At 36.4% G+C, this 144179-nt stretch overlaps 1 protein-coding gene across 4 annotated transcripts; it reads left to right on the forward strand.

Annotated features, from left to right (window-relative positions):
* Positions 1-9253: 9253 nt before the first annotated feature.
* LOC149804856 (ectonucleoside triphosphate diphosphohydrolase 8-like) lies at positions 9254-118640 on the forward strand. Of its 4 annotated transcripts, XM_089945335.1 has the most exons (8): positions 9272-10631; positions 63504-63575; positions 97373-97715; positions 108088-108274; positions 114971-115221; positions 116414-116703; positions 117538-117697; positions 118166-118640. In XM_089945335.1, exons 3-8 carry the CDS (start codon positions 97376-97378, stop codon positions 118330-118332), a joined length of 1395 nt encoding a protein of 464 aa, XP_089801461.1. In that variant the 5' UTR covers positions 9272-10631; positions 63504-63575; positions 97373-97375; the 3' UTR covers positions 118333-118640. The 4 variants fall into 4 exon arrangements, with proteins under 4 accessions (XP_089801472.1, XP_089801461.1, XP_089801454.1 ...); XM_089945346.1 differs by lacking the exon at positions 63504-63575 and having other exon boundaries at positions 9254-10631; positions 116414-116759; positions 118166-118305; XM_089945328.1 differs by lacking the exon at positions 63504-63575 and having other exon boundaries at positions 9275-10631.
* The last annotated feature ends 25539 nt before the right edge of the window (positions 118641-144179 follow it).

Genomic DNA, 144179 nt, shown 5'->3' on the forward strand with positions numbered 1-144179 from the left:
TTTGCTTGTTTTGGTTTTGTGTACGTGATAGGGGTGGGGTGGGGTGACAGTTATGTTGCTACTTTTGATCTTAATACATTACCGACCTGCATAGCTTCTTTGCCTTCGTCTTGAGTGATAGTGACATTTTAGAGCACTCATCTGTCAACTCTAAGCGATAGTGACATTTTAGAGCACTCATTTGTCAACTCTAAGTAATAGTGACATTTTAGAGCACTCATTTGTCAACTCTAAGTGATAGTGACATTTTAGAGCACTCATTTGTCAACTCTAAGTGATAGACTGGGTTTTAAAATTCCATTCAGATCCCAACACATTGATTAGGTTCATGGGATTTCGGTTGGACCTCAGTTTTTGTGAATGAACACATTCTATAGGCACATCGCTCGAAAGAGATCTGGATGTGGATATCTAAAACTTGGAAAACAGGGATCTTTTGCGTTCGAGGACCATGGTTTAGATAGTAGTATTCCATTTTCTTCAACCAGAATCGTCTTTAATATCAGCTTCATCACAGGCTTATAAACCGGCTAAATCTTTCTACTAACACAACGATCAGCAACCCGTGAACAGTGCTTCATCAAGGTGGCCTCTGATGTGTTTATAGACAGGCATATTATCTATGTCTACTCTATCACGTATACGTAGTCCCTTGCAACACATCTAAGAATGACTGTAACGTCAGCATCTCAGATATTTGAACCAATACTGTTCAAATGCATACATATGCCTGGTTTGGGATCATAACTATCCATCCAGCTTTGTGAGTAATAAATCCCAGATGCACAGGCCAAGTTAAAGAGTCTATCTTTTCATGTTTAATAGATTCATTTGACGGGCCCCACCAGCCATTCCACGCATTACATACTTGCTTATTTGCGTACTTACGACTATTTATGATATCTTTACCTAAAGAGAATAGATACTATTTCGTTTCTGGTTCAGATTTATCTTATCTGTTTCTAGACGTCTCTGAACACAATTTACACTTCCATCTCCAAGACATTATCTCAATGCCTTACCGCCGGATCGATATCATTTCAGCATGTCTTTTAATTTGCCTATTTATTTCCATAGCCTGAAGAAAAGTTGTTGACAGAAGTGCCCAGGAGACCCCTTACTTTCCACGTTTATTGTGTTCTGAATGATTTAATACAATTGAAGTCAGTCGTAGGACCGCAAAACTGAAAATAGAATCCAGCGGCGCCTGGCAATAATTGTGTTAGGCCACAAAGCAAATGGAGATTTCCGAGTCAATTTGCTTTCACTTAGATATAATTGAGTACGTCTCTACCACACCACCAGTCATTCTTTTCGGAATTAATTTCATCTACGCCACTAAAATTTTGATCACATCCCGATCAAGTATATTGATACTGATTGAATTTCAACACAGATATAAATCACGAAGAAGACATTCAGGGCGCCGTCTTGACTAAACGCGTTCTTTATCTTTGTCACGTCGTCAAGTCCTGCAAGACCATGGCTAACACCTGCTAGCATGCAGACTGGCGCCATTTATCAATCTTTCTTTTGAAATAAAAATTTACATGCACACTTTTCAAACGGAGCCTCTGTAATAATGGGGTTATTGAATAGGTGTGTCCATCATTCTAGTCCCGCATCATGGGAAGAATAACATCCTACAAAGTAAACTACAAGCTTGCAGGAACAGAGTACGCAAGGGGTAACGTCATCTAGCTCCGGGTTAAGGAGGTGGAAAGGGAGGCATAGATGAAATATATGGCTTAGTTAGTCTTCTGTAAGATATATAATAGTTTTTATACTTGCAGTATACGTTGTTAGGTAATTTTAAATTTGCAATAATTGTGTAATTCTGGAAAACAGTTTGCGACGTAAACACACTGGTCAATCATAACTCACGGGGAAATGATATTTCAAAGCGCTGGCAACAACAAATTTTATTTAAAAAAATGGCCCAAGCAGGAGTCACTGAGACGGTTCGTGATCGATTTCTCTGTCTATTAAAATAATGACAGTATTGCCTGCTGCTTATCGTTAAATGACCGGTCGAAGCTTTGGACATGGTGAAATAAATAAAAAATATTGTTAATATTTGACTGCAGCCTTTCTCTCTCTCTCTCTCCAAACAGTTTCTTGCTGCATAGAAAGAAACGAAATTAAACAATATACCACTTTCTTAACTACTACATAAAAACAAAACAATGCTGGACCACTTCTAGTGTACTTTGTAAAATATAAGAAAATGTGGGCCATAAGAACAAAATACAGCTGGTCCACTTCCTTTTTACTGCATAGCAAAGAGAAAAAATCCCCACAAACCTCCTACTATACCCGCTTTCCTTACTACTGTGAGAAAAACAAAACAGCTGGACTACTTCTTAACTTCTGTGTTAAGACCCCCCCCCCTTTCCATTTTCCGTAACTTAGTGAAATCTTTAGACCTCGACCGATTTCTTTCCTAAACTGTGACCCTCCACCCACCCACCCACGTTTCTAGACCTTACTACTAGCCCAATTTTCTTGCTCCCAGGATTTTATCATATGGGAGGATTTCCCCCTTTGTCATAAAAATAAGAGACGAGTACAACAAAAATGAAGGCGAGAAGGAAATGGCCATAGTTCAATATCCATTAAACACTTTAATATCCGGCTATCTTTCTTCCTGCTGCAATACGTAAGACCCATTTTGAAATCAAAATCTGTAAAATGTGTTGCGTCTTGTTTCATATTCATTAATCTGTCGATTGTTACTGAACTTAATCTGCTCTGTCTTTGAATGAATATTTTTCTGTACTGAGAAACCCCTTTTCACGGTCTTTCGTCTGAAGGGGTATATACACAACTAGCTTAGCCAGCTGGAACAAGTTTGAAAACGGATCTTTATGGTAGTTGTTTACAATTTTCCACAGCTCATAGGTAGTGTCGTCTGGACACTTCTGCTCCAAAATGTGGTTTTTCAATAACATAAGCTTTGCCAAAGTCTCACTTCGTTGAATTAGCACTCTGCTGAATACTGTACTCTTGAAGTGTGGGCTTGACCGTCATGCCGTCTGTTTTTGTCTATCTAGCAGTTTTAATGGCATGTTCGGGTTCAAAATCACTAAGTGGTATCTCCATTAACATTTTCCTAACTCCAATAATCTGATATATCTCATAAGTTTAAAAATAAATTGCCTTCATTACTACGATCAACCAATATTTCACGAACGAATTCATCATCTAAAAATAGGATCAGATCACAATTAATAATTCTGATCCAGTACCACAAATGTAGTCCCAGTCTATTTTTAGAGCAATGTTTCCGGTCTCTTTTTGGAAGTGACACAAACGTTGCATTTAGGCGCTCTTTATAGGATTTAAAGGCAGTTGTTTATTCTTTAAATTTTACGAGCTTATGGAGTGGGTGTCTGCGTGTGTTTCGGCGACAGTGTTCAGTGAAAGACCTTGGTGATGATCCGGAAGTGAAATTTGTGTTCCACTGCACTTGCTTTGTTTACAGTTCAGCGTCTAAACTAAATGCCGGTGAACCTATAACAAGAACTTCACTGTGAGTTCATCTTTGAAGGTACTTTATAATGAAATTTGATTTATTATCATTAGGCCACAAAGGAAAGTATATTACTGAAAAACAAATGCAGAGAATATATAGTAATATTAACTGTGTTCTGATTCCGGATGAACCATACTTTGACTCGGCCATTTTTGGGTCTTCTAGATAGCCCGTATTATAAACGCGCATTTGTAAAATTTTCTTGATGCAAAGTTGAAACTACGACAAAATGCTTGTTACGGGGCCCAATGTGCCAATCAAATTTACTTCACAACCATTCACGTCAAGCTGAAGAAATCAAATGTATAAACAGTTACGAAAAATATACATCGCGATAAGCGCTACAATTTTCTACCTGCTTAACCTTTGTCGCTAGAAGCACTTTAAGGGCGAACGGCTGATAAAAATTGTCTACTGCGCAGAGTACATTTTTATATGTGCGACTTTAAACTAATTTGCGGGAGTTCTCGCACATCACCGTTTTGCAAGTGATCGAATACGTACAAAATTTACGCGAATCACGCGATCGCGTGCCCAGGAAACATCTATGCTGATGTCGCACCTAATTGATTTGAACTCATATAATAAAATGAGAACATAGTACTGACCTAAAAAATGTCCATACAAATAAAACCTATGTATATTGCTGTTCCATTGATTTGATGGAGATGTTTCATTGAATATAAGCTTACTGCGTTTTAAAGCTTGTTCTGTAAGTTTAAGCAGAGAATGAATGGGCAGTTCGTATACAGTTCTTGTTTCCCATGCTTCTTTATACGTATGTATCCATTGACTGTGGAGTATATTATTATAGAAAGATGTAAGGTCTAAGGAAACGGGCTTTCATGACGGTTTTGGATGACTCGGTTTGCCCTAGATGAGATAATCTGTCGTGTCTTGGAAATATAATGGTCATTTCTGGATATGTTGTCTCATGAAATGACCCAGATATTATGATATTCTTGCTGTGGTATGTCCATTACTGGAAAGTATATGTCTACCCAGGTCTCCCTGTTAGTGGATTTTAAGTAGAGGATCTTGGTAAAATTCTTTGCCGATTAATGGCGTCGCTTAATTTTCAGTTTCTTATTCATAACAACTAAAGCAGAGCTGTTAAATCTGCAGGCTTGATTATGATATCTGTTATTTTGTTTTGTAATGTGTCTATGTTCTTTTCCTCTTTTTTAAAATTCATTTTAGATATTTGCTATCGTGTTTTGAAGTGTCCTTTTTAACTGAAGCAATTTAACATTTGTGTGGTGTCCAATTATATTTTGTTTCGGAGTATGTGTTTAATGCACAAGTTTTCTCGTAGGCAAAATATACATCGAATATTAGTTTGCGGCTAAAGTCTTTAGTGTCCGTTTGTAGCTGACATCTCTGACATGTATTTGTTCGGTGACAGAAATGCAAACCTTTTGATAGCAATTTTATTTTCCGCTGTAACCTACATTTTTCGGAGAGATTAACCCCTTCTTGGGTGACACGTGGAGAAATGTTAGTTGTAAATTATTTACATTCCTTTCTTTTACGATGTTATGTTTTCCTAAAGAGCGATTTTCCTTAAATGAAAGTTCTCCAACACAGTGAGTTGGTTGCAGGTTGTGTAATCTATGTGTTCTATGTAATCTATGTGTTCTATGTAATCTATGTGTTCTTTCCTAACTTTTTTTTAAAGCTTTACATACAATCTTTGTTGCTCTTTAATTTAGAGTAAACATTTTATAAATGTTTCTATCCAGAAATCAAATTTAACCCTCATTCCAGTTTTTCGGTGGTTGACAATTTGGCAATAGATTGACGGCTTTAATTCCCGTTAAGCACCGAGTTTCATGGACGCATCGCGTGCTATTTTACCCCATCTCTTATTAAATATGCTATCTTGCCAATAATTTGGGGTTTGACATTAAATTGAGGATCTTTAGTAACTGGTGTTTTTTGTTGACATTTGTATAAGAAGGTGATATGGTGGTTGAACGAAGTATTGGTTTAGTTTCGTTGCGTAAGGTTTTGATTATTTGTCCATAGATTGCGATTATTTATCCATAATATTGATTCCGAAGAAATTATGGATGAGAGAAACGTGAATGTGTACATGACATAGACATAAAATACAAGGTGGGATTTGTATTTATATATTTTCAACATAGTATGGCTCGATGTACTTTTCGTGTAGTCTGTATTGTTGTCTCTGTATTGTGTTCGTTCTCGTTGATTTTATCTTTATCTTATTCTTAGCGCTAAATCAGTTTGACGGATATATCTCGACGTCATCCCACAACACATTGGTAATACCTCAATCCCCAACACATTGGTAATACCTCAGCACCCAACACATTGGTAATACCTCAACCCTCAACAAATTGGTAATACCTCAACACCCAACACATTGGTAATACCTCAACACCCAACACATTGGTAATACCTCAACCCTCAACAAACTGGTAATACCTCAACACCCAACAAATTGGTAATACCTCAACACCCAACAAATTGGTAATACCTCAACACCCAACACATTGGTAATTCCTTAAACAGATTTAATTAAAGTGGGATTAAAATAACCCATGATGTCGTCCATAAAACTCGCAGCGCTACTGAAAGACTCACGGTACTGATTCACTAAACCTATGGAAACACCATCATATTCAAAAATTAAATATCTTTAAGTTTCTTAATGCTTGTGATCAAGCCTATAATTCTGAGTATAGATCCATCCTTCATGCAAGCTTTTGTTTTAAGAAAGGTAAATGTCTGGCGGCATTATTTAATCTATATATGTTTAAAACACGCATTTTCAATTCCACAACCAAAGAATCAGTTGCTAATGTAACCAATGAGCATTCCAAAGCCAAGTGTGTAATAGGACAGAAATTCTACCAATAAAATATTATCTCTATTATTTTCAATTGTGTTAAGCTCTTAAATGATTCCTTTTGCTAACATTTTACTGTTCATTATCAACTAATCATGTTCCACCCAATTCTAGGCTGATTTCCATTCTTTTCATATACTTACCGTAAATCCTGCAGGGGAAGTTAACCTATCAAGGTGTTATCCTTGGATTAAAAGTCTTCCTCAAGAGACAATAACGGATACACACATAAACACACTCAGACAGACAGACACATACACAGAGTGTGGCACGAATACAAAAATGCATACTGGGAACGAGAAACACGACTATCCAGAATATGAAAGAGGTATAATTTCAAGAAAAACAGCAAAATAATCAGAAATGACTACATGACTAGAAAAGGACTTATTTGTGAATAAGGCAAAGAAATTTGGCTTCAAGCTAGCAGCACAATATACTGCTTGGCGTGACCTCCTAGTTAGCTGCGTCGTTGCGAGGAGATGGGGTGCCGTTTGCAGTGGTTAATAATTTTTTGTTCCTATCATTGCATCCAGGCTTTAATTTCTGCTACATGGAACAACGACATGAAGTTACATTACAAAGGAAAGGAGGTGTTAAGACGTAACAACAACAACAGCAATAATAATAATAATAATAATAATAATAATAACTTGATGTCGCTACAATGAACGAAACAAGGTAAATTGACAAGGAAGAAACTTACACACAACTGTATAATTGAGCACTTTTCAGATAAGCTAGCTTCGACATTTGTATCATCGAATTTCAGCTGTATATGACATTTCCAAGTTAGCCTTCTTCAAGGTGTAAATTTACTATTTATAGTACATGATCACCTTTCAAAGGTAGTAATATGTAGCTTGTGAATTTGGGGACTGTGCGTGAAAAGCGGTTCCTTATCCCAGACTATCCTCTACCTAACGATCGTACGTCATATAAACATTTAACCATAAACCGCATATATCGATTAGCTAAAACTATATCTTTAAAACGAATAAGTAGCAAGTTATATTTAATACATAATGGTAGTTTTGGTGGATATGCGTTGTAATTACAACGTTGTACATTGCGTTGTAATAAAATCACAGCAAAAAAAAAAAAACACATAATAAATACACATTCCTTATCTAATAAAACTGCACTGATTATGTTGATTCGTGCTTTCTTTCGTGATAAATATTTTAACTTAGATACGTGTCGAAATAATTTTAGAAAAGCGAACATTTTCATTGAAATCACAAATTTGACATACTAATTTGTGAAACGGTGTTTGAGTCAAAACCTAAGGAAATCATTATTACGGATAATAGGGTCATAAGTTAAATCCTTTAGACATTCGTTCGACTTACTTACAACATCATTATTGTATATATTTGAATAATACAGATAAATTGAAAACGAAATCCGCGACTCCTTCTTCTACCATTTTTGTCGTAGAAATACACTTGTCGGTGCGTTATTCTTGACCGTCAGGTATAATTGATATGTCGTTGCTTATAATGAAAGATAAATTTTATCTACTGTCAAAAATCTTTTGAGCGATTAACTTTAAAAAATATATACAAGAACCAGTCGAATTCACAAAGTCATGAGCTATAAGTGAATCAGTCAAGGCTCTACTTGTATGTTATAACATACGGAATCTGGTTCCATTACAGTTTTGACAAGGAGCATGGACCTTACATTCTGAATCTGTTATTTTAATGAGAAATGGTCGGTGAATCGAGCTCTGACATTATTATCGGTAGATAATGATGGATGGTACTTAATGATATCCCATGCGATGCTTCGTCCGAGAGCATCGGCCTTTATCCGTCATAATAATGAGGTGGAAATGTTAACATGTTAATCTGAAGCCTAACAGAATGTCCTGGCTATTGTATTAATGGTATTGTCACTGTTTGTTTGCATCACTGAGCTAGAGGTTATGGAAAATCCAGAAATTAACTGGAGACCTTGCGTCAGATTAAATATGATAGGACATTGTGTAATGAACAAAAGATGGTGCTGATCGAAGAGAGGAAGTATAAGGTTAGCAATTGTTCAATTCCAATTGACAAATAAATGGCAAAAGAAGCGGAAATAGAATTATGACAAATTTATGTAAGCTACAGTGACTAGTTACAACATTTACACTTTATGAAAGCTTTGTAGAAGCTAATGTTATAAAAAATTAAAATTTTGGCCTGACGTATTTGTTTAGTTATCGCCATCAATTTTAGTCACGTGATTCCAGTTAAAGGTTTAAAAGATGTAGATCAATAGTGCTTCCTTTTAATTATTGTGTTTGTCTAGCAAGAGCATTGAAGCATATTTTTAAAAAAATTGTATTTCAGTACTAAGGAAAGAAGAGCGAGAAATTTTGAAGAGGTTACTACAGAGGTTTTATTCTTTCGCATCGTAAAGAGGAACCTTTAAACAAACGGCATCAAAATACACTTTCATTATATAAACATATTAGTCTTTCGTCCAAGAGAGGTTATATTTTCTTCTCATCATGAGGGAGAAAAGATATCTCAGAATATCTTCTATCAACAATTATTTTGATAACGTATCTTTGGCGCACGTGGTTCCCAGAAACAGATGGCTCTGGGGCGTATTTGAGTAATATCACATATTTGTTACCAATTTTAGCTAATCTCAAGGGGTTTCAACAGACAAGTATGCACATCTTCATTAGTGACCACTGAACATTTATGAATGGCTATCAGCACGTTCTGCGACTACCTAAAATCAATTCATGATCGAAGTGAATTTTGTACCTGAAGCCAATTAAACACGCAGACTGAGTTCATAAAGAAATACCGCTGGAAGCTTCTGAGGCAGGAGCAGTAACCTTTAACGGTATATAGCAGCTTTGCGAATTGGCTCACTCGCTCGAGAGAAATAGCGATTCAATTAGATGAGGAAAATATTGAGATGTCAAGACATTGTGTTTAAGTGATGTGATAGTTGATCTGGATGGCTTGTGTTGATTGGCACTCAGCGACAGTATGAAATAAATTGTATTTTCTGAGATTCATAGTAGAGGAATGAGAAGTCTGTGAATTTGACTGTCAGTATAAACTAATTTTATATCGCCAAACAATACAGTCTTAGTAATTTGCTTGCGAATGGAGAGTAATCATTAATTACGGATTGTATTTAGATTCAATCATCACGCTTCGATCCACAGTCATTGTGTCTCAGCGATTGTCTCTGAAAGAGTTTGCATAGAAGGGATGTATACTGATCATAGTCGGGCTTTATGCAACATATCTGTGATACTCCATCTGTGTTACCTTTTATCGGAATTTTCGTCTAACGTATTGTGACTTACAGAGAAATGCATACTTATATTATCTTGATGTCAGGTAAACTCTTACAGCTATTATTTTCGTGCTGATCTGAGAACATTTCAAACTAAATACACCGCCACATTCTCATTCATATCCGATGCCCTTTACAAAAATGAATCTGTGATGGCTCCACACTTCAGATGAGTTCAGTTATCAAATAAACTCTAGAGGGGTTCAATCACAGTTTTGATCAACGATCGTATCATGATGTATGTTCACACGATTCCCACCGAAACTAGATATCTATTTTCCAATATGACAATCAACAACTATAGATCTTGGAACTACAGTTTCTTCAATTATCTACAATAAATACTTCTAACGTTGCTATTGTTTTACCACTCATGCTATGAAAGTGCCTTACATGGTGTTTGGCTGATGCTAATTGGAAGTTAAAAGCAGTTATAATACAGACACTATTTGCGTTTTCTGCCGCAAATTATGCTGTATCCGTTTTCGTTCAACTGCAAACAAAATAAATTTGTCGCTTTATTTATGACACTTCAGTTTTTACCGCCGTGTTAAATTTAGTCATAATTTATAGCTATATAGTCAGATTGCAGCGAAACCGATTTCAGAATATACTTCCCTTTCATAACAATATTGATTGACCGATAAATGTAAAGTAGTAAAACATAAACCACTTGATATCATTTGGATACCTTTCATTGGTAGGAATGTATACTTTATGACCATAAACTCCTTGATTGGAAGTGTCAGAATGATGTCATACCTTTTGGTTCCGTTGTTGGCTGGCTTGGAACTAGTTTGATTATACCTGCACGTCTTCGACTCTGGTCCACACCTATGCACGGGTTCATCAGGAAGTCTGTTGGATTATGAAATTAGATGATTCCGTTTACGTTAGAGGGAAATAAAGGTTAGTATATCTGGTGTAAAGCATGTGTATGTTATTATCATCCGCTAATTAGAGTTATTATCTATTTCGAGACAGAAAGTGCATGTTCTGTAACAGTTTGCGGGGAAATGCGAGAGGTTTTAAATCCGTATGTTCAAGTGAGTTGGAAGACCAAATGTATTAAAAAGTAAAATGTGTGATGGTACAAATTTCAGTCATTTTATATTCCACACGCAGTTACAACTGGCTGTATTCACAATAGATGACTACATCAAGGTACAAGCAAAATGCTGTATTTTTACCATTCAATGCCCATTTCTTCCAGACCCAGTTTCCTCGTATATAACATTCATAAGGTGTTTGATGGTTGGTTTTAACTGCATTTTTAATACAATATCAGGAAATGAGAGTTAAGTGCACTTGCCAAGAATACGCTTGGGCATCCTTCTAGGGCTGACTGTGTCGGGTATTGAACCCGCTATCCCTGGATTATGAGTTAGTCGCTCTACCAATTGAGCTATCACGGATCGGCATATCAGTAATATGCGAATTATGATTAAAACTTCTTTTTTTCATTAAAAAATTCGAAACAGTTCGTAGAAGACCCCCTTTTATATAAATTCAAAGTTCATACTTTAAGAGAATGGCGAATGAATCCGACAAGTAAAGATATTATTCCGTACTTGCAACTCAAAGGCTAGGTAGCAAAAGAGGTTTAAATTTCATGATGTCCTACTAGCTCTGAGTCAGATGCACGTTAGAATAACGGTAAATAGTCCAAAGGATGTTCGTTGTCAAACACTTCCAAATATATGAACTGAAATGCTACTGGTGTTTGGAAAAAGAATTTGAAAAAATGAACGAGAAAGGCAAATCTCCAATACAAAGGAAATTACCACATTAAAGTTCTAGTTTGAAAGGTTCTAATACCAGAAGCGTTTGGAACTTCATTTGGAGAGTCCAATATGTGACTTCTGGTGTAAGCGTTTTGTCTGAATAACTTTTCCAACATATTAGTGCTTGGCACAATCAAAATTAAACCTTTTCAAAGGAAGAAAGGAATAACTGTATACGTGATAATATGAAACTAATTCATCAAATAAAGGAAACATCTTAGATAAACGAGACAAGCAAAGAGCATTGAATAAAAAAATGATAAGAACTCCCAAAATTTTGAAATAACATGGCAAGGAGAACTCCCAAAATGTTGAAATAGCATGGCAAGGAGATATTTAGACTCTGTATATGTAAAATACTTAATGGGGGAGGGTGTAACCTGTATTTAAGCCTGATGATGCTTCTAATGCAGGAAATTATGTAGGTATTACTCTACTACGTTGCGTTTCAAACGTATTTACCATTATCTTAAATGCAAAAGATGACTTTGAAATGGGCAAAGGAAATGACAAACAATCGATACACACTTTGGGTTAATGATAGGAGTGGTAAATATGGAAGTTTTTTTGTTTTTTTTGTTTTACTTTTTTAATTAATAAAGGATTTAAGCATCGGTTATTGATTTTAAAAGTCGTTTGCAGAAAGAGTTTGTGGTTGATGGTTTTTAAACAAAATTTACATAGCAAAATGTAAAATGTTCTTCATTATATATTCATTGTAATTAAAGCAGATGATTCACATTGATGGACTGGTAATGCCATTTTTGGGGTATTAAGTTTTGAGTAAAGGTGAAGGTATTCACCATGCTGTTTTCGTTATTTATTGAAGATCAGCAAACATCATCAGGATCTACAGAAGATATATTTAGGATTTGACGAGTTGACTTTATTTTTACTGTCTGCTGACGATTTAGATTTATTACTTTTTTACCAAAAAATAAAACAACATTGAGGTTAAAAATAGTTTATAACTTACATTATTAATGTAATAAATGGAATTTGAATATTAACCTTGATAAAACGAAAGTTAAGATTGTTTTAAAATGTCATCCATTAAGACAAAACACAGTATGGAATACGGTTAGTAACAATATTGATTTGATTGAAAATTGTAATTACCTTAACCTTGTTTTCACGAGCAATGAAGAGTTCTCTAAAGCTCAACAAACAATAGTTAGTATATCTCTATAGGCAAAGAATAAGCTCATTTGAAATTTGAAAATGTTACTTAAATTATAATGAATACTTCAAAAATTTTGATATATATGTTATCCACGTTTTGAATTACGCACCAAAGGTATTTAGTTTTCGCCAGGCTGACGCTATTTAACGTTTACGAGGCAAGTTTTTAAAATATTTGTTAGCTGTGAGAAATGTATATCTATTTCTGATGTCGGTGTATACGGTGAGCTTGGGAGAATCCTATAAAGATACTTATAGTTAGTTAGGTTTTGCTTTTGATTACAAAATTCTGTAAATATTATTTTGCTGCATATAGACAGTTATTTATTAAAAGTGAATCAAGTAATACTATTAACTTGGTTACCCTTCTGAAAGTTACTTTAAACAGATTTCCATTTTGTTAATGTTTAATGTTTTCCGTTTCTTAAATTGCTATAATAATTTTTACAATATTTGCACAAAGGGTTACAGACGTTTCTCTTTCAGACTGGTACATTGCATTACACGATTCTGATAAATTGTCTTTATATAAACATATCAAAACTGGCATCGGCCTCGAAGATTATTTCAAATTGTTATGTAACCATGAACACAGGGCAGCTTTGGCAGAACTCCGAGTATCTAATCATAATCTGATAATGAGACCTGGAGATATGGAAGCAAAAAAGTAAATAAAAAAGTCGATCGAAATGAGAGATATTGTATGCTGCGTAACAACCCTGCTATTAAAGATAAATATCGCTTTCTTTTACTGTATCCAGTATATATTAACTTACGCGCAAGCTTATTTAAAAGGTGCATAAATCATCCATGTATAAGTGTATTTAATTGTTAACTTATAGCATTAGCTAATTTGCTTTTGAAGTGTTTAAAAAAAGAGATGTATTGTTTATATTTGTCTACATTCATTCTAGCGCTTGTTGATTACGTTGTTTGAAGTTCTGCTAAAAGTTGTACGTATAGCATTTGAGAAGCATGCAATATTCATGGTGTGTACTCTGTGAGTATGTACGTGTTCATGAAAATAAATTATTGAGTTGAATGAAATACATACATTTAAAATACATAACACAAGATTGTCTTAAATGTTGCAACATACATTGGCGCCCGCACATAGGGGCGGGGGCACTTTCCACCCTCACCCCACCACAGAGTTCACCTCTAAACAAGTTTTGGCCTACATCCTTAAAATGCAATAGCTGATCATTACAAATTTGTCCCCCTCCCCCCCCCCGAAAATAATGCAACATGTATCAAGATTATTGTCCTTTTAGTTCTCGCCTCTACTTAAACTTGTTTACAAATACGTGAAAAAGTATTGTTTTCAATTTTCTGAATTATGAAGATAGGTGTATTTTTAAATCCGAATAAATGCTGAAGATGTAATGATCTTTAGCACTGACGTAGAAATTAGTCAGAACTATGTACTGTATGCTCACATGGCGTTCCTGAGGACATGCTGAATGAGTGCGGCACTGTATTATAAAATTGTGAAATACCTTTTTGTGGACGGATCATATAATTAAATGTACGTATGTGAGTATGTTATAAACTGTATGCGATAATATATTAATGCGCGGATGTATGTATGTATGTATGTATGTATGTGCACGTGTTAAATCGTGTTGCAATTTAAGGTCAGCAATAAGGACACACTAAGTACGTAAATATACAATTATGATATATATATATATATATATATATATATATATATATATATATATATATATATATATATATATATATATATATATATATATATATATATATTAAGGGAATATATCCATGTTATGTCCATGTTGCGATCCTTATATAGAATCTTTTTTTTTTACTTCAACGGGATATCAACAGTTAATAAACAATATTTCGTCATTGAAGCTAACTACCTTCTTTATATATATATATATATATATATATATATATATATATATATATATATATATATATATAACTGTGTGTAACACTGACGAACGAATCAATAAGCACTCTTCACAGTCCTTCGCTACTTGAAAGTAAAAAAGAAATCGTAACATTTTGTCTCACAATCAGCACTCAGAAGCAATGATAAAAAATGTAAAATGTTCTATTAAAACAAACATTCATTGATACCATTGGGGAAAAAATGGGCTATATATGTATGTCATATACACATATACGCCTGAGACAGTGCTTTGAATCACACCATCAGTACAACCAGCAAACCACCAACACCAACACCAATGTTATCATTTACACCATCATTTAAACAAACTTCATAAACTAGATGTGTATTGTGTCTGAGAAAACAAGTAATTGCAGCATTGTTAAAGAATCTTTCTCATTTCTTTCAACATTATTTCAAACGTTTCAAAAACGAATTTCCTTTGGCATTTTTAAATTTGGTTCATCCCACTGACTGTCGCTTTTAAGTTAAATATAAATAAGTGTTACCTTGTATTCCATTCAAAGACGATTTCACTGATTTATTGGGTGAATAAAACAGACATAAAAGACATAAGGAAACAAGGTGCCAGTGTTGGAAGGCGGTGCCTTTTATCTAATATCCCGTTCTCGTGTACACAGGTACTTACACTGATTGTATTTTGCACATGTGCAAATTCATACACGAATGTGTTTGCAAATTTCAATGCGTTCAAATATGCTTTTAGGAAGATGTGGAAATGAGGAATATTTAAGTTAAAATTAAGGTAATGGGTTATCTACGAGTCACATGTTTCAGATATAACAGAAAAAAGAGCCTTTTGATATCAACGGCTGTGAAGATGACGATCATCATCACCATTACCATTATCATCGTTATTGAAGCTTAAATGATCATGATAACAAGTAGAATTGGACTTAGATTTTATACTCTCGTTAACATCTAGGGACATTGTTAAGATCACACCCTGTCTACATTTGTACAACCTACGCGTGACAGCTTTTTGTGAGTAAAGCAATATAGTGATCAGATGTGATTGTCATTATAAATAACCCACCATAGCACAATGTCATAAGTGGTCCGGTATTGGGGAGATGCTGATGTGGACACAGGTTCATACTTTAGCACCATCCAAGACTGGGCTTCAGTGCCAGATTAAACATGTGGAGGCCATTAGGCAGTCGAAATCTTGCGACACGTCCCCTTCCCCCGCAAATTATATCCTAATACGTTTTGTCAATATTATTTTCATCCGTTGTCGCGGGGACCATAGGCCGGTGCCTACTCTGCCTGTTTGGTAATCCGGCACTGCTGGCCTTCAGTAAATAAGGAGTAAATTCCAGTATTATCAAGCTGCTATCAGACTAAGATGTTTGATCTAGTTCAGACAGCGGATCAAGGCAACCAAACTGGCAAGCTTTTTCACATACCCACGTTGGCCCGACCGAGAATGGAACCCACGCGGATAGAGGTTAAATGCCAGTGATCTGTAAAGACAATTGCCTTAGACCACTGGGCCACCCCGAACCCCGTTGGATTAATCAAGTCAGGACAACAAATATGTGTTTTCATCTGCCTAACTTCAGATTGTATCATCTTTGTTTTTATTAAAAAGATAAACGAGACAGAGACACTATTATAAAAATATATAATTCGTTAATTTTATGATTAAGGAAAGATTTCTTGGACATTGCGCATTGCATTGTTGAGCTATTTTTAATTAAACAGAACATATTATACGTATGCAATCGAGCAATCAGGTGTAGCAATGTTTTTCTTCTATTTCGCAAATTCTCTGCAAAAGTACATGCGCAACACCATTTTCCGGTGGGCTTGATCGTTTGTATCAACATTCTCTTGTTGCTCATGGCACAGTACGAGTCAATAGAATGTACTGTAAAAGGTAATAGAGTATTGTACTTTTCTATACAAGTAAATAGACAGTAATGTAAAAGTTAACAGAGTGCTGTACTGTACTGATCAAGTCAATAGAGTACTGTACTGCACTATACAATTTAATAGAGTACAGCAATTATGGAGATCTGCAAGATGGACTGTTGATAGACATGACAGCTGTTTTAATTTGTGATCAAACATAATACGAAACTCTCAGTTACGTCCAGACCTGACCGTAGAAGTAGCAACAGTCAAGCTCAACAAAGTGAAGCTATCAAAAACCAGGAACACATGATCAGAGGGAAAACAAAGACAATGACAAAATTCATGCTGTCAAAGGTAGAAAGTATTTATCGAAGGAATCGTAACCTTAGACCGGAAACATTCGTACGTATCGCCAAGGAAATAAGTGTTGCTCTAGATACACTCAGATTCTATCCCACAGAGACAAATGTCCAACAAACTAAAAAAAAATGCCGATCGTAATTTCCAAAAATGTGCCAGTTTGCGAAATTATATATCCACATGATAGTATATGAAGAGAATGATGGAACAGAAGTAGAATTTCGGGGAGGGGTGCAGTCTACAGAGATGCAGTTGAAAATCAATTGATGCATATTGTGAAAGTCAGTTTATATTCGATTCAGAATTGATAGAGGACCTGACATTACCGTGATTCTCCTATATGTGTTTCGCGCAAACTTAAGAGTGATCAGCTTGTCAAGAATGACACGTTTATAAATGAGACCTATTAAAGAAAGGCCGAATGTTCTCAGGAAAAAAAATAAGAGCGAACATTGATATCGGTTCCAGAAGCACTTTACATAATGTTTATTTCATTCGTAATTTGAAACCATCTTTACTAAATGGACCAACCTTGCAAGTTGTAGACAATATTTTTGTCAACAATGTGGTTAGTAGTGAGAAAAAAAATTGAATTCTACCAAGAGAAATGGGATCAGGCGAAATCGAGTGGGGGTATGCTATCAGAACTAAGCCAGACGCAGTACTGCATGCTGCGTCAACTACGCTGTGTGTCCCGATCCTGTTTTCTCAAAATTTAATTCGAAATTGTGATTTGGGCAAACGAAATTAGTACTGGAATCGTAGTTGCTTCCAACATTCTTCACACCATCTGGCAAATGCTATTTTAAAAAACTTACGTTCGGTATTTCATAAACGCTTAAGTTCTATCATAAAGGATTCCTGGTAGTTGATGGCTTACACGGTGTAGCATATAAAGGATCTCAAATGGGTAATGATTTAATATTGAATTTATTCAACGAGTTTCATAAATTTAATATTGTCATTACCCATTTGAGATTCTTTTTATCACAGTTTTTATTTAAGTGGAGATTATTTGCTGTGCATAGAATATAGTCCCAAACAAAGTTGAACTAGTAAAAATAGATTGTACATATTTTTACAAACTACAAAATCAAAGAAAAGGCTTCCATCCGCATAAACAGAACATTTTATAACGACAAAATCATTTTTCAAACAGAATAATCAATGTGACATGATGCCACATTGTTTGATACAGAACATAGTCGGCCTTGAGTACATGTTTTGCCCTAAAATGTCACTTTCAGGACTAAAAATTACATTGTTGCGATTTTTACTGCAATGCATTTGTGACCGGACATTTGCAGTATTTGATTTGGAACAATAGACTGTACAGAATATGTAAACAAATTTCTTTCTGAGTCGGATTTGCATCCCATATATACTGCGTAAATATGCTGTGGTTGGATAATGTTCTGTCAGTTGGGAGACCCATTTAGGGCCACATTCTTCTGTAAACAGGTGAGTTTATTTACTTCTGTAAGTTAAACATTTAAACCACGCTTGTATATAGGGTGGATTCTCTATCTATGTTGCATCCCCTCCCCCAATCTGCCACCCTCTATCAAATGAGCAATACCCTTAATTTTACTTCCTATTTTGTTCTTGTCTTGTAGTTTTCCGCCATTTTTCTTATGATGATATTGTTAAACATGACATAACAAACCCCTGTGGGGGTAACATATCCATATTCAGATAGCCGAGATATTTTTTTCTCAATTTCGTTTCGCGAGTCGAGTTGAATAATGGCCACCAAAATGTTCATTCAAAACAAAACATTCCTGAAGGCGGGGTTAAAAAGGTTTTTGCCACGATCGCAGCCAATCAGTAAAAAGAATACTGCACAATAATTTCATGGGCTTATTTGGACCAATCAGAATCACATTAAGCGATATGTTTACATGTTATAATATCAAAGATATTAAACTGCATACACTATAGTGTACAGACTATGTGATAAATCAAATATTTGACCTCCCCATGTACGGCTGTGCCACAAAAAGGACGATTAAAAGAGATTAAGAAAGTCTATTGTATTGGAAAAAGATTTTGCAGATGTTTTCTCGAAGAACTTTTTTGTGGTCAGTGTGACACGTAACCCTTAAGACTGACGTATGGGATAGACTCACAATAAACCGGTAACTTGCAATCTTTAATCTCTCTTGCTTGAGGGCATGACTGAATTTGAATTAGAGTCCGTTCGGATAACGGTTCGACAGATAGAAGATGCCAATGTTAACGAAAGGTTAAGTAGCAGCAAATGACAAAGTTGAGATAAGCCAAAAACCACCGTGGTCTTTTTGAAATCGGTGTCAAAAAATAGATTTTCCAGGAATAGCTATTAATAAAGGCTGATTAGAGAGAATTCTTCTGACTTTAATGGCAGTGTCAAAATTTTGGCGGTTAGAGAAAGTTAATCCTGATTGTCTAAGCTAAACGAGAGGGTGTATTTCCCAGACAAAATTCAATGTTTTAAGTAATTTCCCATGCAAAATTCGGCAGTCCAAGTTTTCTGCCGAAAAGAAAGTCTGAGAGATTCCGAGGAAATCAACAATTATTTTGGTCGTCAAATAAATTGTCCGTGGGACAGGGTCTGGAAGAATTTGAAAGACCCAGCACCTGAGAGAGATTCGGCTGCATAGGAAAGGGAGCGATTCTCGAAAACCACAAAAGGTATTGTATCAACCGCATACAATATGTTCATTGATGCAAGGTTGTAATTATTTGTTGAATTTATTCGTTTGAAATGAAGGCTTCAATTTTACTATGGTTCAGCAGTTAATTGTGCATTCGTTTGTCTTGAATGTCATGAGACTAATGTATTGTAAGAATATCAAATAATATTTCATTGATATGAATATGTTCGGATTTAGTAGTTTGTATGTAACAGAAATAATGCATTGTAGGAATTTCATGCAATACAAAGATACAAAGTGTGAGAACCAATTTATCTGCTTTAAATGATATGTATCACGTATACTAAGAACTGATTTTTCTATGTTTTGAAATATATGCACGATAATTGCTAATTAGCAAGTAATGTTGTTACGACAAGATGTGAAGTTCACTAATGCATTTCAGAAATTAACTTGTGAATTCTCTTAGCCGAGAAAATTGGCGGGTATCGACCGACATAGTTCAGCTAGTAATTTACAGCCCCTAGTGAGAGATAATAATTTATCTAAGAGGTCTAATTATGTCATGGTTTCAGTTAGGAATGCGGCTAGCGCTAGAGAGACGTTAATTTTATGATAACAGGGTTGTTTATGTATCAGGTTGTGAAATGACCATATTAGCTTAATTCTGCTAAATTACCATAAGACAATATCTGATGTAATGGTCGGAATATTATTCGAACTCAGGAGAAGAAAAAAAAGACAAATATTTAGGTTCCCTATTATGTTTATTTGAAGGGGAAAAATAGCTCCATACCTGTACTGTACAGTGGGGAAAAGACAACAGACTTCAAACAAGTTACGGTTAATGACCAAAAGTAGAGAGAGAGAGAGAGAGATAGAGAGAGAGAGAGAGAGAGAGAGAGCGAAAGAAGGAAACAAATACGGCAACGCTGACCCGTCACCAATAGTGATTTGGAAAGGACCGGAAGCAGCCAGGTTATGTTGACATGGCAGCAATTTGAGTTCGATCATTCATTCGATGAAATTTGTTTTATCGGTAAAACAGAACGGCTGATTGAATTTCGCATAATGTGTTTTATTTCTATTTCTTAGATAAAGTGTATCATTCAAATGTCATTTGTAATTAATTAAAATCTTACAATTTTAAATGCGGGGGCTTGTGTTGTTCTATTCTATATATTTCCTCAGATTTCTGTTATTGCAAGCATTAATTTCAGATTTTATTTTATTGTTTACTCGATCCAGGCAATATCACCACGGTCGATCATCTCATAGATAAAGATAACCAAAGCCACATAACAAGTGGGGGAGGGGGGACACATCGCATATCTCTCTCTGGCAGTTATTGTGAGAATATAAAACTGTGAAGAAAGAGCTGTTCGAATGTTCGTGTATCTCAGTAAAATTGAGAAATGAAACAGCAGAGAACCGTATCAAATTGGAGACACTTTCTTTGGTTAAAAAAAATCAACAGAGTAAGTTTTCTCCAAATTTGGCAGCGCAACCTACTGAGGAAGACAAAAGAGTGGCACTGGGGGTGTAGCACAACAACGAGAATTCAAAGAAATTATAGCAGAGCTAAGAGCTAATAATGTGTTAAGCTCACAATGATCGAAACTGAGCAATACATACGTCGATGCAATTATCATACCGGTATCATATTTCACATTGAAACTGACCACAGGCCATTGTTATTCTAACCAGGATCCAAAGAGATATAAGAATTGCCGCCAGCAATACTAAAATTCAAAACGAGATAGTATCAAATCTTTAAAAAAGCAGTACATGTGCGTAAGTTATGCAAAAAATTGACTAAGTGCTTGTAAAGAAAATTAGTAATGAGGTTAAATTACCCAGCAAACAATTTAACGTTGCAACAACGTTGCACTAAAGTTGTGGCAATGTTGTCATTTAACGTTGTGGCAATGTGATTTGGCAAACTTTCTGGAATGTTGCTACAACGTTGTTGTTTAACGGCACAAAGCAACATTTTGACAACATTCAAAACCTATATTGAAAGTGAAAAGTGAAAGCTGCTTCTGTTTCTGAAACCCATTTGCCCCACTGCCCTTAAGGACGTTCCAAATTTCAAATAAACATTAAAAAAATGTCAAGATTACCATCTACCTACGTATAGCATGATTTTCAAGAAGGATGCCATTGTCGCCATATTGGATGTCAGATCTGCACAATTTTCATTTGGAACAAACTAAACGTCACCAGTCATCTAACCATAATGTAAGATCACAGTACACACGAGTGCACAAATCATGTAAACATTGTACAAATTTGCACACTTGAAAGGCAGTGATGCATGATAATTCCTGCAAATTCAGTTAAAAGTGGCAATATAAAAATGTATAGAAGTGTTTTTTAACTGTTAAGACATGCTGAATAAGAATATAACGTAAATTTACTTGATTGAGAAGAGACAAGTGGGTATAAAAAAAGAAAACATTTCAACATATTTTACTATCACTTTATTTTTGTGTTGATTTTCTGTTGTTTTATTTATTGAGATTAAAAATCAAAATCAGTATCCTCCATGGAATATTCAATCAATGTCGTCTGCTCCTGCAAATTTAAAAATAACTTTAATGCTTGAACTAAGTCATATATCATCTCAGAACAGTTTACACATGTTGATGTCAAGCAAAATAGTGTAATGAAACAAACAACAAGTTTGTAAAGAGGCTAATTTTAAGTCTGATTTGAAATATATTTTTACTTTAAAATTATTTCTCTTCATTATTATCATTCTGCAGCTTCAACTTTTTTCATTTTTTTTTCATGAACAAGTCCAATCACAAATTAATCAATTACGGAAGAAACTTAGCAAAGAAATAAAGATAGGGCTTGCACAAATAATGCAAAAATGTTGTCACAAGGTGTTGAATATTCCACGTACTTCTATAGAACATTGTGTGCATCCTGCAATCATGCTTTTTGACCCACACCCACACCCATACCCATACCCATACCCATGCCCACACCCATACCCACACCCATATCCACACCCACACCCACACCCACACCCATACCCACACCCATACCCATACCCATACCCACACCCACACCCATACCCACACCCACACCCATACCCACACCCACACCCATACCCATACCCATACCCACACCCACACCCATACCCACACCCACACCCATACCCATACCCACACCCAACTTAGCAAATTCTTCCGCAACTAGATTATCCATGTTAATATTTAGCCAATACAATATATGAGTTCATGTGGGCTATGTTTATCACTCACCAATGCCAGTAATAACTTGTTTACAACCAACATAATAATAATAATAATAATAATAATAATAATAATAATAATAATAATAATAATTATATGGTTCATTCACACCTGCAATTATTAAACTTTAATTACCTTTTAATGTAAATTTCTTATTTTACGTCTATGCATAGCAACATGTATACATCTGCCTAAACATATATATATTTAAATTTTGGTTGCAATTTATAATTTTATAATACATGGTCTTTAAATATAGTTTGGTCAAGAATGATAAATGTTATATTCTTGAGCTAAGTGCATGCGCATTTAAAAACCCGTTAACTCTATGTAAACCAATCCCCATTTTCACTATTTTTCTAGGCGAGCCAGCCCACCCGCTAACCCAAGTGTATCAATACTTAATGCGAGTCAGATAAATGTCACAGCACTACGCCAAGTAATTTAGGTCATTTTATGTATAAACCGAACATGTTGGTCAAAAGACCACATTTTATTTGATTGCAAATTGGCAACACCTCCTGGCATCGTGCTTACATGTGTATGAATGTGTCAACGTTTTAACAACGCTGCCAGAATGTTATCCTAAGGTAACCAAATCAGCCACACAAAACATCTCTGACAATAGTGTGTGTGTGTGCATGTGTGTGTATGTGTGTGAGCGAATTGGATTTTTAACGTTTCTTTACCAATTCTTAAGTGATATCGCTACGATGTCTGTAGTGTGGCAGTTTATAGTGATGTCTAACATTGGGGCATCATGCAGCAGACATGTAGCACGATGTCCCACCCAGTCACATTATCGTGACACCAGACTGACCAGTCCTAACACTGACCTCTTAATGCTGAATGCCAAGCAAGGAATCTGTTGACACCATTGTTATAAGTCTTTCGTATGACTCGGTCGGGTTCGAACCCGCACCTCCCGTATCTAAGTCGGACGTTCTAACCACTAGGCCACCGGAACGTTTCTGACGATAGTAAAGCTAATTTCTGCAAATAAAAATGCGATTTATAGATTAATAAATAAGTTATATACCTTGGCGGTTCAAAACAATAGATAATTCATCATCTCCGCCAAAAATATTATTCCGCTGGTACAGGAAGAGCTTCAAACTTCGGTTTGTATATTCGTAGAAAATTGAAAAAAAAATATGTTCGCACGTAATGTCTCTAATCAAAGAAGTTGACAAATAAAATATTTTCCGAGCGAAATTCTGACCTTCATTAATATATATATATATATATATATATATATATATATATATATATATATATATATATATATGTTTCGATCAGTAGACTGTTAATACTAATAAAATTATGTTCATGCGTAATGTTTCAGCAACGTTGCTTGCTAGAACGTTATATCACAACGTAACCAAATCTCAACCTTATACTAACACTGTGAACACGTTGTGTGTTAGCAGAGGACGTGAAACATTTAAATTGTATGGATTTACTCCAATGACAGAGTACTGAGTCTGCTGTAATCACAGTCCATGTTGTATGATGATAGCACTTTTGATCAATATAAGGCATTTCATCAGTTAATGACCCAGATGTTCCATGCGCATTTGAAATGATTCCGCTTGATTCCTGTGAAAACATCCACTCGAACCGAACGTACACTGAATTAGTTTTGGTCACTATGTCACTTGATGTATTGTTACGGGTTGTGTTTTAACCCTTTGTGGAGAGAGAGAGAGAGAGAGAGAGAGAGAGAGAGAGAGAGAGACAGAGATAGTTCTATTCACACTCTTAATATCTGTATATCTTTAACTGTATCGAATATTATTGTCAAAGAATAAAAAGGTTATCTTTGCAATCAGTGGGATTGGTTTTTATTGCACGCTCATGTAGAGTAAATGCGCGTAGCAGTAACATGATTCAAATATGCTTATGTCTTTACTATATTGTTACGACTCTGTGGTATTAAATTAACTTACAGAAAAGAGCGATAACCAACTAGTTTTTAAAATTCAACCAATAACTTATTTCCCTATAATAAAAGAGAAAATTTAAAAAGAACTCACAGTATTGAAAAATTAAATCTTATATAATCCTAATGGTTCTATCGCAAGTCCAAATGTTTCCAGCGTTGTTCCTTATGAGTTCCAATTTTTAATGTGTTGATGTGTCAATGGCCTGGAACGTGCTAATGTGCCAATAGTCTTGATGTATCACAATGTTGTAATCCTAAATGTCCTTGAATAAATTCGCAATGATCCCCAAATAGTGATTTAGACGGAAAATTATTAATGATGAGCAATTTGTAGTTCCAGTGAATAATTCAAATAAATAAATCCTCTCAGATTAAAACTGAACACTACAATAAGACTGATTCCACATAAGATGTTATAGTAGGAATGAGTAATACTAATTTAAGCAACCTTAATATAAATCATAAGACAACATTTTAGAAACAGGATGAAGGTCAAAAGTTAAAAATTTTAAGTTGTAAACAACATTATATCTATCCCCACTACACTGTCATCTTAATGGAAATTTCCATCAAACTCTAAAGAAAATTGTTTCAACAAAATTCTAAGGTCAGAAACAAGGTTGGATGCAGAAGCAGAAATAAAACTTAGTAGACACGTAGCCTCAACTGCTACCGTGCAATATGGTTAAAGGTCACACATATATACACACGTTAAGCATACACAAATATGCAGGATCAGTCGGGCAGCGTAAGTTCATATCTTCTTACGGGATTTTTATGTTCGCAAAAATACACAACAGCAAAAAAGAAAAGAAAAGAAAAACAAACAATCAAATAAAAAAGAACACCAAATATTACAGAAACGCAATTACATTTGAACCGCGAAGTAAAATACCCAATTTGTAAAATTTTGACTCGGAACTCTGTATCAGGTTTATGATGTCACATGCTGACGGTAAAATGTTAATTGCAGTTGATACATTGTCGTGCCTGTTACGAGTTCGGAAAGCACTATAAGTAACAATTGATTTCAGAAAGAGAAACTTGTAGTTCATAATTATAAGTTCTTTGCCTGCCTCAAAGGTAAGACTAGAGGCAACAGATGCAGAACAAGATCGGGGCCAGACTTATAGAATAATTAACGAATATTGTCAAATCGGATGGTCATGGAAATATATGAAGAATAGGCAGTCTGAAATGTGTATTACTCGAAGGTGATAGAATAATGATTCCTGGGTCGAGGCAGCTAAGTATATTTGACACGAAGATGATCAGAAGTTTATAAAATATGTAGAACTTACGTCGTCGGTGGTTTTGTGGAAAGATTTGATTAAGCAGCGTAAAGACCTCCTGAAACGTTGTGGATTGTGTCGTACAACTGTCCGTGCCACTGTCATTTCCAGAACGGCCGTGGTAAAATGTAGCAAGTCGTGCTGAAGCTGAACCAACCAATATATTTTCTTCAAGTTGACTATTTCTCGCGTTACACTGAAATCGCGAAACTTACGCCTACCGTTTCAAATTTCGTGATAATTCACATTCAAACAGACGGAGTTGTTGGTAGGGCCTTCGCAAGTTTGCGCAAGATAAAATGGCGCCCCGGACGAGCGTCATCTTTAGCGCCCGCTACTCGGGGAAAAATACCACAACTCAGTTGAATGTGCCATCCCCCCCCCCCCGGGCGAGGCACCCTGGGCAGTCGCATGCACCTTACGATGGCCCAAGCTGTAGATCAAGAAAGTGCAACTACATGGTTACAGAAGGTGGGCAATATGTATGACGTTTGGTTCACACAAGGAGCGAGATTTCCGGTTCGAGAGATTTTAGATCGCGAATATGCGCCACAGGTATAATCTGATATAGTTCTGGAAAATGCACAATGAGATAAAGCTTGGTTGAATGACTTGTTACCAGTTACATCACGACATACAAAAGTGTTATGGTATTCATTCAGTCAGACTTTCAATCCCGCTCAAATGATTTATTGTTCATCAGTGTCTGAACACGGTTGTAAAATTGTATTTCCAGTAGTATAAATAGTAGAAATAGAGCAGTATTTCCCTGAGTAAAATGTTAAGAGAGAAACAAAAGCAAAGCACCTATACAAGATACTATGGGACACGCAGGATATAAAACAATGTTTCAATATCTTGCTTAATACTGATAAATAATACACAACCTACCATAGATGATAAAAACGTTTCTTTCGTTTTTATTTTACCTCGAAAAACGCGTTTTTTACGTTTTTTATTTTTTGCTGGACAATATAAATTATATGGAGGAAACCACAGAGTGGTCAGATCAGTCAGATGGTGATAACGACATTGAGTGAAAAAAATTTCAATGTTATCTGGACTACGGTTTAAAACTTTTGACATTTTTTCATATTTGTATCACTGAAACTTCAAAACTGGTATGTAGCGTGTAAATAAGTAAAATATTGATTTTTGTGTTACCTAAAAACTAGTGGAACGTTTTTTTTCGTTTTTTATTTATTGAGAAAAAATGCGTTTTTTTACGTTTTTTATTTTAATTTTAACGTTTTTAACATCAATGCAACCTACTAAATTGTAAATCATTCGAATCTTATATTTATATATAATTAGTATTGGCTTTTTTCCATGACTATTGTTATAAAAATCTGTATTTTGCATTTGACCTTGTCCAAAATCAATTTAATGGTGTACCTAACCAGTGACATTCATTGTGTAAGCAGCATAATACATAGATAATATTTCTCAATCCTTGTGGATTAAATATTCAGATCATTATTAATAATAATCATGTTTACTTAAATATGAGTTAAAGACAGAGTCTTGATTCTGATCTTACAAGCTTCAAGAATGGAAATTTCCAACTATGTTGACAACGAATTTTAAAATAATTGCAACATAGGTCAAGTAGAGTGGGTATACAGTTTTGTTTACATTGGATTTATTTATTCTTGCCTTAACTTTCCAAGGATAAACATTTTAATTTTAATTTGGGTTGCCTAATTTATTCAAATTATTATTCATAGGAATTACAAAGTGCTCAATAATATTCTTGGACTAAAACAATAATTTGGGATTAAAGTAAATTCAGAAAAGGGCAGTTTGGATTATGTTATAGTGATACATCAAAGGATTGTTAACACATCATCACATTCAAGACTATCGGCACATTAGTACGTTCGAGACTACATACACATTAACACATTCAATATCGGAACTTATTTGGAATACCACATGAATTCAATTAGAACTTCATACATTTGGGCTTGTGATATAACTTACAGGGCTATTTGGGATTTAATTCACAATACTGTAAGTTCTTTTAAATTTTCGCTTTGTATTCTAGGGAAATAGATTATTTTGTTGAATTTTAAACTTGTTGTTTTTTTCGCTCTTTTTCGTTACTTAGTTTAAAGCTAGGAAGACGTAACGACAATAACTGACAGATCCGGCTGATGAAATCTAGTCAGGTTTCTGGAAACATATGGCTGTGCTCAGGATATAATTTATAGATAATTTCACAAAATTATGAACACATGGTACATGATGTTCTTTTTCGATCCCACGAACGAAAACGCACTGAGTGAATCTCAAATGCAACGACTTAGTGGAGCTATTCGTTCCATAGAATAATAAGTTGTAATGTAATTTCAGATAAAGCTGGATTCTATTTAACCAAACTGATAGTGAATAGAATTAGGTGCAAAACGCAATATGTGGTCCTCGACCTATTTCAGGCTTTGTTTTGAACCGACAGTGCTCCAGTATTTTCTTTTTCTGACGGATAAGATAGTTACTTAAATTCGAAATCATGACTAGTGATGTCATTTTTCTCTTTCTATCCATGTAAATTATCTTTGTGATTTTTGAGGTAATACACAAATAATTCCGTATTTTAGGAAAGTCCAGAAAGAGTACACTAGTGACAGCTCATAAAACAGAGTTATTGCTGTGTTTTCCAACGATGAAATCACTTCAAATTAAATAGTGTTCTCATGTATCACGTATACAGTTGATGAAATAAAATTGAAGGGGAAATTCTGTAAATCGCTATTCCTCAGAGGTATATAATGAAACAATCTTACCATAGTCACTGTAACAAAAAATCTAGGTCATTGCAGCCATAATTTAGTTGTTATCGGTGTTACCATAAATGAAAAAGGCGTTATGTATTCTTCATGTTTCTCGATCATAAAGGCATTATTGTCTGTGAGCTATTTCATGTATATGCAAAAAGCAGGTAAATTTGAGAAAATCTTCAACATGGTAAAAAGTACGTGTGTGTCACTGTGTATGAATGTTTGATACTAAGTATAACACTGTGTGTGAGTGATATTGAGTATAACACTGTGTGAGTGATATTGAGTAAAACACTGTGTGAGTGATATTGAATATAACACCTTGTGAGTGATATTGAATATAACACTGTGTGAGTGATATTGAGCATAACACTTTGTGAGTGATATTGAATATAACACTGTGTGAGTGATATTGAGCATAACACTGTGTGAGTCATATTGAATATAACACTGTGTAAGTGATATTGAATATAACACTGTGTAAGTGATATTGATTATAACACCGTGTGAGTGATTTTGAGTATAACACTGTGTGAGTGATATTGGGTATAACACAGTGTGAGTGATATTGAGTATAACACTGTGTGTGAGTGTTTGATATTGAGCATGACAATGTGTGAGTAATTAATACTGAGCATAACTGAGTGTTTGATATTGAGTATAACACTTTGTATGAGTTTGATATATAACACTGTGTGTGAGTGTTTGATATTGAGTATAATATTGTGTGTGAGAGCTTGATATTGAGTATAACTATGTGTTTGTTTTCTAATGAGTATAACTGTGTGTGTTTGTTTGATATTGAGTATAACACTGTGTGTGAGTGACATTGAGTATAACACTATGTGAGTGCTTGATATTCAGTATAACTGTGTGTGAATGTTTGATATTGAGTATAACACTGTGTATGAGTGATATTGAGTATAACACTGTGTGTGAGAGCTTGATATTGAGTATAGCTGTGTGTGAGTGTTTGACATTGAGTATAACACTGTGTGAGTGACATTGAGTATAACACCGCGTGTGAGTGCTTGATATTGAGTATAACTGTGTGTGAGTGTTTGGTACTGAGTATGACACTGTGAATGAATTTGATATTAAATATAACACTGTGTGTGAGTGTTTGATATTGAGTATAGCACTGTGTGTGAGTGATATTGAGTATAACAATGTGTGTGAGTGTTTGATACCGAGTACAACACTGTGTGTGAGTGTTTGGTATTGAGTAAAACATTGAAGACTATGTTTAAGTTTCAAATCACAAAATATGAAGAAAAAATGACTATACCTGAGTTTCGATTATTCGGAGGAAACCTACTGTAAATGAGCATAAATACCAAACATGTGACATTCGTTCAGACTTGTTCAATGAAGTGATCTACAATGACAGTATCGCTCTCCTTGTCTACGTGTAAATGTTTTCTAAGGTCTCAAAACATGTCCTACAGATGTAAAAACATTGCCTTCTTAAATTCTATTGTATGAATGTGCTTTCTGTACCTCTTTGGAGAGGGATTTTTCGTTCTACATTGACGTGGTTAATGTATGTTACAGCGATGGATTTGAATTTTTAATGTGTTACGATTAGCACCACTGTGTATCGGGAATGTTCGAGAATAGCAATGTTAAATCTTTGCGTTTAGCGTAGAACTATTATTAACGACTTTTATTAGAGAAAAAGGCACACGGGCATGATCTGATCGATAAAAATAGATTATTTTCTGGTACACTTTTCACTTTACATCATATGTGTCTTGAAGTGCACTATTCTCCAATTAAAGTCAACCGTACAACTATGTAGCTGAGAAAGATGCTCGAAGAAGGAAGTAATCCTTTAATCTGCGAAATAAATAGTCCCAAAACATCCGTATCAAATATAAAATAAAATCCAATAAAGAGGCATGCTCTGTCGTCACCAAAATTATATATATATATATATATATATATATATATATATATATATATATATATATATATATATATATACTGCACGGAATATACTTCACGTTAGCTCATTATTAGGTTTGAATTAAACGTTATTTATCGGCCTCTTTCATCGAGTCCGTATTATAGTTTTGTCACTAATAGCCTGAATACACGGCAGCCGCTTAGTGCTTTAGTGCGATATCAGAAACCACAACACTCGCTCTGAGAGTGGCTGTTGTCAAGTGCAGAAAATTCAATTTTGTACTGCGATTAGATACGGACTGTCTGTGTATTGACTCTTTTGTTCTTTTTTAGTGTTTCACTCAGACTTTTTTATTTTTCTCTCTCTCTTGATCTTGAGGTGACTAATGTATTCCATAATTGAAAATTTGGAATCTCAAATTTTTCTTCGTATAATTTAATAACAGTCTTTCATCTTTCAAACGATACACTCACTGTACGTTGTTGATTTTTTTTAGTATGATGCTTTTAGAAATCGGCATTTGAGAATAAATAAAATTGATTTTGATTTTCTAGAGCAAGGATAGTTTTACATGTTTTGGTGAGAAGAGATGGAATAGTATAGTATTTTTCTCCTGTAGAATATGAAAGGAAACAAAGCAAACGCTATGGTAAGTAATATCATATGTTCTTGTATCCCTTCCTCGTAGAAATGAAGGTGCATTTATAAATACTTCTGAGATACATTCTTGAACTGTCTCTGAAGATATTGATTAGGTATTAAGTTCACGTGTGGATCTTTTCATCAAAGTATTAAACAAACATGTCCCGTTACAAGCACAATGGATAAAGAATGATAAATAGCCAGATTTTTCGGATGCCATTAGGCAAATGGACCACTTAAAATCTCTAGAAAATAAGGTGAAATTACGTCATCTAAAATTTGATTTGATGATTCTGAATTAAAACGTTTTGTTTTGAAAACAGAATTCCTAATGACGTCAAGTTTAAAATTTCTGAAATGATTCCAGAATCTGAGTTGAAGTTCATTTAAAATGGACGATTGTAAAAGCAACCATACTAACATACACGAGTGAGTCAGGGTTACTAAATGCAGACGTAGATGTTGAAGCAGAGACCCCCAACCCCCAAAAAGGAAACAAAAAAGCCTTATAATTCTGGTGCGCAGTAAAATCCAGTCAACCAACCATGATCTATGTGTCAGTGGAAACGTATTATAATTTTATTACATGTTTGTTTGCTTCTCTGTGTTCCACTAAGGCCCCCCCCCCCCCTCCTCCTGAGAGATCATCGATTTATTTCCTAATTAAGATTCGGAAACTCATATTGGCATTGTTCTAATTTAATGATAGTCATTCAGCCTACAAGAGGTACCCTGTTTTAATAAGTAGTTTGTGTATTTGCTTAGTAACGTGCTATATAATGGGTCATTTCAATGCAAATAAACTTAATTTCTTTTTTTTCTAGACTAATACAGGTTTTCCGTAAGTTTATAAAAGGGATGGAATAGTATGATATTTTTCTCCCGTAAATCTGATTTTATCGATGTAAAAACCCCACTAAATTAATAATTATCTAGGTGAACAGTGGACTTGGTATAGATCAATATTTTCCCCCAAGGGATAATGTTGTTTGCGTGTACTGTGATCTGATCTGATCTAGTCATGCTCAGAAAACATACTGCATCCAGTACCATTGATTCGTCTGTGAAATTCAGCACACAGAAAAATATTGCGTGTTGTACAAGTGATTCGTCTGTGAAATTCAAGACATAGACAAATATTACGTGTTGTACCAGTGATTAGTCGTTGAAATTCAGCACACATTAAAATATTACGTGTTGTACCAATGATTAGTCTGTGAAATTCAGCACACAACAAAATTCACGTTTACTAGTCATTAATGGGTGAAATAAAGCAAACAAAAAAATATTACATGTTATTCCAGTGATTTGTCTGTGAAATTAAGCACACAAAGATACTGGATGTTTAACTAGTCATTTATCTGTAAAATTAGGTACACAGAAGAGAAAATTACAAAGATAATTTTTCGCATTATTTCTCAACAATCGATGAGTTATAAAAATGAAGTTCCTCCCCTCTTGATCTATAACATTCTCTCATGTTCACAATAAATTTTTTTTATAGAAAGACTGTATTTGATCCATGCGCTGATATAGACACCTTTCTTAAAGTAAAAACAAAACTTTTATAGTGTCTTATCCTCAAACCCAAGTATTGTTTCTATTTATGACGACGTACCACAGACTATTCTTCCATTACCTCTATCCAGACTAAATTACACCATCCGATTCACGTTGAGTCAAAACTGAACATGACTAGTACCTCAAAGATGTCCTTTAAGGAAATTCAGCACATACGAGAACGAATTACAAAACTAATTTTTGTACAATATTTCTCACCAGTTGAGGAGTACTAGAAAAAGGAGTTTTTATTTGATCTTCAGGATTCTCAAAATTTCCTTGCAAAGACTGAGAGAGTGGCTGAAATTGATGAATGTTTTGATGGAGGTGCAATATTAATAAAATTTTAGAGCGGAATGGGTCAAATTCATTTTCAGCTGACTAGTGATCTACCATACCGCTGGTAATGATTGAAGTGATAATTAATAACCAGTCTTTCGCTTCTCCACTTCTTTTGCGTAATTATAATCATTCATTACTATTGACATGACTTTGAGATAGGACATTTGAGATTCAGCAGCAGCATATGAGAAAAAGATCTCGAAGCTATTTTCACTGAGATCAAATGCCGTTGACTGGAATTTATGCTTGACTTTCCGGAACTCATCACAAATAAACATGTTGTTAGATAAACCATTGCTATGACTCCCGGTAAAAACCAACTTTCGGGCAGGAATATTTGTGAATGTTGGCTGGGGAATGTCAATGTTAATAGGTTAATGCATAGTACTATCAGCATTGTTACTAACATTCCAAGATGAATCAGGCGAATCTCCTTTTGCCACAATCACTGTAATTCTGGCTTGATTATCATAGACCTCGTTTCCCTCTTCCAGGTAGTAACAGGGTGATTGCCTCCCATGTACAAGACATTAGCACGTGGTTACCACCTATTACTAAGTTTTAATAAGTCGGTTCATTATACTTTGGTGAACGCATATTACAGGTTATTTTGGCAAGCGCGAACGATAACCTCCGTTTTTCCGAGTGTCAGCGTAACTTACGACTGTCAATCATTTTTTTTTTGTGTGTCTTCTACTTCTGCCACCAAACCGAGCTGTTAAGAGTTTATGATTTGTCAACATAATTTGGTCTCAGTGTGATCAGATGAGTAAAACAGTGTGCATATTTTAGTAATATATTATAACCTCATTTGGCACATACTTCATGATAAAGCTACATGCAGGCTCTGTGAAATATATTCTTCACAGATGTATATAAGTGGGATGATGCATTCAATACGTTTTTAGGAGGACCCTGGCGGTAGGTATGTATATGTCATAGAAATATTTAATTAAAATGAACCCCAGAAGGTCTTTACATGTATACATGCATGCATGTATACTCAGTGAGTGCTTTTTGTGCGTTCCTTTTGGATGTAATCTAAATTTGTGTCATTCAGTTTTTGCACGAATTATAATTTCTGGTAAACTTAAAAAACTGGTTTATCAGTCGTTTACTCCGGAAAAGAAATATGAGACTATAACATGAAACATGATTTAACCTGTTTTTAAGTCTACTGGTATGCAAAAATTTTCAACGATGCGAACATTTAAGGAAACGGACTAGTGTATAAGAAGTAATCAAAGCATTTAATTTACTATTGTAAGGTATCGTCATATGTTGCTGGCAGTCTGACCCTAGAACACACTCATCTCTGGCAAAACCATCAAATGTGTCAAAGCACATTTTAATCGGACAGTCATGTGTCAAATTGAATTATCGTTCATTTTCAGCAAAAGTTGAACTTGATAATATCACCAGTATTTTGTATTCCCGTTATCCAATTAAACATAATGAAAGTTTTAGATCCATTTAAGATCCATGTCAGCCCACCCTGCAGCTGAATAACAAAACACTTTAATGTGACTTAAAAAAAATTAGTGTTTTTTTCATCACGTATTGGATCAGCCCTCCCCCACAGTCAAATTTATCAAACTATTGTTTTATATGGAAGATTATTCAATTTTGAATGGTCAAAAATTTATCACTATTTGAACCAAATTATGATCTACTAAAATGATGCAAATTGTCAGTAATTTATCCTTCGTTCTATCCAGATGATGAAGAAAGAAATCGTTGCATGTAATAGACTCGAAATAAAGTTGATATGACTGTAAACATGCTTGCTAAGCAGGATTGTCAGATATTGCACTGTTGTCTTGAATAAAATGGCATGGTACCACATTGCCCATCTTTCATAGAAATGTGCTCAAAATGTGCAATTCCGTACAGAAAACGTATTTTCCAATTTTAATGGAAATTATTCCGACCGATTTTTGCGTAGCGATCTGATTCAGAGTCAAGATCAGCAACAGGAAAAGTTTTCCAATTCTTGTTCAATATAAAAAATAGCCTATCAAAATGTTAATATAGTGAAACCCATTCTAGTTGTCTCTTGTTGCGTCAGGAGATCACTACTTGATCCCGACATTTCTGGATAGGTATGCTATGAAAGTTCACGGACTTTAGTGAATCCTCTGGCGGATAAACCGACATTGTTTTCGTGGAATCATAAGTACAACTATGGCTTCTCAAACATCACACGTGTAGCTGTAGCTGTTTTGAAAATGAGGAATCGCGAAATATATTTTGTTCGTCCTTCGAGTTCTATGATGACCATGCCATCAATAACTGGTTTGTTTTAGTGCGAACGTGAGTGACTGCTCAGGCCAATTTGTTCTCCGAAATGTGTATGGCACACCGCGCAGGAGATACCGATCTGGGTTGGTTGATCAATAGAGAAGGTTCTGGAATTCTGCGATTTATGCTGCTCGCGCTTCTGCAATGAATCTGCAATTCTCCTCAGTGTAAAATATGTAGCTCCATTATGGAGGAGACTGAGCCAGATGGAGTGATTATTTGCGAGATCCTCCCAAGAATCAAGGTCGATGTTGAAAAGCTTAAGGGATAATTTGAGGGAGTCTTTGTAGCGTTTCGTATGGCCAAGATGAGATTGCAGCACCTCTTTCAGCTCACTATAGAAGATCTTATTTTGGTAGTCGTTCCTCTGACATGCCCATCTCATGAGCAGGGTAATGATGCTTTGAATGCCTGCAGTGTTAGAACCTCAATGTCTTGAGCCCTGTCCTGACATCTTATCCTTATCATGGTTTAGCTTCTTGGCGTGGCGTGTATACACCGTCCATGTTTAGCATGCATACAGCAGGGTCGGAAACGCAATGGCTTTGTAGACATCCACTTTTGTTTGTAGACTGAGGCCTCTGCGCTCCCATACATGTGCACATAGTCTGTCAAAGGCGACTCCTGCTTTAGCGATTCTGGCGTTGGTTTTGTCATTGATGTTAACTGTACCTGACAGTGTACTGCCGAGATAGGTAAACTTGTCTGCTGCAAGGAGGGTTTGTCAAAACTAACGGTGATGGTATTTTCTACGTCAAACTTTCCTGGTGCAGGTTGGTACATCACCACTGCGCACTTGATATTTATTGTGAGACCGAAGTTGCTGAAGAGAAATGATCCACCCTTTGCATGCCAGCACAGATTTGGCATTCAGAGAACATTCGTCTGCAGAAAGGAGATAAAAAACAGCCACTTCCTGTAATTTAGTCTTTACGTGTAGTGTCCTCAGACTGAAACGCTTGCTATCAGTCCTGTATCTGCTGTCAATCCAAGTGTCATATTCACAAAAAGCACCAGTAAGCATAGCAGAAAACGATGTTTTCGCATGTCCTCTCTTACATTCAACGTACTGAGAAAGTATTCGTCGTTTACATTGCCTATGTAAATTAACAGTTTGCTTTCTTTTTACCTCCTCTATCATTAATTTCTCTTTGCTGTGTGTTCGACTTGTGACTCATAGGACCAATTTAACTTCTCAGATCCGTGAATTCGGCCAGTACTTTGGATGATACATACAATTTGGCAGCAATGATAAATGTACACAATTATTTTGTTTACGCCAGTCATCTTCGAGTTTTTCACTTGCTAATGACATCCATTTATTATATTTCTGCCATTCACGTTGATTTAATGAGATAATTCATTCAGTTCATGACAAGCATGGCGTTAATTTGAAGAATACGGAAGATTGATATAAAACTTATTTTTTGAGGACACATGTTTAATCAACCTCCTAAAAATCACATTTCCTCAAATTGATCCATATTGGATATAATCCAGCTAACTAATTCATATATTTAACCCAGTCTTTAAGGATGTTCAGAATTATTACGATTATGTTATGACAATATCGCTTGTAAATATTAACACTTGTTAGAGTTGCGGTAGTTACAATTCCGTACCTCTTCTATCGGAAGATATTGAGGTTATTTTAACATCCTGTGATAAATTATTTATGGATTGCAACGCCATTGCAAATTTAAAATGCTGTACAAATAGTGTAACTTAGAATCCGAAGTATGTTAATATTGCATGCAGTGCGCATCATGAAGCGAGCAGATTGCTTTTCTTTCAGAGCAATTGGATTAAACGCAGCCATTACCATCTTTTCTCACATAAACTGTTGGATTTTTTCCCCACCTTGATAACCACCTTTAATATGAATATTCCACAATGCGTAATACTGACGTCCCAATAACTATGAAGCTCCACAATACATAATACTAATGCCCAATAGCTACGATGTTCCACAATGTGTAATACTGATGTCTATTACCTTTGATGTTCTTTAATGCGTAACACTAATGTACAATACCTATGATATTCCACGATGTGTAATATTTCTGTTTAATACCTATGATCTTCCTTAATGCGTAATATTTATGTTCAATATATATGATGTTCTATAATGCGTGTTACTGAACTCTAAGACACATGATGTTCCTTATTGCGTGATATTTATAGGTTACTACATTTTTATGGGAAAATATGAACGAGTTTTTCGGATGGATAATACTGCACGAACTTGGGAGTGCAGCATATCAATCCAACAAAATGAGTTCATATTTTCCCATACAAATGCAGTAACCTTTTTATTATATGCTCATTTTCTTATTCTACCTAAGACTTAATTATATAAACAAATATACACTATAAGAAACAAATTAATTGAATTTATGCCGTATTTCAAACTAAATACACAAGCGCAGATTCATCAGTACACAACAAAAACGTTATTAATGCGCACATCACTCCGCCCAGATAAATTTTAACTTAGTCGCGCGCTGAACATAACTTTCGAAAGAAAACGGCGTTTTGGTCTACTTAAAATTTGAATTTAGATTCATATTGTGAATGAATGCGCTTTACATCAACTTTTCCATTTAGTCTGGAATTAATAGATTTTGGTATTTTTGTCGATTCTGCTAAATTTTTTGATAATAACTTGATTTATCTGTGTCAATTCTACATGAAGTACATTGGATTTCAGCAGCGAGGAGCAGCGTGTTGACATCTGCGAATGTGTTTCTGTTCTGTCATTGAATGTTTGAAATCATAATGTTCGAAAAATATGAAGTCTTTCAATTGCAATTATCAAAAAGACGCTATGAAACATAATGTTTATTTCATTTTGAGTGCAGTAAGGAGGATGTAATTGCACTTGGAATATAGTCGAAATTACAGTACAATTTCGAAATGTGTAATCAAGCTTGAGAACCCATAACATGGCTCATGTAATTCAAATTTGCAGAACTAAGAAAGTAAGTTTTGAGAAAATTCAGAATGTAAAACTGTAAGTATATTTTTTGACATTCTTATTACCAGCTAAAGAAGAATGTTTATGCCTTCTTACTTGCCTGTTATTTGTAGGGACCCAGACCTGCCTGGCGTCTATCTCTTGCCTAAATCCGAAACATTGTATTAAAAAGTTAACGCGGAATGTGGTAAAGCAGCTGGTATGTGACAGTTCACGAAACATCTGCTTCAGTTCATTCAGAAACAAATTTAATCAACCAAAACGTAAAGCGGCTACTACATGAGTGTACAGGATTTGTTTACAAAGTAGTTCCTAATACACTATTGGGCACACGTGAGTGCAATATGAAGTGAATGTGAGTGCAATATTGTAAACTACTGAACGATTCTGATAACGTAAAGTTAACGGAGAAAAAATGAGCATATAATAATTAATTCCAACACCACTGATGTTCCACAATGCGTAATAATGATATCAAATACTTATGATGATACAGAAGAATCCTTGTAGCTGGCAACAGAAAACGACCTAATTTAGTATGAATCGGTTTTAAATATGTCATAAAAGTCAATATTTTCACATGTAAAACTGCAGCAGCACAAAGTATTGCTCTCCGTCCGTGGCATATGTATATTTTATACATATTTATATTGTAAAAAGTGAAAGAAAAACTCCTCAAACATTGTTTGTACAGCCTAATAGTTGGTGTATCTTAAAGAAAGTCGTTTAATAATTTTCAGCAGTACTTTTTTACACCGTAGGTAGGAAAATATTTTTATAAATGTTTGGAAAGTACGGGAAAATTGGAGAAGGAACTGACCAGAAGAAATTCAAAGTATAGTTTTATTACTTGATTTTTTTGTCAGTAGGTTAGACTTAGCTTCACTGATATATGGGCTTTCAAGAGACACCCCCCTTCGGTATATTCGAATTTTGGATCGTCTTACAGGTTCATAGCGCGTGCTCACGTTCGAGATGAAATATTAATACTAATAAGTATGATCGGAGTTAAATAAATTAATATGAGTATTAAGTTTGTTTGTTAACAAAACGCAAGATTGTATCGGCTTTATTTTCTGAAGAGGTTATCGCTCAGTCATCATTCAACTTTCTAAAATGAGATTAAGATTTTCATCACAGAATGCCAACCAAAATTTCTTGATAAATTGTTCTATCCTATATCTTGATTCGAGATTTAATCCTACTGTTAAAAAGATTAGGGCATGTTCGTTTAAATATTTAAACTGAACCAATTAAGCTTCCATTGCTCCTTTGAAATGAAATTATAACTTGTTCATGTAAATTACAATATTTTCGTAAGTGATTCCATACTGTATAATATATTAGCATTTATTTGGCTGTTTTTATTTTTATTTCTCGGCTCTGAATTAGACGTGTGCACACACACACGAACACATACCTAATTATTATGATCTGAGTTTTCTGCAATGTGATTTGATATAACCGGTTGATTGATACTGATCCGGAAATATTTACACATTGATAAATTTTGGGGACTGCTTTCAGTTCCCAATTAATTTGCAGTGCTCTTCAGGTGAAACCTTGTCTATACAAACTCCTTACACAATAATATTAGCAACAACAACAAGCTGCCTCATCCCACACCCCTCTGACTTGAGATCAAAATTTGTGACCCCAGACAAAATCGCCCAATAGAAGTTCAAAAATGTTCTTTTTGCAGTCCAACACACACCTCTGTAGTCAAGCAAAGTATATGGCAGGTTTTAAGAGTCACTCTATACTCCTAGATTACTACTCATCTTGCTACGACAATATGTTTCGCAGCCATCTGTGTGTGTGTGTGTGTGATTTGTATTTTTAACGTAACAATTTTTCAGTCATATCGCTACGATGTCTGAAGTGTGGCAGTTAATAGTGATGTCTAGCACTGGGGCATCATGCATCAGACATGTAGCATGATGTCCCATCCAGTCACATTATCCTGACACCAGGCCGACCAGTCCTAACAGTAACCTCTTAATGCTGAGCGCCAAGCCATCTGTTATTGAAGGTTAATGTCATATGACGTCAGCACCGGAGATAAAAAAAAAACAACAAAAAAAAAAAACGGACGCGATTTTAGTTTTTTAAGATCGATATTCGTTGAAGACAAAACAACGGGTGCCGGGAGTATAAGTAATAGCAATATCTTGGTAAAAAAATATTATTAGAGACAAAAATCCCTCAGACAATTGATATTACCCGCTATGACACTACCCTGTATATGAGTTGACGACCCTCGGTTAGCCAGGATTCGGCTAGGTATTCTGGCGCATTGTGAAGAGGCTAATGAAAGAAAACAACGAGCTACCTAACGCGGAACTGCTTTGTTTTTGAAATCCAATGATTTGAGGACAGACAGGAGGAAAATTGGTATGATAAGGATCAGTGGCGTCACTAGGGTTGGTGTCACTCAGTGCGGTCGTCACCCCCACGGACCTCCTTCCTGCATAAAAATTCAAAAATTTTATAGACAGTCATTTTGGTGTCACCCCCACTGACGGTGTCACCCGGTGCGGTCCGCACCCCCGGCACCCCCACCCTCAGTGACGCCACTGGTAAGAATTAAGTGATCATGGTTGGGTACATCTTCGCTAGCTAAGGTTCCTTATCTACACCTTGGCATATCGAGCAGATATTTATGTGCTTCGGGTCTGTGAATTTCATTGGATGCGGCGGCAAGCTACCGCATCCAATCAAAATTAAGTTGTTCAAATTTGAATACTGTTCCTACGTGATTGAGACCAGGGGAGAACACAACTTGAATGACTGACAAATAAGCAATTCTTCAGTGTCGGATCGTGTTTGCACAAATACATTTCACTTAAATACTCATGTAATGGCTTCCCCCTGGTACATAGTCATATTTTCGATGTTAAACTTACAAAGTATCCTTTTTAGGTCAAAAGCAACCACCGTTTTCGGCGGATGTAAAATGCATCATGCTATTGGTTAGATGGCATTACATAGTAAGGAAGGCAACACATGAACTCCAATAGATGTAGCTAGGACAAAGCACCAAATACAGCTGTTCGATCCACTAAGGTGTAGTTAGGGTTATCGAAACCTTGGCTAGCGAAGATGGGTTGTGTATTTATCGATGTGTAAATTGTTGCCTAAAAACTCAATAAATTAAAAAAGTGATTCTTTGTTCAGCTTTGTACTAACGATTTATTGTCTTTAGAATAATAGAGTTTGATATTTATATAATTCCTGAGAAGTAAAATTCCCTCAGCCAAGGTAGCTTATAGTGTCGTATTTCTTTTTATTCCAGTTATTTGTCCTATGCCTCTGTGGCAGGGTACATTTCCCACTTAACACTTCACGCACGACGGTGAATTGCGACGAGCACATGCATACCAGAAAAAACGATGTATGTTTCTACGTTTAGGCAGCGTTAATTTATTTACATTGCAAGCTATTAAGTAAAAATGTTCACGTCTATATATATCTAACCATAATCATTAAATACTATGATAACAAAGTAGTTCTGAGTTCCATTGTGATTTGGGTACATCACTTTAATCGATAGATTTTGAATGTGAACAACTAATAGATGACGTCATGTAAGCAATCTAGCGTCGAAAAACAAACGTATGCTACATAACGCTTTCGATAAAATTTTCAACACAATTTACATGAAACGTAAATGCAGTTTGTATAGAACATCCCTTTCGCAAAATGTTTGTACGATCTGATCGTGCAACATGCTTCTGAAAATGAGCTTAAATGTCAGCAGCATTGGCCAGATCATCTGGGTTGAAATACATTTGGGTCAGTGGTTCTGCTTCCACCAAATATGCTGGCCGTCGTGTATATCTTATCATGCGCTGAAAAATGGCGTCCAACCCATAACAACAACGACAACAAATCCCAAACATACAAACAAGCACCCGCTCATACACGCTCTAATTGTGATGAAATTTGTCGAAGCAATAATATATTTACCTTTTTCTTTATGTATTCCGCACCTATGTTTAAGTACTGAGAAACATCACCGTACAAATACGAGAGACATGCAAGGTCGTTCTCATAATTGGTCTTGCTGTTTTGTTGTTTTTTTTTAAATATAAAATGGGGGGGGGGGATTAAGAGTCTTTATTTATTTTCTTACTTTGTTTTTATGTTTCAAATGGCCAAATTTAACGGTAAATGTACATCACTGAACAAAACTTACGGGTCTAAATGCCATAACTCGTTCTGTCAAATAGGGCCTAAATTTGACAAGCAATGATGAAATCGAAAGTGTGCAGCTGTCGTATACAATGGCAGAGTGATAACATTCGAACAATATCTTAGCATTACTGTACTTCAGGTCAAATTTGTTCTAAATACTCAAACAATTATCTCTCAAAACATTCTTGACATTTTCTTCTATTTTAATACTAGCATGTCTGTAGACCTATATCACTTGTAACAAATTAAAATATTGATTCCCTGTTTTTATTAAGTGCCACAGTAAAAGGTAGCGGATTGACGTTATTTTAACAGATTATACAAAGTCTCAGGGCTAGAATCTTCTCTCGAATTTGCCAGAATTCATACAGCAGTATCGGACATGAAGTTGTTTGAATTTCGTTTTGAATTGGGTGTCAATGATATTTATACAAGCTACAAACTTGATTATCCTGTTAAATCAGATAAATATATAAACTCAAGTAAACAAGAGAAGAAGCTGTTGGAGATTCATTTTTTTTTTCTTCAAATTTGGAACAGTCGCAAAATATTGATTTGGGTCGAAAGTGTTTTTCCAATCTTTCGAAGGCTTGCATTCTATTATTCTCTCTGTGATTAGGTGAAATTTGTGGTTTAGGAGGACAAATTGTATCATACATATGTAATTATAGACGGTGGCCGTATTTGCCGGCCGATCAATTCTAATTTAGAAGGATGATCTTCGTAAGAGCTAATTAAAAAATTAATTCGGGAGAAAGTGACGTTTAAAGGCTTAAATATCCGCCATATTGGAGGTCAAGTCGAAGTATAATATGGTACAATATTGAAATTTTTTTTCTTCCGAATACACCCCTTCCAGATCTGGTCTAAATTTCTGAAGCAATTGTGTTTGGGATATCGTCGAAATGAGGTCTGGTTTATAATAACCGCGACCATATATATATATATATATATATATATATATATATATATATATATATATATATATATATAACTCTGTGTGTATGTATGTGTGTGTGTGTGTAAGCTAAATTGTCGTGTAAATTCAGCATAGCTTATGACCATGTGTTCAATTAGATCCTTGCAAAGGTTAGCATCAGGCACTATATAGAAGCAATTTATTTAATGTCAATAGCATGTTATCTTTATTTGATCATATTGTACTGATTTTGCAAAATACTGATGAAAGTAAACAACAATAAAATAAATGTGGACTTGTATATAGGTTAGAAGGGTTGTCACTACTCTTAAATACCAAACCTGATCATTGTATATGGCTAAGACACACATAATAAGAGGGCTGGTACATTTTATCGTTTGAGATATGTTAAGCATTTAAAAATTTTAATTCCCAATTTTGGATCAGTATTGTTCCCAGTAGGGAAATTAGCTCCCAGGAAGCCTAAAGCAAACGTACGGATTTATTTTATTAACATCGATAGATTCAGCATTGGTTAAAACGATTCGTTGACATAGCATGAAAACATTTGAATGAAGTACTTGCAGTAATAGTCGGCTCAGATTGTTACAAGAGACTTGTCAGACACAGATCTAATCTTCCATGATCCACGCCTAAAATGTAGGTGATACTTTTATTTAGGAGTGAAACGATTCATCGATATATCGATGCATCGATACTTTTGCTGTAACGAGAATCGATATAAAACAAAACTTACCGTATGCAAGTTAGTTTAGTCTTCAACAGTCATGAATAATTATTATTAGTTTGCCTTGCTATTCTTTAAATTTAGAATTCATCTGAAATAGCATTTGCAGTCACAGACACTCATTTTTATTGGTAAAACCAAAGTGACTATTGAGAATACTCGCTCGCAGTCTACAAATTAACACAGAGTGACGTGGTTCGTAATCTGCCCATTCCTCTTCATTCCATGCTAATTATCTTAACCCCGCAGCATGTCCAGCAAATATGATAGATTCCAAACGTGTTCCACGTGTGTAATGAAGTACCTTGCTCATTATTTAATAACCATTTTTACACGAAGTTTCTACGTTGAATTGTATCTTGTCTACTTTGGTCGATTTGAAAGCTACACTACCGGTGTGTCACACGGTTGAATATGTTACACTGAACTCTCATCAGTGGTTATTGCTTGTTCCGGTCAAGATAAACAATAACCACCAATCAGAAATCAATCTAGCTTATTCTCTGCGTGACAAAAAGGAAATATTGGCAAAGCAACATAGAGACTTCACACAAGAATCCTTAACTGATACGTAAAGTACTTAGAGATGCAGTCAGGATGTGTGATTGCGTGAACCGTGCAAAATTTGAACGAAGGCGCACACTTGGAGAGTAGTGATGCGCGAGAACACCCGCAAATTAGTTGAATGTCCCGCATATGAAAATGTGCTCGGCGAAGTATACAACTTTTATTTAACCGTTCTTGTCGCGACATCTGTTTTTCGGGTAGGTAACTGTTTACACATCTGGTTTCTTTAAATATGACATGGAAGTTTTACAAATGCCTGATTAAAATATGTGCTACCTAGAAAACCCAAAATGTATGTTTTCTTTCGTTATTCATTACGTTGTCTTTCGGAAAATACTAGCTGATGATAGTGATGATGACAATAATGTTTAATGTAATTAAGTATATCGGATTATAGCTGGGAAAGTGTTAATGGAGATATCAGTGAGTGATTTTGAGCCCCAACTGGTGCTAAGTACGAGTAAAATGTACATGTTGGATGTGTAAAAATAGACGGCATGAGGGTCAGGATCCCTTCCAGCGGTATTACGAAATTAAATGTTGAAAGGGCAGAATAATGAGACTAAGTAAAATACAGACAATTTAAAAGTACAAAGCAATTTTCATTTTTTTTATCAATCATTTTAGCCCTGTCGACCATATATTACATAATCATATATTTATATCAGGGTTACGATAAACTGAATAAATAAGGATGAAAAAATGAAATTAAGAAGTAAAGATATTTATTTGAATACCTCTGTCTGTACAAGCAGACTATGACATTGATGGATTAAAACCCTAATACAGTATGTTGGTACGGATAGAATAGGAAATCTGGCACAGTAGTCAGTAACTACTGTTTCAAGAAATCAAGTTTATGTTAGAGAAAAAGCCTACTTTGCAGCAAATGTATCCAAAAGATAATATCTGTGAGCTCTGGAAAATTGTACATAACAGACATAAAGATCAGTTTTCCAACATCTTCAAGCTGACAAAGCTAGCTATGTGTATGCCCCTTCAGAAGGAAGCACCGAACAAAATTCATACACAGATAAGGAACAGAGTATGCTCAGAAATAATTACCAGATTAATGCTATACCAGAGGTGACATCTTTTAAAGATTTTGAATTCAGTAGAGCTCTGAGAAAGTGGAGCAGGAAGAAAGACAAACACATGTTATAGTGTTAAATAAACATTTAACAATGGCCGATTCCTCCTCACCCTCCTTCTTTTCTACCCACTCCTTTATTTCGTGACAAAGGGTCCCCTTAAGATACAATTCTGGCAACATTTTCTATAAAATTTTACATGGGGAACAAATTTGGATTTTCACTTTATATGCAGAGATATTTAATTAGTGAATGAAAGTGCTGTTGGAATAAATAAAATTAGCAAAGAATCAGCGAATAGGCAGATTTCAAACCGCTCAAGTTTATCACCTTGTGTAAATTTTAAAAAATACAGAATAAGGATGTGTGTTGTCAATAGTTTTCTTTCTTCACTAACAAATACCCGTAGCTGCAGCAACCTTTGGCATCGGTAGGAAGTACAACATGATATATTTTGTTGGTACTCATCCTCATTCCCATGCCCTGATTTGTTCTAGATGAGATTTCCTTTGCATAATGAAACTCGTCTTCTGGTTACCTCTTATCCATTATTTTACTTACGTTTTTCCCTCTTTCATCTTCCATCCCTTGCCTTGCCCCTTGTTGAAGCGTAATTACTGTCGGTGGTACTGGAGGTCGTGTCCTACTTTCAAGATTTAAATCTGGAGGTGGTGTTGTAGTTCTTTGAAGTGGAGGTCTTTTTGACTTGGGTTACACGGAAAGGGCGCTCGGAAACGGTTTAGTCTGCGTAGAATACTTCTGCTATTGTTCTTGCGATCTTCCTCCCTTACCCTGACTTCTTATGGGGCTACCTCTTAAGTTGTTGGGATTCTCCTCTCATATTAGTAGAAGCGTAGTTCTTCTAGCTTTATCCATTATGCTTCACTCTGATGCAATACTGAGTCCTAAGCGTTTGATTGTATTTATGGCCATAAATGGCTCCATTCTTGAAGTATTTTGCTTTCTGCTCTATAAGCAAAAGACAATGTCAAGACGGAGAACACACCGCTTTATAGGATTGAGGCACGGTCGTGAAGCAAAACATTCCTCACACATAAATGGAACAGAAATCGCGTGGACTTAGAAGAATCCATTCTCCTGATTTTTTAAACATATGTTACACTAAAGCAAGGAGTGTCTATAAAAACACTATATACCCACACAAACACATTATACCCAACAAACACATCTTTTACAAGGAAGGGGTTATAAGTTTTAGTTTTAGCGGATTAAGACAAAGAGATGCACAAAGCGTAAGACACTTTTTGTGTGCAAAATAATTAGTATCTTTCTTTTATAGCGATGTGGGTGACACTGAAAAGGACCATTTTATTGATGAGTGGTCCTGGAATTTTCTATCTAACAGGACGTCTAAGAATCTCAACGGACTTCACCGTAGCAAAGGGAAGTCTACTTGTTAAGGAGAAAGAGAACTCATATGTCTCCTTTTCTCCACTCCACATATACTCCCCCGTTGTTGCTGCTGCTGCCATCGTTATCTAAGATATTCCAGATATTTCAGATGTTCTTTCCAGTCGTTTTTCTTCTATTTCCATTGTTATCTCTTCCAGACTATTTCCGCATTAAGCAAGGCGTCTAAGAGGTCTTACGCCATCGTGAGAAAAATGAGAACTTTCTTGTCGATATTCCTTTCGATGAGGTGGTGTCCGATCCTGTGCATGCGTACCACGGCTTCGTCTATTTTGCCATTCTACTCATTTTAATGGTTGAAGGGTCAAATATGGGTAGTGAACGAATCACTTAATATGGGAAAAGCGCAAACATGAAGGAAACCATTTCATTCGATTCAGTACGCTGACGTTAAAGAAAACACTATTAAGATCGATGGAGGGCAATGTGAAAGAGCATGTCAATACAATGTGTTTTCATTATATAAAAAGAAACAAGGCAACACTTAAAAAAAAATTAACAAGTTAATGAAAATAAGAAACTTCATTAACTCAAATCAGGAATTGAAAACAAACCAATAAAAATTTATTTACATGGTTGACAACGTTGTGGAGTCGAACTTGAGTTCCAATGATCTAAAGCTAGCTCCGGTTTTTTTTATAGCTAAATACAAGAGATAACCATAATGTTCACAATACCATCATTTTATTTTATCATCATTTCTAGAAGACCCACGATCGCAATAAGTCGTTAAATGTTCTAAAGGAAATCCAAGCATGTGTTGATGAAGAAAATAAATGCAATAATGTACACACAACATAATTCTGATCCTTGTGATCTCACATTATTGAATCGAGTTGATGCAGCATCTCTTCTCAAATGTCAACAATGTCTTTAAAGAATGTAATCCATACGAATCCAAAATATTCCATACTTTGGAGAAAATAGGCGGCTACCCGATGGAATCCAGGTCGATAGATGTCGTCTGTGTTGATATTATAGGCTTGAACATCTTCAGGTTTTCGATGGGAATGTTCCTCGTAAACACACACCACATTATTCCAAAATTCTGTGTACGAATAATGAGTTGTAATGATATGAAGTTCCCAGGTATCCATTTTTATATTTTCCCTTTTTGTTCACAAGCAAAGACAAGCGCATTAATTCATCCATGGCTTTGTCTTGAAAATATATGTCCACTAAGTTACTTAACAACGGGTAGGCTCCATACTCTGCAGCAAGAGAGCTTCGATGCGTTTGGTCTCGGGAGACGTCAAAGGAGATAATTAATGTTCAAGCAAGTCTTTATACCACTTTCTCAAAACCGTCATTTTAGAGACTAGAACCTTTGCATATCTTCCAACTTTTCTTGTTGACTCATCATCAACAATTTGTAGTGTTGTTTTTGACTAGGATGATCGACACGGCATAACATTAATCTCTGGTTAGGTATGTGATTCTTTCAGCAAAATATCCATAGGTTCCTCACGTTCCATCCTTTCTTTCTGTAAGTGTAGGATCGGTGCTCTCAAACGGTTACTTCAAGAGTATTGCCAAACTCTGCATACAAGATGACGTTCATTGTGTTTGCCATTAGCTACCGCAAACAAACTTTCCACACGAAGTTGGCCCCATTTTAAAGAAAGAAATGTCCTTTGTTGCTGCCTTTGTCTGAAATGAAATCAAGGCCCCAGATACGATATCCTCATGCATAATCCTCGTTCGGAATACCGTTGCTGAAATTGGTATCTACCTATCCTGTGACTTCAGTTAGTTTCCAGCAAGATCTCTGAGTAAAGTCAAATTCAAAAGCTTTGGTACGCAACATATAACCGTATTGAGCGACTTCCATCTTGGATGTATTGAAGTGTTGGAACTCGAAAGGATTTCGATCCATTCTGGACCGCATTACCGACAATGCTAATGATTACACATTTGGTTAACTGTCTTGAGAAAACATGATCTTCTATCTTGGATAGGAGTCCAGAAAAAAATGGTTGTTGTATCGTGTTCTTGGCTGTCGTTTCCCACTTTAGGTAAGGCTTCCACGCAGTGCACGTAAAGTCTCGATTCCTTGATGAGGTAATTATACCACCAATTAGCATTTACCACGAAACGTAGCAAGGTACCACTCTGAGTTAGTCTCAATCGTACATCCACTCCAGCTAACAAGTATTTGCTTTGCAGCCACCTCTCCAAAATGTAAACAATTCATCATTTCTAAATTGCGTCTTTGCTTGCTCTTCTGTCGACGATCGTCACATCCAACATTGTGAGGACTGTCAGCTTCTGTCAACTCTTTGTCCTTAAAGACAACCAATGTATCAGTCTACATTACCACACAAAAAACAAGTCATTTGTATTAATTAAATACGATTAACTATCGTATTTGCTGACTTATAAGTCGAGTCAAACTTCTAACAACAAAGATCATGATTTGCCGTACCATAATTCGCCTGCAGATCAAGGTCTATGCTGGTATTTTTTCTACTTCTTTCTCCTGTAAAAGAAAACCCTGCACAAACTCAGATCTGCGGGCGCATGATGCGACAGCTGATCTGGGTCTGTGAGTTTGCAGTTGAACAAGCCACATAAATAGCGTTCATGATTCACGATCTCATTGTCATAGCATGGCAGATTCATAGTTCATTAGATAAAGGTTTTTGTCGAAAAAAAGGAAAGGATTTTTTGACAATAAAGTATGCAGGTAGTGGTGATCTAGATAGGTCAAGGCCTTGTTATCTAGAGAGGTCAATTCGTATTGACGCTGTTGTTGTACCCCCCCCCCATTAAAAGGACTGACACATTTAAAAACGCGTCATAATTCATCCAAGTGATCTTTTTGTTAGTTCCTTAAATTACATTAATAAAGAATGACATCAATGAAAATTTAAATAACATCAAAGCAACGTTGCTTATCCAACTGCAGTAATGAAAAGAACTCTGTTCTTTTGACGTTACCAAAAGTAGCATCAAAGTCATGTACGTCGTCATGACATTTCCAGTTTGTTCTGATAGTAGTAGACAGTATACCTACAAATAAAGCTACATGAGACGTACAACGTCTGGTAAATAAATGTAATAATTTGTCATGAAAATGTACACTTGGTGTAAAACATTTATTATGATTAAGTATGACTGTGTTCATTTTAAACATCAATATACTTTTAGACTTTGGTTTTGTGATCTTGCACTGGACACTTGCACTTAACTGAAAAACATCATTCAATTATGCGGCTTGGCTGAGTTCATTACATTGCTTTATTTTGCTGCGAAATGTGATATTAGCAGAGAAGTCAGTAAAACAATGTATTGAGCGAAACAAAGCCCCAAATCGTTTTATTACTTTCGTGCAGTGATCTAAAAACATCATCTACATAGCACAATACATGTATGTTAGTTTACGCAGCTAAAATCGCCTTGATGAAACAAATAAGTCGAATTACTATTGAGTGCTTGAGAACCGTTCAGACAATCGAAATTCAGAATAGGTTTCTTGTAGATTTTGTATTTAATTTTCAAATATGCGTCGTCGTCAAGCGGTATACTTCGTCGTCATCACCATATGGCGTTATATGACGTTTTAATACCACTTAGATTATTTCTATCTATTTAATTGGTCAAAAGTCAGTGGATTGGATACGGAATTGTAAACGGAATTTTGGCCGCGGTGTATGAAAATTACGTGCCATATTCACAATTCACAATATTTTTTTTCAATAAAAATATCCTGCAACCAGAGCACTCAATTTTGGACAAAGTTGTAGAATCTTACTTGATTGTTAAACAAATTAACAACGGGTGTATGACTATTGTCAATGACAATGCGAGTGAATGTAAAGAAAATGGCTGCCTCTGTTCAATCAATTCGAAATGTATACATTTAATATTTTATATATTTTTCAAAACATTTTAATTTCTAAATGCATGACAACACTTAGTAACAGCTGTAATTTAACACAAACAGACATAAATCACTCTATCAGTACAAAATGTGTAATTATTTCCACGGAAAGCAAAAGGTTTCAGATGTGGAGGAAGACCGGATAAACTGAACTATAATTTATCTGCTTTTCTAGCAACGAACTGTACAAAAAAGTTCACTATTCCTATTCTACCGCAATCGAGGCTTCTCCTACGAGTTTTCTCCCTTTTTCAAAGGGAGGATACCACTTCTAATGATGTTATTAACATTGATCACTGTTCCCTGATTGTGATGAAACTATGTATTGTTACACGGTATTATATTTAATGCGTCCTACCGAACGGTACACACAAAATGATCTATAACAACCGTCTGTAATCACTTATACGGCGAGTCAAACTGCACGCTGCACAGACCTAGATCTGTCGTCGCATAATGTGCCGGCAGAACTGGATCTGTGCAGTTTGTCAGGAATAATTAGTAGAACAAACAACAGAGACCCTGATCTGCAGGCACATTATGCTATGGCAGATCAGGATTTTTGTTGCTTGCAGTTGGACTCGACTTATAAGCGAGTATTGACGGGTGGTTACTGGGTCACGTAATGCACTGATCACCACAACTAATCGGATTACTTCTGGCTTTACATCGCTAATCATCTCTACAGTATGATGATATTACATTAATTTAATTATTTGAATGCTTAAATATGTATAGCTTCTCATTTCGCATTCATCGTATTTCACAGGGAGACAAGAAAGGCACACAGCTGGTATCTAGTACCTTGTAACTCGTGACCAAATCTGGGTCTAAGTACCTCGCTAAAACGTACCAGACGCCTTATTATGAACACGTTTTTGAGCACTAACCTCAAACTCAGATGTCCTAAAATAAGGAAAGCTGTTTCTTTCAATAATTTTAGTTTTGGACAAGATACCTTGACCGAACTTTGTAAATCGGTTGCATTTGAAATACAGCAGAGCCCTATTAATCTAGCTGAACAACAACGCAAAAGCCAAGGTCACATTTACTCTAAGAAAGAACAAACTTCTGCAAGACATACTGAGTTATTTACTCCCTGCTTTCTGGATGACTTGTATTTTGAGACAGGAAATGTGCACTTTTATCTTTGGATTAAATAGTGAAATTTAGGGAACTGAAACGATGAAAATCGAGTTGAACAAAACTACGTAAATTCAGAAACACATTTACTAAACTTTGTAGATTACTTGCATTTGAGATAAGATGCTTATTTCTCTTGGATATAATGTATCAAAGGTCAAAGAAGTCAGGCTCTGCGGCGCAAAACAATTTCCACAAACGAACATACATGATATGCCACCAGCCATTACCAGCCTTTGTGGATGGCTTACATTTGAAATAAGTATTTCGACTATCAATTTTAGGAATAATATGTCAGAGGTGAAGGTCACAGAGACTGACCGAGGAAAAAAAATGGTTTCAAGAAAATATTTTGAGTTTTATGTCTTTTATCTTGAACAATTTGAGAGTTAACAGTATTATATATATATATATATATATATATATATATATATATATATATATATATATATATATATATATATATATATATATGTGTGTGTGTGTGTGTGTGTGTGTGTGTGTGTGTGAAGAACTTACAGACAGACATTCAGTCACCCATATGTCCATCCATTTTATGTCTATCCATCTGTCCTGTTTCGTATCTTCATAGCAAACTTAGAGATATACCTATATAGATTTGTGTCTGTGCAACAAGAGCCCAAGATGGGCCTATTATCGACCACCTGGCATAAATTGTAGTAAAAAGGCAGGTGCCCCGGGTTCAAAGACACACGTCAAGCTAACTGCCAACTATTTGGTAGAAACTGTCAGTATTTGACATGTTGTTTAACTGTTTTACTACTCTGAGGAACCTCAGGTGGACCAGATTGTATATTGGCATCTTTTGCATGAATGTGAAATTATTAATGCAGACCATTTGCTATCACATCTGGCATTTGGCATTTAGATGTATATGCTAAGGCGGTTTGTATATATATATATATATATATATATATATATATATATATATATATATATATATATATATATATATATATATATATATATATATATATATATATAACCAACAAGATGGTATTGTCATGTTCTCAATCCATGAACCGCATCTAAAACTCAAGACAAAGTTTTACAATTACTAGAAAAGACTTATCAACGAAACACTCCCAGGACTTTGTAGCGGTCTGCTACTGGTGGTGTGGTATTATGAGGTTGTACCTTCTTACAAGGTGTCCGCTTTATTTGGCTGTCGCTATCTAGAGGGTGATCGCCCTCGGTGTTATTGTTGCCCGGATTGAGTAAATGTTAAAAGAAAGTGTGAAATTATAGATGGAATAAATAGAGATCTGAGCAGATATATAGAACAGAATAAAACGAGTTCCCGTACATGAAAAAACAAAAATTTAATCAATTACATAAACAAAGGGGATACTATATTACATTAGGAAGATACACTTCTTTTTGGAATAAATATTTCACCGAATTTCAAACACAAATATAGTTATATAAATAGCCGATCTGTTTTAAATGACAGAATTAGTTTCTCATATAAAAGAGTGAACGATCGAAGTCATTGCCTTGTGCAATTTCAAAACCTGCTTATTCCGGTCCACTCCGACTTCACTATGGTGGTTCCTCCAGGTTCATTCGCTTTTACCCTTTTCCGATCTCCCTACTGTCTCCGCTTTTTTCGGCCCTCAAACTTGGTGTGGGTCGGAGGATACGTAAGTGCGTAGATACTTGGATAAGTAGGTACGTGGATACGTCCATGGAGCTATTTCCTCTTGTGCTTTCAAGCCTTGTTCGCTTCTACCGCCAAAATTGTATCCGTTGACTTTCCAAACGTCTGGTTCCTTTGACCAATGTTTTACGAGAGACTTTCTTCCAAATTCAGTCTCGGAGTCTCTTATATTTTCACTCTTGCAGGAAAATTGCAGACTGATTAGATTTTTTATGTGGGTAATTTAAAACCCAGTAATTCGTTTTGGGAAACACGCCCCTTATTTAGCATAACCAATCAAGATTAAATATATTTACCGTCTTTTATAACAAGGTGCCAAAATTGTGGTCAGCATGACTTATATAATTATAAACATCAGATCTGGAAAATTTCAAATATAACAGTTTTGATAAAAAATCGAAGTTAACACACCCTTTTCAAGTCATCTAACGGTTAAGTAAACCAAGGCTTAATTTAGAATCACTTCGTCTTCCGACACAGACATTAGAAATCATTGCAGTATAGTGATTTAACAAGCACCTGTCCCCATAAATATAATTAATTGTTCTCTGGTCCCAGCTTAATGCGCTCTGCATAGATCGACATAAATTTGCATCCTTTCAGACTCAGAGAAGTGCATCAGTATCGTATCTAAGTTTTGGTAAATTATATACAACCTACAAAGTTTCTATCATTCAGATCTTAACATTTCAATTGATAACACATTCAGTAAGTTCTCATTTTTCTTAAATAATAATTGACATGAAATCTAGCCAAGCTTCCGGAAACATATGGGTATGTTTTAAACAGTATACAATGCTCTGGCTGAAATTTCACATTTCCTTCTGAATTCTGTTCGGAAGTGCACTGAGTGAAATTGAGACGCTGAGGCTTGGGGGAGCTATTGGTTACACGGTTTATTTGTGTTAATAATGCAAATTTAGATAAAGATGGATTGGTGTCGATTCCTATCTTACCAGATTAATAGTGAATCGTATTAGGTCCAAAACTCGGAGTGTGGTAAACAATTTTTTGTTAAACTTCAGTGTTGATTGATAGAAAGCAAAGAACGATATCATCTAAAAGTAATATGGGATGCCATAAAATAAGATATGAGAATGAAGAGCAATATATATTCTTGGTTAAATTGTCTAAAATCTATAATGAATTAATAGTATTATGAATGTATGCGCACACGTAAACTTTTTCTGATAATGATGAGTTGATACGAACCACAAGGAACAACTCTCTTACGTATATCTCTAGATTTGGAATAGCGATAAAGAATCTTCGGGTAAAGGTATAACCTATGGATTTTTAATAACGATATAGTCTTCGAGTAACGGTATTACCCATAGACTTTTTAACAGCCTAATGGTTAGAGCGGACGCCTTGGCCGAGTCATACCAAAGACTTATAAGACGGAACTAGCAGCTGCCTCGCTAAGTGCTCAGCATTAAGTGGTTAGTGTTAGGACTGGTCGGCCAGGTGTCAAGATAATGTGATTGTGCAGGATATGATGCTACATGTTTGCGGCATAATGCCCCAGTGCTAGAAATCACTATAAACTGTCACAATGCAGACATCGTAGCGATATGAATGAAAAATTGTTAAAACTGCGTTAAAAATCAAAGTCACACACATGCACACTCTCTTCAGGTAAAAGTTTTACTTATAGATTTTTCATATAAATCTGAATTTTGAGGATTATTTACTTTGTGTACCTTACAATCTACGATTCATTTAAAATATGTTTAGAACTTTATATTCTCATTTACCATCAGGAAGATTGGTAAATACTCCTAGGGAGGAGAGATTGTGCACTGTATAGGGAGCGTCTGATCAGATCACTACATATTTTATCTCATTCTCAGAACTTCCATGAGTAAAGATAAGCTTTATGAACTAAGCAATGCAATGATAGACATAATATTATGAATTTCAGTGCATTATTTTATTCCCAGAAAATATAATTAGAACTAATATTATTACAGTGAAAATCAATTCTAAAACAAATGTCAATACATTGGTCGAAACAATGTGTATTAAGTAAAAAATATATACTATGAATTAGTGTGAGTTTCGAGTTATATAGCAATGTACGATTATATATGCGGCTTCATATTATTATAGTAAGTTTATATACTTTATGTAATGAAGAGATTTGTATTTTTATAACGTGTCCCCTGTTAGAGAGAGTTAAACTAATATAATTTATAATGCTACACGCATGTCCATCCGTTAATATACTGTTTTGTAATCCTCATCTGTCACTAAGTGGCCTAAGTCGAATACATATCTCATCTGTCACTAAGTGGCTTAAGTCTAATGCATAACTCATCTGTTATCTTGTCCTCTAAGTGTTTCAATCTTTCTGATATTGATTCTTGGATTTTGTCCTTTCGTATTTCAGCCTTTCTTATATTATATCTTGTATTTTAGCTTTTGCGTATTTAATTCTTTCTTATGTTTTATGTTATATTTTGTCATCTACTTATTTCAGTCTTTCTTATATTGCTTCTTGTATTTTGTCCTCTACGTACTTCAGCATTTTGTTGTATTGTATCTTGTATTTTGTCCTCCGCGTATTCGAGTCTTGGTATGTAACTGAGAGTGTTGCAATATCATGTGCTTACACACAATTAAAACATTTACTTAAATCCGAAACTAGGACTAGTGATGTCATTTACAATGCGTCTGTCCGTGTAAATATCATGTTCTAATGTAATATAAATGGATATATATTGCCCGAGTTATCTGGTTCGTTATCTAGTTCGAATTAAACGATATTTATCGGCAGCTTCGTCGTGTCCCTATTGTTCTTATTGGCTATACAACAAATGCCTGAAACTTTATCAGCCACAAAATGTAATCATAACATGATATATCTGCGAGGCCATGAAGTACAACGTTCGCTGTGAGATCACCGTTGTCAGGGACAGTTAATTAAATATTGTACTGTGATTAAATATGAAATATCGGACTATGGATTCAGTATGTGGTTTTTTTGCCTTAGTGTTCCACCGAGGATTTCTTTTTCTCCAGAGATGTCAACGATTTAATACATACATGAAACGTGGGATTTCATATTGATATTGTTTTAATTTGATGGCAGCCATTGAATTTTAAAGACAGATGCCTTTTCCATATGTACGTTGTCTGTTTGCTCTGTATGGTGAATTGGAATTTGGCATTTCAAAGCATTGTAATTAGTTTCATTTTAATTTAGACTAATACAGGTTTCCCCGGGATTTTATAAATGGAATAGGATAGTATGATATTTTCATCACAGAGAACGGATTTAACAGAAAACTAAACAAAAGAACAAGGTCAGTTATCAGTTATCAGTCCACACTGTATAGAGAAATTTGTCTCGAGGGAAGGTCGATTACTTTTTTCCCGTGCAAAATAATTCAAAATATTGTTGGCGTATCTGTGTGCTGTGAGCTGAGTTAGAGGCATGTTTCGCAATAGATAATGTTTTACTAGTCATATACCTGTAAAAAAAAAAATCCACTTATTGCAGAGAGAATTGGAAATATAATATTGCACACTATTTTTTGTTTCAAGGATTTCTAAAAATGGAGTTCATCCCCTCATCTTCAAAATTCTCTGAAGTTCGCAGTTAAACCTGAGGGAGGCTGTAACTAATCCACGCATTATAATTTTAGTATAATCAGAGTAGAGTGAATCCGATTAATTTAATTCTGACTAGTGGTCTACGATAATGCTGGTAAGGCTTAATTTAAGAATTAATCAGCCGTCGTTTGCTTCTCCAATTCTTTTGCGTCATTATAACTGTTCAGACTTGTTCACATGAGCCTGCAACACGACACCTATGGAATCAGCGGCAGCTGGTGTGAAAGACAGAAAATCTATTTTATTGAGATCAAATACCAGCAGTATGTTTAGCTGACAGGAATGTATGTTTCTGGATCCGGAAACTTACTCCATACGTGTATTTGCTTGCTTAACGGTTTTCGCCATATGTTCCTATCAGTGAGACTATTGAACGCATGTATCTCTGTCAAAGCCATTAATAGTGTCAACATACTGAAGTTCGATAATCATCAATTATCCTTTCATCAACAAATGTTCTACTCGGAAATAGGACCCATGTGTTGTATTCCTGTCATCCCAGTAAATATAATGAAATTCTTCGACCCATTTATGCCAAGCGCCCGCCAACGTGCAGTAGATTTATTTAAAAAATGTTTAATGATATTTTAAAAAAAATTAGGCAGCTTTCTTTTAGCAGATTAACCCCACCTCATAATCAGATTTCTCAAGAAATGGTTTTCATGCGTGTGCGTCAGTAATTGGATGCGTGTAGTCATTCATATTTATTTTCTGAGGAGGAGGATCGACAGTAGTCCTTCCGTATTCAGATATCTTTTTGTGACAATGAATTGTGGAATTATTTGCAAAGGTCAGAATTCTAGCAGTGACATTATTTCAAGTTCCTATCAGAAGTAATTTACCCTAATTGCAACTCATATTGTATTGATTGTGGATTAATACGTTTGTAGCAATATGAACGAAAAGGTGAGAAAATTATAATTATGTCAAATGTTGAGTACTTTATCTACTAATTGTATTCATACTATGAAGCATGTAGTCATTGCATGGAATCGCCTCTAAACATGTTGACTAGGCCATAACCATTGTTTGCTATGCATGGTTGTCCTATATTACAACGCTGTATTGAAAAGGTGATATCTTGTTACCCTGTAGAATCAATGCTGAAATAGATGCTTGAAGTTTGAAATCGTTTTCAGCATGTTAGGAACTGTTCGTATATGCCTGATTTAACTTACCTAATATGTGGAATAAGCACAGTCAATATTTTTGACGACGCATACAGTTTGTCACCATGCTATATGTACGCAGGCTAAATCGCTCTGTTCATGTCAGTCACCAACGGGGTTTCCATTTGTTAATGTCAGCCATGTCCTATATTTCTGGCAGTCAACAAAACCTAGTGAGATTTTTCGAGCAGTTCTGGTACAATATTATCTTTGAATCTGAAGGATAAGAAATAATGATACTAATCTGGTGTTTTTTTTTTTGTTTTTTTTTTGTTTTTTTTGTGGTGGGTGGGACAGGTGTTTGGCTAACCTTTTAGAACAGGGGTCGGCATCCTATTTTACGTAGCGTGCCACTTTTTTCCGGAGTAATTACAAAATGAACGAGCGCGTGCCGCCAGTAAGAGAGTAACATTGTTAAAATCGAGATTTTTGGCTGCCCTTTGCGTGCCATAGAAAACCTTGTAGCACGCGTGCTGCAGGTTGCCGACCCCTGTTCTAAAATAAAATTTTGGGAAATGTGCACATAATTAATTCATACATTTTTATCAATCTTTACCAAAAAGAAGAAGGACTGTCAAAACAACCTGCACAATTTCAATCATGTGATGACATTATCATCTCCAAATAGTCACAATTTTTAGAATCGTGGTTGTCTGTACCTTACCTCTCAGAAGATATTCAATCAATTTTCAGCTCGTGTGATGAATTATTTATGGATTGCAATGCTATTGCAAAATTCAAGTGCTATACAAATACAAATATTAAGGACTGTACACATGGTGCTGTTGTTGTTGTTGTTGTGGGGTTTAACGCCATTTTTCAGCACGATAGGCTATACATGGCGGCCAGTATTAATGGTGGAGGAAGAACCCGGAAAACCCCGGAAAGAACCACCGACCCACGAGAAGCTACTGGCAAGCTTTCTCACATACCCACATTGGCTGAATCTGAGACTCGAACCGCCGCAGACAGAGGTGATACACATGGTGCAACCAGTAATCCAAGGTATAGTCACTTCGGACTACTTACCTTACAGAAAGTCTTATAATAAATAGCTAGTAGTTTTCACCATTGAAGAAGTCATATTTTTGTTTATAAAAGTTTGGAAAGGGCGCTAAGACTAGACAACAAGGGAATAACCAGAGGAACATCAGGGTATAGTTTCACATGGACAAGCAAGACGAATTTCGGTTTAAGTGGCGGAAAAATGATAACGTGGAGACGATACAGAGACAATTTTGTGCCATTGAAACCAAGTGTCATATCGTGAAATATTCCAGGAATCGGATTATTTAATAAGGGCGGAATAGAGAATTATTCTAACTTCGTTGGGCGTGTTGTTGTTGTTGTTGTTGTAGGGTTTAACGCCATTTTTCAGCACACGTTAGGCTATACATGGCGGCCAGTATTAATGGTGGAAGAAGAACCCGGGAAAACTCCGGAAAGAACCACCGACCCACGAGAAGCTACCGGCAAGCTTTCTCACATATCCACATCGGCTGAATCCGAGACTCGAACCCACGCAGACAGAGGTGAGATGGCAGTGATCCGTAAATCCGTAACGGAGAGCGCTTTATACCACTCGGCCACTCGGGGCCCCCCGTTGGGCGTGTAATAATAACGGCGGTTAGATCCTGATTGACTAAGCTTAAAAAAGGGTGCGTTTTTCCCAGACTAAATTCCATATTTTAAGTATTATATCTTGCAAAATTAGTAACTCTTAGTTTGCTAGAGGCGAAGTGTCAGTTCCAGGAGAATAGCAAGTGTTCTCTCGTTAAAAATTGTCCAAGGGACGGATGTCTGGAAGATTGAGGGACACTGAACTTAAAGGTACAGAGAGATTCTGCTATGCAGAAGCGAGCGAGACTCGAAAACGACCAGGGAAAGAAGCTCTATATATACACCCATACAGTGAGCAAAGGATATACACCCATACAGTGAGCAAAGGGAAGAAACAACCAAATTACGGTTGATGACCCGAAAGGGCTGGAGGGGGGGGGGGGAGAGGGATACGTTGACTCCAACCTGTCACCAATGTTGAATTTGGAAGGACCGGCAACCAACCAGATTATGCAGGCATGCTTTGCATTTCGATCGTTAGCTCGATTTCATGATGAAATTTGTCTTATCGGTATAAAATAGAACGGCTAATTGCATTTTCCCAAAAAAATTGGTAATTTTATTTCTAAAAGAAAGTGTATAATTAAAATTTCATGTTCAATATTTCATTTTGTTTATATAATTTATGAAATTGTTATATTCTGCATACGGGGGGGGGGGTATGATCAGGTCTCGGATTATTCAACCCATTAATTTCATATTTTACATTATTATTATTACACTCGATAGGTCAAAAAGACCATTGTCGATCATCCTATAGATAACGGTAACCACAACCACGTAGTGTAGCACTTGCTTTGAATTAGCTTGCCTGATTACTCACCCACCCACCCCTCCTCGTATTTTTGAATTTTGGACCGTCTTTGAGATGTGTTGCTCAGGACATTTTCAAGACAAATAATCACACGAACAATTGAATATGATCTTAGTTAAATAAATGTGTCGTCTCCATTAGAGTTTACAGTCTTTTTAATAACAAGATTAACGGGATATTTGTTGGTTGATATTTGTTGGTTGGCTCATTAGTAGATCAGTTAATGCACTTCTTTCACCACCATTTTGTCGGTGAAAAATACATATAGTACAGCTAACGGAACGATACTTTTACAGAAAAAAATGACTGATTTAGATTATTGCAAAAATAGTACGGAAGGTGCTCTTGTATTTACCTCATTTTAGAAACGGAGACACCTTCTAGCTGCCGAGATATATGAGCATCATAGTAAAAGAAATGTTAATTTTTAAAACCATTCCTTAGAACAACAGGGCAGCTGGCAGTCAGTAGATGGTAAATTCAGATAAATTCTCTCCTTTCTGTGCTATTGTATTTTCTTCTGCAGACAGACTTTGCGGCAGCCACTTTGAAGGCATAAAATCGAGACAGCGAATTTGTACTTTTTGTGTATAGACAGACCGTTTATAGGACGTTGATTAAATTCTGTCACAAATCAATACTTCGTACGTAGTGCTTTTAAAATATTAATTCTAAGAATAACTAAGTACAATGCAAGAAAAAGAAAAGTCATAGAGTGGCTATCACCGCGCACCTGACTCGCATGATTATCATTGTCTAAACCAATTGCAATGAACCCGATAAAAACGCCAATGTTTGAGTAAACACTACTAGAGTTACCGTTCCTAGTAACGCCATTGGTGCCATGCTTTTAGTCAGGTTATACTGTTTCTTAATGTAAATATACTTTCAGGACATTAGTTGTAAACAGATGATTCCAATTTTACATGTGTGTGTGTGTGTGTGTGTGTGTGAGAGAGAGAGAGAGAGAGAGAGAGAGAGAGAGAGAGCAGCATTAATGTTAGTAGTTGGTCAACCACAGTTTTATTTGAATCCTTGTTCCTGATAAAAATGCTGAGAATTTGTATAATTCATCAATAAAGACCAAAAATGCCATGTGAGTACTGTGTGAAACTTTTTGGAACTGATATCGACTTTCTACTAAATTCTGACGACTACATATATGCATGTATAAGATCTGTCTGAAACAGCAGGACTAATAGACATCTTGAAATGTCTTAACCGCTTTTTGTCTATCAATGCTTAAGTACTTCACAAGAAAAGACCTAAGTACTTGAACAATCTGGTCACATTCAACCATTACAACTATATTTTCAGACACCATAATTTGGCCACGATATCAGGGTTACAGACCGCAAGGTACGGTAAGCTTTCTTTTAAATGTGGTTACCCCAGAGTCTGGATCAGCCTGCCCAACTAAACGTGAGAACGACATATTATTTGACAAAAGGCTGATTTGGACATGGTAACGGTCTCAGCGTAAATCTGCTTTATTTCGTTTTATTTAACGTTCAGTGTCAATCAGCGTCGTGTTTATCAAAGTTCACTTTGCTTTCATTCCAGCTTCATTTCTGTTTCTTTTATTTATTTATTTATTTATTTATGTTTTTATGTTTTTATTTATTTATTTATCTATTTTATTTATTTATTTTGTTTATTATTTATTTATTTTGTTTAACTTAAAATTGTTGCACCATAATTTCCTGATATCATTATTATTATTAAAATGGTCAGTTATGCACGCATTGTGCTAAAAACAATTGTCATGTTTCTTATCTCAAGTTTCATTTGTACGCCTTCTTTGATCTGGCCCGATATATGTAAGTCCATTTTATTTGTTTCAACAAATGTATATGTGCATGCTGTATAAATTGTTGTTGGTCTTTCAAGTTGTTGTCAGGGCGGACGGAAAATAAGTTTCAGAGAAAAGTTCGTCGATTGGTATGGCTACAGGAACATCGGCGGTCAAGTTTTGTTACGTTGGCATACCCATCTAAGCTATGTTGGGTGACACATTCTTAAATCTTATCAGATGTGAAGAATTGGATATGTTCCTCTAGATTAGACCCTGCCTGACAAAATTTTTCTTTCTGTCAGACACCTTTGTAATATCTATTTTCAGTCTGATTCCCGACGAGTCCCGTATGCCCCCACCCGACGGTTCTATCAGTAGCTTGAAATAATCGACGGTCAGGTACATTCTTTCATTGTTGGGAGAACTAGTACTAAGTGTTGGAAACCTTATTATTGTTGACAGTTTGAAGGATAAAAATTACATGTTATACCAATAAACATGGAAACAAAACGTATATATATGTATATGTGTATATATATATATATATATATATATATATATATATATATATATATATATATATATATATATATATATATATATGAAGCAGATGAAGACAAAAAAAAAATATGAACCAGAAAAATGGGGCTAAAAAGCATTCGTCAGGACAAATCAATTTTCCGTAGTGACTTGTTCTGGACAAATAACTTGGGTATGAAATGGACAGTCTAACCAATAGTAGGATTTTTTTTTTCAAACGTTCTATTTCATACAATTTTCGGTCACTGACAGGTAACAAATATCTTGCCCAGTACATTAAAACCATATTTCCGATGGCATACGAGAGATATGTTAGTAAAAGGTCATTAAGTATTATTTTTACCAATGTTGCCGGTTACAAAGATTAGTGTTTGATTGGATTGGAACAATTCATTTCAGAACACTGGACCATGCTGACTTCCGTTATAATAATAACAAATTGCAGTCAAATATTGCCTTTAGGCACCTATGATATCAAATAGGTTGGACTAGCGAAAAAGCGGGGAAAGTTATGTATCAAACATGTTCTATTTGCTCAATCGTCCAACGAATCAAACCATATAATGAAAAATAGAATATTTACATTCCAAGGAACTCATGCATTACAGGTTATGGTTTGGGTTTACCTTAACCCATACACTGAACTTTATCTTTGAAGGTATATTGACATCCGTGTGCAGACTAGAAAGGTCTTGAAGCTAGAATTCTTTACTGTCAAATTAGGTCTAAATTTATCAAGCAACGACGAAGCCGAAAATGTATACAGGATTTTCTAAGATTTGTAAAGCTGCCATATAACACGGCATATGGATACAACTGCAATAAAATATGAGTGCAAGGATGTCCCCTGTCAAATTTGCTCTGATGCTCAAATAATTATGCAGCAACATTCTTTAAAGTTTTTCAATCCATATAATATTTTGTGGCGCGGCTGTAGTTGCCTATTTGGCTTTTGGTTATCGTTATCTAGGAGATGATCGACCACGGTGTTATTGTTATTGCCCGGATCGAGTAAACAATAAAGTAAAATATGAAAATAAGGAATGTAATAACATAGAACTAAGCAGGGATATTGAATAGAATAACACAAGCCACCGTATGTAAAATACAACAATTTAATCAATTACATATATAAACAAATGGCATGTTAATGATTCCTTTTTTCTCAGAAATAGAGGAAAATATTAGGCGATGTTCACTTAGCCGTTCTGTTACTGATATAACCAGTTTCATCATATGATTGACTGACAGATCGAGCTCAGATTGCATGGCATAACCTGGTGCTTCCTGCCTTTCCGTATCATCTCTCTCTCTGTCTCTCTTCTACTAGCCTCTTCGGGTCAACAAATATTAGTTGCGGACTGCGCTCTCTTTCCCACTGTGCAATCAGTTGTGTGTAAAGTTATTTCCTTTAAATAAAAGTATTTTGTGTAGCCCAAAGATTTCCTTCTCCTGAGATCACAAATATTCCCACTCGGGTCAGATCTCGTCTATAGGAAATCAACAGAACTAGCTGGAGTAATTCGCACTTTATACACAAACAACCTACTACCGATACACAATCCTATTGATCGTGAATTTATGTCTTTTCTAGCGCCCTCGCATTCCTACCGAGATCATGACATAATTGGCCCTCTTTTGATAAACAATCGCACCCCGTTGTGGATATAAATTTAACTAGCCACATATTAACTCGATTCTTGGTTGAAGAGAATTCACAACTGAATTCCAAACGAGTTCACTCCTTGTCCTACTAGGATAATACGTTAGTTAGCCATTCACTGACATACATAATCAATCATCGGATTAAATTATAGAAATCATTTAAGACAAATTATTTACAATCCGCACAATATGCGTCAGAAGATATGCGTGAAATCTTACACTATCATTTCTTTTACATAAAAACAACAAAATCCAAACTCATTCATATAACGAAATATTATTTGACATCCTTGTAACATGAATTACAAAACATGCACCATGATTTCTGAACTCAAGGAAAAATTGAAGTATGACCTTACAATGAACAAACTCAATAATAATTACAAATTTATATCAATGAATATACACTGCATGCAGTTGAGACTATACCTCCTCGTTCGCTATCACCAGAGATTCCCTCCGTCATTTCTCTGGAATCGGGTCTCAAATTTCCAGACCCCTTGTCCATTCGGAAATTTCCGTCAGGGAACACCCCCTTCGTTTTAGCTTTGCCAATCAGGATTACTACTTCATACACCAAATTTCTAATCAGTCCCATAGAAGTTAGAAAATTCTTCCTAGTCCGCCTTTATTACTAACTATTCTGCAAAATATAATTATATGACACCTGTCCCAAATTGACTACAGTGTCCTAAAATTGTATCTGTTTTAAATCAACTCTGGACAGTTTACCGCTATGACCTCATGTTAACATCGCGCCCCTCTCCTGTTCGAACCGTTAAACAAACGAGCTGCAAATTAAAACTCAATTAATGTCCCCAACCAGATCAGAGTAATTATTACAAGTTGCCAAGCTATATCGATCCTAGCCAATACATTAAATATAATGTTTACGTGTCATGATGCGCAGAGCCCAACAATATACACTACTACAGAATGTACTGTGAAATTTACTACCGAACTGAAATTTACTCCAAAACTATTCTATAGAATTTGCACCAAAATATATTTAGCATGTCAGTAGATTGATATCACTTGTGCTAAATTAAAATATCGGCTCCCTGTTTCTAGTATGTGCCACAATAAATGATGGCAGATTGACCTGAAATATACTCCGGCTAGAATGTTCTGTCAATATTTGTCTAAATGGATCAAAAGTAACGGAAACGTATCAAATTAGCATAATTTTTTGAAAAAAATTGGAAGCATGCTTATGCTACCAAAATTTATTTTTTATATAAAAAAAAGAATATTCGAAAGTAGTTGCAGGAGAATATTTTCTTGTAAATTCTGGAATAGTTGCAAACAATGAATGGCGGAATCAAAATTATGTTTGCAGTCTCTAAATGCATTAATTGTATGGTGCTTGTTGTCAAATTCGGTCTATTTCAACCGATGTTCGAGGAAAAGAAATATATTAATTAAGTTAACGGAGGACGTATTTGTAGATAGAAGAACATCTTATGACATGAATGTTGTCTGTAATATAGCTTAGCTTTAGAAAAAGCGAGATTGATTTGTTTTATACTTTTAGAAATCGCTATCGTTGTGGGGTCAGACCGAAAATTCTCGTACAAATATGAACGCTTTTTAGGCTTGAATTATCTCTTTCAAAATCTGGTCAAAAGTTTTGCTCAGAGGTTGCGTGGAAGTAGTGCTCTAAATTAAGTTTTCGTTTTAGGTAATTGCGACCATACTTTATTGCAAATCAGAATCCCCGAATAGCATATTTATATGCAAAGCGCTTGAGAGCATAAATAGTATAGTGGGATACCCTAGGGACAATAGGACTTCTATGTTAAACTGGGGGGGGGGGGTTGTACCCTGGGGACAATGGGAATTTAACATGGGGAATTTTAACATGGATGGGACCATAGAGGGACAAAAAAGTATTGGGACTGTCTAGGGACAATAGGAATGAAACAGGTGAGGTGACGTCACGGTACTGAATATTGGTAACAATGTAGCAAGGGGATGATCTCAAACGGACCAAAGAGCGGGAAAAAAAACATAGAACACTTGGCGGGACATAGACATATATAACACATACAACATACATACAGCCATAAATGGATGAACATCACTCTATCATACAAACAACTATACTACTGACTTAAAAAAATAGTTTTAGGAAAGAAAGCAAATCTTTTCGAGGCATATGAGTGGCCCTGAAAAGGGCCTTTGAGTTTTCTTCTATTTTCTCCAGTTCTTCCACCATCTCCTCACTTTCTCAATGATTCCTTTCTTCTTTAACGTCTCTGGCGTCCAGTCAGAATGTCCGATTAATCTAAACTTCTCCTGCACTTTCATCCAGTTTGGATTCAGTCTTTCAAAGTCCTGTTTTTTCTTTCTGAATTCTTTGTCCTTCCCTTTGCCCAGCTTTTTTTATTCTTTTTCATCTCTTCTTCACGTATCTTTCTCATCATTTCTTCTACTTTTGTAAATTGCTTTTAGCTCCCACTTTACAAAAGACCACTCTGTGAAATTCAATATGTCTTGTAAAAAAAAACACTTCATTTTCATCACATTATCAAGGGACAGCTTTAATGTTCCCACTCTCACATACTGAGGATGAATGAAGCCTTTTAATTTCTCCACTTCCTCCTCTATCATGCCTTTCACTAGATCCCTGGCTACGTTCAGGCTGGTCACTTGTCTTGAAACGATGTATTTGGTAATTGGATACCTCCATTCATTTTCAAGCCTTTCCACTAAATGGGATGCATCAACCAATCAGTACCAACTGTCTTTCAAGTTATTAAACAAATTAATTTTCCAGACGTGTTGACTAGTTAACGATGGGTAGCAAGACTATTGATTCATTGATTTCTTGGATTAAAGAGGCGTTCGCACGGAGTGCATGTGCCTCTGGTTTATTCCTGCACAGCATGATGCTAATTGTTCCTGGGGAATGGAATTGGAGCCACAACCCCCAGGCGTTTATGCACTCAATGAGTGCTGATAATTAAGCTGTAGCAAGGTATCTTTGCTGACTTTGTAAATAGTTTCCAAAGCTAGCCTGTTAAGTGATAGAGATCACACATGGTCAATGTGTTTTTCTAATGACGCCGTAAAATGGAAACACGATATGATAAGGACAGAGGCTGTCTGGTGCGTGTATTTTTTAGACGGTGATATTGTTATAGACGTTAGATCAGTATAAGGGGAGTCCACTGTAAGATCTGGACTGGGTTGCATGCTACACAATTTGGTGTCAGCGGTGGGATTATTTTTTTCGTAAAGTAGCTGCAAACCCTGGAGAATCTTAAGAACAAATGAAAATGGCGCAATCACAGACAGTCTCGTCAATGATGGATGCACAATAAAGAATTAATCATGAAATTTAGGAACTGGAACATGAAATAGAAGAACGTACACGCAGGACTATCGATATTGAACATCAAATGACGCCATGGAGACCCCGGGAAAGAAATCAAGCTCCCCAAAGAAGATTAGAATTTTCGGAACAAAATAAACTGAAACGACCACTTGTAACGCCACAAACGTTCGACGGTACCACACCACTGATGGACTTTCAAGCGCATTTTAGTACGTGTGCCGGGATAAACAAATGGACTCAAGAAGAGAAACTGCTTTATATAGCAGTGAATCTCAGGGGTCAGGCCCAACAGCTACCGGGATCTGGAACTCCAGATTATGACAGGCTCGTGGATTTGCTAGAAAGAAGGTTCGCGCCAAAAAACCAAACGAAAGTGTACAGAGTACAACTAAAAAAACACTTTAGAAAGGAACATGAAACACTCCCAGAATTGGGACAAGCGATACGCCGACTCGCTTCCAAAGCATAACCGAAGGCGCCAGAAGAATTACTCGAAACACTGTCGAAGGAGCAATTTATCGATTCTTTAAATGACAGCGAACTTAGGTTAAGAATACAACAGGCACGCCCTTAAACCATTGATGAAGCAAGTCAAATTGGAGTAGAACTCGAAGCCTTTAGTAGAGCCGAACTACAGCGAAATGATTTGGTAGGATATGCATGAATCGTGACACTGTCTGATGCAGGGTTAAGTGATATCCAGAAGTTGCGGAACTCAAGACGTTACTAAATGATTTGAAGACAAAATCTGCAGGGAAAAACGGAACGAAGGGATGATCTTGTTACAAGTGCGGAGAAATAGGGCATTTCAAAAGAGACTGTCCGAAAAGTAAACCATTACTGTCGGAAACCAAGGTGGTCCCACCCCATAGGCCTGGGGTGGGACCGTGATTCCATTCCTAGGAATATAACTGGACAGGCAACGATGAAAGACGCTGCGATATACCTTCCGGGATCTGTACACGGAATAGGTGTCAACTTCTTAATAGACACAGGTGCTACGGTTACCATGATAGCAAAGGATGTCTATGAGAGGATGGCGCCGGAATATCGACCTCGGTTACATGAGGTTATTGGGAATGTTCTGTGTGCAGATCGGACACCGCTTGAAGCAGTCGGATAAAGAAAGTTTACTTAGTCGTTCATAGGGAAACGTCACGAGCATTGCGTTATCGTTGAAACGATAGGTGTGACAGCAGAATGAGTGTTAGGATTGGATTTCCTAGGAAAAGTAGGAAGCAAAATTGATTTTGTGAATTACAGTTTGGGCATTGGGGACGCCATTTTATCATACGATATGATTAAACCAAATTCGACGGAGTGCGCTAGAGTTGTGTTATCAGAGACAATATCGATCCCTGCAAGGCACGAAATGAACATTCCTTGCAAATTACAAACAGAAGGGAATAGAAGCCACGCGTTCGGTTCGATCGGGGTTGTGGAACCAGAGGAAAGATTTATTGAAAATAAGCAACTTCTAGTAGGAAAAGTACTTATTAGAGCTAAATCCGACGATATCATTCCTCTAAGGGTCGTGAATATTACTGAGGAAAGAAAAGTTGTCCATGCTGAAACTATTATGGGTCTTTATTTACCGGTGGTTGACGATGATGTTGGTGATGTTTCTGGGGAATTATTGGCTTAAGTGGAAACCATCTAAATGCCTGAACACCTGAAAAAGTTATCTCAAGAAACGAAAAAGGTCTTACATCGGCCCAATGCAAGAAAGTTGTCCAACTTCAATGTACGTTCTCGGGTTTATTTGATAAATCAAAATATGACCTTGGCAGAACCAATCAAATACTTCACAAGATAAATACAGGGGATGCAAGACCTGTAAAACAACCGCTACGTAGAATTCCGATTCACTCAAGAGATGAAATTGAAGACCATGTTGAGAGTATGTTAACTCGAAGCATTATAGAGCAATCATTAAGCCCCTGGGCTTCGCCCATAGTTCTGGTACGTAAGGAGGATGGACCGACTCGTTTTTGTATCGACAATAGAGCAGTCAATCAACTGACTGTGAAGGACGCGTATCCTGAGTGGATATTGGCAAGAAGAAATGGAAGAGCAGGATAAACCCAAAACAGCTTTTATAAAACCAAATAGATTATATCAGTTTCGTGTAATGCCTTTTGGATTATGCAATTCAGGTTCCACCTTCGAAAGGCTGATGGAGTCTATTTTAGCAGGTTTATAATGGAAAACGTGTCTGATATATCTGGATGACATAATCATTTTCGGCAAAACTTTTGACGAGGAGCTAAGCCGTCTACAGGAAGTTTTCACTCGATTGCAACAGGCAGGCCTTAAACTTAAACCCTCGAAGTGCCACTTGTTTGCACACGAAGTGGCATTCTTAGGGCATATTGTGTCTGAAGAGGGAATTAAAACCGATCCTGAAAAAATAGAGGCGGTGAAATCTTGGACTACACCAACGAATGTGAAGGAGCTTCGCCGCTTCCTGGGGCTTTGTTCCTACTATAGGAGTTTCATAAAAGACTCTTCGTCAATCACTAGTTGTTTACATAAGCTGACAGAGTCAGGAAGGGCGTTTAAATGGACTAAGGAGTGCGGAGAAGCGTTTTAAATGATAAAAACTAAGTTAACAACAGCACCAATACTCACATACCCTGACATTTCAAAACAATTCATTTTTGATAATGATGCTAATGAAATTGGAATCGGTGCAGTAATTTCCCAGGTTCACGGAAGTCGCAAAAATGTCGTGGCATATGGAAGTAGGACACTGGCACAATCATACAGATCCTATTGTGTGACACGAAAAGAATTACTTTCTATAGTTTACTTTGTGAAACATTTCAAGCCATACATATATCAGAAACTAGTTTTCATTCGGACTGATCACAATGCATTGCGTTGGCTCATGACGTTAAAGGACCCAGAAGGTCAACTGGCCAGATGACTTGAGATACTGACTCAGTATGACTTTGAATTCCTACACCGACCAGGATTGCGTCATAGAAATGCGGATGCATTATCAAGAAAGCCATGCCGACAATGCGGGAGACAAGTGAATGTTGGAAACATTGGAAACGACGATGAGAAAAACGCACTACAAACAGTTGCTGTGAGTAAGTTATGTTCCAGAAATCATAATAACGGTACATATACATAGGCAGATACGGTACAAATGCTGCTCCATGCTGGAATGAAGTATCAGGCCAAAGCAGTGAAGTTGAAAGTTTATGGGCTCAATGGGACCAACCTGAGTTTCACAATGGACTATTGTGCTGGATACCAAACGTGCGATGGTAAAGCGGAACGTCATCAATCTATTGTCCCCTATGAACTCAGGAAAAGTATATTAAAATTTTCTCATGATAGTAAAACTGGAGGCCACCTAGGGATTTCAAAAACCCTTAATAAAATCAGGCAAGGATATTATTGGGTTGGATTACAACATGATGTTAGGGACTGGTGTAGTACATGTGAAGCATGTACAAGAGAAAAGTCCCCAGGCAAGAAGAGAAGATCCCCGATGCAAATCTGCAAGTCAGGAAGTCCAATGGATAGAATAGCACTTTATATTATGGGACCGTTGCCAGAAACATCACTTGGGAATAAATATATTCTGGTAATTGGAGACTATTTTACTAAATGGACAGAGGCATTTGCACTGCCTAATCAGGATGCCATAACCATAGCTAATGTACTTGTTGAAGAGATAATCTGCAGATTTGGCTTGCCCCGTCAAATTCATTCGGATAAAGGGACACAATTCGAATCAGAAATTTTCCAAAAAATGTGCAGATTACTGGGTATCGAAAATCCAAGGACAACTGCTTACCACCCCCAGAGCGATGGAATGGTTGAATGGTTCAACAGAACGCTCGCTGTGATGCTTTCTGGTATGAACACTTGCCATATTTAACAATGGTTTATCAGGCAGCTGTCCAAGAGTCTACAAATTTCACTCCAACCTTCTTGATGCTTGGTAGGGAAGTGACCATTATATTCGATATTCAATTAGGACGGCCATCGGATGCATATTCTCGAAATACCTGGGTTGAACACCTTTCGGAAACAATGCGTTTAACTCATCAATTTGCAAGAAAACCACTTTAACCAAAGTATGTTACACCAGAAGAGATTCTACGACATTCGATTGAAATAGTTCCACAAAGGAAAACAGGACTATCAAGTAAATTGCAGTCTTGGTGGAAGGGACCATTTCAAGTTGTTCAAAAATTCAGTGATGTGACATACCGCGTAAAGTGTGGATATAGGGGCAAATCGCAAGTGATTCACGTGGACAGTATTAAATCTTGTAAAGTCCGAGATAACAACGATAATGGGGATATGCATCAAAGTGATGATGATATCGATGAGCATTACAATGCTAGCTACAATAATCTCGATGATATATCCAGAAATAAGGATCTACCTTGGCCGTACCCTATGGAAAGTACCGCCTGTTAATTGATGTCTGGTCTTGGCATGAGAGAGGAGGTGGGATGAAGGGTAGGCGCAGATCCACAGGAAGTTGACTAGTCCAGGTTCTGATCTAACGTTGTCGTCTTGCATGAATTTTGAATTAAGAATGATTGAGCTTAATTCCGAAAGGTTCTGGATATTTGCTGAATTGAGTGAGGCTCTGTGCTGTTTAATGCTTTTAGTAATGAGAGATGAAATATTGTAGGCTTGAGAGCGTTAGTAGCAGGTAGATGAGATAGATTTGATTTACTTAATTATATATATATATATATATATATATATATATATATATATATATATATATATATATATATATATATATATATATATATATATATATATATATATATATATATATATATGGTTGTGCCTCCTACTTTATGTTGATTATTTTCCTATCTTTATGGTTAAAGTTATTAATATAAGACTATTTTATTTTCAGGTTATATAAATTAAGGTAAGACAGATATCCTTGCCGAATACTCGAGTCGCTAAGACATATCAAGGACATCTGATCTTATATATTCCCTAATTTTAATAAAAAATATTTTCATTTGTTAACCTGCCTCCTCCTTTATTTTGATTATTTTCCTATCTTGTGGTTAAAAATATTATGTAGGGTTATTTTATTTACAGGCTAAATCTATTTAGATAAGGCAGATATCTTTGCCGAATACTCGGGTCGCTAGGACATGTCAGAGACATCTGACCTTACGTTTCCTTAATTTTAGCTTTTTAGCCTGTCCCCTAAATATAAGCAATTGAATGCGAATTATTATCATGATTTTAGTTACTAGCTGTATGTTGTATTAATAAGGGATGGTGGGTATTTTAGTGATTGTTTGAGAAAACAAAACCTAGTTTAATGGGTGGTGGATGTTAGGTTTATTAATTTGTTATGGTATGTTATAAGGTGCTAGATGCCTGACAGGGAGTTTTGGGTTTTATATTTTATTTTTTAGTCCTGTTGTTTCTAGGAAACGTAGGATGTTACAAAATGTTAAATTTAAATTGGGCTTGCTATTGTCTAGTATGACTAGGTAGGTACAAATACACACAATATTGTCTACACACCATGGAATCTGTGCCTTGTAATTTCACTTTATTGAATCGTGTTGTCTGGCAATTTCATCTCATAAAGTCTTCCAAAGGTGGCAATGCATACGGATCAAAATACTCCACACAACCTTCTTTAGGTTTCTGGTAGATGACTGTTGTCGTGTTGATGACATAAGCTTGATGGTCTTGAGGTTTGCGATGAGGTAGTTCATCTTTACCACACACGACAGGATTCCAAGAAGCAGTGTACGAACTGTGGTTTAAAAGGTAATAAAGTTCCCATGCATCCATTTTTTTCTTCTGGTTTTTTCTTCACAGGTAATGATAAGTTAACAATTCAATCCGAACATTTTGCTTGGAAATGTCTGACAAGTAACCGTTTCTTCGCTTCGTCTCCGCACTCTGAGCCAAGAGAGTTTCGACGTGATGGATCTCTAGAGCCATCAATGGAGGAGAAGAATGATCACGTAAGTCTTTATACCACTGATGCAACACGGCTTCTTCCGAGATGAGACTCCAAGCATCCTCCAGATACTCGTTAAATATTTCTTCTTGACTCAGTATCAGACATATATCGTGTTGAATTTGACTGGGATGATCGTTTTGACAGCCATAGTAATCTTTCTTGATCAATTCCGTAATTTATTCTGCCAGGTGTTCGGGAAAACAGGAGACTAAATGGTGTTTTTGTTCTGGCCATCTGCACTTCATCACTATGTCCTCCTTGTCGTTGTCTTGCGGTTCTACCTTCCACGGTATTCTCCCATCCCATTTCCATAGATTCTCCACTATTCAAAGAAGGATTACAGGCTTTCATACTTTCTAATAGTCTATAATGACCTCTCAAAGTGTTTATTTATATGGTATTATCGAATTTAGCATACAGGATGACGTTCACCGTGTTGTTTATGGGTATTGGCTTTGCACACTGAAAGTTCCACACGAATCTGGCCGGATTTTATGGGGTGGAAATGTCCCTCGTCGCTGCCTTGATCTAGTGTGAAGTCAAATGCCCACAAAGTGTCACCTTCTGCATAATCCTCGTACGTAATGCCGTGACTGGTGTTGGTTCCTAACTGTCCCGTGGCTTCGTACAGGGACAAGTACTATCTCAAGTAATTCTTCATCTCGTCACTAAAGTCAGGTTCGAAAGGCCTGGTAAACACGGTTTTGCCATCTCGACTGACTTCGATCTTGGACGTATTGTAGTGCTGAGACTCAAAAGGAGTTTCCTCGAAGGCTCCATTGAAGGCTATAATATTTGACGATAGCAATGATCAAACGTTTAGGTAACTACGCTTGGAACAGATGATCTTCGATCATGAATTCATATCCAGTGGGAATGGTGAAATTTTCACTTCTGCGCGTCGTAACGGATACTTGGCGGTCGTTCTGCTCATAGTGTGACTGATGTAATTTCCAGCTTTAGGTAACACTTCCACGCGTCGCACGAAGAGTCTGGCTTCTTGGATGATGGTTTTGTAATGGGTAAATAGTGAGGGTGTACAAATTTACGGTGAACGTGATAGGTATTTCCACCTTCATGGTCATTGGCCGTGGTAGAATCCACTTTGAAACGAATGACACCAGTAACGGTACGGATGTGTGTCCCACCACGTTGTACTCCACCATATTGGAGTGCACAAAGATCAAATTGAGTACTTCGTTCAGTTCTATAGGTAATCCAAAAGCCCTGTAAAAATCCATATTAATGTTGATCTTTGGGTACAGATTGTGTGCTACCATCTGTGGATATCCACCCAAAATTTCAAACAAACTACCATTATACCTGATGGACAACGTGTCTGTATCCTGAAATTTCAAGTGTAGGCGACGAGCTACTTTATGGTACTCAATCGTAACACTTTTTTGGCTCTGTTCATGGCTTTGCCAAACGCTGCCTCAAACCTGTCAGCAATTGTGTCCACTAAATATTTACCGTTAAGTAATAGCCTGAGGGCATTTTCAACGTGTAGATACTGAATGATGAATTGCTTGCTGACTTTGTGTCACCTGAAAACCCAACTTGATTCATCTCTTCTTGCAACTTGACGTTCAGGATTTCGACCTGGAGAGTAGTTTGATTTTCAGTGATGTTTTTGATTTGTGTAGAGTAAATCATTTCCACCAAAGCCACTTCCCAATGGGCTTCGTGATCTAGTTGGATGGTATGAGGTAATTGGGCCGTGTAACAACACAAAGTGTTATTAGGAAACACTTCCATGGAACTGTCACTGGGTAGTGTTAAGTAAAATTGGTTGTTGTTGTTGTTCATAATTTCAGAGTTCTGCTGTCCGAGGGGTCACTGGAAGTCAGAGGAGTATCTAAAAGAGAATTGCTGTGGTGGTTGTTGTTGTTATAGAGGTGACTGACGCTGGACGCAAGGTTTCCGTTGTTCCCGTTTGAGGAATATTTCAGGGAACTATTAGGAAGAAGGTAACCGATGCAACTGCTCAGTAAAATAGTCTACAATTGTTTGTCTCCTTGTTGAAAACTCAAATTTTTAATTGCCACACCGATGACACAATACACCAAAAACATTTGGCAGAAAAAGACGATCTGCACTTTAGGCACACGTTCTCCACACCACACCCACAAGGGTTGCTTTTGTACATCTTGCAGAGACAAACTGGGTGAAGGAGTTGCCACGTTGGTAGCGGTAGCTGAGGCTGTTTGGAAGGGCATGATGGTCACTTCTTTTATAGTCGATGACTTGCGAAGCGTCGATCCAATAATCAAAACTGGGAGGATATCCTTTCCAAGGGACTTTGACTTGACTTCTTTGACATGACGTTTTCCCACTTTACGGGTTCTTCGTTCGAGAATGCTTTCGATGTCGTACACTTCGGCTTCTTTTTTGGTGACGCGTTGTAACTCGGACAAGTAAAACTTTACTTTTAACACTTCCCCGTTCTTGTCTTCCAATTTATAGACGACAGAATGACGGCCACGCACTTGTCCAGTGACATGAAACAATTCGGCGGTCCAGTTTGGCAAGTAACATTTGTCGCAAGTGCGTTTGGTTTTTCCAAACCGTACCCAATCTCCTACTGCCAACACTCCACTTTTCTTGGGGACAGCCACCGACGGTGACGTCCCAAAAAGGCGCTCAAAAACAGTCACTTAGTTGTCGGGAGTCACTTCTTGAAGGGTACGTCCAATGCTTCGATGTTAAGATGGGTTGTACCCTTAATCCAGGTGTGGTAAGACGTCGACGTACTTGATAGTGTGTTGATGCGTAAAATATTTCAACGTGCATTCTTTCAAGGTGCGTTGAAAACGTTCCACGATGCTGACTTTGGTTTTGTGATTCTCGGTGTTGAAAAAATGAATGTCACGTTTCTTTAATTCTTTTTGGAAAGCTTGGTTAAAAACTCGGTGCCTTTGTCGGTTTGCCATCGAAGAAGGTGGCGACCACCTTGTTTCAACACCATTTGGAGGGCTTGCACTAACTCACTGCTCGATTTAGAAGTCAATGGCACGACCCAGGCAAATTTGGAAAAGACGTCGATGACACAAATCAAATATTTGTAGGTGGCCAAATGAGAGACATCGGCTAAATCCGCTTGCCACGGATGATAGATGCCCTCCACTCGGGTGCGACTTCTGGACAAGTTTCGTCGAATGGGTTTGTGTAAAGTGTACTTGGCTTGTTCTTGTAACCATCGTTGCACTTGAGGTAAACGGAGACTTTTTAGTCAGGTTTTGGCAGTACGATACAATTTCTGAACTCCTCCGTAACCTGCAGGATGGGATGGATCGTAGTAAATGCTGGCCAACATCTTCTCCATTTTTTAATGAGTCACCCACTCTTCACTGATGGTACTTTGGATGGGGCGAGATGGTGGTTTGGATACGGCTTTACGTGTCTGATTTGCCACGGGAGTAGAAGTAGAGGAAAGTGGTGGTGGTGGGAGTGGTACTGGGATGGCTTTAGTCTTCGTTTCTTTTTTCACTTCTGGTTTCCCTTCTTTCTTTTTGACTTCTGTCGAAGGGGGAATGGGCATCATCTTTTTAACCCAAGCTTTAAGTTCTTATGGTTGGGGAGGTAGGGAAGGGGTCAACAAGGACGCTGCAATCTTACTAGGAATGGGAGCTTCTGACGGTGTTTGAAAGAAAGCTCTTACCTCTTCTTCATCAGGCCTTCGTGGCGCTGTGTCTATCGTGATCTCTCGAGGTGGTGATGGTAATGGTGATGGACTTTTCATCAGGGTCTTAAAGTCTTTCAGAGTTGGCAGAGCTGTTTTGTCTAAAGCTCTCTGGTGAAATAGTTTAAGTCGTTGCAATTTTTGTTCGTATTTTTGCAATTTTCAGTTTCAGAAAAATCGTTGCGATCCATCAACGACTGCAGTTCGTGTTGTAAGTGGGACATCTCGGTCAAATGAGGATAAAGAGGAATATGCAAAGTCCGTTGTTCTTGCCAACGATGGTATTCCATACATCGTTTGTAAGGCACTAAAGCCAGTTTTCGTCCTTCCATTGGATTTCAATGGTCACGTCTGAGAAATTTTGACCCAAAAGGTCCCTTTTATCTTTTGGTCCTTTTTATCTTGCTGCCAGCATTGTTCCCAATACTCCTTTCAGCAAGGGTCCTAACAACCTGGGCAAAATTCCTCCGCGTTATACGAACTTCTTTTTCTTTTGACGAATGGGTATTTTCTTTTGAACCATTTGGCGAAAACATGACGATGTTTGGCTAAGCACTTTGTCTGGTGTTTAGACAAAGGTATCGTGCCTTTAAAGACGTTCAAACAACATTCGCACACGGTATCGATGACGTGTTTGGAGGCTGTTTGAATGTTTTGTTTTTCTCGCATGGGTGGAGAAGCTTTGGACAGGACGGATTTGTCCCCATTTTTGACTAAACGAGGAGGCAGTCCTTTCCTTTTCTTTCCTTTGGGGTTCGAAGAGGTATGGCTTCTGGGGGTGACATCTTTGGGCGTCCAGGAGCACTTAAACACTGAATCACATTCTTTGCCTCAGGTCTTTTTTATACTGGAATGCGTCGCCACTGATTGTCTTTATGTCGTATCAACTTTATGACAGGTATCATACGTCGTGAAGGAGTTGGCAACCAACTAAATCGGGACATTTCTTGGTTGGACAAATCCAGTAAACTCTGTAACATGCCCTATCTCTCTTGGACTTTGACTTAGGGGGCAGGTTTTTTGTGAGCATCCGCCACTGCAGCTAAAGTGGAGCAGGAGGGTGTCACCACTGGAGGAGAAGTTATTGGAGACGTGGGTTTCCGTTGTTTCATTAAATGAGGAAGAAAGGGTGTCACATTGGGTTTGGCAGGCATCACCAGCAACGGAAAAGTGGAAGAACCTGAGACTACTGGAGAGACACGGTCACCGTCGCTACAGGTCTTGGTTTGCGAACGTAAGGTTGAAGTACCTCTCTTGTGGGTAGTAGCTGTTTTCTGCGTTTTTTTTTTCATTTTTGAGGACTTTTTTTTTTATTTTCTGTGGGCTTTCCTTTTTCTGGGTTTGTGACCTGGTCTTGACACCGTTGCTCTTTTTCTACTTCGCGGATTGTTTAGCTTATTTGGGGGGAGTGGCTTTTTTTCTTGGGAGGACTTTGGGGGCATTAGGATACTATTTTAAGAGGGAACGAATGATGACACCTCCTAAAGAATCGCTACCTCCAGGTTTCAAAACTATTTGCTTTCTGGTTTGAGTGTCAATGCGGATATCGACCAGTCGCGTCATGATTACTTTGTTTCTGTCAAAAAAGCGTTTGGTTTGATTTGGGACGTGCTGTCACCATAAACCATCGTAAGATTTCTTTAAGACTGGCTTCTAAGACACGAGTATGTATTTTTTGGATTTTCCCACGACTGATGCGTTACAAGGCACGAATCAATTTAACGGGAAGATGAGACTGAAGGAACGTCATGTTTACGCTGTATGAGACAGACCCAAAGTGTACGAGGATTTTATACATTTTGTTTTGTTAAGTCGACGACAGGGGCGTGTACACGCCAAGCCTTCCGTCTTGGAACCAGTGGTGAAATAGATGGGTACGAAATCGCAGATAATAGGGGATGGCTGGGTTTTAAATCAACTAGTAAATATGCGTGTGGGGTTTGAGTGGCATCGTCGTACACATGAGCCAGCCAAGGTGTTCCTAAATGTTTGGCTAAGACTTGCACTTGCGATTTATCACTTTTAAACAAGACCACGTAATCAGCATTGAGACTGATGGTGTGATGGGCTTTACTTTGTTGAAACACGTTTTGGGTGATGTAAATGACACTGCCATTACGATGATGCCCTTTGCGCGTAAACTGTTTAATTTCTTCTTCCTCTTCTCCTAACATGTCGAAAATGACCAGATGGGTTTGACTGGGGTCATACACTATTCCGTCGTCTTCGTCAGGAATGCCTCCACAAACACGATGGAATCACTTTGACTTTCTCGCAAGAAACTGTACGTCGATTACCACTCTTTGTAACATCACACGATCTGTTGATGTGGACGATCGATCAAATGATGTTTATGTTCGATCAAACGTTTGTTAAATTCGGTTTTGCCTGAACTGCTAGGTCCGGCAATTAACACGTTAAAGGGATGGCGAAGATACAAAGTCTCCCAACTGGCACGATCTAAGTGTTTGTCGATGACTTTGAAATTGGAGGATGAGGGAGCAGAGACAGTAGAGGTAGCCATTGTGCATGGAATGTCCCTCTCGACACGAATACAAACAAGACAAGAGTTTTTATACTTTTTTCAGGACACGTTTATCGATTTTTTAAATTAGTAATAGCACGAAAGACAAAAATACATAAAACCTAAATGGTTAAGTACATCGATAACATACGAAACAAAACGATCAAAGTTGAATATAAACATGCCATTGTACAACATGATTTGGTAACAAAGGAACCATAGGGACAATGTGTAATGTTCTTAAAGTCTCTACATTGGGTACACTCACAGGTGTCCTCCCGGAATGGTATTTATGGAATGTCTGTGACAGCCCTGTCCTGAAGGGAGGAGTGGTAGTCCTTGTTGCCGGGTTCTTCTTCTAGCATTGTCACTTACACAGGTTTACTTTTTTCACTGGACGTTTGAATTGAGGATCAAAACTCATGGGCATAATTGACCACTTCTTGAGTCCAAGCCTCGAAACCCCAATTTTCCAGTCACGTACATCTGTCCAGTGAGGATATAAGTCACAAGCTACACACATATCGTCGTACACATCTTCAGTACCTAAATGATGACGAATCTTTTTTCCCGTAGAGGTCGAGAAGTGTCCAGATGAAAACGCAACTCTTTTAACAAAATGAGTCTCTCGTGAACATTTAAAGGGACCACTTTCATGTTTTATTTGGTGGTAAGTACTATTCGTAGAGTCCACAAGGAATCAACTGGTAAACGAAATCCCAGAAAGCTCGTCACTAAGACACACACCACACGATGACCCCAATTCATGGGACACAGTTCTCGTAATAAGTGTTGGTAATCCTCCACCGATTAAATACTCTCATTAATTTCCTTCCACGGAATCTGTTGTATCACTAATGATAAAGGTCGTGGCATGGTAGCCCGTTTTATACCTCTTTTTGTCGGAGGCAATAAGTGTACTTTCTGCACAGAGATGATCGTACTCCACTGGCGAATCAAAATGGTTTAGTCACTAACTTACACGTAACTCCGTTTAAAAGTTTCTTCTTGAACTAAGTTTACATTGTGTAAAAGAATTTGTTAATACTCTAACTCTTCTTCTGGAATTCGTTGCAGTATGTCTACCTCGAAGTAAAAAGAATGAGTCACAACAACAAAAAATCCTCCTCGCCCAAGTCCAGTGTAAAAATGTCTGTCCATTGGAGCACTTTCGTCTGAATCAGTCATCTTACAGCATTCAGGTACCAGTGACATAACAGATACAATTGTTCTTTGCGTTTCACTTATATTTTGATCAGCTCTCGGTAAATGCGTTCCACAGGCAAACCACGTATGTTCTCTTGTAAAGTATCCATGATCATGTCAGTCAGTTTTATTTTATTTAAAACCTTCTCCAAGAGCGAAAGTAATGGACATAGTGAGTAATTTCTGATCACTGCCATTCAGGGTAACGGTCAAGAATTTCAATAAAATCTTCTAATGTAAACGGTCTAACGCGGAATAATCGGATGAACGCATACTTGATCCATAAAAATATGACGCCTTTGTTGACTTTTTTCACTTTCCTCTTGTGAATGTCTCGATACAAAAGTTCTACAGTCACCATTTGAGATTTTGCTCTGGCAAGTCCCTGCCAAACTTCCTTGTAGATCCTCTCTTGTAATTCGTTTGTTAATCTTTGAATATTACTTTTCAAATGGAGTTTACATACTTGTCTCAGTGTTGTCCAACGTTTGACTCTTAGCCAAGCTTGTTTCGAAAGCGACATGATATGTCACTTCAATGACTAGGCCCCACTAAAGGTAGGTAGTGACAATCCGGAGACCATCGATCATGTTCCAGGTAAGCCGAACCTTTCTGCTCCCACTGCTGAAGTGACACACCTCAACTGAAGAACTTGCCTTTATCCCCTTCTCCCATGTGGAACAATCCGGCTTTGGCGAATTTCTCGGGGGTAGGTCCTCCTAGATATTTAGGCCATTTTCCTTGAAACGTTCGGAATCGACTTTTAAAGTTGCAGTATTCAGGTAAACACACAGGGAACGAATATTCGTCTTTCACATGTTCATTTCGATGAGGGTTACGGTGAAATCCGCAGGAGTTTGCTCATTTTTGGATGACATCCGTAGGGTGGTAGCTGCTTGGTGTCACGTGGAGAATGTCATCCACCATGAAAACCAGTAAACTAGTAAAGAGTCAAAGATATCGAGTGGCATCGCTTTCGCATCCGTCAGGTTTGACACGCACATCATCGCTTTTCATGGTAGGTGTAGTGGTAGTAGTAGTAGTCGTAGCAAAGTTTCTATGATGTGTTACTGCATCGCTGAGGTCACAGCGTACGACATCTCTCTCATCGCAAGGTACAGCATAGCAGTCCACTTGAGAATCACCGAACAAGAATGATGTCTGTTTAAAAGTATTCATCTTTTTCGCTTGGTCTTGGTAGTTACAATGAACTATCGGTCTTGGACATTATCCCTTTTTATATGCTGACCAATATCGACGTGACCGTACGGTACATTGAAGTGGTTGGGAAGCCGCACTCTCTTCTGGTACACAATTTGATACACTTTTTTCCAAAGGTCGACTAACAATTTGGTGCGTGGGTAAACATACGATCTTGTGTGGTTCGTCGGTGGTCACTCTAAAATTTCGATCCAGAACTCTAAACAATTCCACGCTAGACCATGTTTCCTTCAAGGCGCGTTCTTCCTGAGTGTGTTGACAAGGTCGGTCTTGGTTGCACGTTTAGACACAATTACTACACAAGGGAAACATCAGTTTTCCTTGGCAATGGTGAGGTAAAACGGGATGGTATAAGTCGGTTGGAGGCAAGACATTGCACTTGATCAATCCTTTGTATTGTCGAATGTTGTCCAGGTCGATGTGTTCCGTCAGCAAATGCGTGTGCCTTGCGGGAAAGTGACACTATTCGCACACGTAAGGATACAGCGAAAACACATCGAAGCATTTTATTTCTTCTTCTTTCTCCTCATCGGTTTGGTACAGCAAACAGGTGACATTTGTCCGTCCTTCGTACAAACTGTTCCGCAGGTACAGTGGGTCCACCAGCGTTTAACTTTCCACGGTGTGTTTAAACTATGGATCGATTTTCAAACGGTTATCGTAGTCGTGTTCCCACATTTCCACCAATTGGTATCCTTGCTGTTCTAACTTCAAGCGCCGCTGACAAGTGGCCTGGTTCAAGTCCTCCATGGTCCGTTGTAAAAACTAATTTTTAGTGTCGCGTTCAGGGTATCAGACGGGAATTCGTGAAATAAGCAACCGTTAAACTCGTACACGATCTTGGGGTTTTCTAAGTCCCACCCATACACAGAATACGTTCCAATGGTCTTTTTACCTCCTCCGTTGTGGGCATGTTGGATCCGTTTGTCTTCCTTGTCGCTCAAATAATGTAGCCAACGTAGGGCTTTGACCGAGCATTGACGTTTGGCAAAGTTTGTCGTTTGAGGGCTGATGACAGCCAGTGTGCTTTCGGGCATGAATCGTTGGCGGTACACTAAGGAACACGCTTTGGCAATGACTCAGGCTTCTTTCAAAGGATAGATCCCTCCGTGTTTCATGAACATTTGTCGAAATTTCCCAGCAACGCCATAAAATTTCCACGTCGTAACGACAATATTTTAACATTGCTTCCTGAAAGTCGAAGAGGTCCGATGCGTGAGCCTGGTACCAAGCGTAGAAAGCTTCGCGTTGTTCGGTACGCATGCTGCCGGGGTGGTAGTCGTGAGCCTCAGGCAAATGGGGTAGAACGGCGTGTTGATTGGCTTCTGTATTTTAAAAGTGTGGAAAATAATCTTTGGCCATTTCTGTAATTCTAAACGTTTTAGGCATTCACCTCAAAGACATGGCCAAGTGACTCATTGAATCTTTAAACTGTACTTGTCCCAATTGCATGGAAATGATATTGGCTCCGTTCAAAGTCACTTTAGGACGTTCGGTGCCTTGTTCCGTATAGTATCACAAAAGAAACTGTCTATCTTATCCCGAGAAATTGTGAGCCATCACCGTGGCGTGGCGATGACAATCTCCGTAACGTTCGATGTCCATTTGTCTCCACGTCTCGTCGATGGGGTCTAAGATCCATTGGGCGAAATCGGCTAGAGTGTTCGGTCCCAAAAAGATTTTTTCACGTCCTCCAGGAATCTTGCTGAAGTGAGGACAATTACAAAAGATAGGCTCCTGGATGCACTCTTCGCACGCACGATGAGCCACGCAGAAATTGGGAAAGTAAATGCCGGTCTCCTGGATGCACTCGAAATAAAAAAAGATGAAATTGCCTTTCTTCTGGTCATCTTCCTTTCCCTCGTCTTTGGAATGGTATTTTTGAATGTAGCATTCGTGTTCCAAGTACACGATTTGGTGAAAAATGTGACATCGTTTCTTTCCTGAACATACGTGTGCCTTGGCATCATTGGTACGTATGCCTTGTCCACAAGTAGGGCACAACCTCTGGAGTTTACAAGCACTTTTTGTCTGTGAACCTTGCCTCTTCAGATGTTGTTGGTAACAGGCAGGGCTGACAAAAGTTCGCTGACAAGCAGGGCAATGCACTCGTTCTTGTCCTTTGTCCAGACAGGGTTGAAAGGCCAGACATCCCTCACATTTCGATCCACAATGCTTGTATTGCTCTCGATTGTTATTGCCATAGTCACATTTCCCACAGTAATAACCGTATCCCAGGAATCCGGTGATACTGGTGATGCATCGAAATGTTCATCGTGATAATAGAAGTGAATGTATTTTCCGTCTTTGAAATCTTTGCCTCGAAACAATAGAGGACCGCGTACTTCTTGAGGGTGTTCTTTCAAGGTGTAACGTGGAGCTTGGACATCTTGCAATTTTCGCATTTCGGGAATGTCACAGGGTGTGTCTTTTGATATCCCCGCTTGCTGTAACAGGAGTTCGGCTTCTCTTTGTTGTTTGGCTCGGTTCAATTTTCGAATGTTCTCCCAGGCTCTTTTCCATTCTACCACGTCGTTCCTGTCAGCATACGTTCATCCCACCACGATAGCACAAGCTAAACACATCTTGTCTTAAGGGTTGTTAATTCGGACGAGACTCGTTTTGGTCTTACGAAGGTCGTCCATCAATAACACCATTTTGCGTCCGGTCCCTTGGGGAAGAGACACGTAAGTCATGAACAGTGTCGCTGTTCCATCGGGGACTTTAACTGTCGTGATGAATGGAAAGTCTCAAGCCATCGTCTTCTTTGGCTTCATATTGTCGTTTTCGTGAAGTTAGCATAGAATCTCACACCTCGGTGATGAACTCTTCTGCTTTCTTCAGCGGTACGTTGGACTTGAAATCTTTAAACTTCACCGTATAAGTGTAAGTCGTGGTTCTAAATTTTCTAGAGGATCACTTTTCCGTCTCTTGAATGTGGTAGTACTTTTCAGTAGTTAATGGTAATGAACTTTGGTTGGGTGTAGACTCTCTGGGTCTGGATTCTGGCTCACTCATGTCATCTTCAAGATCACTAGCAGGAATTTGAGCCAAGACCTCAGCTACTGTGCGAGGCGACAAATCACGTTTCTGCCTCTTACTTTCTTCTCCTTTCTCCACGGAATGATGCGATCGTTTCATATTGACTGCGAAAAGTCAAATGACTACATTTTAAACGCCATTGGTCCCTATATCCATGTAAGACCAGGGTCTTCCCTATTTAACGGTCAATGTCTTCCCTTCCAGTATTCATTTCACTCTCAAACCGACCAGAACGATGGAAGAGCCCACACAAATCAAACTTCTGATCAGAGCTTTGCGAGGTGTCAGAAGAAAGGTTTCTTCATACAAGCCGACGGACTACTTCCCCTCCTTTCGAGATAAAAATCAAGATACTTGCTATATCTGTAAGAAGAAAGGGCATTGGGCTACCGAGTGTCCAGACCGTCAAAAAAGCAAGACAGGTGCCAGAAGAGACAAAAGTCAGCACCTATTATCATTGTCAAGAGAAAGGACATTGGCCTTCAACAGGACCTAAAACACAACAGAAGCAAGAGGAAGAGAGGGGATCAGAACAGGAAGAAGAATAGGTACCCTCCCCAAAGGAAGGACCCAGACACGTCCAGAGAGAGAAAAAAGAAAAGAAACGAAGACGAGGAGAAAATGAGGAAGAAGAGGAGGAAACACCTGTGAAAGTGAAGAAATTCAAAATACATTGAGAGTGAACAAAGACACAGAAGAAGTCTATGAACTTTTTAAAGTGTTGTGTTGTGAATTGGATTGTAAAATTTGTACCAGGATAGACCAGATAGAAAATGTAAATGACTCTTAGTTTTGATTTTTTAGAATAAGGACCTTCACTCACGTATTCACACACGTACATCATTTGATAAATAAGGGATTTTGAATTTTAAATTGATATTTGCAAAATGAATAATATCTCTTTTCGAGAGAGGTGAGTGGCCGTTAAAAGAAACAATGGGTGTTTGTTTAAAAAAAAACAGACTCAGGAACGGGAAGTAATCAGCTTTAACAGCCTTAAGCCTTTGCCACGGCCAAGGCATACTTCTGGACTGGCTCCTGTCGACGATTTATTAGAAATCACTAGTTTTCATATCTATGGTGTAGCAGGTGTGCTGACGAAGTTGGACTGTTTGGCCCAGGAAGGTCTTTTTCTCTTGGGTCCTATATTTCAAAATAAATAAATACACAACCGTCGATTTATCAATACACATTTACAATATTAATGCGACCACTCCGGTGACCTAGTGGATAGAGTGTCCGCCTCGGATGCAGGAGGTCGCAGGTTCGATCCCCGACCGAGTCATACCAAAGACTTACAAAAATGATATTAACAGCTGCCTCACTTGGCGCTCAGCATTAAGAGGTTAGTGTTAGGACTGGTCGGCCTCCTGTCAGGATAATGTGACTGGGTGGAACATCATGTTACATGTCTGACATCACTATAAACTGCTACACTGCAGACATCGTAGCGATATGACTCAAAAATTGTTACAGCGATGTTTAAAATCCAAATCACACACACACACACACACACACACAACATTAATGCGCACATAGCACCGCCCAGAGACATTTGAGCTTCGTAGCTCGCTCGACATTAGTTTAAAAAAATTCGTGTCTACTTAAAATTGAAACTTAGATTCATATTTTGAATGAATAAGCATTAAAAAAAAATTGTCCAGTTGGTCATGAATTGAGTGATTTTATTTTTCTGTTGATCCAACTGAACTCTGCTTGTATGCTTATGATGGACTGGATTTATTGGGTCAGTTCAGTGCAGTAAGGAGAAATTGATTTCATTTGGAAATGTAGTCGAAATTAGATGGGTCATATCATTCAGATTTGCAGAACTAAGAGAGTGCAATCTGAGGAAATTCAAGATTCATTAATGTTAGTATATTTACTACCATTCTTATCATAAGCTAAAGAAATCATATGTTTATGGCTTGTCACTTGAATGCTTGGATTTTTAACGTAGCCTTATACTCGCTGTTGGAGGGACCCTAGCTATAACATGTATCATAGATCGTATGTCTTCTATCGCTAGTAATAGATGTGTGAGAGACCATTTAACCAACAGAAATGTTACTTTTTCGTCGTCTTGGCTTATTTGCTCTGTGGCTCTTAATTTCCTACCAAAAACCTTCAGTTGCATTTTGTTCTCAAATTTAGTGTTTTGACTGACTTGAATAAATGGTACATATCTGATAGATATGCGATAACCCTTGGCCTAAATATGCATTTCTGTGCTAATTTTATTGACTCCAGAGGGCACTGGTCATAATCTGAACTGTTCTTGTTTGCGAAAAGTTACGAATATCTCTCCTAAATAACTTTAAATTATCAGAATGGTATTTTCAATCACTGCGTCTCGCACGTGTGTTGTATATTGCAAATGTGACGTTCATGCTTTTGCTTGTTTGAATGTTTCATTTGTGACTCAGTGAACACGTCCACGTCGTTAACTTTACGGATGAAACAGCGTGTATAGTTAGTTCATCCAGAAAGAAATCTTATAAACCAAAAGCTAAATCGTGTACTAATTGAGCGCACATTGTTTACAAAGTAGTTCCTAATGCACTATACTTTTTTAGACACACGTGTCGTGCAGTATGAAAAATACGGAGAGAAAAAAAATACTGTACGATTCTGACAATGTAAAATAAACGGAGAAAAAGAAATGATCATATATAATAATAAACATATTACTGCATTTTTTAACTGCCTGATATCTCCAGTGGACTCATTGTTTTGTACCAAGTGGAACGCATGTTCAAATAATGCGTCTATCATTTATATAACAAAAAGTATACGTAAAAAGAAACTTTTAACTGTGTATTCTTATACGGTATAATTAGTTACTGTATCTAGGCATTTCACTGAGCTCCTCATCTCTTCTCACTAGTTTAGGATCTGCGTCGCTTAGCAACTGTGCTGGATGATGATTATTATATTTATTGCATGGCATTAAAGCTTAAATTTGTATAACTTATACTTTTGTATCCATCGTATGCCATAAGGAGACTTTAATGGAATAAAGAGTGTATCTCTTACTTTGCAACTGGTCATTAAATCTAGGTCAGAGCAGACCGTCGAAACGCACCAGGCAACATGTCAGTTTTGAGTCAAAAGATCAAAGGATATGGTTACTAGGACTGACATAAGTAAAACTATTTCCACACAGTAAGTAACTTGTTTTCGTTTATTTTGTCCAAACTTTGTAAATGGCTTGAATCTCAAATCGTAAAGACTAGCTTTGACTATAGGGTTAAAAGGTCAACAGTCAGCGTCACAGTGAATCTAATAACAAATATAATTTCCAAACGATCTCCTGAGATCCTATTTCGAAAAACTATGTGGATGGCTTGTATTAACCTCTTTCTTTCTGGGCAAAAAGATCAAAGGTCCAGGTCAAATGGACTGCAAAAATTGTCACGTAACTACGTGCCTTGATCATACATTGTAGATGGTTTGTATTTAGGGGTTAGACGGTCAAAGGTCAAGATAAATGATTTGTTTGGCTTGCATTTGAAGCATGTGACAAATCTGTTGATTTGGGACAAGAGGTCAAAAAGGAAGGTCACAGTGACAGTGACTTAGTTAATGAATAAATCTGTATTTAACCATTTAGTACCTCATTATTCTACCAATGGAAGAGATTCACATGAAAACGTATCATAATATTATTTGCTAAGTGGCGCACTTTCCTGTGCTCTTGTTCCTCGTTGAAAGGGGAATGATTATGTCTTGAAAGAATATGTGCATTTGACATTATTATTATTTTTTTTACAGGAACCATGGGATTTCTGTGTATAAGAAAGTGAACACATTATTAGACGACAAAACACCGCTCATAATGCATTAAACCTTTGAAATTTTGCGGCAATTTGCTAATGGATCACACGTGTAGTTGACGAACGATGTCAATTGTGTTTAAAAGCCTTAATTAGACATATAACGTGTTGCTCCATTCACTCCTTCAATGTTCCATACTGACAATGGATTGTGTTGACACATCTTTCGTGGATTATAAAGATTGCTTAAACTATTCAGGGCAAAAGTATATCCCGAGGGCAACAAACAGACATAGATGTCCGTTTCTTACTCGTGGGAGATATGTTTGCCTTGGATAGTGTGAGCAATATTTGATGCACGTTTCTTACTATTGCGAGGTATGTTTTCCCTGTATATTTTGAAGCATGTTTGAATCTTGTCATATTATTGGAGATATTACCAAGAGAATGGTGCCAAGAGAAATTATAGATATTGCCAGGAGAAAGTATAGACATTGCCAAGAGAAATTATAGATACTGCCAAGAGAAAGTATAGACATTGTCAAGAGAAATTACATATATTGCCAAGAGAAATTATAGATACTGCCAAGAGAAAGTATAAACATTGCCAAGAGAAATTACAGATATTGCCAAGAGAAAACATAAATATTGCCATGAGAAAGTATATGTATTCCAAGAGAAATTATAGATATTGCCAAGAGAAATTAAGATAGCACCAAGAGGAATTATAGATATTGCCAACAGAAATTATAGACATTGTCAAGAGAAAGTAGAAATATTGCCAAGGGAAATTATATACATTGCCAAGAGAAATGATGGATTTTACCTAGAAAAATTATAGACATTGCCAAGTGATTAATTTATTGTTTCAGTACAACGGCTGTAAAAGGACCCTTTCTTAAGTTCTGTTTTTGAAACCTGATTTTTGTATAAGTTGTAGAAAGTAAAAGTAAAACAATCATATTAAGAAAAATTAGAATCATTGTTTGGAGGACACAAGTTGTACGATATGGAGGAAAGAGATGCTCTCTATATCTTCCCTACTGCATGTATTTCTGCCTAATTGAGACAAACTTCCTCAACACCGTAGCTAGAGTCATTTGGATGAATCCCTTCCAAATTTTATAAATACACATTTTAACAAGATTAAGAAAGCAGGAATTGAATAAGCCACAAAACAAAGATAAGTATGACGTAAATAAATTTTAATAAAGAGTATTCCATTTGGTTCTCTTGTCTTTTAAATTTTTTTTTACTTACAAGAAAAATAAATTTGTACGGTCAAAGATCAAATCATGTGTTAGACTTTTTGCACATTTTTAGGGTCAGTGATTCTCTCTTTTTAAAAAATGTTATCTGCGTTATAATTCCAGTGTTCAGTGATTTGAGACAGAACAAGCAAATTTTGTTCGTTCGTGTGTGAAATAGGGAAAGCGCTTATGTCACTAGCGCACACGCGTAAGTGTGAGAGAGGAAGGGAGAGAATGTGATCTCGAGAGAACATCTGTGTGTGGGTGTGTGGGGTATGTGTGTGTGGGGGGTGTAAAATTGCAAACATCAATAAATCTGTTGGATTTTTTAAAATTTAATTTAAAAAAAAATAAGCTGCACAACATACTGCTACCGAATGCTGTTCTATCGATATTCTTGGCAAATTATCAAAAACGAGGTCACATGTCTGGTTACTAGAACTCTGATTTTTTACTAAAGAAAAATAAATCTATTTATCATTCGCACAAACGAGTAGCAGCAATCACGATCAGATAATATGCAGATAAACAAAATCTTTTTCGATTGACTTATCTACTAGCATTTAGTTTGTAACATCTTATCTTCAAAGCTGGCGCCGCTTTAGATTGGCCTATTGTCGGCCCAAATTTTTGTGACGCACGTGTCAAGTATTGCATTCATCTCGCATGTAAATGGAGTTCATTGACCCACCCACAGGTCAGCTTTAGTATTTTGTAACCACAAGTGCTGTGACCCAGCGTGAGTCAGGTGTGTGTTTTACCTCTGTGTGTATGTGTGTGTGTGTGTGTGTGTGTGTCAGTGTGATTTGGATTCTTAACGTAGCTTTCACAATGTTTCAGTCATATTGCTACGATGTATGCAGTATGACAGTTTATAGTGATGTCTAGCACTGGAGTATCATGCCGCAGACATGAAGTATGATGTCCCACTCAGTCACATTAGTCTGACACCAGGCCAACCAGTCCTAACCCTAACTTCTTTATGCTGAGCTCAAACACAGCAACTGATAGTACCATTTTTATTAAGTCTTTGGTATGACTTGGCCGGAGTTCGAACCCGCGACCTCTCGCATCGGAAGCGGACGCTCTAACCACTAGACCACCGTAGCGGTCGTGTTTTACCTTTAAATGACCATTATTTGTCGCGTGATCGGATTTTTAGATCTCAGTAATAAATGCAAAATACTCCCAAACAATTATACAATATCATACTGAGTGATATACATCACGGCTTTGTTTATAAATGAGCATATTATAAATATTTTGATTTCAATTGGTGGAATTTATCAATACGTAAACCTGAAGCCATGAATGCAAACGTTGCACAATCTTTAAATGATTTATTGATACACCAGTGGAGTGCAAGATTAAAAGCTACATCGAAATAATTATTCAAACGAGACTTAACTTTGAGAAGTACTTGTTATCTTTAAAAAGAAATGTTTCTTTGCCTCTTCTAAAGTTAGAACTAGCAATGACAAATCTCCAGTAGTCTGGATGTTGGGAAACATACGAAGACGTGACAGAAAATGCACTATGTGTGATAGGGATGATGTAGCTGATGAATTTCACTATTTTTTGTTCTTTTATATCTAAAAAAAGATGTAAGTTCTTGCCATCTTAATATTAATAATATTGTACTGATTTTAATGTATTAATTTTGGTAAACTTTTTTCCTCTCGAAATTGCTCGACATTAACCGAGTCTTGACAAGTTTGATGACAGAATACGCGTGTCTCCTGAGATTTACATCCAAGGAAAGGTTCCATTATCTTCTGTTCTGTTAAAAGTTAATTTCTGGACCATAAATATGAGCGTTTTATGTAATTTAGCAGCTAAATAATATTTCTAAAAACAAATAAGGGAGTGGTTTGTGTTTTAACTTCAAAATGAATAGTTACGTGCATACTTTAATCAAAAATCGGATGATTGACAGCAGAAAAACATAATCTCCTTTGATATCCATACCGGCACAATATTAGAAACAATTAAGTGTGCAAGGGACAGTCTTTATGCACAAATTTAATGTCGCATTCACTGACCAGGTATAAACAAAATCATAAAAAATAAAATACACAAGTGAGGTCAAAAAGGTCCATATTTTTGGATAGATATATTAAAACAAAGCATAAGAATATTATTCACTTGACAAGAGAATCAATGGCAGTTCATAGCAAAAGAAGTTTATGCACCCCAACCCCAAATTTATAAACTTGTACTTGCATTTTTCACGTCCGAAAGTCATTGTTGACACCATGTTATGCTCACAGTGTAAACACAAGCCCTTTTCCTAGGTGATATTTCTGCACAACAATGTGTACTAAAAAGGCTGATGCAGTTGAAAATAGTTGTCATCGACGGCGTTTTTTTAGATATTCTACTTGCTCTGAACCTACACGTTTCCTGCTGGGTGGGGTGGGGGTGGCTAGCTCTTCTTCCTGGCCTAATATTGGCATTTCACTGTCTCCATACCGCAGAGGAACTATGTACATGCCTCACATCAGTTTCAAGAACGTCACAAGCCCGAAACACCTAGTTCTCAAATATATCCATATCTATAATTAGGAAATAGTAATATCTGAAAAATTCAAACCATAGCCTTAAGTTAAGAAATGTTGACAGAGGCCAATTTACGAAACTATCCTCTGCCACCTAAAGTTGAAAGTCATCACCTGTGTTAGCTGTTATTGTTGTTGTTTTGGGTTTGACTCCATTTTCCGCAAATGATAGGCTATACATGACGGCTAGTATATCAATGGAGAAAGAACCCTGAATAAATCTACCGACTCAGGGAAAGCTACCGGTAAGCTTCGCACGTACCCATGCTGGCTGAGCCTGAGACTCGAACCTGGGTAGACATGTGTAATATGTCGGTTATTTGTGAAGGCGAGCGCCACCTGCGGCCCCTTGCTATGATTACTTGTATATCTTTCTGATTAGCCTATTGTTTACACTGCCTGTCTATACCAGTGCATATGCCGGTCTTTTTATGACGCTATGCATGGCCGAAGGTAATTTCATGACCATTAGCCGACCTCATAACTGGGCTCTAGGAGTTCCTTGGCAACACTGAGAGTAAGGTTTGCATCTTTGAGGTTCTTTTCATCGTAAAAATCAAATCTGACACCGAAAGTTTGTTTCAGTTTGCAAAGTTGAGGGGTTTTTTTTATTGGATCTAAAGGAAAAATTCGGTACCAGAAAAATGTTTCAATTTCAGTAGTGTTTCGGTTTCGTGAGAATTCTTATATGTATATGTGTGTGTGTGTGTGTGTGTGTGTGTGTGTGTGTGTGTATATATATATATATATATATATATATATGTGTGTGTGTGTGTGTGTGTGTGTGTGTGTGTGTGGGTGTGTGTGGGTGTGGGTGTATGACTGTATGGGACTGTGCATGTAATGTATTCTATTATATTTCGCTAACCTGCATGATAATATTCTTTCTTCGTGTATTTTCGCTTTATGTTGTCAATAGATGGACACGTGGCACCCGTTCACCTCGCCCTCCCAGATCACTAAAATATGACAATACTTCATTTTTAATTTTAAAAAATCAATTAGACCAACATTTCCAAAATTAGGGGAAAAATGATTGTGCCATAATGTAGATTTTTTTTAATTGAAAAACCGAGGCCGCAAATTTCGCTTGAAATTTTTTTTTAAAAGTTATCACTTGACTCAGTGTTTATGATAAAAGTCATCTAATAATAGTATAGGTATGTATATTACTTACTAGGTTATATTGAACATGACGAGTCCTGTGTTTTCAAAAACGTTAGTTAGCCATAATTCCAAACAAAGCACGAACTTCATTTAAATATTAACAATAATCATCTATGACAGTTACCGAAAAAAAATATTTGAAAGATTTACCACAGGATGTATAAAATTTGGGTAACCAGTACATGAAATTTTTTTTTTATTTTTTTATATTCAAAGTTGCTAACAATTAAAGTGTTTGAATTTTAAAAAAAAGAAGTTTATTTAAAGAAATACAGTACTTAAATGGACGATCATAAAGTAGTTGAGGTTGACCAAAAAGTAACAAATACAAAAGTAATATATGGAATTTAATACCTGCATCTGTCTCAGAGAGTAAGTTGTTTACTTGTAGAAATATCAAAAGTTGCTGAGAATTATTATTAATTTGTTATTGTCGCATAGCAGAAGAGATGTACTAAGACAGCCCTGTAAAGTAATATGACTGTAATTGGTAGAATCCGATTTACTCCCTAGATTACAAAAAATTTCTACAAAGATTACCAACTACATAATATAAAACGTACAATATTTACTTATGGATTTTGACATAACCGAAGAGTTTTATGGAATATTCAATAAAAGAGTTTTGGGAATGTTAGATAAAAGAGTTTTGGGAATATTCGATAAATGAGTTTTGGGAATATTCAATAAAAGAGATGGGAATATTCGATAAATGAGTTTTGGGAATATTCAATAAAAGAGATGGGAATATTCGATAATGGAGTTTTGGGAATATTTTATAAAAGAGTTTTGGGAATATTCGATAAAACAGTTTTGGGAATATTTGATAAAAGAGCTTTGGAAATATTAGATAAAAGAGTTTTGGGAATATTAGATAAAAGAGATATGGAATAATATTTAACAGATAAAGAGGAATTTATGAAGGAAAATGAGGTAATATGCGTTAGTTATTGTTATATTATTGACAATTATTGTTATATTATTGATACTTATGGTTATATTATCAATAATGATAGTTGGAATCAACTGCCAATCTGGAGCATTGGTGACTGAGTAGTTAGCGTACCGCACTCACGATAGAGGGGACCCATCAATCATACACCAATCTAAAGGGAATTAAAAGTTCTTTCAACAACCTCTAAGATATATATATATATATATATATATATATATATATATATATATATATATATATATATATATATATATATATATATATTTGTTTTTAATAAATAGTATAACCAGGGAGGAAAACATGGGAAATAATTTTCTATAAAACAATTCTAACCCTATGCAAAATACAAAACCGTAGAGCACCACCATAATAAAAACCAGCAATAACCGATATAGTCAATGTTTCACTATGAAATATATAACATAACCCTGTGATTGCTGTTATATTCATTGTCTCACTATGAAATATATAACTTAGTAATCACTGATATAGACAACGTCTCACTTTGAAATATATTATTTAACCAGTAATCACTGATATATTCGGTATCTCACTATGAAATGCATAAGTAAACCTTGTAATAACTGTTACATTAAATTTTCGAACAACGTTTTATCTCGAACATTTATTTTGAGCCTTGATCTGAGGATTTTGAATGCTTTTAAAAACGTAGTCTGGAGATAGTAATCATACCTTAGACGATTGTTTCTTTTACACGTTTTGAAAATGGATGTGGTTATACTTGCAGCAACAAAAAGATCATTTTGTGAGACATAACAAATAAATTCATACTGCGTTATATTTCAAACATGGAAATTAATTTTCACTGAAGAAATTTGACTCGCCACCGTATGTGTCTCTCTGACGTTATTTCCCCTTACTTCTCTGACAACAATGTTACACCAAATGTGAAAAATTGCTGATTAGGACTTGACTTATAGACATGTGATCAAATAGTTTACAAAAATGTAACTTACTCCCTCAGATTAGGGCATCCCAATCCTACCTCTCCCTTAAGTCACTGATATCTATATATATGATCCACCGATAAAAGCGAGGCGAATTTACAAAAAGGGTTGTGGGGTGGGAGTTTAATCTTCTAGGATTCGATTCTGAAGCAAATCTGGTACATAAAAAACGACAAGTTTCTTTTCCTGCGTAAATAACTGATATTTCCGCCATTCATTAAAATATTACTCTCTCTCTCTCTCTCTCTCTCTCTCTCTCTCTCTCTCATTTATTCAATGTTCGTGTTTAATTATTGTATTTATTTTCTCTTTTCAGGCAATGCTTATGGTTTTCTTGTTATGTGTTACCACGTCCGTAGGAAGCGCAGTAGACGCCGGCACGGACTACACTACACCGAGTACAAGCTACGGCTTAATACTTGATGCAGGAAGTTCCGGCACAAAGTTAAAAATATTCAAGTGGAAAAGGCAGTATGGAAGTCATGGGAGGGTAGAGATCAAAATGATCCATAATAAAAAGTTTAAAGCCAGTATTAGTGATTATATCTACAAACTAAATGACATCAATGAATACCTCCAAGTAATAATAAAGCAAGCAAAAATGATGGTGCCTTCCAGTGAATACAGCAAATCACCCCTGTTTCTCATGGCTACTGCTGGTAAGTACTCATTATTATTTACACCTTTAGCTTTTGAAAAACACAGTAACAAGAAATAGTACATGAAATGCACATAAATATTCCAACATCTCGTGATTTTGTTTTTTATTTTCACGATATTTGCTGGTTGCGTTATTTTCATTTTGAGGGACTATGGTCATCTGAAACACCAGACTTCATCTATACCTAAATATTCGGGATGACCTACACATGCAAGCAACTTTTTTTCTGCTTGATAAAATGTGATATGTGCACAGCATCCTAGAATAGAGGCCCAGTCAAGAAATCACGTGCTATGCTCGTGGCACCTGATCTAAAGAAAGCAAAATATGTTTAAATATCGAGAAAATCTACTCCGATAGCCACCACCCCTTTTGTCGGTGATATGGGCAAGCCAGGGTTGGGACGACAGACACATGGACAGACCGACGAACAAATGAAAACACGAATTTGTTACATGGCATAATATATATTACTACGACACGTATGTTTACATTTGTTTAAAGAAAAAAATTTTGAGTAAATTTCACAAAGGTATGTCTTTATTATGACTGTTATGTTGCAGAAGTCATGTGTTAAGCATGCGGTTTGACGCATTTATGAGGAAATCAACGATCGTATCGTTTCGTGTCTTATTTAAAGGAAAATACTTAGTAAATATAAACATTTCTTCTATTGCCAGAGATGAAGTCGCACAATCAAGTAACCAAAATGTGACCAAAATAAATATTATGTGCATACAATTCAAAATACACATGAGTTTGGACGCTGTTATTTTAATGTTCGAGTGAAATTATTTCAGTCTAATCTTGTAACATGCATTGTGCATCCTTTTTGAAATGTTTATGTGATGTGTGATGTGATTTGGATTTTTAACGTAGCTTTAACAATTTTTAAGCCATACCGCTACGATGTCTGCAGTGTGGCAGTTTATAGCGATGTCTAGCACTGGGACATCATGCCGCAGACATGTAGCATGATGTCCCACCCAGTCACATTATTCTGACACCAGGCCAACCAGTCCTAACACTAACCTCTTAATGCTGAGCGCCAAGCGAGGCAGCTGTTAGTACCATTTTTGTAAATCTTTGGTTTGACTCGGTCGGAGATCGAACCCAAACCTACCGCATCCGGGGCAGACGCTGTAACCACTAGGCCACCTAAGCGGTGAAATGTTTATCTGATGCATGCAGAGACAGCTTACAATTTGTTATAATAATAGTTTGCTCAGGTTTACATAGATGCAGCAAAGTTTCTTAACGACAATATTTGTAGATTTGATAAATTCTTTTACAATTATGTGATTTCAGCGGAAAAGAGGCACAAAGAGAAGCTTAGTATCGAATTATAATAAACTAATGGGAATTAGTATCATAGTCCCTCTATCTAATCACTGTCAAAATTTAATTTTGTGCAATATCCATTTGGAAGTAAATCCTCCACAGGCGTTGTGGATAATTCCAGCCAAGATTGTTTTTCCTTTAAACTTTTCATTTAAATGCTCTTTAATAACGCAGATACCCCTTTTATATTACAGTTTCTTTTAGGTGGCACGTACACTTCATCTAAGGACAATAAACCCTGCATAGAATAATTCTTATTATTACCCATTTCAAAAACATGTATTAATTAAAGTTTCTAATGACTATCTGATTATGGTAAAAATGATAATGATGATGATGATGATCGTCTACCGCTAGAACCATTTTAAATTTTTGCTCGATGTATTAAAGATTGCTCTCATTACCACAAGGAGTGTAAAAGCTGACAGCGTCACGTGTAAACACGCAGAAGATTGTTCTCTGCAGTGAAATTAGCTATATAAAAAATAATTACACTCTACTGGATTCAATGTTTTTGCATCTTGATTTCTGTTTTTGCTCGCATCAGTTTAAAACTACTCACGAATGCGTTTTTGAATGTAAGCACCTGACCCTAATACAACGTATATTAAGGTCAATTTTTCTGGTGTAATTTGTGACAGAATTTCGGTAATGTTGGTGGTTTAATGTCTAACTTATTTTAATTTTTTTTTCGGGTTAATCAACAAATAAAGCGTACCATTACACATACATGTTTACATACTATTCTTTTACGAAGAACGACTGCTTCGGTAGCCTAAGTGGTAAAGCTTCCGCCCCGGATTAGGGTGGTCGCGGGTTCGAACCACGACCGAGTCATACCAAAGAGTTATAAAAATGGTTCTAGCAGCTGTCTCGCTTTGCGCTCAGCATTAAGAGGTTAGCGTTCTTAATGGTCGGCCTGGTGTCAGGATAATGTGACTGGGTGGGATAAGATGCTACATGTCTGCGGCATCATACCCAGTGCTAGACATCACTACAAACTGCCACGCGCAGGAATCGTGGTGATATGACTGACAAACTGATAAAACCACGTTAAAAATCCAAATCACCCACACACGCACACACACACACACACTTTAACGAAGAACGTGTAAACATATGTTTCAAAATAGCTTCGTTGGAGAAAGACCTTCTATATAGTTGAATTTCAGAAAGCATCTCAAAACAACCCGCTTTCCGACTCTCGCTCTTCATAAACATACTGCAGAAAATATTTGCAGGTACGCCTGCCAGGGAGTTGCTGAAAAGTTACGTAATAATATTAGAGACTCTTACGAAGATAAAATAACGTACGCAATATACGTCAGCGAAACAACTTCAGAGACTCTTGGGCGTATGTTGTTCTGTAAAACGTTGCCCTGGGGTGTTTAAAACAAACCTAACATTTTCATTCTTACATAAACAAAATAATTGCTTAGATTTATTTTCTAAATTGCTTTCGCTAGTACCCAGCATAAACTGACAAGCCAAGATCATAGGCCCGTAACCAGTAAATCAAACGTCTTCCGATAGGTTAATTGGTGACGTAATTCGAACAATGACGCAGTTTCCATAATAGCTAATTTGGAAACTTCCTTTTAATTACAGTGATTGGTTGGAAGGTTCACATTGGCACGGTGTATCGTGGGAAGAAAGTGCAGAGGTCACTTTAAGCTGAATGATGATAGTTTTCTGCCGAGGCACGAGCCTCAGAAGTGTGACGAATCAGTTTGCTAAGCTGAATATGGACCGATTCTGTTGTAGATTTAAGTTACACGAACTTTAATTGGACCGATTATGTTGTAGATTTAAGTTACACGAACTATAATTTCTGCCCTACATGATAAACCCTGTATTTTATGATTCTCGGGTTTAAGCATGAACTTACTTGTAGTGTAAAACAATCATCCATTTAATAGTTAATGTGAACGAAGCGTAAGGCACCGTTAATTGAAATACCAATGTTATACTATAAATCATGTGACATGTCATTGTAAGGAAGGGTTTAAGTATGAATAGTCATTTAATATGATTGTTTTGTGTGCACGATAAATATCAGCTTCTGGGATTATGACAAGTGCACGCTTCAGCTAATGGAGTTTATTCAACATGAGAGCTTTTTATATTTTATCGGTGTATGTTCTGTTTTGATTGTCGTCACAATGTAATTAGTTTTACTAATTGATGTTTGAAAACTAGCGGAGACGAACTCTATATAATGGACTATTGCCACGGGATGAACTTAGAAACCTGTCGTTTCATTTTGTTGGTTTCATATCTCTCTCTCTCTCTCTCTCTCTCTCTCTCTCTCTCTCTCTCTCTCATTTTGTCCCATGTTCGTGAATTGAGTCCAGAGTCCAAACCACTAGGTTACTAGGTTAGCCAGATGACACGTACCTGCCCACTGTCCACTCTATTATACACCAAGCTGTATATGTCATTCAATGTGGACATGTGGATGAATAAAACCCAAAACAAAGTGACCACATCCTTCAAATTTAGCTACACGATTAGTCTGTGGGAGTGTAAACGTTGTTAAGAAGGGGATTTATTAGGTAAGTCATAGCGAATGTCAGTCACCTAACGCGTAACAGAGATATATCAATGACCCGTGTACCAGTCCTGTGACCCAGCTTCATAGTTGCCTAACATGCATTCTACAGATGCGCGTCGGTCAAGCGGGTCTGTCATTAACCACTTGGGTCACATTTACGGTCAAGCTGGTTGATCAGGAGCCCAATGAGTCACCAGAACTGTAAAGCGACATATTAGAGATACAGTGGTCACCATTACTGTTAGGCAGTCTGTCAGGGACCCATTGGGTCACCTGTACGATCAGGCAGTCTGTCAGGGATACAGTTGGTCACCTGTTCGTTCAGACAGTTTATTAAGGACCCACTGGGTCACCTGTACGGTCAGAGAGTCTGTCAGGGACCCAGTGGATCACCTGTTCGTTCAGGCAGTCTATTAAGGACCCATTGGGTCACCTGTACGGTCAGACAGTCTGTCAGGGACCCATTGGGTCACCTGTACGGTCAGACAGTCTGTCAGGGACCCAGTAGATCACCAGTTCGTTCAGACAGTTTATTTAGGACCCACTGGGTCACCTGTACGGTCAGACAGTTTATTAAGGACCCACTGGGTCACCTGTACGGTCAGACAGTTTATTAAGGACCCATTGGGTCCCCTGTACGGTCAGACAGTTTATTAAGGACCCACTGGGTCCCCTGTACGGTCAGACAGTTTATTAAGAACCCACTTGGTCACTTGTACGGTCAGACAGTTTATTAAGACCCATTGGGTTACCTGTACGGTCAGAGAGTCTGCCAGGGACCCAGTGGATCACGCGTGTAGGCTATACTATATAACATACACAATTTAATTGTTTTTAGAACTTCAACATGTTGCATCCAATTTTCATGAATTTGCCTTCAAAAGCCTACAAGTTTTCTAACAATCAATATATTTTATTTGAAACCCATATTTTAAAAGAAATATCTTCATTGATTTGTCAGCGCAGCATTCTCCTAAAATTCGAGAGATCATTTGCTCGACTTTACTTTAACAAAGACTGCATTTTGCACTTATATGGAACCTAAACTAATGTGCTTCTCAATATAGGATCTGCTTGAAGACATTAAATAACATTATTATCATTAAATAAGCAAGTTTTTTTTTTTAAAAATCGCAGTTTGGAATAACTGGATCTTTAGTTAGATTTAGTCAACATAATAAAGCATCCCTTGTAATGATATCCTGACTGTGATGTTTGCGTGAAAAAAAAACTTTAAAAATCCGGCCTTTGTTATGGCGACTAGATTCGTAGCATGGATACGAAAATATCTTCAGCTGAGTCTTTGAATTGTCTGTTTAAAAATACGCACACGGATACTCTTACATACTTCCTGTTTTGGAATACCTTTATTGCAGATTACTGTAATTTTTACTTGGTCATAATTATTAAGAACGAGCTTCTTTCAATGGAAGATGCTTGTCCTGCAATATACAGTTTGTTGTGATGCTATATAAAGGTTATTGTGTTGTTGTGATACTATTTTAAGGTTCTTATGATGCTATATAAAGGTTGCTGTGTTGTTGTGATGCTATATCAAGGTTGCTATGTTGTTGTGATGCTATATCAAGATTACTGTGTTGTTGTGATGCTATATCAAGGCTGCTGTGCTGTTGTGATACTATACCAAGGTTGCTGTGTTGTTGTGATGCTATATCAAGGTTGCTATGTTGTTGTGATGCTATATCAAGATTGCTGTGTTGTTGTGATGCTATATCAAGGCTGCTGTGCTGTTGTGATGCTATACCAAGGTTGCTGTGTTGTTGTGATGCTATATCAAGGTTGCTATGTTGTTGTGATGCTATATCAAGATTGCTGTGTTGTTGTGATGCTATATCAAGATTGCTGTGTTGTTGTGATGCTATATCAAGGCTGCTGTGCTGTTGTGATACTATACCAAGGTTGATGTGTTGTTGTGATGCTATATCAAGGTTGCTATGTTGTTGTGATGCTATATCAAGATTGCTGTGTTGTTGTGATGCTATACCAAGGTTGCTGTGTTGTTGTGATGCTATATCAAGGTTGATGTGTTGTTGTCATGCTTTTTTAAGGTTGTTATGATGCTATTAAAAGGTTGTTGTGATGCTGAATTAAGGTTGTTGTCATGATATATAAAGGTTGTTGTGATGCTATATAAAGTTTGATGTGATGATATATAAAGGTTGTTGTGTTGTGATGCTACATAAAGGTTGTTATGATGTCTATAATGATTGTCGTGTTGTTGTGATGCTATTTTAAGGTTCTTATGATGCTGTATAAAGGTTGTTGTGATGCTGAATAAAGGTTGTTGATGCTATATCAAGGTTGCTGTGTTGTTGCTATGCTTTTTAAAGGTTGTTATGATCCTATATAAAGGTTGTTGTGATGCTGAATAAAGGTTGTTGTCATGATATATAAATGTTGTTGTAAAACTATATAAAGGTTGTTGTGATGCTATATAAAGTTTGTTGTGATGATGTATAAAGGTTGTTGTGCTGTTGTGATGCTATATCAAGGTTGTTGTGTTGTTATGATGCTATATAAAGATTGTTGTGTTGTTGTGATGCTAGTTTAAGGTTCTTATGATGCTGTTTAAAGGTTGCTGTGATGTTTAATAAAGGTTGTTGTCATGCTATATAACGGTTGTTCTTGTGCTATGTAAAGGCTGTTGTGTTGTTGTCATGCTATATAAAGATTGTTGTGTTGTTGTGATGCTATTTTAAGTTTCTTATGATGCTGTATAAAGGATGTTGTCATGCTATATAAAAGTTGTTCTTGTGGTATACAAGGAAGGTTGTGTTGTTGTGATACTATATAAATATTGTTGTGTTGTGGTGATGCTATATAGAGGTTATTGTGTTGTTGTGATGATATTTTAAGGTTCTTATGGTGCTGTAAAAAGGTTGTTGTGATGCTGAATAAAGGCTGTTGTCATGCTATATAAAGATTGTTCATATGCTATATAAAGTTTGTTGTGTTGTTTTTATGCTATATAAAGGTTGGTGTGTTGTTTGTATGCTATATAAAGATTGCTGTGTTGTTATGATGCTATATAAAGGTTGTTGTGTTGTTATGATGCTATATAAAGGTTGTTGTGTTGTTATGATGCTATATAAAGGTTGGTGTGTTGTTTCTATGCTATATAAAGATTGCTGTGTTGTTATGATGCTATATAAAGGTTGTTGTGTTGTTATGATGCTATATAAAGGTTGGTGTGTTGTTTGTATGCTATATAAAGATTGCTGTGTTGTTATGATGCTATATAAAGGTTGTTGTGTTGTTATGATGCTATATAAAGGTTGTTGTGTTGTTATGATGCTATATAAAGGTTGGTGTGTTGTTTGTATGCTATATAAAGATTGCTGTGTTGTTATGATGCTATATAAAGGTTGTTGTGTTGTTATGATGCTATATAAAGGTTGGTGTGTTGTTTGTATGCTATATAGATAAAGTATCGATTAAATTCTGCCCAGTTGTTTAAATCGAGCTGTTCCCTGCAACTAATTGTCCGAAAGTCACATAGTGTGATTGTCATCATACAAAAAAGTTATTATTTACCTACTCAGTGCTGGTTTTGAATTTAGTGTAAATGAAAACGTTTCTTCGATTCATTAAGCAGACGTGAAGGAAATATCACCATGATTGGATGAGGGAAATGTGTAAGATCATGTCCTTACAATTTGTTGTCGATCAATAAAAGAAACAAGACAAGAGCATTTCTTTCTCAAATGCCAATATGTTCGATAAAGAGAAGCACCTCAAACTCAAAACAGGAATACAAACAAACGATATGGAACATGAACATATTTACAAGACTGACAATTTTGTGAAGTCAGACTTGACTTCCATTGATCTAAGACGTTCTGTTAAGATGCTATTATAAGAGGATTATAGCGATGCATGTATCTGGAATAGATGTTGCACATGTGTGACCCAGTGTCAGCCCAGGTGCAGCCAGGCCAGGACTGTGTGGGCTGAATGTTTATTTTATTTATAATGTTAAAGCTATTCTCGTTAGTACCAAATCGACTCTGGGAACTGTGAAGCCTATGTCAGACAAATGATTAAAATTTTATTTATTGGATCCCCAATTAAGAAAGTGCATTGTGTTCTTTCCGGCATTCTCGTTGTAGAATTAGGGAAGTCACATTGAAGAATTTTAAAGCTATACTGTTTCTTTCCCGGTGTTGACAAAAAGAACCCTGAACCATTTAATCTTCACTTCCAATGCTTTAAGGCACTCAATTTACTATCGATGCTCACTTCGTTTCTGATTTAAATAATAAATGTAAACATAATGTTCACAAAACTAGTTTTCTTTTTCATCATCATTTCTAGAGTACACATGATCAAAACAAATCAATAAATGTGCTAATGGAAATCCAAGACTGCGCTGATGAAGAAAATACACACAATATTGTCCACACATTGGAATCTGATCCTTGTAATCTCAAATTTTTGAGTCGATTCGATGCAGCCTTTCTTCTCATAAAGTCAACGGTTTCGTCTTCCAAAGGAGGTAATCCGTAGGAATTGAAATATTCCACAATGTCATAAATAGAAAAGTCTACGGCTATGCAACATGTTTCTGGGCGATGACTGTCATCAGTGTTGATAACATAGGATTGAATCTCGTTGTTTTTGATGAAGAGGTTCATCTTTAGGGCACACCTCTTTATTTTTTGTATGAGGAGGTTCATCTTTAGGGCACACCTCTTTATTTTTTATGAAGAGGTTCATCTTTAGGGCACACCTCTTTATTTTTTATGAAGAGGTTCATCTTTAGGGCACACTCTTTATTTTTTGATGAGGAGGTTCATCTTTAGGGCACACCTCTTTATTTTTTTTGATTGATGAAGAGGTTCATCTTTGGGGCACACCTCTTTATTTTTTTAATAAAAAGGTTCATCTTTAGGGCATACCTCTTTATACAGTTTTGTCAGTAACTTTGAAAACAGAGGAGGAGAAAAAATAATAGGGAGGATAAGTATGCAACCGTAACTATGGGGTCGAGAATTCTTAGATGAAGGACACAAGACATTTTATACATTTGTTATATTTTATACAAGTTTAATATGTTTACGAAACGTTTAACTATGACATATTTACATAACAAGGCATATTTACATTTTATGTTTTACGACAGGTTACCTCATGAGTCATACAGTTATCCGTGCAATGAGGCACCAATTAAAATTGCGAAAGCTACATATAAGCAAGTCAGTGTGCAATATATTTGATCTATGTTTATCCAATGAAACATGTGTACACGATCTGGTGTTCATATGGTCTCTGTGGAATTCGTCTTTTCAGATTTTTCCGGGAATGTCATTTCTTCCTCATTCGTTTCTGTTTTGTACAATACAACTCTCAAGGAATTGTAGCATTTGTAATTACAATGTTTCTAATTTTGTCTTTGATGTAATACTCACTATTCAATTGGCTCGAACCTAACGTCTATTCTCGGAATAGTGACACTCAGTGTCTTTTTCGAAAATAATCATACCTTTCTCAAACGGTATTTGGTCATAACTTATCAGTCACTGACTCACACATCATGCGCGGTGAAGAAGTTTCTTCTTGAGGCGATACATCGTTTCAACATTTCTGTAACCCTGGAAGTCTGTCATCTGCAATTGTTTGTTCCGCTGCGACATTGTATGTAGATGTCGTAGCATCGAAATTCTTCGTCGTTATGAAAAGTTAGTTATTGTCTGACCATTTGAACACTTTCAAAGCGGTCAATCCTCTTATATCATTGAGGTACAGCTGATTTAAAATTGTATGTCGTAAATATGTATCTTTTCATTGTTAAATGTGGTCAACAAATTATAAAATTGATCTAATTAATAACTTCCACTCATGAAATCATAACATATATTATAACTGATGGACAAGGTGCGAAAAAATCGGTTGCTTTCCAATTTTAATTCTTTGATCTAAACAACTGTTTAGTTTTAGAATCGGCTACCAAAAGTACTTACTTCATAAGGCGTATAAAGCAGAGAAGGAACTGTTTATTAAAAGATAAATTGCAACTAGCATATATATATATATATATATATATATATATATATATATATATATATATATATATATATATAATTGGAGAGTCATGGAGGCAGTATCTCGGTAGAGGTTCTGTTAAAATTGTAACTAAAGAATCAATTGAGTTGACAATGAAACGTAATTTTAATGAGTAAATAACCAATCCTATGAATCATATACAGATCTCTATGGACTCAGGGTTAACTTTGTGTAGTTAACTATTTGATGACTGTAAAACTGACTCAAATTCCCGACATTTGACCTTAACATTAAACAACGCTCACATATTACAAATTGTCCAAATGTAATACTACCATTAAATACGCTATCATATGATCGGCTTTCCTAAACAAACGATGTTATTGCCATTGCCGTAAAATGAGACGTTAATTTTTAGGCATTTTTCGTTAGGTATTTGTTATCGTTTCAGGTATGCGAATCTACCCGGCTCCAGCTGCTGCGAAACTCATGTCAGCCATATACAATCTACTCACAAACCGGACGTTGTGCCCTTTTCCCGTCCATGCTGAAGGCGTCAGGATTCTTTCCGGAGAGGAGGAAGGGGTATACGCCTGGGTTGCCGCCAATTACCTCAGAGATTTCTTCTGGTCAGATAAGTGCGTTTCGACCATATTCATCTGCAATTTAATTCGCATTCTCTTTTGCGACATCAGTTGACTTGTCAAAAATAAAATCGATAACATCAGGCAGTCTCTAATCCATATCAGCGAAGACTCTCAAGGATATGTAAATGATTCGAATACTGTGTTAAGTTTTTAAAAACAAATGTTTTTACCCCTGTAAGCAATAGTCCATGAAACTGTTACTTTAATTACCGATCTATCATCAAAACACCTTTTCATATCTGATCTATCATTTTTAATCTAATTTAGGCCTCGTTAGTATAGGATGTATTTAATAAGGATATAAAAAAATATATCTAAGAAGTGAATTTTTAACAGAATCTTTCTTAGCTTTGTTATTGGCGCATGTAGTTTGACATGAAAGCTTCATATTTTCGTTTATATTCTACTGTCTCTTTTTGGTTTTCGTGATGTAAGACCCCGGACAAAACATAAAAGCTTCCAATAAAATTTTTACAACTAATTGTATTTCTAAGGTCCACGAGATAAAAGGCTTCAGTTTTGAGTTTCTTCGGCTGCATTCTCCCGAGTGTACAAAATTAGCCACTCATTCGTGTTTATTTTTTTTTTCCTTTTCCATTTGACGCGCAATGGCTGCTGTTAAAATAATTACTTCAGCTATTTGCAAACGATTATTGGCAAAAGTCATTTTACTTTCAAAGCTTATTATTCTAACCCAGCAAAGCATACTCGAGTTGGGTAATCACTTCACGGAAGAAGATAAAGCGTACCTTATCTATACCTGAGCTATAGTTACCGACTTTTGAAAATAGTGCTCCTGGAGGTATTCAGATGTCTTGTAATGATGGTTTGCGTTACTTTCTTTCACTATTTCCTTTCACTGTATTTATTAGGCTAAGGTCGTGGGGGTAATGTTAGTTTTTATAACATGCAAAGTGCCTGGGGATGTATGCATGGAGGTAAGGAAAATTTTGAATTTTACCTGAGTGTTCATAATATTTAACCTAACTGATGTCGGTAGGGTAGAGGGTTAATATCGAAAATAATAAATGGAACCATGTGCACAAAAAGGCAACTAGCACTGCAGTCACCCCATATGGGCACAGGTAGAATGTTAATGATAAAAAATGTTCATAAGATTAATATTGTGGGATGGTCTGGGAACAAAGGAGAACTGAACATGATGTTGGATACTAACAAACAGTTTCATCTACTGGCCAACACAGCCTCACTGACCAGCACCCACAATTACTGACGAACACTAGCATTTACTACCTAGTACTCAGACCTACTAACAGAGGTTTAAGGAAGACGTAAAGTGAGAGTGGGGGTTAGAGTAAATATAAACCGAACACCTATAAACAAAACTAAAAAGCCATACAAGCTCTATATTCCTATATAGCCAAATTGAGCTGAAAATGGAAAACGGTCCGATTGCTCACTATTTCATATTCTAATATGATTACATATGAAAAAGACAGAATGAAGGATGGGGTTTAAGTTTTGTGTTGAAGATAAACATACACAAACACTGTAAACATAAAGCATTGAGGTTTGCGGCTATGATTGAACAGTATCCGTGTTTCTTATAGATATGAGTGGCCCTGAAAAGGGTCATTGGAGGTTAACGAACGGTTATTAACATGTACCACATCTCATCACACCATTACGTCTTAAGCTTCTCCCCACTACGTTTTGGTCCATAAACGAACACACGTTGGAGGTAACTTTCAAAGTAGACTCCTCTTTCCCAATACAGTGTGATTGTCCGCGTTTACCTCATATAAAATGGGCTCTCCGGAGTGAAAAAAAAAACAGTTCTTCATTATGGTGGAGGATTCTACGCTAACCCACGCTTGAGAACGGCAGACATAATGGGTGAACGCACCTTTTATATAGGCTAGGGACAAAAAGAAAAATTGGAGTCTCCACCAGTCAGAAAACGCGTCATATAATTTTAGTTATGATGTTTATTTATCATCCAATCGTGCCTAAAGTCAAGTATGCATAACTATTAAACGTCTACTGAATGAGTGCGACCCACCTTCATATCGTCTAAAAACTGAATTTTTCAGATGGTGGCCAAACGCTATCCATAAAATTTTCTTCCAGTTTCTTAGGTATTCTGGATGGAAACGCAATCCTCATTCCAACAAACAAACATCAACAAAAAAAAAAAACAAGCAAAACAAAGCAAAAACAACAAACTACAACAGCATTGTACAAGTATTTTCGATACCCTACCGAACTGATCGAAGGACTGAGGTAGAAGGAAATACATACAACGTTCAATGAGAATTTGTACATCTTCATTGCCTTCCTGACAGTAAATGGTATTTTGACGCTGTGAATATTGGTATATAAGGAGATCTCGGAAAACGTATTATATTCTCCAAAGTAAAAGCCACAGTGAAAGCATATTTTCTAAAACAATTCTTTACTGAATTGTAACTTATGAATCTAAAGAGTAGATCCACAACGGTGTCATGGTTTGAGTTTTATCCTCTCATCCCTCATTGGTACGGCGGCGACCGTCTTGAAACCGATGGTTTCCCAAGGATTTTATACTTGAAGATATGCTGCCATAAAAAGAAAACTAATTAATCTTAAATGTATTCTTCGCCAGTTCTAGTCCCAAACAAGCATTAGTCAATGATGTGAACTATGTGCTGATTCAGACAAGAAAAGAACTCTTGAGCCCCCAAGAAACAACACTTACACATTTACATCACACTCCTGTCCTAGCAACTGACTCATCTTTGACGCCGTAGCCAGGACACGGCATACGCTATTAAGAGCACACAGCAAGATGAAGACAAAGAGGCGAAGAACCCGTTAGTGACTTGGACCTTTTAGCTGACTAAATTTTTTATGAAAAATGTTATGCACCGAGAATCTTGCGCCTGTTCCACGATAGAACAAGATCTGTTTGTCATTCCACCTTCAACGATGACGATGCCTCAATCATAGCGGGTGAAATTTTATCCTGTGTCGTCTCTAACGACATCAGCTCCCATCGAGATTGAAATCAATGGACAACCTGATCATTACATCGAGCCGAATAATAGTTACTTAAAGTTGTTCAGTGAGGTAGATTTCTTCCTGAACAAGTAACTCGTCATCAGCAACATGGACATTCACCCTTACCGAGTTTACCCAGAAAATCTATTGACTTGTAACAAAGAAACCAAGAACGTATCTCGATATTTGTGTAGTGTGGTAATCACACACGTTGTGCGCGTCCAACGACACAGAACTGACAGAGGCTGGCGAACTCCACAATCTAGTATTTAACGATTGAGAAAAGAAACAAAATCAAATGATGGGGTGGTCAGCAGGTGCGGGTGTCTATCGGTAGATGTGGTATCTGTCAGTAAGACTGTGTGTTGATCCGTACGTGTAAGTGTTGGTCAGTATTCAACATTATGTTCAATTCATCTATGTCCTCAGAAAGTCACATAATGTTAATGGCATGATCAATTTTTACATTAGCATTCCCCCTTGTGCCCATAATGGTCATCATGCTAATCTTATGGACATTTTAACATTACTATTTCCATTGTGCGCATGCTCTCCCACCCATCGCTTCCCCAGCCAATTTTAATCCTTCGGAATCGTTGAACATTAAATTCCCACTGTACTCATCGTGTCACCCTTTTCAAGATGGCGGCCGTAATGTTTGTTCTCGTTATTCTCATTGTGCCATATTCGTTCTCAAAGTGCTTCCTTCTTTTACCGCCAAATGCCACTAGTTGCTTGCAGAGTTATTTCATTCAAGACTATTTTTATCACATATTGCTACGTTTCACATTGACGTTTTCGTGTTGTATTCAAGATGTTATGTTTTATTATGACGTACGTATTTATAACGTGATTTTATAACGCTAATTAATGAGAACGTCGGGTTCTAAAAATCATTTCATCCGCTGGCGACTGTGTGCTTGCAACGTATATTTCGCAAATTACAACTATTTAAAAACATTAATGTTTGCACAAATTCCATCAATCATTGTATATGTCACGAAGCCAGGGAATGCACAATGTTGACCATGGCAATACATACTTGAACTTGTGTAAAGCCGGTTAACCAAAAAATGCAGACAGAGGAGAATGAGAAGCAGCGGGAGGCACTTTCTTGAATTCTCCAAATAATATGACAATCGACTGGAAAAGAAAAACTAAAGTTAAAAGATAGCCACTATAATAATATTTACCTAAGAAATGAAAGAAGCAACAACTTTCGAAGTTAACCCCAAAAGCCAAGGAAAATCGTTTGGATTGGCTGTCCATGACGTTTTTGTAATATTGTTAAACAAGCCTATTCAAATGAGATATGAGAGTGTTGCCAACCAACAGAACAAAAATAAATAAGATTCTTTGGTTTCGCTGTTGGAGTGAAGAAGAAGAATTTACGGAACAATTGAAATTACACAGTGAGCATATACACAAAACTGATTATTACACATGTTTTGATCCTGTAATCCGGCAGTGATTAAGATATACACCATTTTTTTATAGTTGTTATTTTTCGCGTGTTCATTGAAAAGAAGTCCTTTTGGTGCAAATTCTATCGATATTCTCAACATTTGTACTCGGGAAAATATAACTTACGATTTGAAATGAACTTTGAATGCTTGGTTAAAGGTATAATTTTTGTTTTCATAAACACACACATAAATTGAGTCTTTATTTCATGTTAGTTTTTAATCCTAACTGAAAGATTCCTTTTAATTACCTATAATATACAGTACTTTTTCTTTCAATCTATCTAATTAGCTATCATTCTCTACAGTACGTTTTCTCTGAGTCCATTTCATTACTTATCATTATGCACAGTATTTTTTTGTTTCTCAATTTAATCATTATTCTGAAAGTATTTTTGTATTTGTCTATTTAATTTTCATTCCACGTGAATACTTTCTCTTAGTCGGTTTAAAATTTATCATTGTGTAAAGTAATGTTTCCCTCAGTCCATTAATTATCCATCATTCTGTACAGTAGTTATTCTCTCGGTCCATTTAATTATTTATTATTATGGAGATTACAGTAAGTTTTCTCTCAGTCCATGTAATTACTTTCATTCTATGAGTACAATTTATGTTAGTCCATTGATATATTTATCATTCTGTACAGTAATTTTCATTTCAGTTCATGCAGTCATATATCGCTCACTACGTTTCGCTCTTAGTTGTTTTAATTATCTATAATTCTATAAGTGCTTGCTTTGTTAATCTTTTTAATTAGTTTTAATTTTGAACTGTATTTTTACTCTCAGTCCATTGTGTCATTTCTTTATCATTCTGTAATTTACTTTTTCCATTGAATTATTGATCATTCCATTCATCACTTTATCTCATAATCCATTTCACTATCTATCATTCTAATCAGTACTTTTTCTCAAATGTTTTTTTTTCTCTTCTTCTTAATATATCGTTCGGTAATAACTTTTTCTCCTACTTTTGCTCTCAAAGTACCGCATTGCCTAATAAAATTTAGTTAAAGTTTTAAAGCCCTTAACAAAAGTGAATCAGAGTAAACCAGTATACGCTTCCGCAGTACGAAACCTGGAATGATTATTTAGGTCATTCGAGAACGAGGCAATATTAACTTGCTAGTAAACGAAGCATGTAGATATATTACCTCAGCAAAAAAATATTAAGATGAAAAAGTGGCCGATTTGTATATGGTTTCTAACTGCCATTTTGTATTAAACTTTACTCCAAAATCCACTGAGATCGTCCAATATGGGTCCATCATTGAGCGGATGGATATACATTCCATGTTTATAATCACAAATGTAATATACAAGCGGAAGATCTACTAGGAATTTACCATTGCCATTATTTGGCAAAATTGGAAGTATAATCAGAAGAAATCGATGAAGAAACGTATGTAAAAGATTAAGTTTATTTAGTAAGTACCGACTTGTTACAATTCCTACAGAATTTAGTATGTTTTCTCGTAATTCAGGATACTGTCAAATTGCAAAGCCCCAAAACGTAATTACAGATACACATAAGCTAGCAAGGGAAAATATTTCTTCCTTTTCCTTCATTTTCCTGTAAAACATCAGAAAGGTCTTCCAAAGTTTGAGCAGGGACGGACGAAATGGCTAAAAGACCGTTCTCGTGAGAGTCAGTGTAGAAAAGTCTTAGGTGCTAAATAAATTGCTGTCATAATGGCATGCATTTTTTATTATGTTCCTTTAGGCTGGTTCGAACACGTCTTAAGAACTCAAGGTCTGTATTTCAATGACCACAGTGCGCCAGCATCTCGCTGTCGAGATCGTTTCGTATAAGAACTTCTCTTGCAACAGACCTAAATGAACAAAGTTAAAAACTATTATTTCTTTTCTTCATGTTTTCTTCACAATTGGAATAATGAACCTACGAAATTTACTTGGATTATTATGACGATAAAACCTTTCAAAGCTAACAAATGGAATTCTTCGCTTTTATTCCAAAATCTTTCAGACCATATTCTTCTATAAATTCAACTACTTTAATCAACTATCATGCTTATTTTATGCGTGTGTTGTAATCGAACGCGCAGGAAATATCGTCACCCAAAATGTAATTTCATTGAACGGGAGTCATCAAGACACGTAAAAATTAATATATGTTTATAAGAAATATGGTATAGTAGTATATTCACATCTTTCTTCATCGCCATTATTAATATTAATATTGTGATTATTTTTTTCCCCAGGCCCCCAACACAAGCAGTAGGTGTCCTTGAGATGGGCGGCGGCTCTACTCAAATTGCCTTTATTCCAGATGGACCAATATACGCAAATATGTTTCCTGTTTGGCTGGGAAGTCAGACGTACAATATTTATGCACACAGCTACTTATTCTATGGGCAAAACTATATGCTTAACAGAATTAATAATTACCTTATCGTCAAAGCAAGGCATCAAGCCTTTGCTTCAGTGGAAAATCCGTGTATGCTGAAAGGGGGTAAGTTCTATAAAAACCGGTTTTTATTCACAAAGTAGGTCTTGCGCGATGTTTTTCTTGCGTATATTACCAACTTACAATGTACAGCATCCACAAACAGGCACTCTTAGGACCAAAATTTGCCCTTATGAGAGATAGCCAATACAAGAACGTTCGATTACCATCACGTGACTAGAATATGTGACCAGTCTCTAGCGTAACAGGTTTACCGAATAACTGGTTTAAGGATTTATCAATGCAATTGCATATGCATGTTAAAGTCATTTCAAAATGTACCCAATTATTTCCTCAGTCTATTTAGGAGACATGGCCATGCATCGTTATTACGACTACCACACTCACATTTCTGAGGAACTTAGATTGACAAGCAAAGTGTGGCCTGGCAGCAATTATAATTGTCATTTATTTTTACTGTTATCGATTCACCATCTTTTATTTTGTATTACAGTGTTACATTTTAGATTTCAGTGATGCGAAAAGTGTTTACTTTTACAAAATGCCTTAAATTGATTGTTCGTGCGAAAGATATTTTCGTATTGCTGGTATTGCATACACATTTTGAAAACTTTCTTTTTACATAGTGAGCATGTAGAAGTAATTCATGGTATTAAGAAACTAAAATGGGAAGACCGTGTGAAAACACAAATAACTGAAATAAATGGGCCTTTTTGCCCATACGTTTCTTAGTTATGTTTATTCTTTGTCTGGAGTCCTTACGTTATGTCACAATTTGAAATCTACGGCCATTGTTGTCATCTCTGTATCTTTATGCCGAATTCGAATATTTATTTTTTCTTGTTCGCTAAGTGAAGTACGTGCCTCTGTAATCATGAGAAATGCATCTAATTTATGAATATTGTTTATATATTGTGTGCGTTTGGATACTCGTCTTTTAATATTCGATAATTGCATGTTGTGCTTTACGTCGTGGTGAGGCGCATAAATGTAAAACTACACAGAAAGTTTTTATTCTTACAACATTCCTCTAAATCAGATGTAGCTTGTGTCCCAAGCATATTCAAAAGTATTAGGTTGATTGACAGCAGTTTTAAACTTACAAGGTAAAGTCTAAAAAAAATTCTTACCATTATCCTCTCATGCTAAACCATCGTCATGACATACATTGTTTACGGCGTTTATAAATGCATTCTGGAAAACCAGGATATGATTTTTGTTCCTCCTTTCGTTTCAGATAACACATCTGTTGTTGATTCTGCTGGGAACTCCATCCATGTAATCGGGTCTGGGGACCCGGACAAGTGCCTTCAAATCATTAATATCTTCCTCGAGTCCGCTGACGAGGACTTCTGCCATCCGAAACCATGCGCCATCGGACGCACCTATCAGCCCTCAGTGGGCGGGATCATTTTCTACGCCATTTCTGCCTTCCGTCATGCCCCTCAGCATCTTGGGGCTCTGGATAGTTTTAACAGGTTGAACGCCAGAGTTATGAAAGAAAATGCAACGGAACACTGTCAGAAGGCACGTTTAAGCTTCCAATTATATAAATTGATTTTTGGGAAAGTTCTTCACAGTTCGTAAGTTATTTGTTACAGTATGCATGATGTTTACCTAACCTTGTAAGACCTTTCCGTTTGGCTTTTGTTAAGAATATCATGCTCTACTAAATTTAGACAGAAATTTTGCACTTCAAGTCGAAAATTGTTTTTAAATTCAACTTTCAAGAAAAATATATTGAAATTCAAAATGGAATGGACTTCACGTTATTAGAGGTTTTGGAACAGACATGGCCTTGGTTTTAATCTTTACACATGCATTTCGATGGATAAATGTACATCAGTATTGTGGTCGCAATACGCTTGAGGTGATCAACTTTGAATCCATTTTTTCAAACGAGAAATAATTTTTAGTCTGGTGGTGCCTTTGACTTTATTATTGTATCTCTGACACTCGTCTCTGTCCATGGTTAAATAATAAACTTCTAATGTACCTGTATAAATAAATATACAATGTTCAACACTTTTAGGAATACTGGCGAGAATTTTAAAATCTTCAGTGGTTGAAAACTCAAAATTTCGTAAAAAAGCTCGGGAAAGACAAAGAAAATAGGTACACTGCATTTTTGTTGATATAAGTTTTTACTTGGTCTGTCTAATGTTAAATATTCAAATAAAGGATTGAGGTTTCAACCGACCTGCTTTTATAATACATAGAAAGTTTCCTATTTTACTCAACTAATTGTGAGCTTAGTATTCATGCAGGATACTGTTTTGTTCTATTTGCAATGATTTAGTATTTTGATTTTAACTTGCACTCTGTAGATCTTAAACATTATTTTCTTTTATCTTTGTATAGACTCTTCAGACGGTTGTGGCGAACGGTTTACCAGCAGAGTATGGATCTGAGTATTGTGCCATGGGACTTTACATCCCTTCCCTCCTGGTGGATGCGTATGGCTTTCCGGAAAACACAACTTCTGTCTATGCAACACAGTCAATTGGCGGCGCAGTTATAGGTATGGTCGGGCTATGTGTCATTTCTAGCAAGTTGAAGTTTACGTAAAGGAGAGGAACATTTTGACAAGCTATCACAATTGTAATAATTGGATTTATTGTATTTCAAACGAAACTATTTATGCCAAAATCACATATGTGAATGAAACGAATCAAATAACTGCAGATAAACAAGCAATAATGCAATTAATGAAAGCAAAATGTGCTCTAAGCATAGGTTGATTCAGTCAGAATAAATTTGTTGCTGACAGCTGCTAAAATACTTAATAAATGGTTATCCTTCGTATTTGTCTAGCAAAGACTCATTATTTTGGTAGGTTTCATTCGAATTGTTCCTTGAGTTACCTACTATACATGTCAAAGCATTTACACTCTGAATTGTCAACGTTACAGAGACTATTGTAATTATAAAATATGAATGACATATTTGCAGCATATCACAAGTGCTAGTAAAAATACATATCTTTCAGACTGGACGATGGGCGCCATGCTAATAGAAATCGAACTCAGAGAAACTACTAGCTGTGATACATCAGGAAGTGGAATGACATCATCGTTCGGATATTTATACGCCATCTGTTATATTGCCATATATCTCGTCGCATACTGTAGATATATTCTTGGAGTTGTGTCATAGATCATTTGTAAAACAAAAAGTGTCTTGCTATGGACAATTTGTCATAGAACTCATTCGTTAGAAAAAAAGTGAATTAGGTTTATGCATGATTGGCTGGTAGGTGTCGGTACTTTATGCACCACGTAGTATGTGTTTAAGCTGTGAGACAAAATCCCATTTTAATTACTACAATGATGTGTGTTGCATCAACTGCTATTTCATTAAAGTAGAACAATGAGAACTAAACTCTCTCCAAATAAGTGTTTTCATTTATACTCTGATATAAAATGTTAATGACGGAGTTCAATTACAGTCATTTTCTTAAAGAGCTCTCATCTTTATCAGATTTATTCTCTCCCTCCCTCCCCCGTCTCTGTGTGTCTCTCTCACGCTATCTATCTATCTATCTGTCTGTCTGTATGTCTGTGTGTGTGTGTGCATGTACGTACGTGTGTGTGCAAGGAATTTCGCTCATTTTTGCCACATTTGTATAACACAGAAATCCTTTTTCCTGTGCGACATCCATCTGCATGTGTTAGCAGCAGGTATTAACGGCTATTCCACAATTCCTTTACATCACGTAAAGAGGGACTCTATGCATTTTGTTTATTCCTGAAATCAATTATTTTATCCTTACATGGAGACCCGCTAATTAGCACGCGGAGAGGAAGGCACAACTCGTAGTACACAATCAGGTAAAGCTGCGACTTATAGTATATTTTATAGGACAATTCTATCAAATGCAATCTGATCACGACTGATATAATACCATTAAAAGGGTCGAGGTACTTCATTTCTCTGAGAAATGGTGAAAATGCCAGAAAAATTATATCTGCTAAGAGACATTCTGTAAAGATGGGACGTTTTGAGAATCTGGCGGTATTTGTACCGAACAAACTTTGTTGTGGATGTTTGTGGATATGTTTCCACCAGATTACGAATAAAACATATACTAAAAAGTATTTGGAAGGGGTTAGATTCTTATTTTCATAAGTATCCTTGTAGAACAAGGGCAGTTAATATTGCCTCAATAGAGAAAGTGTAGTCTACAGTGTCATTGCATTGGCCTTAACTCTGCTGAAAAATGAAGCCTTTATATAATTGATGGAAAATGTGAGTGCTTTCGAGTCTGAATGCACTCATTTATTCAAAACAGATCATTATCAAATTGAATAAAAAAAAGTATGTACAATTTCAACAACAACCCCACCCCCTTCCGTCGAACTTAAAATAAAAATAAAATTTTCCTTGGTCCCATTAGACTAAAAACAATGTACTTATTTTGGTCTGTAGTGAAATCTACTAGTCTCTGACTAACGGACTAAGGTTAGTTTCAACTAGTGAAAATGTCTACATATGCATATTTTCAGAATTCTGAATCTTAATTTGACATCTAAACAATTCTAATTTAAAATAGCAGTATTCTATTGTTTTAATAGTTGAATAAAATAATGTTATTCTATGGTTTGGTAATTTAATTACAATAACATTAATCTATAGTTTGATATTTTAATTAAAATAACATTATTCGACATATTTTGGTATTTTAATTAAAACAACATTATTCTATTGTTTGGTGTTTCATTTAAAATAGCATTATTCTGTACTTTTGGTATTTTAATTAAAATAAAATATTCTGTAGTTTGGCGTTTTAATTAAAATTACATTATTATATAGTTTGGATATTTTATTTCTCATGGGTGCAATCACTTTTTTACTTAGATAAATAAGGTTTATGTTTCTTCAATCTTTAATCTCAATGACATGCCTTTCAGCGTAAAATGTAAATGCAATTTCTTTTCTTTCAAAATTTGCTCCTTTCGTCACTGTTCTCATTTTTTTCTGCTAAATAGCCATAAATCTGATGGAAATTCGTTTCTGATAATGTTAAAAAATCTCCAGTCCTTATAATCAGCGTTTTCGGAGAGCCATAACAGATTTTGAAATATTAGATGTGAACGTCATACTTACGTCATACTACGTCATGCTTATTCCTATTTTTTAAAACTGCAATGCGTCCTTTTTCCTTTAAGTTATGGCGTAGGTACGCGACACTACCACCACCATTTGTCCGTTGCCACTATTGTTCAGATTTAAGATTTATTTTATTTGTTTAACGGTTGGTCACTGTAAATCCTCTATGCTATAATTGATATACTTCTCACGTTCTGACATATTGATTGTAAATCTCCCAGCAGTGAGCGCCTCGTTTTGGAATTTCGAGATGTTGCGAGATAACCCTAGAATGGTATTTTCAGGTACTGTGAAACTGGTCCATTTGATGGACAGCGTTTTGCAGTTAGAGAAATCCAATTTGAGAATATTATCGTCTTGAGTAATGAGTTCTTCTAAAGCATTTGTTAATCCTTTAAGGCTTTAATCTTTTCATTAACCATTTTATCTTTATACCCCCATTCGTGGATTTCAAACGGCACCTAAAATATTTTACTTATCTCCTTGACCCAAATATGCAAATCCTGCACCCGCTAAAGATATGGGAGTCCATATATATATATATATATATATATATATATATATATATATATATATTGTCCATTTCTTTTGGAGAAATTGAATAAAACTGACAAATCAAAATAGGCAAAGCAACGGGAAACGAGTATTCTCTTGTCGCCGACGCATCACAGACTGAAACGTTTGAAGTGGTACCATACCTGGGGTGTTCTCAGGCGTGAAATCCTTTCGGTACACTAATCCACAACTTTTGGTAAAGGTAACATCCTTCTTCAATTGACTAATACCCCTGTGCTTCAGAAATAAACGTCGAAATTGTCCACAATATCATTGTTGAATGTCTACATCAGACCAAAACTACATTAGCATCTCTTCTTGAACTTCAAAATGGCCCGACATGTGGATTTGGTACCATGTGTAGAAAGTTTCCCCTTGCTCCGCACGATACTGTCGGGAACGTATTTGTGTACCTCGGAAAAACGAGAGAGCATGGCCTGTTGATTTTCGTCAGTACTGAAAAAGTGAGGAAAATACCCTTTAGCAAGTTCAATCTTTCCAAAAGGTTTTGGGAATTTTACTCAAATGCATATCCAAGTAACTCATGAAATCTTTAAACTGCACGATTCCCAATTTTATGTAATGATCTTTGTTCCACCCATGGTTACGTGTAGAAGTTCAGTTCCGTTCTACCGAAAATATTTTTGTAAAAAGAATTTGGTGAAATCAGGAAAAGTATTGGTTACACGAAATATCGATTCACGTTCACCTGGGCCTTGCTGCAATTCTTACAGTGTTAAAATTAAAGTTCGTGAATACATTCGGGGCAAGCGCGATGGGAGACACAAACGTCAGAAGGTGAGTACCGGTGTCTTGGGAATAGTCAAAGTAATTAAATATAAAGTCCACGCGAAGGCTCGGTTTAGTTTTCTTGCTGTTGTTGTTATTCTGGTAATCCAGTGATTCGTCTGCTATGTTGATATATCGCTCAGTATTACACCGATGATCGTAATTCACAGGCTGATAACAGATACATCGTTTATGAAAAGCTAATATAAAAAAACACATTTTGTCCACATTTGGGGAACATTTCCATTAATTCTCAAACACTTTTCCTTGTCGGAATTGCTTTATTCGACGTCGGTTATAACACACGTGACAAACAAATTTCGTCTGCAGGTGGAGGCTCTGAACTATTTCTTGTCCCTCAGGAACGAAAGTATGCCAGGCCTTGAAATTGTACCTGTTGGAAGATCAAAGACCATCGCCCGGGCAGCTGTGTGGATCCAAGAAGTTTATGTGGAGGTGCATGGCTACTTGAAGAGAGTCCTTGAATATAGTCTCATGGCGTGACGAAGTTGAAGCTGATGTAGAGTCATGAGGTGTGGTAGAAATGGAAGCACAGAGTGAACTCACTAAACCAATGGCCCTTTTTAGGGCCGTCCAGATTTCTAGAAATGGAGATACTACTCAATGATTGCCAGCTTCCTCTACTGGCGAATGTTATATGTATGCGTGTGTATAACTATCTCTAATAATATAGTTTTCTTTGTATTTTTTTAATTTCAATTTTCATGCAAATTTTATCTTTAATAACGATCAAGAGGTAACATTTTGCTTAGTTTTTGGTATATTATGCATTGGATACAAGCCAAAAAATGTTGGTAATCTATTCATACATTTTAATGTGCGTTTGCATAAACAGTTTACAAAAATATGTTTTAAGTCCGCATGTAACCAAAAACATTATTGCGCATGCGCCCAATCATTTATGGCAAACGCGCAAAATCATTTTGGGCCACCATTTTGAATTTGACCATGTCATATGATACTTTTATGTTATGTGAACTCGCGCCCATTCGACCCTAGAGCATCGTCTTGTACCTGTAAGTGTTATCCCATGTTAAGCATACGAATACTTGAAACAGTTTATTCCAGTTAGTACCCTTGATGTCATTTTTCAAAATGAATGGAGACTGAATTTAAATTTTCCTATTCTACTCATAATGTTATTTTTTCCACAGTGTTACACTTCACCTTCCAAATCATTCGAAATATTTAATGTGTAAGAAATGATGTCAACTTAATAACGAAAGCATGATGGAAATAACGTTTGTAAATGGTAAAAAAAATGTATATCATCGATACTTTTTGGTTGTATCGTGCAAAATTCAACACTGAAGACCTTAAAAGAATATTAAGTGTTTATTCAGATTGTAACTTATTTGTAATGAAGGCATAGCGTTACCATTCACAAAAAAGATTCATGTTTGTTATACTTTGTGGATTTCTAAGGGATATTCTTTTCCAAGATAATGGGATCCTACTTGCTGCATGGTTATAAGTTTAACGTAATTGGGTTTTCAGAGAAAATGAAGTCTTAACAAGCTATAACTGTTTTCAAACTGAATTAAGACATGAACTCGATATTGCATCCAAAAAATGTATTAATTCAAACGGCCTTCCTGTGGCTATCTACATTTCCTTAGCGACTGCTACTAAAACAGATATATGTCTCCGGACCAACGCGTTTGAACAATAAAAGCATTTTAAACAGGAATAGGAAAATCGGAAAAAACAGTCTCTTAATCGGTGTTTTCTGCTATGGGCAGATCTCGCCTTGATTGACGAAAGCACTCACGTAAAAGATCAAGACATTTCAGGCTGACTTCAGCAGTGAACAAAAGATAATAATTTGACCTGTTTTATATTTCTGCAGCCTTATATTTTGCTGCCGGTACATTCACTTGTCTATTCTGAACGTAATACCATTAGTAGCTGGCTGTTTCAAACTCTGTAAAAAACAGAATAAAGTTGTCTATATGGTGTGAAAGTATACTGTATTTTCCTATTCCATAGTCTAGAAAGACACTTAATTCAGTGTGGCATGCCGCTGTACAGTGCAATTAAGACGATTTCTGATGAGCGAACTTCCAAATATTTCGAACATAGAATTTTGAACTCTGGCGAAGTGCTCTCATCTCCTCTTTACCCCATTATGTTGCATGGAGCAAACGGTAGAATGGTGGGTGGGTTGAGAATGAGTCAAAGTTAATATTTTAAGACCTTATTTTAGATGTAGCTGCTGTTGTTCTTGTAATATATGACAACTTTCCTTTATAAAACAATTTTGTTTTAGATTTTGATCTGAATAGTTGATAGTTATCTCAGTGATTCAAGATTGCTGACTGGCAAAAAATAGTGACAATGCTACGGAAAAATCAATATATCCAAACATTTACAAATCTCATCATCATCTATTTTCTTTTCTTCCGGAGAGAATTACATGATACAAAAATTATAATTTTATAAACAACTTTATTACAACTAGAAAACTCACAACGTAAAAAAAACAAAACATACGCAAGCACTAGTGCTTGCAAATAATGAACGATGTTAACTGAATAAACGACAGATACAAATAAAATCTAATGAGTTAAAGATGCAGTTGTAAAAGAATTTCCCCCTGTCATATCGATGACCACGCTTACTTATCTATGAAGAAGCGAGATAATGTTTTATAGATACTGGTCATGTGATGAGCATAACTTAGTGAAAATACTGATGTGATCATTGTGCATGGCATACACGTATCGCTATAGAAGTAAAAATCAAATGATTGTTAAAACTCGTATTAAAACATGTCGACCTATCTCATTGAATGGGTGCTGTCCTAAGGCATTACGTATCGTATCGTCTTTGTCCTAAATAAAATATTCTACTACAGAAATTCAAAATCACGTGTTTTACCAACGTTAAAATATTTAAATTGTGAAGTATGTGCTTCAGAAAATATGATTAAAGCAATAATGTTTTGCCGTTAAGATCGAACGTTAACTGTGAATTTTTAAATAGAGTAGCGTTAACTTTGAGCAATTTGAGACCACCCGAGTACCAAGACAGCATCATCAAATTCTGAGACAGTGGGCCACCAGGTAGTGAAGAAACGACATCGGAAAGTAAATGATGAATCCATACCCTTACAACAAGAAAGTCAGGAATCTACCAGAACGAGATTGCTGGACTTAATATTAATAAGAATACAAATGTAAATAAATTTTATTTACAAATGCATCACTAGAGACTTATTCAGATAAGAAGCAGATAACCGACGAAGAAAATGTAGATTATTCGTCTTTTGAAATGTATTTAAACCTTTTACATTTTGAACAAGATCATTAAAAGACATGAACTAAAATATTTTTCATACCAGTATGCCAGATGAAGCGACGTATCGATTTTTCTTGTGATACATCATCTAAAGAATCTTCAAATTTACTGGTGATACATTCTTGCGTCCATTTCTTCCGCGAGGCAGAGAGAAATATTTTAGCCTGCTCATAAAACTTAAATTTTATTTATCTTTGTCAGTATCCATGCAGTTATGCTGCACACTTATAGACGCGAATAATTAACCCAGTAGCAGGTGTGTCACAGAAGGTGTGGAAAATTTGGAAGTCTCACGGTACGTCATAGAAGGTGTGGCCAATTTGGAAGTCTCACAGGACGTCATAGAAGATGTGGCCAATTTGGAAGTCTCACGGAACGTCATAGAAGGTGTGGCCAATTTGGAAGTCTCACGGGACGTGATAGAAGGTGTGGCCAATTTTGGAAGTCTCACGGGACGTCATAGAAGGAGTGGCCAATTTGGAAGTCTCACGGGACCTCATAGAAGGTGTGGCCAATTTTGAAAGTCTCACGGGACAAGCTGCTGGTAGTTGGGGAACATATGTATACCAGTGTCCCCTTGATCATAATGGTGGTTTCAGAATCAATTGACAAAGAAACTGTTATATATCTCTACATCTTTCGCATGAAACAAACTGGACGGTAAGCATATACAAGAATGTTTCTTGACGAGATTGTCAGTGCAACTTTTGATTGGCAACTGACGCAAACAAATCGATTCATGACAGTCCCCACTTTGGACATATTTTCTGAATAATAAACATCTTCAGAATATTTGCTCAGACTCGTGCCTGTTCAGTGTGACTGCCAATGTATTCAGTATGCGTGTAATCTTAGCGGTTTCCGATAAAATGGTGTTTCTTCCATTTCCATGTTTTTAAAGCAAAGATGTAGTTACCGGGTGTCTCTCTGCTTGCTAATATTTTGGACAACTTTGAATTTTCTAACATGATAAGCACAGTTTGTGTTAGAGTCTATAAACAGCTTCCATTTCCTAAAGGTTGATATGCATTTTCTCTTTGCTATTTGACCAAAATCCATGAATTAATCGATTGCCCAGGTAAACTCCAAACACCGTCTTTGAAGCTTCTGTCGTTCTGATAGCTGATATTTGGAATTGCTGCAGAGGTCTTCTCGTCATATTGTTGACTGAATCTGATCACCAGTGTAGATGAGATCTTAACTGTTGTGTAATAGGCATATATTAAGAGATCACATTTTCCAAAGCATGTTCAAGTGTAGCTGAATCGAGAGATGAACAGTGTATAGATAGATGAACGCGTATAGATGAACTGTGTAATCAGTTTTATGCATGTTGTTATTATTCTCAGCAAATGAAGAAAAATCCTGGGCTGACTCATGACCACTCAACAGATTCCTATTGCAAGAAACAGCTTTTCTATTTTATCTGGAAATTCTCTAAGATAGAACAGTCTGACAAGATATTTGTACACTGATTTGGAACTAGACTAAACTTCTCTTTATTTTGTTTTAAACCCTAGTGAAAACAAGAAATCTAGAGACTTTTCTCTTTCCTGGGGCATCAGTGATTTTGACTGATTTGCTGCTATCTTATGTGTTGTTGTCTTAAATACTCTTGGTAAACACCATTGATTTTCATGTAGGTCCAAAGCACTGAACTTTCAATTGATTTGCATTGACCTTTATTATAAAATTTCAAATATCGACCGTGTATTGGAACCACTGGAATATAAAGATATTGGTCTTTTAGATCGAGAGAAACAATAGTTTGGTTTCAAAGAGTTTATAACCTTGTTTAAAGTGACCATTTTTAAACGTTGTGTGAAAGATATATGTTTAGGGGTCGCAGATTTATCACTGGATTCAGTTTCTGATATTTTCGTTTGCCATTAGGAAATGTGAATGTGATGTAGAAACCAGTATGAATATCCTAGGTAGGTAAACGCTCTTTAGCATCTTTTCCAAGCAACTTATTTTCCATCTTCCAATAACATATCGTGATTTTGTACACATATATTATTGTCTGCTAACACTGCATTGGTAGGTGTTTTGTAAACTTCTAATATGTATCCTTCGTGTATAACTGAAGAAAAAAAACAAAAAACAATTCGTTGCTAAATTTGATTCAAGTTTCAATACGAGACGGCCCCCAACTGGAACCTACACTTCAACTGCAAAACTCTTTCCTAATTTTGATTCATTGTTTCTTTGAAATCCAAAAGGATCCACTGGAACTGTTATTTATAACCTATTTACTCTATTCCACTAAGTCTGTGCTTGGTCCATGACCCCCCACCCCCGAACTTAAAGTCCTAGAATGAATCATGAGGACTAGTAACAGTAATTATAACGAGACTGTCACAATTTGTATATGTGTCTCTGTTGAACGAATCAGAACTAGTCCTCTTCTTCTGACCAAAGACTGGTTCATTGTCACTAAATTCAGGTCGAAGATCCTTCAGCCTATTTAGGATCTTTACCAAAGATCCTTAACGATCTCGTTGTGAAACGCTTTTTTCTCATCAAGCTGTACATTTTCAGACGTTTGTTAAAGATTGTTCTAAAAGCATTGAGTATGTCATCTTTCTTTAGATTTTTATTTTTCAGCTCAGGCATATTTCGACTATCTCAATCATTTCAAAATGTATTTTAATCAATCATTCTCTTTCTCATATGATTACATTTAAAGAAAAAGTCGCCTTGCCACGAGTCATCCAAGTGACTTACAGAAGCTCTTTCTCTCGCTTGCACGATCAATATGCAAACCGGTTGTTTATTTATCCATTTTTGTTTCAATTCTGTGCATTATATGTTACTTTTTTCTCTTTTAATGTATTTCCACACTTGATTGATATTTATGTAAACAATTTCAGTTTCATGTTGATAGTAAAATTATCTTAGATACCGTTTACTGTCGGTCGTTTCAAACGGTAAATAAAAAGACACTTCATGAGTATAACACATACCTGCAAATTGACGTTTGATGTTTTTAAAAAAGCAAATGGACACCCGTCCTAAACATGTACACGTCCTTTGTCATCAGTTTGAAGCTTTTCTTCAGTCCTTTTAATCGTGCTGGCTTTCCTAAATATGTCTCTGCTACAGCCATTCCCTATGCTGAGCCACCATGCGCCGTTTTATATTGAGGTTTTTTCTTTTAAAAAAAATATGCTATCTTTGATTTTGACTAGTCATTGTAGAATGACAATGGAAATTTAGTAAAATCTTTAGGCTGCATGGTAAACTTAGTTAAATTCAGATCTGCGTACTTAATTGAAATACTCAAAATAATAATTACCTTTCTATCTATTATAGTTTAGCATCTTCTAATTGGTACTAATGTTGCTTATTTCAATCATACTATCATCGAAAGTAATCATTAAATTTGAATCTTTTCAAATATTTGAGTATCTTTTAATGTATATTTATACATTTTAAATTCATACTTTTACACATTGTGGCTACTATTATTTAAAGCAAATGGTTTCCACGTCACTTTCGTTAGATCCAAACGCGCAAAAATATTCATATCGACAATTTGGCTTCGTTTTATATTCGTAAACTATTTTCATCTTGTCTGGAAACTGCGAAATTCAAAACTAAATATATTTTACTTTTATTATGTGTACAAATTTCAAACTAAATGTTTGTATTTGTTCCATTGCTTTTGGCGTTTTTCTGCGCTGTGGCTAACCGTCTCGGTCTCGCTGATTAAGTAGTTTCATTCATGAAATAGTACCTTCAAGTTCGAATAATTTTGTAATTTATTCATTCTTCATTTTTGTGTTTTCGTATCGTATAACATGGCGACACACAAAGCATTTTATTAGCCGAGAGACTTTGATGTGCGAAATAATAAATACAAGACTGAATGGTCTGGTTGTTTATTCATTTTGAAATACTATCCTCAAGTCTGTCTAGTCCACTATGGGTAACAAAATTTAAAACGTCCTCTTTGTGTCTAATAAGAATGATGAGTTGAAAATAGATAATACCAGTTGTCTAAACTGGTGTCGTATTTTTACAACTTGACACAAGTTTCTAGAAACGATTTTTCGCTATAGTTGAACACTACTCATATGATCGATGCCGCTTCAGCCCTGTATGCTAAATTTCTGATGATCTTGCAAAACGTGATTTACAGTATTAATATAATCATTTATACTGCAATTGTTTTTTGTTTTAAAAAGTCAACGTTAAAACCATCAGAACACCTAAATATACATTTTAGGACTACAATGGGTGAAATATTTTATATTCTTAATACACAAAGTCTGACATTTTTAATGGAAACAAAAATCCTTTGGGAAAATTGATTTTTCCATGGTAGATATGATAAACAAATTCTAAGGTGACAAAAGAACATTAAATTAAGAGCATCTTTGTGGAAAGGTTTCTGGGACTCACAAACAATCACTATAAAAACTAAAAAACTAATGTGTCAACATGAAAATAAAAAAATTTAAAACAGTTTCTCCATATGGAATCAAACATGTGTCGTTACTCTGTAGTAATAAATTTTTGACTTGCGGAAACAAAAGAGAAACAACTATGCTACCAGAAAAAGAACACTCACACACACACAAACATGCATGCATACATACATACATGCATACATACATACATACATACATACATACATACATACATACATACATACATACATACTCTTCCGTATGTATATTAAATTTAATTGTTCCTAGAAAGTTTTTCTTAGTGTAGTATATATTCTTTATGCCATAAATAATATTTTCCCTCTAAAGATAATATCTATTTTCAACTCCTCATCATTCCTATCGCAACACTTTCGATGAAAAACTTGTTTTCATTTGACCTAACGTTCAAGACATTCAGCTTAACGAGTTGCCTTTTCGCACAAATTTTAAAAAAATCAGATAATGGTTGTGCTGAACAGACCACTTGTCTGATAAATACAACCATATTGCTTATCAGTACACGTCATAATACATGTTCAAAGCGAACCCAAATGGTGTGGGCATATTCATTACGAATTTCCTTATGACCATATTGCCCGTAATGAGGTAACTGTAAAACTTCTGGAAACTGCTCTTCTTCAGAACTTCGGTTACCATGGCAGATGCTTGCTGATAGACAGTGCAAAAGGTTGTTTTTGAAGTAAATATAAGTATAGAGTTTTCCTTTTGAATGCCGGTGTATGATATCATTATGTCAAGGTATTCCTTGTGTTCTTTGGATTTAAAAATTAGAAGACACATGCATTCTTCAGTAATGATGTTCTGTCGAATTTATATTCAGTCTTTATTGCATTATGTCGTGTTTGTGATGCTGTGGAAACTTGACGCGGTATAAATCCGTGGTGGACCAAGATAGAGTTTCTACAAATCTAACGTCGTATGATTCACTCTGAAGTTTGAAACTTTAAAACAAAAGATGGGGAATAGCTACTTCCTGAGGTGGAATCAATCAATAGTCTCTGTTTTATTTGTTTTTATTTTTAAAATGGACTCTACCTGCTATTCAAATTAATGTTAACAATGTTTCAGTGTTAGCCTTGATCATTGTATGCAGACTTGATGTCCGAATCTGTCTGAGTGAAGATAATTCTTACATACTAAATGATTTATCCATGCAGACTAGTTCTCTATTGGGTCTACAAAATATATGTGGGATACTCCACTAAAGGTTAATCTATGTTTCATGTTCTTTGGCCCTCTCCTGGAAGTGGTATATTTTAACAGCATCACACTTACATACCCCAACAAGAATTTTTTCCTGGATATTGTTCAATATCACTCTTATCCTATCATCCTCTTTCAAAATGCATTCTTTTCATTTTTCACTTTTAAAGCAGTCTCTGTTGTGACGGGCAAAGGTGAGAGAGGTTGGCAGGATTTCCATAGGTTTTTCAAATGTGTATGTAAGTTCTTTTTTCAAAATAGAAAACATACAATGTTCCGCCTTTTATCATTAAATGTAACTAGTAGCCGAACCTTAAAATCTTCAAACAAGTGTTGCATGAACATTACGAAATAACATAAAAGTAAAGAATAAATTATATTTATATATATATATATATATATATATATATATATATATATATATATATATATATATATATATATAATTTATATTGTGTGCCTATCTTTTGTCCATGATTGTAAATTGTAAACAGAATGTTTACATACCATTTGAGCTCAAGGTCAGTCTTGTTTGACTAGGTTTAACTGCTGGAGTGCTTCAAATTCCATTATGGTTACGGCCAAGCGAAAATGTGTATAAATAGTAATTTGATAAACAGATAATTTATTCCTTTTTTAGGTCAGTTTGTGAGAATTAGAGTTTATAGTTGTGTCGTTGAAATCAGACATGATTCGAAAGGAACTATTTATTTAAAGTATTCATTGCAATTACTGAAATTCTGATTGACGATTGGGTTAATGCATTACTTTCGAGATTTGTGAATTCATTCAAAGATATTCTGGATTTCATCACGTGTCCTGTAAGGACATTCACGACCAATGGAATTCATTCAAAGATATTCTGGATTTCATCACGTGCCCTGTAAGAACATTCACGACTATTGGAATTCATTCAAAAATATTCTGGATTTCATCACGTGTCATATAAGGACATTCACGTCTGTTGGAATTCATTCAAAGCATTCTATATTTTTATACTTTAAGTGCCTTTTGAATTTTACTTTTTTATTGTAGCAAAACTAATTGCTTTTTGATTTTACCTAAAGTGTCGGTTTCACTTTATTTCGTTTAAATATTGAAATATATAAAGTCGTAGCAATAAATAAATAAATAAATAAATAAATAAACAAGTAAACAAACAAGCATGCAAACAAAACCAACAAATAAATAAATAAATAATCAAACAAACAAACATACATACAAACAAAATAAAAAAATAAATAAAAAAATAAATAAATAAAAATTAAACGTATATACATATAGCAGGACTTTGACAACTCGACCATATGCATATTTTACTTTATCTTAATTCTTTAGTTATTTGAACTATCAATAAATCATCTTTCTGTGTGCAGTATGAAATTTGCATTATGTCTTTTTTGGTGAGTAGTGATGGGCTCTAAAGAATTTAATGGTTGTGGTGGTTCGAGGAGGGGTGCGGAGAAAGTGAGACTCGATATATTTGATGCATGCATGTGTATAATTTTCTGTAGTAGTTCTTTCTCCATCTTGCAACTAACCTTTCTAAACATGTTTCCAAACATTATTTGGAGAAATACGTTAAGCGTTTAACTCTGGGGAAAGAAAGAGATGTTAAGGACACACGGTACTAATTGGATGGAAAAATGGGATGTAGTCTGAAAATTGGAGAAGATAAAATAGAGGCTATATGGGTTTGGCAGGCCAGGATTGGTTGATAATGGAAGTTAAATTTTAGTAAAAAGAATCTTTTTAGCGCTTATCCTAGTTGTAACTGAAAAAAATAGAGACATTGTTTTATTGCTGGAATTTCAATCCATTAACAGTCGGGAGTTTGGAATACTCTTTGTTGCGGAATTGAAAGCACATGTTTCAAACACATGTAGGTCCAGAAAATACCGCCACTCATATCCATTTCTCTACATAGAAGCTGTCATGCGGATGCATCTATAATAATAATTATAGATTTGATAATTTGCACTCAAAATTTAAAGTTATTGAATTTCTAATATCATTGTGTTTGCATAGGTTTATAATGGGGACTGAATTAGTATTGTGAATCCTTTAATTAACACAACTCACATGAGCAATTACTGGCATCCGGCTGTGGCGTTCACAGGCCACCCAATCATAACGTGCGCAAAGACAACACGTGGTATGATGTTTTATAAGCATCTGCATACTGTTGAGGCGGAAACAAATGAATCGGTATGCTGCGTTTCCATTGGAAGGTTCAATGAAAAGATGTGTCCCTTATTATATCCTTTGGACACTTAAGAAATGTGCAATATTGTACTGCAGACAAAATCATGAAATTGATCTAAAGAAAGCTAGAAACGAAACCTGTTATCATATGGTTTGCAAGACGGCACGTTCTTCAGAGAGAGAGAGAGAGAGAGGGAGAGAGAGTACTGTATCAAAAGTTGGATGACCGCTCCGGTGGCCCAGTGGTTAGAGCGTCCGCCTTGGATGAGGGAAGGTCGTGGGTTCGATCCCCGGCTGCGTCATACCAAAGACTTACAAAAATGGTACTAACAGCTGCATCGCTTGGGGCTCAGCATTAAGAGGTTAGTGTTAGGACTGGTCGGCCTGGTGTCAGGATTATATGGCTGGGTGGGACATCATGCTACATGTCTGCGGCATGATGCCCCAGTGCTAGACATCACTTTAAACTGCCACACTGCAGACATCGTAGTGATATGACTGAAAAATTGTTAAAGCTACGTTAAAAATCCAAATCACAAATCATACAAGTTGGACGATGATCTTATACAAATGAACAAGACTTTTACCGGGACGTATGACAAAAATAAACTGATTTTTTTTTCCTGATGGAGAAGACTGTGACAGCACATGCATCACTCTAGTTCCGCCACATGTAACTGCTTTGTTGTTTGTTTTGGGGGTTGTTTTTGTTTGTTTGTTTGGCTTTTTGTTTTATTTTGGGTTCTTTTCTCATTACAATGGCCAAATTATTTCAGAGCCAAACTACTTTTGTTAAGAAGTCAGTCATATTGTGTTCAGATAGCTTAGCTTGCTAATTTGTGCTTCCTAATAGTCAGATGATGGAATTTTTTTTACTCAACAAACAAATTTACTTTCAGGAAATAGTGACATATTTCCATTGCCGTTTCACTCACCCTGAATGAACACCCGTTGCTAATAAAGGCGTTCTACCGAATGAGGTTGTTAATGGAAAAGTATTGGATTATCAATCTAGGGAATCACACAACTCTGATAGTTTCTTCAAAACGAAATTAAAGCATTTGTCACTCTTTCACTCCAGTCCACACACTGAACACGTGCATACCGTTTTTACCCGCTAATAAGTCGCGGTCCGACTGCAAACAAATTAGACCCTAATCTGCTGTCGCATAATGCGCTGGCATATTTAGGTTTATCTTGTTTGTTCTACTGATTACTTCTAACAAGCTGCATTGACCAATATCTGCCTGGTGCGCATTATGCGAGGACAGATCTAGGTCGATGCATTTTGTACTTGATGAATAAACCAGTATACGTTACTTACCATACATCTTAGAAATATCACTCTTCATGATGTTCTATGTGAATCTGTCACACATAGCAAAAATGAATATAAGCTTTCCATGAAATTAATTGCGTCGTATTTTTCTGTATGGACAAATGCGTCTAATCCGTAAAAAAAAAAACAACAAAAAAAACCCCAACAATTATACATCATAGTATGCATTCGTTAAAATTATCCATATATATAGAGTGATTGTTTCAAGTTTTGTCCACACTGGATTACAATCATGTTATGAATAATGAATGATGCTGAAAAAGAAGTGCATTTGAAGGGGGAAAACATAGGAAGATTCAAAATGGAACAAATTTACCAGCGCGAAAGAATACCACACTGACTGATTAACCATTAGAAAATCATGTTATATATATATGTGTCTGTAACTTTTTAAATTTATAAGCTATTTTAATGCAGTGGGTCAAACAAGAGCACAATGATCTAGTGTGAGACTGTGCGGAATCATCCCATCTACTCAGAACAAATTTTGATGTTGACACTGGCGCAGACACCTACATGTAACCTGTAGTAGCCTACCGGAGACCAAAAACCCTCAAAGACACCCTAGCTAGAGCCAGGCTAACGCCAATCACAAACGAAGATCACCCTAGTAAAGCTGGCACCTGAGGCGATACAAGTGCAAAGTCTGTCATCATGTGATAGAGATCAGCACATTTTCTTGGTCTAAACAAAATGAGCACATCACGTGTACGATCTGTATCCTTCAATATGTCGGAGAAACTGAAAAGCTACGCAAAAGAACCAACTTCACAGAACTGATTGGATGACCAAGAAGCTGAACACAAGTCCAGTGGCAGAACACTTCTCCTCCCCTGGCCACGCTTTCAGGGTGCATGGGACAGTTTGTATGCACAAAAAGATTGATGCCATTCAAAATAGTTGTCATCCAATCACCAATTTAGATATTCTACTTGACTTGAACCAACGTGTCTACTGCTATAAGTAGCTAGCTCTGCTTCCTTTGTCGACTACAGTATTAGTATTTCACTGACTACGTGCTTTACAGTGACTACATGAGGTGTACATGCCTAACATCAGTTTCAAGAACAACACAAGCCAGAAAGACCAAATTCACAAATATGTCCCTATCTTTAATTATTACACAATAATAGTTCAAAAGAGTCACAACATACCCTTAAGTTAAGAAACTTGCTAGGGGCCAGTATGCGAAGCTGTCCCCTGCCACCTCAGTAATATAATACTTATTCCAATTGCTCACAACCCCAACCGGAGTTCCGAAACCAGGAAAGAATCGGAATCTTACTGGATACGCTGCCTTAGAACAGTGAAACCAAGCGATTTAAACCAAGGAGACTAGAAAAAAGAAAGCCGCGCACAAATAAAATCACATTTTTGCAAACAGCACATTTTCTTTTAAATAATTCTCTAAATTTCCTTATTAGTCACCCAATAACTTATAATTACTGCTATAACAATTAAATACCTGGGATATAATTTGCGGTTATATAAATTTACATAAAATTACAGATGGTGATACGGCTCATTGATTTCTATGTCAATATTTTTTAAAAAATCAGCATCAGCATTAAATTGAAGTAAACTAGATGAAACATAACAAAATTTCAAGCTTTTATTCCTGTAGAAATAGTCATGTAAAGCTTTGTAACCTCAACGATTTTTCTGGGGCTTTTTTGTTTGTCTTGTCTATTCTTTGTATTTGCCTTTGAAAAAGACTTAATTAGAATTCGAAAGCGCTTAGTTTTGCATTGTTCGTTGTCAGTTTATTGCATTTATCTTAAGTAATCCCTGACACATGTGATCCCTTGCTAAACCCAGTGCGCTTTAAAGGTCTGTTATTCTTTATATATATATATATATATATATATATATATATATATATATATATATATATATATATATATATATATATATATATATATATATATATATTTATTTTACAATTTCAATTGACTCTTCGTCACCATGCAGTTGGGATACAGAATTTGAGCGGCAACCATTAATAGCATTTGAACATGTCTATGGATTTCGTACGTACAATCCTGATGAAGAGTGCATCAAAGCCATGTGAACTTCATCCAATTCCAACATCACTGCTGCTTGACTGCTTAGATCCAGTATTGCCTTCACTAACTGATGTTATTAATACCTCTCTCCGATCAGGGGAATTCCCATCATTTTTCAAAACTGCAATTGCAAAGCCGCTGCTGAAGAAACCAACACTAGACCATAACGATTTAAAGAAATACCGCACAGATTCTAATCTCCCATTCATATAAAAAAATATTAGAAAAGGTTGTTCTATCCCAGCTTGTATCTCATCTGAATTCAAACAGTATTTTTAGCAATGTACAATCTGCATATCGCCCTTGCCACAGTACTGAAACTACTCTTCTAAAAGTAGTTAATGACATTCTCTCTGCTTTGGATAGCGGAAAGATTACAGTCCTCAACCTCCTTGATTTTTCTGCAGCATTTGATACAATAGACCATGATATATTACTTCACCGTCTCCAGCATGTATTTGACATTCATGATACAGCCTTACTGTGGTTCAAGTCCTACTTGGTCAACAGGACACAACTTGTGTCTGCAAGTGGAATACACTCCAGCCCAGATGATCTATGTTGTGGTGTTCCACAGGGGTCTCTTCTTGGACCTGTTCTCTTCATTCTATACACTCAGCCGCTCTCAATTGTCATAGATCATCATCCAGTGTCTCACCAGTTGTACGCGGATGACACCCTAATATACAAATCTAGCCACCCAACTGAAGCTGATGCTACCATCCAGGTGTAGAGAGGTGCATTTCTGATGTGAAATCATGGATGACATGTAACAAGCTGCAGATGAAAGATGATAAAACTGAGACCATTCTGATTACAATGCAAAGACTTTCTCATTCACATCCTTTATCTCAAACAATAAATATCAGCAACACCAACATTAAATTCACACAATCAGTACGAAACCTAGGTGTTACTCTGGACAGTACTCTCACATTGCACCAACATGTCATGAACATATGCAAGGCTGCATATCTTGAGCTGAGACGCATCAGCTCCATTCGCAAATATCTTTCAGCTGATGCCACTAAAACACGTGTGTGTTCATTAGCCCTTTCAAGACTGGACTATTGTAACTCAATTCTGTCTGGTTCATCTCAATATCTACTCCAAAAAATTCAAAAAGTTCAAAACACAGCTGCTCGGATCATACTAAGAGTACCACGATCAGAGCACACCTCCCCGCTGCTCTGTACCCTACACTGGCTATCCATTCGATCCAGAATCAAAGACAAAATTTGTTCTCTGTGCAACGTTTCACTGACGGACTCTAGTTCAACATACCTATCCGACCTCACCCACGTGTACTCACCAGCAAGATACTTACGCCCCTCTTCTGACAATCGTATGCTCATTATTCCCACTATGAAAACAAAATCATATGGACAGAGTTTTTTTTAAAATTTGCATACTAGGGCCCAGCTACGTGGAATGAGTTGCCCACTGAACTTAGACACAAAGACACAGTGATCCCATTCAAGAGTGCTCTCAAAACTCACTTATTTCGACTGCAAGAACAAACTTAAAGACCTAACAATGTTTCCTACCTTAAATATTCTCAGCATTTTTTTATGTTTTCTAATTTCACGGTGCTTGTTTTTGTAATCATATCATTATATATGTTTTTTATCTTATAGATGTTGTCTAATGTTGCAAAGCGCTTAGAGCTTCTAAAGATTAGGCGCTATACAAAGTCCTCATTATTATTATTATAACATCCATCCATCCATCCATCCATACATACATACATAACTATACATACATACATACATACATACATACATACATACACACACACACACACACATACATACATACATACATACATACATACATACATACAACGCTAACATAATGAAGTGAAATTTATAAATGATTTAAATTGTTCGTATAGACAAACAGTTCCTCCTCCGTCATGTTATCAAAGCATGCAGGTGGTAAGTAATCAGCAATGCTACCTCCAATAACGACCACCTCCTGCAAGTTATCTCCCATATCTAGCCAGTGTCTGATTTTCCCATAAGTTACGCTCCAGGTCCATACTCTCGTCACAAAATCATCTCACCTAAACAATGGCCTTCCATAAGTAGACATTTTCTTTTCTTTCCCGTAAATGGAAAGCAAACACCCTGGGAAGAAAATTCAGAGTGTTTTGCTGTATCAGGTTACTACGTGCTCTCAAGGGAACATGCTGAGTTAAACAACAGTCTGAGAACAGCGAAACCTGTCCTGAGAGACCACCCCGTCCGCAAACAAAACATGGTTCCTCAAGAAATGTGGTCTCTCATTGGCGGTAACAAAATTATATAACTATTGATTGGTGTAAGGAAAATCTGGTCGTTTATGAAAGTAGTTTTTTTCTTAAAAAATAGACAGGCTTTACAGTATCAGAAACAAACGTATACCTTCGTGTAAATATACAATGACTGTTTCCTTACTCGTGAGGGACCAAAAATATATGGGGGTCGGGACTTAACAAGTTACGAGGGGTCGGTGAAACGGGCCCTACACATACATCGCGCCCTCGAAAGCTTCTGCACTTTAAGAGTTTCCAGGGCGAACAGTTAACTAACTACCTGTAGGACTCACGGTACTAGAAGTCGCATACCCTCCCGTTTTTTTGTACCCCAACTCCTCACACACCGATTTGTAAAAAGAAAAGCATCGATGGTATTAAAAAAATATGCACGAAACAGTCATTTCATTCACTGATTTATAATGTCTAACCTGAATGTCGTCAAGGAGTCCATAACACTGTCTAATTATTGGCGTTTTAACTCAAACAGAAGCTCCCCATGTATACAAGTAAACAGACTGCTTGATGTCCATATCTGGTTTCGAGAATAGTCTATTTCTGCGTCCAATAATTGCAATGTCTAGCTTTAATATTTCTAAAACAAATTGAACAAATAGATAGGAGTAACTGTTGTAAAATTGTGTTCAAAGAGATGTCAATCCAAACTATCTGGAAATGATTGAGATTTTTAAAGACGGTGAACTACACTACATCAGTTGCTTGAATACATAGACTGGCCCAAGCGAATGTGGCGACCGTGTTGCTAAAGAAACTCCCTTTTGTTTCGAAACGCCAACAAGTTGATAGTATTTGGGACCCCCTGGCGGCAATCAGGTTAGAAATTCAATCAGGTTAAAACTCAATGAATGAAATGACTAAGTTTTGTCCATTTTTATACACTTGATGCTTTCTGTTGGGGGTTACAAAAAACGAGATTGTGTGAGAATCCTATTTCAACTCCCATAGTAAATGTATGGAAATCCAATGATTTTCAAAACTAAATAAATTTAAATTTCTAAACGCACACGACCAGAATATATTTATTAGTATAGACTCATCTTTGATGCAAGTTTCTGTGCTAAGAAAACCATATGATACGCAGCATTTTTGGAACTTGCATGTCTATGAAACATGTGCTATCCATTCTGAACCTAATGATTCCGGTGTTCCTAAGTCAACTCTGTAAATATATATTTTTTAAAAAATGCATCCCTCCAATCTTGTGTCTATCTTTTGAGTTACAGAAAAGCTCTAAAATGATTTTGTTTTACCAAATTTATATTAACTAATTATGGATCACCAAACCTAAATATATTCTAATTTAACTTCGCCCATTTCTGTAATGGTTAACAGTTGTTCCATATTCTTTGTACAATGAGCCCTACGTTTTAATTGTTTCGCGCTGACTGTTTTTGTTTGGGGGGGGGGGGAGGAGGGAGAGGTGGCACAGTCTCTCCTTTCCCCTCTGCCCTTGCTTACTCAAACTTGTAAAGACTTTCAATATTGCATACTAGTGTACATTACATCTCATTCGTCATTATTGTAGTTTCACTCGGATATATTCGATATAATGTTTGGATATAGCATTTTTTTCATGCATATTTGCGTTTTATATAATACATTTATAACACCACTATATTATTTGTTACATTTTCATGCAGTATCATTAAAATATATATTTTAGTACAACATGCATAACAACAGATTAATATTAAACTTCGTCAGTAGGAAACAAAGTGACCGGTGAGCGTTAATCTCATTTAAATTCACTTTTAATAACTTAATTTGGTTGGTAACTTGGAATCTTCTTTTTTTGGTGTTTTTTTTTGGGGGGGTGCCAATTTTTTAAATATTTTTTTTAAATGTCCACATCAATATGAGCCATTGTTGGCGTGATACTTGTAGCGGGGTTCAAGCAGTGGACTTTAGTTCTCTAGACGTGTTCTTGGTGTAGTTCTCATCGTTTATACTTCATAGCACCTCAAACGTAAGTCCAGTCTCAAAACTGCACGCGAGGTATGGTGCACATCTAAAGTAAGGTCATGCTGTATACTGTATAACCCAAGTTACATCCATCAGTCAAACACCAAAATATAGGGAAGTAACGTTCTCTTAATATCACATAAGATATACAAAATTCTTTTTTAAATGGCCAAGACAACCAGTGAAGAAATCCTGGGACATTCTTTTTCTTTAAAAATTAAACCCTGTGCTATGTACAAAACTGTAGAGCGCAGCCTTAAATGCATACTGATGAGCTTCGAACATCCTTTCTGCGTCAATTGCATGATTTTATGAAGAGATGAAATCAGACCAAAAACCGTCCATCAATATAGGTCTGTTGCTGATTTTTTCGGACTAGTAATGACCTAGACGGTAAAGTATATGGAAGTATCAAGCTGACGTCATCATGACCAGCTATATCTTAAGCACAGACGATAAATATCTTCTACGTCAACAAGACGAGTTATCAATTGCAGTTTATGTGACATGACTATGTAGACTAATATAAAATTGATATATCTATGTTGTCTTATTGATATGTTGCCACAGTACATTTGCAATGATATCTACTTAATCATGTCCACACTACTCCATATCCAATAACACAAACTATTTAGAGCTACCTTAATTTAGTGAGTACAGTTTCCTTAGAGACAGATTTGAGACACTTGGGGTACAATTGGGTTAGTTTAGACAGCTATCAAGGCCATTCGTGTAATTTCTTTCAGCACTACTTTATATAATCCATTTTGCAAATATAATGACAAAATCTACAAATATCTTATTTAGCTAACTTTCTTTGCCAAATCTCCAGGAGCTTAAAGTGCAATTAATCAAGTGATACGAAATTGTATATTTAATACGCTGTATTAAGTTATACAAAACAGAGATAGAACAAGAAGAAATAGAGGCAGTCTCAATCTCGAGGTATAAGATCGTCGTTTTAGCAACACTAGTCTATTCGGAATTTCTTTAGTGCGACATATAACTGGCAAGTACTTACGAAAATTATCGAGATTCCCTGTTATAAGTCGCATCTTGGCATATAGGTTACCTGAAATAGTAAACAGTTGTTTAATCATCTAACCGCACATGTAACGTCTCTACTTACCTGCATGTGGTCTAGTACCTTAATTGACCCTACAGCTATAGGGCATTCTTATATTAAAGGGCATTCTTTTTTTTAAATATAAATTCCTGCGATGAACCCTGGCTATTCGGACAAAGAAAGTTAAAACCCTGTCACAAAAATGAAATTACAAAAATATACAAATACAAAAAAAGCCCCATAAATAAACCAGAATTAAACTAAGGTAGGGAACTGTAACATGAGAGATGGGAACTAACTCTTGAATAACAATGATTACTTTAAGAGTTGTTTCCTTAAATTATTGTTACTGTTATGTTACCGGATACATTCATCTTTATACATTCGTAGTGAATGGGGATACCCTAGCGACAATGGGACTTTAATGTTAAAATAGGGGGGTTGTACCCTGGCGACAATGGAAAATTTAACATTAGAGAAAAAAGTTTGTACCCTGGCGACAATGAGAATTTAACATGGGGAATAAATCGTGGGATGTTGAGCGACAATGGGAATTTAACATGGGGAATATATTTTGGGACTGTTGAGCGACAAGGGAAAATGGAACAGGGTCGGGAACCTATTTTAGTAGGGTCCCGACCTGATGAGTCTCTATCTTTTTTAAAAAAAAAAAAATAAAAAAAAATGAAAAAAAAAATGAGGTAGGCAATTGAAAGTCTATCTCTTTTCGAGAGATTGGAGTGGCCCTGAAAAGGGCCTTTGGGTTTATGTTAATGTATCCATTAACATAAGGGGCACCGCATTGGTCTTCTTCTTGTCCTTAGGATGCGTCTCACTGTAGGACCGTAAATCAGGACTCTTTTGAGGCATCCTTGTCTTTCTACGTAGATACTACGTATCCACAGACTGGTCTCTGTTCTATGGACAACTGTCCACTTGGATCGGACATACATGGGTATGTCCGTCCGGAACATCATCGTTGACACAAGGGTGGAAAAGTGTACGTCGGTCCACATCTTGAGGCGCCGAGAACAGGTGAATCAATGCAGCGAACTGCGCTTATTTATAGGTAGAGGTAGGATTGAAACGGATTGAGTTTGTTGACCAATCCAAACACGCGTTACAAAATTCAGTCAGCCTGCATCCAATCCGAAGAGAGCAGTCTGTGATGTCACGTGGTCTATATAGATTCGCTAGCGCCTGTGTGCAGTCAATCTATGCGACAGTTATTCAACATGACGGAAACTCAGAAAACGATCAATTGGGGTGCACCAGCAGTGGAGACCACCCAAGGGAACCCGGACTTACTTTCAGAAGAGGTGAATTGGGATTTTGTGGATTTTCTTACCTCGCAAGAATTTGTTCCGGAACCTTCGTCTCCTTCTTCATTACCGCACGTGGAGAATTTTAGACAGAGACAGAAAGAAGAATTGGAGAAATTTATACAACAGCAAAAGGAAGCGGAACAAGCTTTTCTCCTACAGCAACAACAGCAAGAAGAAGAGGTAAGAAAAAAACAAGAAGAAGAAGCAGCAAAGAAACAAGGGTGTGAAAATCAAACGGTCACGGTACTGTTAGACATTTTAGCGGAGTTAAGAAGTTATTACGACCGGAGAGAATACGACCTTCCCGAGCTAAACACTCCAACCCTGTGACTAAGCCTACCGTGTCACCCTTAGTGATTTCAACCAAATCATCATCATCATCATCATCATCATCAACAGTACGTAGTCCAGAAGTAGGCCTTGGCCGTGGCAAAGGCTTAAGACAGTTTAAAGTTGATTGCTTAAACTCACCCCTACAACAAAAAAAAGGCCCTTTTCAGGGCCACTCACATTTCTCTAAAAGAGATAGACTTTCAATTGCCAATAACTCAAAAAAAAAAAAAATTACCCCTATAGTACGTGTCTGTGTATGAGTGCGTGAGTGTACGTTCTTATTTTAAAATCAAAAGCCAAAGACACTTACCTTTTATACCTAATTTATTCTTTTATAAATATTTATAATCCAATTCACAATTCACAACAGATCACTTTAAAAAGTTCATACACTTCTTCTGTCTCATTGTTTAGTCTCTCTGTTTTTTAAATTTCTTCACCGTCACATTCTTTTCCTACTCTTCCTCCTCACTTTCTTCCCTTCTTCTTTTCTTCTCCTGTTTCTTTTTCTTTACCTGGCTGCTTTCTTCCTCTGAAGAATCCCTCTCTTTTTCTGATGAATCCCTCTTTTCTTCTGACTCCTCTTGTTTCTTTTTTGGGCAATCTGGAGACCAATGTACTTTTTCTTGACAATAATAACAGGTATCTTGACTTTTGTCTTTTCTAGCCCCTTTTTTTCTTTTTTGACGGTCTGGACACTTTGAAGACCAATGCCCTTTCTTCTGACAGATATAGCAAGTATCTTGACTTTTATCTCTCAAGGAAGGAGAGTAGTCCGTCGGCTGGTCTGAAGAGAATTTTCTAATGACCCCTCGCAAAGCTCTGATGAAACGTTCCATCTGGGTAGTCTCTTCCATCGTTGTGCTCGGTTTGAGAGTGAATTGAATAGTGAAAGGACAAGACACACACCCTTTTATATACGCTGGTCTGCCATGACCATAAATTTGTCAATG

The sequence above is a fragment of the Sinohyriopsis cumingii genome, chromosome 2 (genome assembly GCF_028554795.1).
Source record: "Sinohyriopsis cumingii isolate HCF-2022 chromosome 2, ASM2855479v2, whole genome shotgun sequence".
NCBI classification, from domain to species: Eukaryota; Metazoa; Mollusca; class Bivalvia; order Unionida; family Unionidae; genus Sinohyriopsis; species Sinohyriopsis cumingii.

Bases quoted from the DNA above. Each gene is read 5' to 3' on its own strand.
- LOC149804856 (XM_089945335.1), top strand. From the start codon at position 97,376: ATGCTTATGGTTTTCTTGTTATGTGTTACCACGTCCGTAGGAAGCGCA. The intron at 115,222-116,413 runs GTAAGTTCTATA...CTTTCGTTTCAG, and splicing joins TCCGTGTATGCTGAAAGGGG to ATAACACATCTGTTGTTGAT. The intron at 116,704-117,537 runs GCACGTTTAAGC...ATCTTTGTATAG, and splicing joins CAACGGAACACTGTCAGAAG to ACTCTTCAGACGGTTGTGGC.